General features: G+C 44.0%; 1 protein-coding gene across 3 annotated transcripts; it reads left to right on the forward strand.

Moving 5' to 3' along the window:
• The first annotated feature begins 2,511 nt into the window (after window positions 1-2,511).
• Window positions 2,512-100,182, forward strand: CCDC15 (coiled-coil domain containing 15). 3 transcript variants are annotated; one of them, XM_033918272.1, is made up of 10 exons: window positions 2,512-2,968; window positions 15,768-15,917; window positions 36,773-36,988; window positions 44,901-45,017; window positions 60,684-60,842; window positions 67,868-67,987; window positions 81,241-81,344; window positions 82,689-82,868; window positions 96,587-96,735; window positions 98,697-98,757. In XM_033918272.1, exons 1-10 carry the CDS (start codon window positions 2,756-2,758, stop codon window positions 98,702-98,704), a joined length of 1,416 nt encoding a protein of 471 aa, XP_033774163.1. In that variant the 5' UTR covers window positions 2,512-2,755; the 3' UTR covers window positions 98,705-98,757. The 3 variants fall into 3 exon arrangements, with proteins under 3 accessions (XP_033774163.1, XP_033774161.1, XP_033774162.1); XM_033918270.1 differs by lacking the exon at window positions 98,697-98,757 and adding an exon at window positions 99,586-100,182 and having other exon boundaries at window positions 2,514-2,968; XM_033918271.1 differs by lacking the exon at window positions 98,697-98,757 and adding an exon at window positions 99,586-100,182 and having other exon boundaries at window positions 2,515-2,968; window positions 60,684-60,821.
• The last annotated feature ends 43,997 nt before the right edge of the window (window positions 100,183-144,179 follow it).

The raw sequence follows: 144,179 nt of genomic DNA on the forward strand, positions 1-144,179 counted from the left end.
GTTGTTTTGGGATCTCTTCCAGTGGTTTATCAGTATCTCCTTCTGGTCCAAAGAAGGAAACTTTGTTATCCTTAGCATTGACCTACAGAATATGTTTGTAACAGCGCTGCTTGTGTGGCATTAGGCTATGTAGTGATCGAAAGAAAAAAACAGACCTTTGCACATTTTTGCACTATATGGTGGGTGTATGAGGAGATTCACATTTCCTGCACAGCTAAGTCCATGTGAAGTTACCTTGTGCTGTATTTGACATCTAGCAAGGTCTCTGTTTGAAAGGAAAGATCTAAACTTAAAAATGAAGTGGCCAAAAGTTATGGTAAAAGCAGATAGTGTAGCTGGTTTTAAGAAAGATTTGGACAGATTCCTGGAGGAAAAGTCCATAATCTGTTATTAAGACATGGGGGAAGTGTCTGCTTGCTCTGGATCCGTAGCATGGAATGTTGCTACTCTTTGGGTTTTGACCAGGTATTAGTGTCCTGGATTGGCTACCATGAGAATGGGCTACTGGGCATGATGGACCATTGGTCTGACCCAGTTAGGCTATTCTTATGTTATGTTCTCATCTGTAGGGGCCTTTGTTTTCACTTCTTATTTTAATGTATTTTTTTTCTGGGAACTTATCAGTGTTTTTTATAATGGGAACAAAAATGGAAGAGAATTAATGTGTGTGGGATGAGGGGGTAACTAATTTCTTCAGCTAAATAATTCAATCCACTTCAAACAGACATAGGAGAACTCACGCACCATTCACACACCTTCCAACCAAAAACGTCAAAAGAAAAAAACTGTTCGACAACCTCCTAGCCATTTGAGCTGCAACACTCGACCCCCAACTCTACAACCAATTGACATCGACCACAGACTGCAAAACCTTCAAAAAGAAATAAAAACCCTTCTATTCAAAAAACACATAAAACCGAACTAACACAATCAGAACTGTCCCAAGCATCACCTGCAACTACTCCATATGTACTTCTGATGTCATGACAATTCAGACATAATTTATGTTATGTTATGTTTGGAATATAAGAAAATTTTCACTGCCTGTTTGTATTCTGACCATTTATTCCGTTTCATGGTCATTACAAAAAATATTTTTTTACATGGGGGGGGGGGTCAAAAAATGATGGGCCCCGGGTGCCACATACCCTAGGTACGCCACTGGGTAGGAGGAATGATTTTATTTTCAATTTAGTTATTGAATTGTGTTAATTTTGAGAATTTTCATCTGCTGTCTTTATTTTGCACTGTTCAGGAAGAAATAAATCTGTTTCTTTTTCTCTGGGTTTGAATTGCATACAAAGTCTTGACTCTTAGGGTTTCATTTATATATATATTAGTACTTTTAGTTTTTGGTCCCATGTTTGCATAGGGGTTATCTGTGTTCTGGTAGGAATGAATGTTGAGAAGCATACAGTCTGCTTTGTGGAGTTTAATTTTGTTAATAAGATTATATTGTGTGTGTATATATGAAAAATAAATGGAAAAAATAGTGTTACGGGGCGGAAATGAGCAGGGTCTGGCCCACGACTTAGCCCAGTGCTCTTCAACCGCCGGTCCGCGGACCGGTGCGGGTCACAAAATAATTCTCTTATTTCCGCCAATTCATAGGTGTAAAAAGATTGAAGAACACTGATGGACGTTGTGAATCTCAAAATAGGCCTGGGCTCACTTGCAGAAATGCTAGGCTTGAATAAAAAGCAAAGAAAATCTGAGCAACAAATGAACTCCGCCTCCATGTACTTAAGGTGGGGAAGAATACAATAGACTAGCTTGAGTAGAGCAAGAACTAGATTACTAGAAGAAAGCAGGAGAACTAAACTGGTTCTACCTAGTGCGCTTGTGTCACCTCTCAGTACGATGCTGCCGATAAATGTTATGACTTGCAGTATTTGCATTATTTATCTGATATTTGTCTACATTTGCTTTTTCCTGATCTGAAGAAAAAGGGTTACCATTGAAACACACTACTCTTCCAAACTAGGGTTTAAAATACTACAGTGTCAACTCTTCTAACCAATGTAGTCACTGTTCTTTCAAACTTATGTTTAAGGTGCTGTATTGCTATTCGTACTGTCCACTGTGATATTAGTTGTAACCCGTTCTGAACTACTGGGAGGACGGGATTAAAGAATTAAAGAAAGCTCATCATAAAATGCATTGTGTTAGTCCAATAAAAAGGTATCACCTTATTTTCTTTGTTTTATTTCTTTATATTACCTTGGGAAGTGGACTAACACAGCCATCACACCATTTCAATCATTATTTACCTGTATGAAAGAAACACAGACGTACGGTTACTCTTGTAACGTTCAAACCGGAAGAGTCGGTTAGATTTTCTCTCCCTATCCCACCCCTCGCAACCACAAACTTCAATCACGTGTTTCCCATAGCAACAAGGCCTGCCCTGAAAGAAATGTTGGCCTACAGCTGATTGGGTTACGTTGAGGCGGGAAGAGAATACCCTAAAATTCTGCCAATCGACTTTTTTGTTGCTAAAGGTGACGTCACAGGGCAGTAAAGGAGCTCGGGAAGTTTAAACCGACGGTTGGGATTTACACTTCCTAGTTGCTGTCGATTTGTAGCTTTGTGTTTGTGTTGCGAAATATAGGGCGGTAGATGAAGGGGTAGAATTATTATTATTTTTTTTTAGGATTAAAGTCGATGTTTTTCTTTATTCTTCAGAGTTGGGCATGTTTTCTTGCTCTGGAAGCCTCTGTTCGCTAGGTTGGAGTTAAGGGCTCATGTTGTTAGAATGGTGCCTTTCGATTTGCAGCCTTCAATGGAGGCCAAATCACACTGTGCAAGAAGTTACACGGCTGAACCTGTGCCAAATAAAATTAAACCGTTGCGACTGGTAGTGAACCAGAATGTGCTAGCGGGCAGGAACCAGAAAGTGGCTCCTGTAGGAGCCTGGGTGGAAAGTGGCAGAGATCAATGGGAACAGTCGATGGACAAGCAAGCTTTTGTGAGTTTCAGCAATGCGAATGTATTACCTCTTTAACTGAAAATAGTTGTGTAATTCGTTCTGTTTCTCAGTAGCCCGGATGAGTGAAGCAGCAGATGGCTCACTTCAATCTTGTAATATCATTCGGGTTTTGATGTTTAGGATACATTCATCTTACTTTTCTTTGTCCCTTTATACAAACTCATTTCGCCATTGGACTACAGTTCCTATTCTCTCTCATAGTAATAATTCCAGGCTGGCAATCTTGGGACGATCCTGGATTTTGGATCACATCAGCCTGTTGCATTATGGAATTTGCAGCACTGATTTCAGTTGCCAAGGTCAATCACTACACTACAAATCCCACACTACTATGGGAAGTAAGCTCAAACAAACTAGGACTGGCCAAAAAACCTCCAGCCTGGAGCTGGGTAATTTGGCATGTCTGTAAGCTTATAGAATAAAATTTGATATATAGGAGGCTTTCTGATTTAATTGTTTCAGAAAGTGTATTTGGAAGCCATATTGTGGAAGGCCTACCCTGTACAAGACTTGCCTAGGGAATGGAAATTTGCTACTGAGTGGGCATGTGGAAAGCATGATGGATCTATCAGTGTGAAGGATGTTTAGAGTACTGATTCCCAAGCTTGTTCTGATGTACCCCTTCTCTTCCTCCCACCAACACATTGGGCTTTCTTGATATCAATCATAAATGTATGAAAGAAACTTTGCACATCCTGCTTGGCTATTTGTTCCCCAGGACAGGTTTGGGAACAACTGATGTAGAGTTGGTTAGTTAAGCTTTAATGTTTAGAAATGCAGGCTCATGTATTAGGGCTGTAGGAATCCAAGGGGCCAGGTATAATATAGGGGGTTAAATTATGTGCATGAAACGGTGGGATTAAGGTTAATTGCATTATATTATTTTGATTATGGGTAAAAAGGTAGGCAGACTGCATAAGAGAAATTTGCATGTTTGCTACTTCCACTGCACCTAGACTTAACGTATGTATATTTATTTTGAGTATCCTCAAACCTGATTTAGTGACATCCCTTGAGGGTGAAGAGTGAAGACCAAGGGATAAGGAAAGGCATGGCTAATAGGAAAAAGGTGATAGTTCCCCTCTAAGTATCTGCTTATTGTAAATTGATGTTTTTTGCTAATAGAGGTATGTCTGGGTTTGGGAATAAATTTTAAGATCTCATTTGGAGTACGGTGTGAAGTTCTGGAAGCCACACTGGAGTCAGTCCAGAGGGTCACTACAAAACTGAGTTTCTCTCACATGCTTTATAATGGAAAAACATCTAAACATTTGTATCATGGAGAAATATGGAGTATGTACGCTTCTGTTATAATAATAATAATTTATTTCTTATATACCACTATACTAGAAGTTTGAAGCGGTTCACAACAAAAAATACATAGTCAATATCTAAAATGCAGAATAAACAGTCAATATCTAAATACAATAAAAACAGTCAATAAAATAATACATCTGATAAAATCAATAAAAGTTAAGACAATAAAGAAGTTAAGATGTAAAAAATTGATAAGAATTCGTGATAGATTAGGCAATGGCAAAACTAAGAGGAAAACATGTCAAACAAGCGTGTTTTTCTAAAATCAAAATAAGAAGTGGCCTCTAGTATTAATTTTCCAAGCCATGTATTCAGTTTTGCGGCCTGGAATGATAGAATTCTTTCAAAAAACTTCTTGTATTGGCATGATTTAAAAGAAGGGTAATTGAATAGGTTTATTCTGCGAGTACTTTTATTAGAACTATTCAAAGAAAACTGAGAGGCAAGGTAATCAGGTAGCATCCCAAAAACTGCTTTGTAACTGATGCAGGAAAATTTGAACAGAACTCTAGACTCCACTGGCAACCAATGAAGTTTTTGATAGGGGTAACATGCTCCCATTTTTTTAGACCATAGATGAGGCGAACCGCGGTGTTCTGGATAAGTCTTAGTTTTTTTGAGTGGGTTTTTTTTTTTTTTATAAGCCCCTAAATATATAATATTACAATAATTCAAAATACTCAAAATGGATGTTTGTACCAATAGACGAAAAGAAGGTTCGTCAAAAAATTTCTTAATGTTACGAAGCTTCCATAAGACAGAAATACATTTCTTGAACAATAGATCTGTGTGTTTTTCCAGGGTCAGATATTTGTCAAGAGTTACACCTAGTATTTTTATGGATTGTTTAATTTTGTATTCTCGTCCGCTCACTTGAATCGAATCTTCTTTTATCCTTTCATTGGGAGTTGCTAGGAAAAATTTAGTTTTTCAGTATTTAATTTTAATTTAAAGGCAATCATCCAGAACTCGATTTGATTTAAGATATTAGCTAGAAGATTAATAAAGTCTGATGACAAACAAGTTAAAGGAATCACAACAGTGATGTTGTCTGCATAAATATAAAAATTGAGCTTTAGGCTTTACAGCAGATTGCCCAGTTAAATGAGATAGATATTAAACAAAGTTGGGGATAGGGGGGGAACCCTGATGTACCCCACAAATGTTGTTTCAGCTGTAAGATAAATTGTCATCCTTGAATACGCGATAAGATTGTTTGCTTAGAAATCCCTGGAACCAATTAAAAACATTTCCTGTAATACCGATGGATTCTAGACTATCCAGCTCTCCTAAGGTATGTGGAAGAAGTAAGTCTTTCACTGGAACTGGAACTCTAGAAGGTGGAGGCATAAAATAAAGTTTGAGAGAGACTCGGGAGTAATATAAAAAAAATATTCCTTTATGGTTAGGTTAGTAGCTCATGGACCAGCTTCTTAGTGGTGGTAGTGGACACAAAGACAGTATTTAAATTTAAGAAAACTTGAAGGCCTCAGAATGCTGGGTATGCCTGTAGGTTGACTCTGCACAGCCTGTGGAAGTTCATTGTTGTTTTCCTCCTTCCCTTAAGAACATAAGAAGTTGCCTCCGCTGAGGCAGACCAGAGGTCCATCTCGCCCAGCGGTCCGCTCCCGCGGCGGCCCATCAGGCCCATTGCCTGAGCAATGGTCCCAGACTATCCCTATAACCTACCGCTACTCTTATCTGTACCCTTCAATTCCTTTATCCTCTAGGAACCTATCCAAACCTTCTTTGAAGCCTTGTAACGTGCTCCGGCCTATCACAGCCTCCGGGAGCGCGTTCCATGTGTCCACCACCCTCTGGGTGAAAAAGAACTTTCTGGCATTTGTTTTAAACCTGTCTCCTTTTAATTTTTCCGAGTGCCCCCTTGTACTTGTGGTTCCCCGTAATCTGAAAAATCTGTCCCTGTCTACTTTTTCTATACCCTTCTCTTAACGTTGCCAAATCTTGTGACTTACTTCTTCCCATTAAAAAATCTGAAACCTTACCAGGAACTATCTACATCAAATCCACACCCTTACTTATGGATACCAAAATAAAACTACTGGGCGTTACTCTAGACACAGATCTCACTTTCCACGATCATATAAGCACTGTAGTAAAAACTTGTTTCTTTAAACTCCGTATCATTCGCTCACTCATCTCCATCCTAAATACCGACTCTATCAATACCCTCATTCATTCCTTAGTTATTTCTCACCTAGACTACTGTAACTCATTATTAAATGGACTACCCCAAAAAGAACTTCGCCGTTTGCAGATTATACAAAATACCGCAATCAAACTCATTTACAAAATAGGAAAATTCGATCACGTTACCCCGCTTCTTAAGGAGGCTCATTGGCTCCCAGTCACACACCGTATAGTTTACAAAATTCTACTGCTCACATTTAAAATCAAACTCTCCCATTTGCCCTTATTTCTAGACAAATTATTAATTCCTCAAAGTTCTCCCCGTACCTTACGTTCTACGGACCAAAAACTCCTTTTCATCCCTTCTCTAAAAGAATCTTATTATACAAGGAAAACCAATTTTGCTATAACAGCTCCTACTTTATGGAACTCTCTTCCTCAATTTCTTCGGGATGAAACTCATTTACCTAAATTCAAAACAAATCTAAAAACTTTCCTATTCAAGGATGCTTTCAACAACCCTTAACCACTTATATTCACTTACTTACTCATCATTATCCTAAAAGCTCCCCTTTATTTCAGCGCATATCTTTTATACTAGGCACCCCTGTCCTTCATGTTCTATCCCTTCCTTCTATCTCATTTCCTCTAATATTATGTAACTTTTCCCTTCCTTCCCATCTCTCCTCACGGTCATGTTTGTCTGTATATGTTTAATATGTTTTCGCATATTTCTCAAACACCCCATTAACTAGTTCTTACTCTCCTATTTTAAATTTTTTTATATTGTTAACCGGTCAGATATTTGTTTTATGATCGGGATATCAAAAATCAATAAACTTGAAACTTGAAACTTCTATCATGTCTCCTCTAAGTCTCCGCTTTTCCAGGGAGAACAGCCCCAGCTTTTTCAGTCTGTCAGTATATGAGAGGTTTTCCATACCTCTTATCAGTTTAGTTGCTCTTCTCTGGACTCCCTCAAGTACCGCCATGTCCTTTTTGAGGTACGGCGACCAATATTGGACACAGTACTCCAGATGCGGTCGCACCATTGCACGATACAGTGGCAGGATGACCTCCTTTGTCCTGGTCGTGATACCCTTCTTAATGATACCCAACATTTTGTTTGCTTTTCTTGAGGCTGTGGCGCACTGTGCCGACGCCTTTAAAGACGTGTCCACCATCACTCCCAGGTCTCTTTCAAGGTTACTTACCCCTAGCAGTGATCCTCCCATTTTGTAGCTGAACATCGGGTTCTTTTTCCCTACATGCATGACCTTGCATTTCCCTACATTAAAGTTCATTTGCCATTTTTTGGCCCATTCTTCTAGCGTCATTAGGTCCCTTTGCAGATCTTCGCAGTCTTCCATGGTTTCAACCCTGCGGTAGAGTTTGGTGTCATCCGCAAATTTAATAACTTCGCAACTTGTTCCCGCCTCCAGGTCATTAATAAATATATTGAACAGGAGCGGTCCCAGCACCGACCCCTGCGGAACTCCGCTCGTGACCCCATGCCAGTCTGAGTAATGGCCCTTCACTCCAACCCTCTGTTTCCTGTCTGCCAGCCAGTTTTTGATCCATCGATGGACCTCCCCTTGCACCCCGTGTCTCCACAGTTTTTTAAGCAATCTTTCGTGCGGTACCTTGTCAAAGACTTTTTGAAAGTCAAGGTAAATGATGTCAATGGATTCTCCTTTATCCACCTGTCTATTTACTCCCTCAAAGAAGTACAATAAGTTTGTGAGGCATGACCTACCCTTGCAGAAGCCGTGCTGGCTCGTCTTTAGCTGTCCATTGTTTTCTATGTGTTCACAGATACTGTCCTTAATCAGTGCTTCCATCATTTTTCCCGGGACCGAGGTCAAGCTCACCGGCCTGTAGTTCCCTGGGTCCCCCCTTGAACCCTTCTTGAAGATGGGCGTGACATTTGCAATTTTCCAATCCTCCGGGATCTCTCCAGTCTTTAAGGATAGGTTACATATTTGGCGAAGTGGCTCTGCTATTACGTTCCTTAGTTCCTTTAGTACCCTTGGGTGAATGCCGTCCGGACCTGGCGATTTGTCGCTCTTTAGTCTGTCTATCTGCCTGAGGACATCCTCTTGGCTTACCTCTAGTTGGACCAGTTTTTCATCCCGATCCCCATTTACGATGTCCTCCGGTTCCGGAATATTGGATGTATCCTCCCTCGTGAAGACTGACGTGAAGAACTTATTTAACCTGTCTGCTATCTCTTTTTCCTCTTTTACCACTCCTTTTTTGTCTCCATCATCCAATGGCCCCACTTCTTCCCTTGCCGGTTGCTTCCCCTTCACATATCTGAAGAACGATTTGAAGTTTGTTGCTTCCCCCGCCAGTCTCTCCTCATATTCCCTTTTAGCTTTTTTAACCACACGGTGACACTTCCTTTGGTGTTCTTTGTGTTCCATTTGGTTGTCCTTTGTTTGGTCCTTTTTCCATTTTTTGAACGATGTTTTCTTGTCACTTATCGCCTTTTTCACTGCAGTTGTTATCCACGCTGGGTTTTTTGTTCGGTTTTTTTTGCACCCCTTCCTGAATCTGGGGATGTACAGGTTCTGTGCCTCTTGCACCGTGCCCTTGAGTAGGGACCAGGCTTTTTCTACAGACTCCATCTTCCTTTCGCTACCATTGAGTTTCTTTCCCACCAGTTTCCTCATGCCATCATAATTCCCTTTTTTGAAGTTGAGTGCTGTCGCTGTGGATCTTTTCACCTTTGATGGTCCAATTTCCAGCTTGCACTGGATCATGTTGTGATCGCTGTTTCCTAGGGGTTCTAGCACCGCCACCTCCTTTGCAGGTCCCCCTAGCCCATTGAGGATTAGGTCGAGAGTTGCATCCCCCCGTGTTGGTTCCGTGACCAGCTGTTCCATGAAACAGTCCCTCGTGGTTTCCAGGAATTTGGTCTCCCTTGTGCAGTTTGAGTGTCCAATACTCCAGTCTATCCCAGGGTAGTTGAAGTCTCCCATCACCATCACGCTTCCGCTTTTGCATATCTGCCTCAGCTCAGCCTCCAGGTCCTGGTCGAGTGCTTCCGTTTGTCCAGGTGGGCGATAGTACAGGCCCAATTTTATGTCTGCTCCAGCTCCTCCAGGTAGCTTAATCCATAGTGATTCCAAGTCGTCCGCCCTTACTGTTGTTTCTATCCTGGTTGAAGGTATGGAGTCCTTTATATAAAGCGCTATTCCTCCACCCTTCTTGTGTGTCCTGTCCCTCCTGTAGAGTTTGTACCCTGGTATGGCCACATCCCATTTGTTGTCGTCAGTCCACCACGTTTCTGTGACTCCTATTATGTCCAGGTCCTTTGTATTGGCTATGACTTCTAGTTCACCCATTTTGGCTCTTAGGCTCCTAGCATTAGTGTATAGGCAATTTAAGTCCTGGTTGTTTGCCTTTTCCGCTGGTTTTCCTCGTGGTTTGGCGCCCCTGCCAACCTCCTCATGGGTTGCCAGCCCCGGAGCTTTGTTGTGTTCATCCCCATCTTGCGGTGTGTATATGTTGTCCTCAGCCTGCTCCCCCATGTTTGGATGACCCTCTGGCTCCTGTTGCTCTCTCTTAATTCTGCTTGCTAGGTTCGTTTGTGCATTGGCTCCCTGCATTGCATCCATGTATCCTTTTCCCAAAAGTTCCCTCTCAGTCCCGAGCCCTCTTTTACAAATTTCTGGTTCAGTATCCTTGTTTGATACTTTGGTCCGATGTGTCGAGGTCAGGTCGACTGTCGGCTTTCCCCTTCTCCTCAGTTTAAAGCCAAGTCTATGCTGCTCTGGACGTTGCGTGCCAGCAACCTCGTCCCAACCGTGCTCAGGTGCAGTCCGTCCCTCCTGTAGAGCTTGTTCTTCCCCCAGAAAGTTGTCCAGTTCCGTACAAATTGGAAACCCTCCTCTTCGCACCATCTCCTCAGCCAACCGTTTACTGCTTGCAGCTCGGTCTGTCTCTTAGCATCTGCCCTCGGTACTGGCAGGATCTCCGAGAAGGCTATCCTCCTTGTCCTCAGCTTCAGTTTCCTCCCCAGGATCCTGAACTGCTCAGTTAGTGTAGTTCTTGAAGAGGTTTAAATAAATGGAGGAGAAGTTTCCTCCTCAGATGATGGAGGAGCTCTGGTGTTCATAGTGACTAGGTTCATGCACTGGTCATTCTTACTTCAGGTGTGTAAGCTGAGCTGGCAATGTTGAGGGTACATTTCAAGCTTTAGACCAGGGGTTCCCTGGGCCGCATTGTCTGGGGAAAAAAAGATTCTGGGGCCGCGCAAACGCTGCAGCAAGACAGAGGAGGGAGCCGGCAAGACAGTAAACACTCAGGGGCAGCAGTTGGACACCCCTGCTTTAGACCTTGACAGAAGAAGAGTACCTAAGAGCTGCTGCAGCATTCCCCCCCCCCCCCCCCCCACCACCACCAATTTCTTCAGGCAAGCAGGAGCATAGCTTTAGCAAGGCCAGAGAAGTTTCCTGGATTGAGCTACTACTACACTAGTGGCCAAAATTATGGAAACACTTTGAATTTTTTGAGATTGCAGAACTTTGTTCAATTGTTGCCCCAGTTATTTAATCCAGCGACTTATACTGTATTTATAAACATTCTTTGATTTTTTATAAACTTTACTGGTAACATTTGTATAGTAATTTTGTTTGTGGGGGGGGTTATGGTTAGGAATGACTTTTTGTGATTTGACATCACAAAGGTAAACAATTGGTCATATTTCTTTTGATATGTATTACTTTGATTTTTATTTTTTTTCTTTATTCATTTTATAACTTACATCAAGTGTACAGTAAATATCAAACAATTATAGTATAACATCACTTGAAAATCTACAATATCCTATAACAAGAAGATTTAACCCCCACCCCCCTCCCAAATTCATATACAACTAAAATATACCACATGAAAATAATATCTTATGTCATTCATTTATATATTAATATTGGAAAACCAAGAATCCCCCCACCCCAAATCCACATGTGTATTAAAATTGGGAATAGTGAAAATTATTCATTATAATAATTTAATAATGATCCCCACACATCCTTAAATTTATTATAATAACCTTTTTGAACTGCCAACGCTCTTTCCATTTTATACACGTGACAAACTGAATTCCACCAGAAACAATAATTCAGCCTTTTACAATCCTTCCAATTATATGTTATTTGATAATATTACTTAGATTTTGATTGTTTTGCTTTGATGCCCTGATGATGTCCCAGCTTGTGGGTATTGTCTAAAGGCCCGTTGTGAAATATGACAAAATTTGAATTACTATTTTTCATTAATTGTAATTTAATGAAATGAATATTAATTGTTTAAATACACTAAAATTACAGGTGCTAAATTTTGCAGAAGAGACATGACTGGTCGCCCAAAAAGAGAGCAACAGACACAACCTTAAGAAAAGATGACTACAGTTACCAAGAGATTGCTGCTAAAATTGGTCAAAGTGTGTCACTGGCCTGGATACTAAAACTCTACAAGCGCTTTGAAGAGACTAGAAGCATCAAAAACAAGGCTAGAAGGGGCCGGAAAAAGGTTACACACCTCAGACTGATAGAAGGATAGTGAAAATGGCTCTATAGAATCGGAGATTGACTGCCGTTGACATCAATAAGTCACTAGCCAAAACAGGGTGTTGATGTCAGGCTGGACAGTTTGCTGGACAGTGGTGAAAACAGGCCTGCCTCAACACAGTTCAGGGCTGTAAATATTTGAATTGGGCTAAAGAGCATGCCAGCTGGACCACAGAGCAGTGGAAGAAGTTGTTGTGGAGCAATGAAACCCAAATCTCCATATTTGGCAGTGATTGTGTCCGCTATGTTTGTCACTGACCAGGCGAGGACAGATTGCCAGAGTGTACTACTGCCACCAAGAAGCATCCTCTTGAGTGTGATGATGTGGGGCTGCATGTCCAGAGATGTGGGTCATTTGCAGGTGCTTGATAGAGTGATAAATGCTAACAAAATACATAAAGGAGGTCCTTCATCCCAAGGTCCTACCCTCAGTCAGACACAGCTTTGGTGGCAGTCAACCATTCATTTTTCAGCTGGATGGCGCCCCATGCCACATGGCCAAGAAATGCCTCACCTGGTTGCTGGACTGGCAAACAGCCCATATCTTAACCCCTTTGAGAACCTCCGGGCCAGATTTAAGAGAGCAGTAGCAACAAAGTGACCATCGAACAAACGTGAGCTTATAGCAGCAATAATCAGCTCCTGGTTCCACAAAATAACACTTATTTATCTCCAAAGACTTGTGGATAGCATGCCAAGAGATGCGAGTCAGTAATCAAGGCTAAGGGATATCAAACGCACACTACTAGTGAGCCTGTCGAAGTCATCATATAACTGGACAAATTATCATTATTAGCTTGGGTAGCTTATGAACAGCATTATTTTTGTGAAATGTGCCAAATATGCTGATCTTCTTAAGTGATTACCAAAAAGGAATGAGATGACTTCCCTATGAGGAAAGGCTAAAGCGGCTAGGGCTCTTCAGCTTGAAGAAGAGACAGTTTGGGAGTGATATGATAGAGGTCTATAAAATAATGCGTGGAAAGGGTAGATGTGAATCGCTTGTTCACGCTTTCCAAAAATACTAGGACTAGGGGACGTACAATGAAGCTAAGTAGTGGATAGGAAGACTGGATAGGCCATTTGGCCTTTTTTCTGCTATTGTGTTTCTTTGTTACTACTTTTGTGTAGTAGCTAAAAAAAATATGCAGCACAATACACTAAACTTGTACGAAACAGCCCCTGCTTGACAGAGCTTACAATCTCTTCTAGACAGACAATAGATTAACTAATTTCTTTGTGTGGGAATGAATCAAATGGACATGAATACTGAACAGGTGAATATGAGTTAAGAATTAAAAGCAGCCTGAAAAAGCATGGGTTTTTAGCCAAGATTTGAGTATGGCCAAAGACAGATCTGAGAAACTTCAAGCTATACCGTTGGTAGTTTAACTACCAGCAGAGCTTCCCAAGGCAAACAGGTTTCAGCGGAGATGTCGGACTAACGATATACCACCTATCTAGGCAGCAGCAGATAGGCACTGTTGCAGGCAGAGGATCGCTTTTGACGCGACTGGTGAAACATCTAATTTATACTGAACAGAAGTTATCTACTTCTAGGACTCAAACATGTCAGTGGCATCGAACAAAGACAGTGCATGACATACTAACTCGGGATGTCTATTCCAGGCATCAGTGCAGCAAGATAAAAAAAAAGGGCATTTAGAGCTGGTAGTGAAGGAGAAGGGTACAAATAAGAGACCTAATGAATGGCATTTCTGGGGGAGGGGTTTAGGGAGAGATAAGAGTGGAGGGATATAGAGGAGCTGTAGAATAAATGCACTTGTAAACCAAATAAGAGGAGTTTGAACTGTATACTGGGGTCAATTCCTTTTGTTTTTTGAACCGTATACTGTACAGAAATGGATAGGGAGCCAATAAAATGATGTGAAGAGGGCTAATGTGAGCATAGCAACACTGGTGGAATATAAGTTACACAGCAGAATTTTGAACAGATTGAAGAGGAGAGAGAAGTATGAGGTGTTAAGTGTGTTCAGAAAGGAAGGTATGGATTTTGGTGATAAAGAGATTTTAGCATCCTCCTTGATCAGACCACCAAAATTGATTTGTAACTTCCTAGGTATTTCATTTGTTCTTTTTGCAGGGCCCAAGAAAGGGCTACCTTCCTCCAAGCCTACCATTGCTCAATGGGTTGATTTCTTTGGCTTATGTCTTGATGAACAAACATCCGCCTCTGAGTGAACCTTTAATTCAGATCAAACATCTTTCTGGTACTTAAGCCAAAACCAGAGCAATCTCTGCAGTAAATTTGTAGATCAGCAATGTGGCCTTCTTTACATACATTCTCAAATTGTTACAGGCTTGACATGTCAGCCAGGAAGGAATCTTCATTTGGAGATTCTTATCTGCAGGGGTTTCTTCTCTCCCAACTTGAAGACTACTTCAGTACATTCTGCCAGTTCTGGACTGATCTGTTGGTGACACTAAGAAAGGAGAAATGGGGTCTTACCTGCTAATTTTCTTTCCTTTATTCCAACAGGTCAGTTCAGAAGCCCACACTCTCTTTTCTCTTTTTGCTACGTTTTTGTATTTCAGTGCTCAAGACTTTGCTGTGCAGAGATGCATTTTCTAGCTATCTGTTTCTCAAGTTTGAAAGGTCTTAATGGTGTTCATTTTTATTGTAAGGAGGGAGGAAAAGTTTCATATGCAGAACTTATGGTATTGCTTTATCAGAATACTGAATTGGAACAACTGTGCTGGCCTCTATATGGCAGAGCACAATTCTGAGCTCTCTCCAGCTCCACCTGCTGGTAGATGGGCATGTGCCAGAGGAAGAGGTGTATTTACCATATGCGTTTATGCAGCAGGAAAAAAAAAAGCTGCTTGTCGATGTGGTGTTGGTGGGGGGATGTCAGCTGAGGAGGGGCAAGAGAGTGAGCTAACAATGTATGGAGGGATTATAGTTAGAAAGGATGACAGTTATAGTGGAGTGGGCATGCTGGTGGAAGCCTAAAGAACTATAGGGGTGTGTACCAGGGGTAGGGTTTGTAAGAGGGATGGAGAAAGAGTTGGGGCAGGGGGATTACTGGAGGAGGGCAGGGTGAAAGTCAGGAGGTATCCACCCTGGAAAGGGTGCAGAGAATATTGTGAAATTCTGTTGGGGAGGAGGGGGGATATTTATCCCGGGGCTTGGAGAAGTCGCACCTTTATGATGGGAGAATTCTATAGAAAATGTTACAGGTTTCAAATACTGCTCTCAGCTGATTATTACATTCTGCAGAATTCTGCAGAGTCCCATGTGAGGGAAATAAATTCCAGTGTTGTTGTGCCTCCCAAAATATTTTTTAGGGTGCATTTCAGAAATGCATTCATGTCAAATATCCCTGTGAAATTCTTATTGTCTTAATGTTTATATTGTACAATATAACTTTGTAATGTTGATTTCTGTTTTTTCCGTTATGTTTTGAATTTATATATTAAAATATATGGGTAGTAGTGGCAGAGCTATTGTTAGTGTAGCAAGGGTAGTGCACTTATGACCATAAGATTCACTTATTGTAGCCTATGCAGGCCTTCACTATCAGAAGAAATGGCAGCACTTACCTGTAAGAAGTTCCCCACCTGGCTTATTACATCCCTTGTTCTATCACTAGTGTGCAAGAATATGTTATCACAATTAGAAATATGAAACCTTTTTGTAACAAGAGTACATGAGAGAAAATAACTGTTTGTAGTGTGAAGGAATACTTAAATCTTAAAGTATTTTTATCCAGGTCTCGGCTTTTCAAATAGAAGCGGAATTGAAGAAACAACAGAAGGAAAAACAGGAGAATCTAAAGCGTTTCCAGGGAGAGGTGAAGCACAGAGTAAATCAACGTGCCAGGTTGCAGAAAAAGCAGCAACTTCAAAAATCTTATGAAGCAGTAAGATAATCTATTTTTAGTCATATTTATTTATTTTTTTATATTGGCTTTTCAAAGTAATGTACTATATATATAATACAAAGATGTTAGTAAAACAAAAATCACATTAATCAGGTATCAAATATATTGGATTGTGTGGGGTTTATATATTGTTGGTTATCTCACCACAATCCCTCGTAATAAAACAAAGATTTTAAAAAATCTTGTAGATTGTGGAGTTTTTTTATATTGAGTGTTTTGATCTAGCAAACATTATGCATATTTTGATCTAGCAAACATTAATGCAGTAGCAAAATAGCTCCTTGAAGTCCTGGGCTTCTAATTTACTAATTGGATGTAAACAGGACTAAAACATCAGATACAAGGGGGTGCAGAAAAGTTCTCAACACAACCAAGAAGGGATGATGTGGAGCCATGAAACTTACAAGTTATTCCACATATTCAGGCCTAAGTCCAACACACTTGGCACATCGTGTCTGAAGTTTCTGTAACCCTTCCAAAAATATGCTGATGTCTGGTCACCAAAATTCTGCTCCACGGCTGACCGCCTCTGAATCACTTGAAAATTGTTGCCCTTTGAAACTCTTTTTAAGGTTTGGAAACAGAAAATAGTCAGATGGAGCAAAATCTTGTGAGTAGGGTAGATAGGCTATGCAATGAAACCCCAACTGCGTCAAAACATCTCATCATTTTGTCAATCTTGAGAGCAGGTGCATTGTCTTGCTAAAAGAGAGCTCCTTTCCACAGCTCCTCTCCCCTTTGTTCTTTCAAAGCCTCCTTTAATTGGCACAGCAAGTTACAGTAGTATTCTGCATTCACTGGTTGACCCCTTGAAAGATGGTCAGTCATTACAACACCTTCCTGATTTCAAAACACTTTGGCCTTAATGTTTCCTGCTGACTAAAGCTCAGGCCTCTACATCTTCATCCTCTTATAGAAGATGCTCGGTCCCATCCAGCTGTTCATACTATTATACTAAATGTTACAATTGTCCCTCTTCATTATCATATAGGCTTAGTAATCAATGCTCCCTTACAAAACAACAAAAGACTCGGTCAAGCAGCAGTCATCTTTTTCACTTGCCACCATCCCCCTGACTCTGCCTCCCAATCTTCTTAGTGGGGACACACTACTCCTTTTTTCACCAATGTTGGACCTTTTTTTTTTTCCATAACAGACCAGTGGGTGCTTCCAGTCCTTTCTCAGGCTGTGCCCTAGGTTGATCAAAAAAAACTCCAAACCACCCACTAATAGTCTCCTTTCAACTCCCTCCTAAAGACTCCTTCACCAAGAACTCTTGGCCCTTATCCAACAATTCAATAGAGGCTGTTCCACTGCAGGAGGATACCAGTGATATACCAAAAAACATTGGAGGCCTTTGACCCATTCGAGACCACCAAGCTCTAAACAAATACTTGATGAAGGAGAAATTTTGCATGGTCTTTCTAGGAATCCTCCTATCCCTACTAGAAAAGGGCAACTGGCTTTGCTGTTTAGATCTGAAAAACACATACACTCGCCTGCAAACAGGAAGTACCTTTGCTTGTGCAGAGGATCTCACCATTTCCAGTATAAGGTCTTGCTGTTTGGCTTGGCCTCTGCACTTTGTGTCTTCACAAAGAAAGAAATTCTATAAAAGGTGCCTAAATAAATAGGCACCTAACTTAATTAGTATATCGGCTTCAATTATGAGCTTTAATAAGCTCATAATTGGGGAAAAAACAATTAATTGGGTGATAGGTGCCTATCTTATTAGGCACAATTTTGCAAAAGATAGACGCCTCACTGCAAAGTAGGTGTATTTAGGGGCAAACAAGAAAAAATCAAAACAAGACTGCAGAAAATGTAGAAGGTGCAGGAATTTATTCAATACAAATCATAAAAACATCAATAAAATAATCATATCCAAAAACTGGTTCTGGTTGTAAAGCATACCGGAACCAACACTTCTTCCTCAGGGGATCAAGATGTTTGGTACACAGTATTACAGACAAGAGAATCCTTCGCCTGTTTTATTTGATTTTGTATACAATTATTTTCATCCATTTGGTTCCTTATATTCTATGTACCAGACATCTTGGACACCTGAGGTAGAAGTGTTTTTTGAAGCACAGACCGTGTTTGGTCCGGTACGCTTTACAACCAGAACCAGTTTTTGGATATGATTATTTTATTGATGTTTTCATACATGTTTTTATGATTTTTATTGAATAAATGCCTGCACCTTGTACATTTTGTACAGTCTTGTTTTGGTTTTTGCATTGCATCTTCACTGTAGTTTCTGTTGGTTTCTTTTTGCTCTGCCTTAGGGGCAAACAAGGACTAGGTGCCTAAGTTTTAGTTAGCTACAATTTTGTAATGGGCACTTAAGTGTGATTGATATGAGATAGGTGCCTAGAGTTAGTCACCTATCTTTTTAGGCACCCAATTACAGAATCTATCCCAAAGTGCCTAGTAGTAGCAGCAGCAACCCTCATCATAGCAGAAAGCTTAGATTGCTATCAGCTCAACAGTTTGTCTCATCAAGCTTTTAGTGTTTGCTGTTGGCTACCAAAAGCCACATCTACAGCCATCTCAAACCTTAGAGTTCATAGGTGCACTCTAGAGTGGTCCATAAGACTATAGTAAAAATTCAACCTTATCTGAACAAGCCTTCACAAGTCTGAAAATGTTCTATCCCACATAGATGAGAGATGATTAAAATTTGAAGTAGTTTGGAACAAATTTAGAGGTCGCTCATGATCCTACAATATCCTCATAATGCGGCTGGCTATTCATAACAATGTGGTTAGAAAGTGTTACTTAATAGTGGATGGATATTAAATAGCTGTTCTTTGAAGCTGTCATAGTACTAATACTGCTGAAAAGCAGAAATTTAGTTTCCCTAGCAACAGCAGCAGATGAATCCAGAGACCAATGGGATAGCACACATCTACCAGCAGGCGGAGATAGAGAAACTGATTAACAGGTGGTCCTATTGGCTGGCACTCCTCCTGTATCTCCAGTATTCTCTATCTCCCAGCAGGAAAAGGTCGCTATTCAACTAGCTCCTGAATTCTGGCTGTGACTGGAAAATTATTTTCTCCTGTTGAGGTTTCTCTTCAGTGAGACTGCCATTCTGTTTCTCCTGTTGAGGTTTCTCTTCAGTGAGACTGCCATTCTGTTTCTCCTGTCTTAGTAATGTGGGTTCGATCAACGTACGTTTAAGGCATGGATATTTTATTGTGGCTAAGTTTTATGACTAGAAATCCGTGGAGGGAGCCGGGACTTCCCGCCCTTTGCATGCACGCGCTTGGTTTCCTTGTTGGTTACAGCGCGGCAGTAGCGGTGCGATTTCATGCTCGCACTTGTTCTCATTGTTGGGTTTCAGTGCAGCAGTAGTCCTGTTTATTCTGAGGTTCTCTTTCATCGGTGTTTGTCACGGCCATGTGCAGCTGATTGTGCAGGTGCCGGTTTATAACAGCGCGCATGAGATGGGACATGTTTTTTCTGGCGCTGTGGGCCGTTCTTCTGGTTATTCCCCGAGTCAGATTTTTTTTCTATGCAAGCCGCGGCAGGGTAAATTTTGCGGGGCTTGAATCCGATTATGTTTCTAGGAGCGTTGATGCAGCGGCCATGTGTCAGCGAGAATCAGGCATGCACTTGGGTCTCCGGCAATGGCGGGAGAGCTGCAGCATTCCGGTAGTTTGTTTCCAGCTGACTTTGGTCAGGGTATGCCGGGGCTTCTCTCCTTTCCGGTTCAGACAAGTTGTATGTGTTTCATCAGCTTTGGGACAAGCTTGGGCAGGTTTATATGTCTATGTCTGTGTTCCTGCTGTACTCCCTTGAAGGAAGCTGCTTGTTTAATTGGACTCTGGGGTTAACACTCAAGGGGTTTACCAGAGAGACTCTGACCTGTGCTAGGTCACCCAGTCTCGGTTTGTCTCCGGACTGGGGCGACATACAGCACGGTGAGATCAGCAGTAAGATAGTGCCCTGTATTTCACACAGGTATCTCATTGTCTCTCTTGGGGTCCCTGCAGATTGAGCCTTTGTCTGTTGGTAACTGTCCTTATTTGGGCCTCTGAGCTGAGCTGCATGTGTCTAGTAGTGGCACAGGATATATATGCCTAAAGGTAGTACAAACAGTTTCCAAGTTTGGGCTTTCTCTATGGGCATAATGACACTTCGCATCTTCCTGTGGCCAGGACTCTATTTCTGAGGGGGCCTGGACTTCAGATTTCCATGCTTATCACACGCTGGTTTCTCCTGTCGCCATTTTCTCCTGGCACATGCTAGACGGGCCCCCCGACCAGACAGGAAGGGCTGTACAGCTCCTTTTAACCAGGAGCCAGTTACCTATTCTATCAAACCCGCGGAGGATCACGCGCTATGTGGCTGTTAGCCTCATCCCTGAAGCTCTCATTAGCGATGTGAGCTTTGACTGATACCTGTTAGGATGCTGTTGTTTTCCACGGGGCGGTAGATGCAGCTTCTTGATTGAGTCTAGTACGTATTCACTTTAAAGGACATACGTATTTCGCTCATATTGCATGGAAGTACTGTTTTCATGGTTCCAGTATATTCCTCTTTACATTGTGAAACTTGATTTTTCCTAGGAGAATCTTCTTGCAGATCCTACAGTTCTCATCCTGCCGTTCCCTGACCTTCTGCACTTCATTCTGAGGGGATCTTGACTTCTTCCAATGACTCTTCAGGCTTTCTCATGAGGGAGAAGACGCTATAATGTCAGATCAGGGGGCTGTGAAGATTTTTCAGGATGCTTGCAACTTTGCATCCTCCTCAGGTTTCCAGTTCGTTCTTGGAGTCTCTATGTTTTGTGTTTCCCTTTTCAGTGTTACTGGAAAGGCAGTTCCTCAGGGCAGTTCTTGTAGTTCTTCAGGAACTAAGGGACATTGTTCCACTTACTGCATGGTGCCCGAGACGGGGGCATTGGGCAGGCTGGATCCCATTCTGCTGAATTAGTTTCTCAGGGTTACACATTTCAGCAGAAAAACTGGGAGAATATTTACATTTTCACTATGGACTCCGAATCGGCACTAGGTTTGCTTGCCTCTCTTTGAGCAGCGCTTTCGATTTTGGCACATGCCATTTCACCTACCCAAGGCTTCAAGACCATTTTAGAAAATGTGGGCAGTGGTACCGTTTTGGCGCTACCAGGCGATTCACCTAATTTCTTCTTGACTGACTGCTTGATTCGGACGTCTTCCAGTCGGGCCATTTGACTGACACGAAAAGGATGGTTTCTTTTCCTCAGGTCTTTGGACATGAATCTTCGAATTTGCACAGCGCTCTTTTCTCCTGTACTGTTTATAGGTATATCGGGGAGATGTTTTTATTCATATAGGAGAGAAATGTGTTTCTTCCCAGAGACTAGGGTGATGGGTCACAGTCTCAGGTTTGCATTCTTCTTCGGTCGCCATGACCAAGTGTATGGGATTCTGTACAGGTTATGGGATCCATGTTGCTGACTCCACTGGGAACTTCGGCTTGATTTCCCATTATAACGCTACAGCAGTCGCTTTTGTTCCGTTGGTTCCCGGTATCTCAGGGCTCCAATTATTTGGTAGGCTCCTCATGCCTCGCTCTGTATGATTTGGTGGCTCAGCGAGATTTCTCTTTTCAAAGGCATGCCTCGGTCTTTGCTGGACTAGCTCATGGCCACCAAACATCCCGGGCTGTCGGGTTGGGGGGCTCAGTGCCTTCCATCCTCTGCTCCAGGAGTCTGGTCTTAGGGGGCGACTCAGTACTTTTTCATTCTTCTCTTGAGCATGGTCAGGCTACCTTTCTGGAGCTTCAGACCATTCTTCCGGAATGCCGCTGAGGGTCCTTTCAGTCGGTATTATGATGGGGGTATTTCTCTACAGCTTGGGCAGTAGGTGAATTACTAAGTTGCCAGGTAAAGTTGTTGTTCTACTTCAATGGGTGGACCCTCATCTTTCTCTTCTGTTGGCAGATCATTTTATGGGTCAGGAAAAGAGTTTGGATAGACTTTCTCTCCGCAAAATCTGAGCATGGCCCATTTATTGTATGTTACAGTGTACAGCGCTGTGTACGCTCTAGAAAGTGTAAACGTTAGTAATAGTGAAATCTTCTACATCCTGGATATTGGGAATTTTGGCTCAGGCGTTCCAGCTCTTTTTATGGACGTGAGATCTCCTGGAACTAGACCTCATGGCCTCGTCTCACAATTCAATGCTTCCTAGCTTCTTCGGTGGGCACAGGGAGTGGGAGTTAGAGGGGGTAGCAGCGTGGCTTCTTTCTCACCTCTGGTTTCTCTTTTTCAGTGTTTTCCCCTGGCTGATGATGGCTTGGATTTGCCATCTCAAGCTCGCTTTCCGGGCACAGTATTTGTAGAGTCTCTTGCTATGCGGATCTGATGAGTCTTTCGACAGCCGGACTAAGGAGTTTCCTGGTATCTCCGGATTTGCTCACCTAGGGTCCGATCAACATGGATATTCGTACTACTTTGGTATTATGACCTAGCTTTTGAGAAGTCATGACTGACGTGTAAGGGTTATGCGAAGCAGGTTGTTTCTTCTCTTATCCCGGCGCTACAGACGTCTTCACCTGTGGCTTCTGCTTCATTTTGGAGGTTTTTCCTTTCTTGGATACTTCTCAACATTTGCACCCTTCCAGAGTTCCTTTTTGGCACAGGTGTATTGCCGGGGGCTTAGCGTTCAATTCCCTTTAGCTTCAAGTGCCATTCTTAGCTTGTTACAAGGGCTAGGTATATTGCTCTTCGCTTCCTTCTCAGCTTCATTAGTTCAGTTCCTACACGGAGTACGGTATATTCGTACACCTCTTAGAAAGCCCTGTCCGGCTTCTTCGCAGTTTGCCGAAGGCTTCATTTCCTCCTTGTGCCGTTGAACATGGGGTTTCTTGTGGCCATGGCTTCGGCTCTGCAGTTTTCCGAGTTGCAGGCCTTGTTCAGCGGGGATTCCTATTTCTGATTTCCAAAATCTGGGGTATCAGTTCGGACGGTACCACAATTATTTCTAAGGAGGTGTCATCCTTTCTTTTATGACACGTTCACTTTTCCTTCCTTCTTCCTGGGAGGAGAAATGGGGAGCCGTGCTTTTATTCACTGCATTTTTTTAAAGTGCGTAGTGTTCTCCGCGAGCAAGGTTTCTATTGACTTTTAGTTGTTTAGATCACCTTTTTGTATTCTTCAAGGGACGCCTCAAACATATGGCGGCGTCTAAAGCCTCCATCGCTCGATGGGTCCAGGAGGACATTCTTTACGCTTGCTTGATGGCAGGGAAGCGGTTGGCGAAAGAACTTCATGACCATTCCACACGGAGCGCTGGCTACTTCTTGGACTTGGTCCAGAGGGTTTTTCCTTGGAAGAGTTTTGTCTCGCTGCTACTTGGTCTTCCGAGAGTGCTTTCTCTCAGCATTACTGGTTGGATGTGGGGGCGCATGCGGTAGATGCGTTTAGTGCTTCGGTTGTTGCAGAGGCGGCGTTTGCTTCCCACCCAGATTGAGGATTGCTTTGCTACATCCTATTGGTCTCTGGATTCATCTGCTGCTGTTGCTAGGGAAGGAAAAATTATGTTCTTACCTGTTAATTTTCTTTCCCTTAGACGCAGCAGATGAATCCAGAGCCCCACCCTTTCTGGATATTGTCTGTCGGCTTTTTCTTTTGCAACTTTCGAAGTTTGTTATTATTGAGGGTTGTATTCTGTATTATTGCCTTTTGAGATTTGTTATGGGAAAGAAGTTTTTTACATGCTATGCCAATTGATGGTTACGGATGCTTGGGCAAGGAGCTATACTGGAGATACAGGAGGAGTGCCAGCCAATAGGACCACCTGTTATTCAGTTTCTCTATCTCCGCCTGCTGGTAGATGTGTGCTATCCCATTGGTCTCTGGATTCATCTGCTGCGTCTAAGGGAAAGAAAATTAACAGGTAAGAACATAATTTTTCCTTAGTGATAAATAGGTAGTTGAAAACCAAGTTGTTGATGCAATTTAGGATAAAAACTAAGAAGTAAAGATGTCAAAGATTAGAAGCAGTGCTGAAGTATGGCTGCTAGGGAAGGGCAATGATAAACTGTCCAGTTCACATCTCCCAACCAATAATCACAATAAAAATCAAAGAAGACTGACAATTTCTAATCATGCAGAGGCAAGATGTTTCATCATGCAGTATGGCTGGCATTGATGGTATACTTGCAAAAATGGAGGATGGATAGAGAGCGTGAGAAGAAAGATTTAGTAAGTTTGCAGCCAAAGTAGAGGCAGAAAATGTAATTTGTTAGTAGTTCTACACAGCCAAGTGCTACTTCTCTCTCTCTCTGACTAGTGGACTATCTGATTCCAAGAATATGGCTGAAGTTTACTGCTACTATCCAGTTGCATCCAACCCTTGGATACTCTGTAGGCCAGTCCTTGCCATGCTTCCCTGTTTTCCATGGCTTCTTTGAATTGCTTGATGTTTGTTCCTGTGTCATTCTTTATAGTATCCAGCCAATGGGCCTTTGGTCTCCCCTGCTTCCTTTTACCACTGACTATTCCAAGTAGCACCTACTAGTGAATTTATATATACAAACTGCATTGGCCAAATCAAACAAATGCCGTTCCGGCTCCAAAGTACAGTGCAGCACTGCATCGCTATCGCAGATTCCGTTGGATTTGCTTTTTGTAAGGTATATCTGCTCACCAGTGAGAAAGAGGAAAGTCTCTGTGATGCTTCCTTTCCTGGAAAATGAATCAGCCTTATCCGCTCTGCAGGGTGTCAGACTGTTTTTGACCCTCGGCTGTTATCGGTCCTGGGCAGGATGCATGCCAGCACAAACAGCTGTCAGCCCTTTGACCAGTGTTGCAGTTACTCTCTGGCAGTGTACAATCTCATACGTGGTCTCTCTCTAGTGCAGGAAGGTACAAGGAGACTGATCCCGGTAACCTGATTCAGGGCAGCCTAGGTATGCACATGAGTCTTCCATAGACTCTTACTCCGGCTGTCTTAGTCTCTTCACACCAACGCCAATCTTTTCTCTTGCATACACTTGAAATTACCTTTCCCACACCTCACGACCAACTGTGTGAGACTGTCCCAATCCTTTATTCTTCCCGCCACTGAGGTTTCTATCCAATAGCTGTCTTTGTACCAGGGCATTTACTGGTCATATACCAAAGTGACCCGCAGTATCTTTCTGATGTCATATGTTGCCATTGGGAACACAGTGGCAGTGATCTGTCTTTCTTTGATGGTGATTGAGACGTCCTTGCACTTTCATATTTGATCAATGCTCAAAAAGGTTGCACGGCCCAGTGCTAATCGTTGTTTGATCCCTGCCGTCGAACCGCCACTGTGATCAGTGGGGGACCCAAGGAAAATGAAGCTGTCAACCACTTCTATATCTTCATTGTTGATCTTTATGTGGACTTCCTTGTTGGCGGTAGTCATGATTTTGGTCATCTTGATGTTCAGGTAAAGTTCCATCTTCTCACTTTCAGCTTCAGGATCAACTTCTTGGGGTCCTTCTCACTCTCTGCTGGTTGTTCAAATTCAGATGTTGATTTTGAAGTCTGCAGAATCCCTTTTTTTTTAGTTCTCATTTCTCAGTCAAAGCAGCCAAAGATGAACATCTTGCACATCCTGAAGTTGCTGGAGCATTAGATTGTGTTAATTTTGCCAGTTAGGGATACCACATTTGTCATTGGTGCTGTTGCCAAAGCCATGACTTGGCCATGATGTAAATGAAATGACATTGTCAAGAAACTCACTCCGATGTTCACAGTGCAAGAACTGTAAGAAGGCAGCCATTCTGAAGGATGAATTCCTTGATGAAACAACAGAAACTCAATTTCTGCTGCATTGGGATAGAAAACTCTTCCTGACCATTACTGGAAGTAAAGAAATGGTCAACAGAATTGCAGTACTTGTCACTGCCAACAGAGAAAAGAGGTTGCTTAGAATTCCAAAAATTAACCATAGAACTGACAAACAGCAAGGTGAAGCCTGCCTTACAGTACTGGATGAGTGGAGTCTTCGGAGATAAGTCCCAGGACTTATGTTTGATACCACTGTGAGTAATACAGGCCGGAATAATGGTGCTTGCACCTTTGTTGAATCATCAGTAGGATAAAAGTTAGCTCACCTGTCGATATATAATGGAACTGGTGCTTGGAAACATCTTCACCCAACTGTTTGAAGTTAGAGGAGGACCAGATGTTGCGGTGTTCAAAACATTTCAGCAAAATTGACCATACATAGATCAGGATTTGTATGAGGTTGCTGTGGACAATATGTTTGATGCAGACACATCAGTCCTTTGGAAAGAAATTGCAATTTTCTGCAAAACAGCCTTGAATGCATCACATCCAAGAGAAGACAACAAGGAGCTTCTTGAGTTGTTTAATTTTTCTAATTTATCTGCAGCTGCCCGGATGCAGATAAAGAGAAGCCATTATTTTGAGATCCTAGGGCCTTCCACTATGTACGAGGGATGGCAAAGGCCATCTATAGTATTAAGATATTATCCCAGGACAAGCAGGCATGATATTCTCACATGTGGGTGACGTCATCTACGGAGCCCCAGCGCGGACAGCTTTTCAAGCAAACTTGATTGAAGTTTCAAGTTTGCTACACTGCACCACGCATGTGCATGCCTTCTTGCCCACTAGAGGGCACATCCCCACCTCGTGGTCCTCAGTTCAGTTTTTTCCGCGGAGCCAGAAGCCCTGTGGAAATTGTGCTAGTAATTTTTTTGCCTTCTGACACCGCGTCTGGGTCTTTTCGCTCGGTCGCTGTGCTTTTGTTATTGTTTTTCATACTTTGTCAGTCGTTCGTCGTCAAAAAAAAAAAACTTTTATTTTTCTTCCGTTCGGCTCTGGGGGCTCCTGGGTGCCGCGGCCGCGGGACATCGTTCGTTCCCGGCCTTTTCGGCTTTCATGTCCCGTCCCTTGACGGGCTTTAAAAAGTGCACCCGGTGTGATCGGTTGCTTTCGATTACCGATCCTCACCGGTGGTGATTGATTTGTTTGGGTCCTGAGCATCCTACGGAGTCCTGTGATAGGTGCTCAACTTTTCAGACTAGAGCGCTCCGCCGACGCCGTGCCCGGATGGCGGAGCTCTTCTCTGCGGACCCCGCGGCGGGGAAGGCCTCGACGTCGGCTTCGGCCCCAGCCTCGACCTCGGTCTCCAGTCCCTCGACCTCGCCGCAACCCTCGACTTCCTCCAAGCCTGCTGCCTCGACCAAGCCTGCTTCGGGTAAGTCCTCCCTTCCATCCTCGCCTCCAGGGTCGGCGAAGAAGCCATCCTCGGGCTCCTCGACTGCGGGTGGGTCGTCCTCGGCCCCGCCCCAAGTAGCAAAGTCTAGTGCCCCGAGGGAATACTCGAGACCGAGGTCGCCCTCCAGGGAGCACCCCTCGGCCCCGGACCTGCCAGCCATGATGGGGGTTCCGGCCTTCCAGGACTTGCTCCGAGCGCTGATTGCCTCGGAGATGTCCGGAGCCCTCGCGCACCTGCAGCAGGCTTCGGCCTCGACTGCTCCGGCCTCGACTGCCCCGGCGTCGACAGCCTCGGTCTCGGTGCCCTCGGCTTCGGCCCCCGGGGGTCTGCCGACCTCGACCCCGACCTTGCCCTCGACCTCGACCTCGGTTGACCAGCCTGAGAGAAGTGTCAGGCCTCGGGACAAGGTGCGTCGGGTTAGGAGGATCTCTTCCACGTCCTCTTCCTCGAGGTCCTCCAGGGGCTCCTCGCCCTCGGGTCGGCCTCGGGCGAGGCGTCGGCCAAGGAAGCCCAAGCGTTCTCGGGGTTCTCCTCGGAGACGCAGTCGCTCCTCGCCGACCGGGGGTGAGACCTTGCGTGTCTCGGAGCTCCGCCTCGACAATCCGAGGCTTTTCCGGTCCCCCGTGGGGAGGGGTTCGAGAGACTCCTCGCCGAGGCGGAGGGGACGTGCCTCGGTTCCTCATACCCCGGGGACTTCCCCCAAGGGCTCCTCGGGGCATAGGCGGTCCCCGACCCCTTCGAGGTCGCTCGGTACGGCCTCCTGGGGATCGGGGTCTGGTAGGGAGCCTCGGTATTCCCGCGAGGCCTCCCCCTCTTTCTTGGCGGCACGGACTTCGCGAACTCCTTCCCCGCCTGCAAGGCCCTCTTCCTTCTCAAAATTCGTGCAGGATATGGCACGTGCTTTGGACCTGGACTTGCTTGCTGGGTCCCAGTACACGAAGGGGTTTTTGGAGGAACAAGACTTGCCCACTCCCCTGAAAGAAACTCCTCGTCTGCCTCTCAATAAGGTCCTCCACCAGACCTTCCTGAGAAATTTGGACTCCCCTCTTACAGTCACAGCGGTGCCTTCTAAGATGGAGTCCAAGTACCGGACCATCCCATGTAAGGGCTTCGAGAAAGCGCAACTGTCTCACCAGTCGTTGCTCGTTGAGTCGGCGCTGAAGAAGTCACAGCCCTCTAAGGTCTCGGCGGCGGTCCCGCCCGGACGGGAAGGGCGGACCCTGGACAAGTTTGGTCGTCGCCTCTATTCCAATTCATTGATGGCTACCAGGGTCCTCAATTATGCCTTTACGTTTTCCTCTTATCTTCGAAGCATGGTCAAAGACTTGCCTCGTTATCAAGGGGTCATGCCGGATTCCCACAAGGAGGGTTTTGCCACGTTCATGTCCAACTTATCTCAGCTGCGTCTGTACCTGTTTCACGCTGTTTACGACGCATTTGAACTGGCCTCCAGGGTATCCGCCTTTGCAGTGGCAATGCGCTGGCTGGCATGGCTACGTACCCTGGACATGGACCCGAACTTGCAGGAACGTCTGGCCAATCTACCCTGTGTTGGCTCTGAATTATTTGATGAGTCCCTGGAGGCGGCGACCAAACGTCTGTCGGAACAGGAGCGCTCCCTTGCCTCCTTGGTCCGTCCTAAACCTCGGGCCCCGCCGCAGAAGCCATTCCGCCCCCCCCCCCCCCCCCGAGGCGATACCTGCAGAAGTCCACGCCGGCCTTCTCTAGACCTCCGCCCCGGCGCCCGCCGCAACAGGGTAGGGGAGGCCAACAAAAACCTCAGGCGCAGGGGGCGTCCAAGCCGGCGCCGTCTTTTTGACATGATGTGCGGATGGGGGCGGGCCTCCTCCGCACTCTCACCGAACCCCCTTCCTATCGGGGGTCGGCTCCGAGCCTTTTATGCGGCCTGGACCGGGATCACATCAGATGCTTGGGTGCTCCGGATTATCTCCGAGGGCTACTCGCTCAATTTCTCAGCCACGCCGCCGGAGCATCCGCCGGGGGCTTACCCATTCAGTAAAGCCCAACTTCCTCTTCTTCTCGCGGAAGCGAGGGCCTTGTTGAGCCTTCGGGCGGTGGAACCTGTACCCCCCGACCAACGGGGGCGGGGTTTTTACTCCCGTTACTTTCTGGTCCCAAAGAAGACCGGGGACTTACGCCCCATTTTGGACCTCCGGAAGCTCAATAAGTTCCTGGTCCGGGAGAAGTTCCGTATGTTGTCGCTTCCGGTGTTGTATCCTCTTTTGGAGGAAGGGGATTGGATGTGCTCCCTGGACTTAAAGGAAGCATATACTCATGTTCCGGTGCATCCCGCCTTCCGCAAATTCTTACGGTTTCAGGTGGGGGAGTTGCACCTTCAATATCGGGTCCTCCCCTTCGGACTGGCTTCGTCCCCTCGAGTCTTCACGAAGTGTATGGTGGTAGTCGCTGCAGCCCTGCAATCTCGGGGGCTACAGGTCTTTCCCTACCTGGACGATTGGCTGATCAAGGCATCGACCAGGGAGGGAGTTATCTCAGCGACCCGACAGACTATCATCTTCCTTCAACGTCTGGGGTTCGAAGTGAATTTTCCCAAATCTCAGTTGTGGTCGGCTCAATCCTTTCAGTTTATCAGAGCCGTGCTGGACACGGTTCGCCTCCGTTCGTTCCTCCCTCCTCCTCGGTTGGAGGCCCTACTTCGGTTGAGTCGCCATGTTGCGCTGATGCCCGCAGTATCAGCTCAGCGCATGATGATGCTTCTGGACCACATGGCGTCTACGGTCCACGTCACTCCGTTCGCCCGGTTGCATCTGAGGCTCCCTCAGTGGACCTTGGCCTCGCAGTGGCGTCAGGATCGCGACCCAGTCTCTTGTCCGATAACGGTGACTCCTTCTTTGAGACGCTCGCTCCGTTGGTGGACCAACTCTTCCAATCTTTCAGGGGGTTTGCTCTTTCTCGTTCCTCCGCATCGCAAGGTTCTGACCACGGACTCCTCGGAGTACGCGTGGGGGGCTCATCTCGACGGTCTGCGGACTCAGGGTCTATGGTCGGCAGAGGACCGTCTTTGTCACATCAATGTGTTGGAGCTTCGTGCCATTTTTCTGGCGGCTCGAACGTTCTGCCACTTGCTACACGATCAGGTAGTCCTCGTGCGGACGGACAATCAGGTGGCAATGTATTATGTGAACAAGCAGGGGGGAACGGGCTCTTGGTCCCTGTGCCGGGAAGCCCTGCGCCTTTGGGAATGGGCGGTCTCCCAGAACATCTTCCTACGTGCGGTTTACATTCAGGGAGAGAGGAACTGTCTGGCAGACAAACTCAGTCGTCTTCTCCAGCCGCACGAGTGGTCGCTGAACTCCCGGGTCCTGCGTGAGGTCTTCGACCGCTGGGGAACTCCTCAGGTGGATCTGTTTGCCTCCCCGGAGACTCGCAAACTGCCCCTCTATTGTTCTCGGATGTACTCTCCAGACCGTCTCGAGGCCGACGCCTTTCTTCTCGACTGGGGAGGGAGGTTCCTTTATGCGTTTCCTCCTTTCCCTCTGATCTTGAGGACGTTGGTTCATCTCAAGGCGTCCAGAGCCACTATGATTCTCATTGCGCCTCGTTGGCCACGGCAGCACTGGTTCTCCCTGCTCCTTCAACTCAGTGTCAGGGAGCCTCTGCTTCTGCCTGTTTTTCCCTCTCTGCTGTCTCAGAGCCGGGGTTCGCTGTTACATCCCAATCTTCAGTCTTTACATCTGACCGCTTGGTTCCTTTCCCCTTGACTTCGGTTCCTGTTTCTCAGTCTGTGAGGGAGATTTTGAAAGCCTCGTGCAAGATCTCGACTAGGCTTTGTTATTCCCAGAAGTGGACAAGATTTTCATCCTGGTGTTCCTCGAACTATCTGGACCCGAGTTCGGTTCCAGTGTCTTCGGTGCTGGAATATTTGTTACATCTGTCTAAGTTTGGGCTGAAGACGACTTCCATTCGGGTGCATCTCAGTGCCATTGCGGCGTTCCATCGGCATCTCGAGGGTCGGTCTCTTTCTCTTCATCCTCTGGTAACTCGTTTCATGAGGGGTCTCGTGAATGTTCACCCTCCTCTGAAACCTCCTCCTGTAGTTTGGGATCTTAATGTAGTCTTAGCTCAACTGATGAGGCCTCCTTTTGAGCCTATCGACAAATCTCATCTTAAGTTTCTCACTTGGAAGGTGGTCTTTTTGCTTGCGCTCACGTCCGCTCGTCGGATTAGTGAGCTGCAGGCTTTGGTTGCGGATCCACCTTTTACTGTGTTTCATCATGACAAGGTGGTTCTTCGTACCCATCCTAAATTTTTGCCTAAGGTTGTGTCTGATTTCCACCTCAATCAGTCCATTGTTCTTCCGGTGTTCTTCCCGAAGCCCCACTCTCATCCTGGTGAGGCGGCGCTTCACACGCTTGACTGTAAGAGGGCGTTGGCCTTTTATCTCCAACGTACCAAGTCTCATCGGAAGGTTCCTCAATTGTTTTTGTCCTTTGATCCTAATCGGTTGGGACATCCTGTTTCCAAGCGCACCTTGTCCAACTGGTTGGCTGCTTGTATTTCTTTTTGCTATGCTCAGGCTGGTCTCACGCTCCATGGTCGAGTCACGGGGCATAAGGTCAGGGCTATGGCAGCTTCTGTTGCTTTCCTCCGGTCTACTCCTGTGGAGGACATATGTAAAGCTGCCACTTGGTCTTCGGTTCATACGTTCACCTCCCACTACTGTCTGGACACTTTGTCCAGAAGCGACGGCCGGTTTGGCCAGTCGGTGTTACGTAATCTGTTTTCCTAACTTGCCATCCTCCCACCTGCCCTTTTTTGGTTGGCTTGGAGGTCACCCACATGTGAGAATATCATGCCTGCTTGTCCTGGGATAAAGCACAGTTACTTACCGTAACAGGTGTTATCCAGGGATAGCAGGCATATATTCTCACAACCCGCCCTCCTCCCCGGGGATGGCTTCTTTGCTGGTTATGGAACTGAGGACCACGAGGTGGGGATGCGCCCTCTAGTGTGCAAGAAAGCATGCACATGCGTAGTGCAGTGTAGCAAACTTGAAACTTCAATCAAGTTTGCTTGAAAAGCTGTCCGCGCTGGGGCTCCGTAGATGACGTCACCCACATGTGAGAATATATGCCTGCTGTCCCTGGATAACACCTGTTACGGTAAGTAACTGTGCTTTTCTGTTCCAGCAGCAGTTGTCTTATACTGCCAAAGAGCTTCATCTACATTCGCCACTGGCATGAAGCACCTCTTCCTGTAAAAGCACCACTCAATGACTTGTTTCTGCTTTCAGAACTCCAGAAATATCTGAACAAGGCTGCGTCAACAACATTCACCAGACATCTGTGGTGCTTGTCAGAAATTTGGCTAGTAATGACAGACTGAGCAATGAAATAAAGTCCAAGATGGTGACAAACCTTCAGCTTCCACAATCCACAAATTTGGTGAAATGTCTCAACTGCCCTCCCGAGTCACTTGGTCCCATCGGCCTGGCATCAAGTATAAAAAAAAAGTTTTATTTGGCATGTCTATGAGAGCTAAGAGCCAAATATCTTCCAAAAATAATAAACTTTTACTGATTCTGACAGGAGTTGCCATTCAGCAAATAACGTATAATTGGAAAAATTGGAACAGATTGAATTATAGTTTTTGGTGGAGATCAGTGTGTCATATTTATAAAATGGAAAGAGCATTAGCTGTTCAAAAAGGATATTTTAATAAATTTCAGGATGTGTGGGGGGCCATTAATAAATTATTGTAATGAATAGATATCATTTTTCCCTGATTAACATAAATGAAAGAATGGGGAGGGGGGTGGGTTTTTGATTTTCATAATTTGTTATGAAGGGAAAGAAAGAATTTATTATATTATATGTAATATTTGATATTAGTATGGTGGGAGGGAAGGGAATAAATCTTATTTAATGAGAAAATTTGTGGAATTTCAAGTGATATATTAAATTAATTGTTGTTACTTTCTGTGCACTTGATGTAAAATATAAAATGAATAAAGAATTAAAAAAAAAAAAGAAATCTTATGTCTTTGGTGTTCTTGATACAAATGGAGAAGAAAAGGCTCAACAATTTCTGGTTAAAGATCCTTCAAAGTGGAGAGATGATCTAAACTACCAGTATTTGAAGCAGTCAGCCTTATCAACAATAGTAGTCAACAACTCCACTGAAAGAGCACTGAATGAGGAACAGAAGCAGCTCCTACTTCACCTTGTTGCTCAGAAGAGAAAGACCTATTCAACTTGCTCCTAAGTCACACTGATGAATGCTAACTGAATGTAGGACTCCCGTTCAGCATTCACACATAACAAGCATTTTGTATTTACTGTGGTATAATGACATTAGTTACCAGTCAACACTGAACATTGAACAATGTGTAGTAATTCATTAGGCCAAGAAGCCTATTTTCAGAACTTCTGTCCATGTGCATTTGCTCACAATTCAGGTTTAGATGGAAATTTAATATAAATTGTGTACTTGCATTTTATGTATTAAATAAAAATTGTTGAATGACCTCTAAATATTCACCAAAAGTCTTATAATTTGGCAAATTAACAGTGGTCAGACATAGAACAAAAATAGACTTGTGGATGTCATGTCCCATGAATTTGATTTTTTTTGAACCAGCCTAGTACACTCTTGAACACCATTCTAGGTCAAACATTTCTACCTTTCCCTCTGGCCTGGCCTGCCCATTATAAAACTTCCTCTTTTCAGAAGGAGCAGGTTTGGCTAGTGCAGGCAGCCTTTCTGTAGGGCTGCTGCTGGTTTGCAGGGCTGAAGGCTGGATTTAAAGGTAGGCCACTTAATTCTCCATTGCCTCAGGTACATTGTGAGCCCTCTGCAGAGAGGAAAATTTCTACTGTTATTTCAATGCAACTTGCCTTGAACTTTTGAGAGAGGTGTTTAAATCTCAAAATAATTTTCTTCCTGAGCACTCATATGAATAAAGGGCAGCCAAGTCTTATGAATTCTCTTTCCAACTGCCAGTAGGAAGGCATAAAACGATATATCAAAACTGGTTGAGCAGGACTCAAGAAAAAAAATTAATATTGTAGATAAAACCAAAATTTCACTAGATCTGTATTGTGAGATATTTGAAATGCAGAGATTTGTTGACAATGAGGGAGATAACTGTTTAACATTGCCTGCTGAAGAATTGCAGACCAGGCACATTGTATAATGTTAAATGCCATAATTTGGTCTTTTTGAGTTCCATATATTGATAGCCTTCTCTAACTTCTGTAGACATTTTCTTTCTAAATGTTTTTGCCAGGAGCTGAAAGTTTGTTTCTGTGTACCTTTTTCCATATTGCGCCTCATTGGAGCTGAGCTGTAGAAGCGGTTGTAAATTGTAAGAGGCAATATGGCAGCTGATGTCAGGGGAAGGTTATGTGCTATATAAGTATATATCTGAAAAGGGCTGGCAAGTGTTATTATAAAATATTAAAGATGTTGATAATTTAAAATTTAATTCTGACCTTGGACAGACACAATCCCATGGGAAGGGACAGCTATCTTTAATGAGATATAGGATCTCTGTGGATTACCGTATTTTCACGCAAATAACACGCACCCGTATAAAACGCGCACACGGATATAGCGCGCAGAAATCACGATGATTTGCACAAAAACTTTGATATACCGCGCTCACGGGTATACCGCGCATGCTGCCCGACGCTCCTTTCGCCCGCCCTGACTTTCCGTGCGCTGTCCCGACTCTCCGTTCACCCCCCCTGACTTCCGTGCACTGTCCCCCCTTGAAGGTCTGTCCCCATCCTGAAAGCCTGATGCCCCCCCCCGACGTCCGATACATCCCTCCCCCCCCCCGAAGGACCGCCGACTCCCCAACAATATCGGGCCAGGAGGGAGCCCAAACCCTCCTGGCCACGGCGACCCCCTAACCCCACCCCGCACTACATTACGGGCAGGAGGGATCCCAGGCCCTCCTGCCCTCGACGCAAACCCCCCTCCCCCCCCAAGAACCTCCGACCGCCCCCCAGCCGACCCGCGATCCCCCTGGCGACCCCCACGACCCCCCCACCCCCCTTCCCCGTACCTTTGGTAGTTGGGCCAGAAGGGAGCCCAAACCCTCCTGGCCACGGCGACCCCCTAACCCCACCCCACACTACATTACGGGCAGGAGGGATCCCAGGCCCTCCTGCCCTCGACGCAAACCCCCCTCCCCCCCAAGAACCTCCGACCGCCCCCCAGCCGACCCGCGATCCCCCTGGCGACCCCCACGACCCCCCCCCCCCCCTCCCCCGTACCTTTAGTAGTTGGCCGGACAGACGGGAGCCAAACCCGCCTGTCCGGCAGGCAGCCAACGAAGGAATGAGGCCGGATTGGCCCATCCATCCTAAAGCTCCGCCTACTGGTGGGACCTAAGGCGCGTGGGCCAATCAGAATAGGCCCTGGAGCCTTAGGTCCCACCTGGGGGCGCGGCCTGAGGCACATGGTCGGGTTGGGCCCATGTGCCTCAGGCCGCGCCCCCAGGTGGGACCTAAGGCTCCAGGGCCTATTCTGATTGGCCCACGCGCCTTAGGCCCCACCAGTAGGCGGAGCTTTAGGATGGATGGGCCAATCCGGCCTCATTCCTTCGTTGGCTGCCTGCCGGACAGGCGGGTTTGGCTCCCGTCTGTCCGGCCAACTACTAAAGGTACGGGGAAGGGGGGTGGGGGGGTCGTGGGGGTCGCCAGGGGGATCGCGGGTCGGCTGGGGGGCGGTCGGAGGTTCTTGGGGGGGAGGGGGGTTTGCGTCGAGGGCAGGAGGGCCTGGGATCCCTCCTGCCCGTAATGTAGTGCGGGGTGGGGTTAGGGGGTCGCCGTGGCCAGGAGGGTTTGGGCTCCCTTCTGGCCCAACTACCAAAGGTACGGGGAAGGGGGGTGGGGGGGTCGTGGGGGTCGCCAGGGGGATCGCGGGTCGGCTGGGAGGCGGTCGGAGGTTCTTGGGGGGGAGGGGGGTTTGCGTCGAGGGCAGGAGGGCCTGGGATCCCTCCTGCCCGTAATGTAGTGCGGGGTGGGGTTAGGGGGTCGCCGTGGCCAGGAGGGTTTGGGCTCCCTTCTGGCCCGATATTGTCGGGAAGTCGGCGGTCGTTCGGGGTGGGGGTGCGAGTGGTCCTGCCGGGGGGGGGGGGGATGTATCGGACGTCGGGGAGTCGGCCGGGCAAGAGGGCTTGGGCTCCCTCTTGCTCCGATCGTGGATGCGGGTGTGGGTGGGAGCGCGTGCGAGCGGTCGTTCGGGGTGGGGGTGCGAGTGGTCCTGCCGGGGGGGGGGATGTATCGGACGTCGGGGAGTCGGCCGGGCAAGAGGGCTTGGGCTCCCTCTTGCTCCGATCGTGGATGCGGGTGCGGATGGGAGCGCGTGCGAGCGGTCGTTCGGGGTGGGGGTGCGAGCGGTCCTGCTGGGGGGGTGAATCGGGCGTCGGGCGGGGTGGGAACTATGTTTTAAAACTTTGGTATACCGCGCTCACGCATATAGCGCGCGAGGGGTATGCGCGGTAGGTAAAAACGCGTATAACGCGCGCGTTATATGCGTGAAAATACGGTAATATTTTTTATTTTGGTAAAGTATGGAAAATTAGGTAAATGGATCTGAGTTCTATTTTATTTATATTTTTAGGCTGAAAAAGAAGGACTTGTAGTAAAACGGTCTTCAGAAGTTGCAAAACACTTGACTCCAAAAAGAAATATTTGTGTGTACCGAAGTACATCAGAGCCTACAATTTGCATGTTTGGTTCTTCCTGGGTCTCTGCACAGCCCCTTGGTGACAATATGGAAGAAGCTCCCGAAGAAGATGATACAAAATATGAGTTATTCCAACAGCAAGCAAAAACTGTGAGTCCTTAATTCTCTGCTTCTCTAGAAGTAGAGCTTATTAAGTTGGCCAAATAGTATCATCATACCTTTATTGGGTTTGGTAGATTATTTTTTTTCCAACTTCTCTGCACACCTAGCTCTATTGCAATGTGCCTCTGCCTAAAGCAATCATTTTCAGGGCTTTTCCCTAGATTTTTTGCTTTTTACCTGCCTTGCCTTATTTAATTTAATTCCACATTTCTAACCTGCTTAACAACAAGGTTCCAAGCATTTTACAATTAAAATATATAATATTTTCTATAACAAAGTATGCTATCTACAGGTAGTATACACTTACAATGTCATTAATATCAGTCTTAATCAAGGTACATCTAAAATAACCATCAGCAAGTAATATACATTTACATTATCATTAACATCAACCTTAATCAAGGTACTTCTGAAATAATCATGGGGCTCATAATCGAAAGAGAAAAACGTCCAAAAACTGGCCTAAGTTGGCACTTGGACGTTTTTGACTGATGATCGTCTAAGTGCCGATAATCAAACCGGGTTTTGGACGTATTTATAAACGACTTAGGTCTCCATAGTGCTGTTGAACGACCATAGCTAAACGGAACGTGTCAGGAGGAGCGTTGAGTGCCGGATTTGGGCGTGACATGGGCAGGCTTAGACTTAGTCGTATTGTATGTATAACTGAAAGTTATACAGCACATGATCGACAGAACTTGGATGTTGTGACTTTGGTTTAAGTCACAAAAACCCACCTAAAGTGACCAAATAAGCACTGCAAACACATAATACAGACCCCCACACACTACCCCAGTGATCACTGTCCCCTCCCCCCTAAAAATATTAATCACAACTTGAAAATTGTGCCTCCAGAACATCATCACCTGGCAGCCTGGCATAGGAAAGTCTAGCCGTGCTGCATAGAGGCTTCTTAAACCATCTTGGGGTTGGGTTAAGGACCAATAAAGAGGTGGACCCATGCCCATAAGCCCCTGTAATCACTGCATTAATAATGAAACGCTTTTTTACTAGCATATAAGTGACTCATGCAGCCATAAGGGCTATTGGGGATGGTAGATAAGTGGGTCTAGGGAATTCTTGAGGTGGTTTGGGGGGCTCACCATGCCCTATAAGGGAGCTGTAGTGAGATGAAGACATGGCACCCTTTTTGTGAAGTTCACATCAATACCCTGTGAGGTACCCCACTAATTAGGTGCCATGTCTGGGTGTTCAGTCCATCACTTTGCAGACCCCTCCCACATCCAATAGGGCTTGTTCTAGCGTTTTTTGACTTGGACGAAAATGTGGTATAAAGATGGACGATTTAGCGGCTTGGGTGATCAGATCAGCAGGACGGATAGTTAGACAATTTTCGAAACAAAAAAAATTTGAATGTAATTTTCGAAAAAGTGTCCTAAGCTATTTTTTTACTTTGGACGAAAACAGACTTAGATGTTCCTTTCTATTATGCCCCTCCATGTCTTTATTATCTTTCTAAATAATCCAATGCTTGCTAGATTGCTAATTTCATAGCTCTGAACACATTTTGAAACATAGGATGTATACACTTTGAATCCCATCTGTTTCCACTTTCAATTAACTGCTCTCAAAAAGAATGGCAAGGGGCTTTCCCCTTCAGGTGGGAGGAGAATAAAACATTTAGGTTTAAATATTCCAAAGATATCTGGCTTTTTAAAAATAGAATTATCTCAGGACAAGCAGGCAGCATATTCTCACATGTGGATGATGTCATCCACGGAGCCCGGTACGGACAGTGCTAAAGTATATTGTCACTTTTTAAAAAATTTTGTCTCAAACTGCCTATACCTCGCCTTCCTGCCTGATGTTGGCTCGCAGGACCATCAGTTCTTATTCTTTCACGGAGCTGTATTATTTATTTATTTATTTTTTTTCAGATCTTCCAAAGCGCCAAGAAACTCGGGGGTTCTGCCTTACATATGAATAGCTTTACTGGTTCATACCAATGGTGCATCAAGCCCAGTAACCTGTTCTCATGGTGGCCAATCCAGGTCCCTAGTACCTGGCCAAACCCCAAGGAGTAGCAACATTCCACGCTACCGATCCAGGGAAAGCAGTGGCTTCCCCCATGTCTTTCTCGATAACAGACTTTTCCTCCAGGAAATTGTCCAAACCTTTCTTAAAACCAGCTACGCTATCTGCTCTTACCACAACCTCTGCGTTCCAGAGCTTAACTATTATTTGAGTGAAAAAAATTTCCTCCTATTGGTTTTAAAAGTGTTTCCCTATAACTTCGAATGTCCCCTAGTCTTTGTAATTTTTGATGGAGTGAAAAATTGATCCACTTATACCCGTTGTACTCCACTCAGGATTTTGTAGACTTCAATCTTATCTCCTCCTCAGCCGTTTCTTTTCCAAGCTGAAGAGCCCTAACTTTTTTAGTCTTTCCTCATACGAGAGGAGTTCCATTCCTTTTATTATCTTGGTCGCTCTTCTTTGAACTTTTTTGACCACCGCTTTATCTTTCTTGAGATAAGGAGACCAAAATTGAATGCCTTTATCTTTATGAACTTCTATATATTCCTTCCTTTCATCTTTGAGTCTCACAGTGCCAATTTTGCACTTCTTCCTATCGCTAACATATCTTTTAAAAAATGTCTTGGTTCTCCCCACTCCCTCCATTTTACTATGCCAGCTATTTTGTCTTCCATTTTCATCTTGTCCGTCAAGGTGATCAATGTTGCAGTCCTTTATCAGAGCCTCTACTATCTTTCCTGGTACTGAGTTTCCCGGATCACCCCTTGAACCTTTCTTGAAGATCAGCGTAACATTCGCCACTTTCCAGTCTTCCAGAATCCTTCCTGATTTGATCGACAGATTGGCTATTAGTTGAAGCAGTTCAGCTATAGCCCCTTTCATTTCCTTGATTACCCTCGGATGGATGCCATCCGGCCCCAGGGATTTATCGTTTTTAAGCCTATCAGTCTGCCTACATACCTCTTCTAGACTGATCGTCAGCCCTGTCATTTCCCGTCTTCGTTTCCAGCATATAGTATGTTGTGTATATCCTCTTCGGTAAATACAGACACAAAAAATGTGTTCAGTTTGTCGACGATGGCTTTGTCCTCCTTTAGCACTCCCTTTATTCCATGGTCATTAAACAGCCCCACCGCTTCCATCGCGGGTCGTTTCCCCTTAATATATCAAGAGAATGGCTTGAAGTTTTTTGCCTCCTTGGCTATTTTTTCCTCGTAGTCTCTTTTGGTCCCTCTTACTGCCTTATGGTACCTGCTTTGATGTTGTTTGTGCTTTGTTCGTCCGTTTTTGTCCTTTTCCATTCCTTAAACGAAGTCTTTTTGTCTCTGATCGCTTCCTTCACCGCTACAATGAGGCACGCCAGTTCCTTGTTCTTTTTCCTCTTGGATCCCTTGTTGATACACGGTATAAATAGATTTTGCACCTCGGTGACTGTGTCCTTAAAAAGGGACCATGCTTGCTCTAGCGTTTTTACAGTGCTTATCCTCTTCTTAATCTTCTTTCCCACCATAAGTCGCATCCCTTCGTAATTCCCATTTCAGAAATTTAGTTGCCGTGGCCATCGTTCTGGATCGATGTTTTGTCGCTGTGTCCCGGTTGAAGCAGATCATATTGTGATCACTGCTTCCCAGTGTCCCTTCTACTTCTACACCTTGTGCCGGTCCTCGTAATCCATTTAGAATTAAGTCCAGAATTGCATTTCCTCTCGTTTAATAATTCCATGCTTCCGTCATGCAATGTATCTTCTTTTAAATTGTATTTTTACTGTATGGTCAGTTCTTATTTGTTGTAATCCGCTTAGAACCATTCTTTTAAACTGCATTTTTCTTTTAAATCATATTTTCTACTGTAGGCCCAATTCTTATTTATTGTATTTTGTTTTGAATTGTTTTTTCCTTTTAAATTGTACTCTCCACTGTATGACTTGTGCTTATTTGTTGTAAACCCCCTAGAACAGTGGTTCCCAAACCCTGTCCTGGGGGACCCCCAGCCATTCGGGTTTTCAAGATATCCCTAATAAATATGCATGAGAGAGATTTGCATACCTGTCGCTTCCATTATATGCAAATCTCTCTCATGCATATTCATTGGGGATATCTTGAAAACCCAACTGGCTGGGGTCCCACAGGACAGGGTTTGGGAACCACTGCCCTAGAACCATTTTTGGTTAGGCGGTATATAAAAATAAAATTATTATTAGTATTTTCCTTGACAAGTTGTTCCAGAAAGCATTTGCCTACAGCATCCAGGAACTTGGTCTCCCTACCACAGCCGGAGGTGCCTAGGTTCCAATCTATCCCCAGATAATTGAAGTCACCCATGATAACTACGTTACCTCCCTTGCATTTGCGTTGAAATTCGTCCGTCATTTCTCCATCAGTTTCTTCGGACTGCCCTGGGGGTCGGTAGTGGATGCTGATCTTCGTTTTGGTTCCATTTGTTCATGGAATTTTGACCCATAGAGACCCTACCTTATTTTTCGCTTCCAGCGTGTTCTCTCTGGTAGACTTAATTACCACTTTGACGTATAGGGCAATACCCCCACCTTTTTGACCTAATCTGTCTGTGTGATATAGCTTGTATCCCGGTAGCGCAGTGTCCCAGACGTTGTCCTCGTTCCACCATATTTCTGTGATGCCAATGATGTCAAGGTTATCTTTTTGTGCCATAGCTTCCAATTCCCCCATTTTATTCCTTAGTCTCCTTGCGTTCGTGTACATACACTTGAGTTTGCGGGATGTTACTTTCTTGCATTTCCTTCCCTCTTGTGTCCCTTTCGATCTGTCAGGATTTCTTTCTTGCCTGTTATCTTCCTGCATAGTATCCTCTGGGTATACCAGTTCCAGAATCATCAACTCTTGGTCGACTGTCGGCTTTCCCCTTCTTCCTAGTTTAAAAACTTCTCAATTTCTCTCTTGATGTTGCTTGCAAGTTGCCTCATTTCGTGTCCACTGAGATGGAGTCCATCCTTCCTGAATAGCTTGCTCTTGCCCCAGAATATCGTCCATTTGTGCACGAAGTGGAATCCTTCTTCCTCACACCAGCGCCTCATCCACGCATTGACTGCTTGCAGCTCTGTCTGCCTCTTCTCGTCGTCCCTGGGTACTGGCAGGATCTCCGAGAACACTACCTCGGCGTTCTGGTCTTCAGCTTCCCTCCTAGCATCTGAAACTCATCCTTCAGTCCTTCCCTGCTGTAGTTCCTGTTGCTCACATTGTTTGTCCCCACGTGGATCACCACTGCCGTATCCTCTTCCATGCTGTCGATGATCCTGTCCTTGCGGCTCACTATATCTTCTACCTTGGCTCCCGGTAGACAGGTCACCAGCCGATCCTGTCTTCCTCCCGCTATGTGGCTGTCGACTTGTCTCTCCCTTCCTTTAGTAGTCTCTCCTCCCCCCTCCCTAGTGTAACATTTCTCTTTCCCTTCCTCCTTTCTGCCCCCTGTAGTCCATCTCCCTTCCCTTTCTGGCCCCCCTCCCAGTCCAACATTTCTCCCTCCTTTCCACCAGTCCATCATTTTTATTTTCTCTTCTTCATGCATTCTTCTCTTCTGGTCCTCCTTCCCTCCCCTGACCAACATCTCTCTCTCCCTCCATAAGTCCAACTTTTAAGTCTCTCCCTCTCCCCCTTCCCCAGAGTGTAACATTTCTCCTTCCCTCCTTTCTGTCCTCCTCATCCATCTCGCCATCTCCATGAGTCCAACACTTTCTGTCTCCTGAACATTTTCTCTCTCTATCCTTGCCTCTTACCTCAAGTGGCATTCCTCCTTCCGACCTCCAATCCAACATTCTCTCTCCCCATGCAAAATATCACCCTCACCTCCGGTGTGTAGCACCTTTCCATTCTCTCCCTTTCTGCCAAGTCCAGCAGCACCTCTTCTCCCTTCCTTTTACATCCCCCCTGTCCAGCAGTATCCCTTCCCTCCACCCCCTCTTCAGCAGTACCTCTTTTCCTTCCCTCTTCCCCTCCTGTACAGTAGTACCACTTCTCCCTTCCCTCCTTCCCTGACCAGCATACCTCTCCTCTCTCTAGGCTAGCGGCAGCTCACTATGTGGTTTTAACTTAGCCACACAGGATTAGTTTAGCCGCGGTTTCATCAGGCAGTGTCGAGGCTTTTGCTAGGCCAGCCCACCTCGCATCATCGAAGTGGGCCAGCCTAGCAAAGACCCTGTGGCTGCCTGAAGAAACTGAGTCTTTACTAATGCTAGCGGCAGCTGTGTGACTAAGTTAAAATCACAATGAGCTGCCACTGCTGGTCCGGGGGTGGGGAGAGAAGCTGCCGGGACTCCTATTTCCTCTTCGTCTCTGATTTTGAGTGTGCCACGGCATACAGGGACAGGAAGAGAGGTGCTGCCATCAGCTAAATTGCAACTTCCTATCTTCTATTGCTGATACAAGTATTGGCAGCAGAAGACAGGAAGTTGCAAGTTAGCTGATACTGGCGCCTCTCTTCCTGCCCAGTGTACCGCGGCACACTTAAAATCTCAGAAGGCACAGTAGTGTGCAGCGGCACACAGTTTGCGATACACTGGTCTAGAACCTTTGCTTTTGAATGAACCCTCTCCACACCTGTCTTAATATTAAACCATACCATCCAGTAATCACTGGATGCCAGATAATTTTTCCTACCATGATCATTTAAATAATACTGTTAAATCATGCTTTTACAGACTCCGTTTAATCCGATCAATCTCAAAATATTTAGAACCGAAATCGCTAAATATCCTACTTCATTCATTGATCATCTCTAAACTCGATTACTGCAACTCTCTACTGTTAAATATTACACATAAAGAAAAGAAACGTCTACAAATTATACAAAACACTGCCGTTAAGCTTATTTACAAAGGAAAAAAATATGATCATGTCACTCCCTTTCTGATTAAATCACACTGGCTCCCCATAAATCATCGGATTACTTACAAAATTCTATTATTAACATTCAAAACCCTCAGCACTAATGAACCCCAATTTATAAATAAACTACTTATTCCATATAATACCTCACGTTCACAACGTTCAAATAACCATAAACTTCTAACGATTCCCTCTTTAAATATTATTGGAACCCGCCGTCAAGATATTCCCTCTGTATCAGCGCTGCAACTTTGGAATTCTTTGCCCTTACAGTTAAGAGAAGTAAATAATTTAAGCGACTTTAAAAAGAATTTAAAATGTTTTTTATTCAAGGATGCCTTTAATGTTTAACTTCTGAATTACATATGAGCTCCTCTTACATGTAAATATCTTTTACATTACTTATAAACTTATTAGTCTACTATATATTTGTTAAGTAAATTTCTCAATTTTATTATTTTATAATTTTATAATATTTCATATGTTATTTCCTATTTAGTATCATATTGTTTTTATTTACTGTATAAATTGTTAATTTTATATTATTTTATGTTATTTACTATTTTAATATCATGTTTACTCATACATTGTAATTCGCTTAGAAATAATTTTAATTAAGCGATTAATCAAATATAAATAAAACTTGAAACTTGATCACCCACTATAACATCAGAAACACTCCTCTCCATTTTCGTAAATGCTAAGTCCTATCCCATGTCGGTTCCATTATCAACTGCTGGAACAGTTCCCCTGTAAAGATTGCTTTAAAAGACTTTCAATATCTTTCTGAGCCTTGAGAAAGAAGAACAACTCTCTGCACCAAAAGCAATTGTGCTGTATATAACATCAAAGGAAATTGTGACATCTAATTTGTATCTAGAGACTTAAGTTAAATTTACTAACTGTAAGAATTTTTTTGTAGTACTCGTTCCATATAATAGTATCTTTGTATTGCATCCTTTTATGTAGTACAAATTCTGATAATTGGTATATGTATTTTAAGTTTGAAATATTTACTAATTGTTTTGAGGTTTATTTCATAGCTTAGCAAGACCATAAAGCAAGTACGTCACCGACTGGCTGCCTGTAGAACTGTACAGGAAGAAGCAGCATGCACTGAACTGCCTGGAGGCATCTGGAGAGTGTCTCCTACCAGAGATGTGAGTATGAAGAACAGGACAAAAGGTGGACTAGCTGATGATGACTAGTTAAAGACATGAGTGAAAAGAGGTGGTAAATCTGAAAGTTCCTACGCCTAGAGATAATTGTTGAAATTAATGGATATATGGATACTTGAAGAGACTTCAAACGTTAGAAAATACAACCATTAGATTGTTAAGCAACCTTAAAAAGTATAGAAACATGATGGCAGATGAAGGTCAAATGGCCCATCCAGTCTGCCCATCCGAAGTAACCATTATCTCTTCCTCTCTCTAAGAGATCCCACATGCCTATCCCAGGCTTTCTTGAATTCAGACACAGTCTCTGTCTCCCCCACCTCTTCCGGGAGACTGTTCCACGCATCTACCACTCTTTCTGTAAAAGTTTTTCCTTAGATTACTCCTGAGCCTATCACCTCTTAACTTCATCCTGTGCCCTCTCATTCCAGAGCTTCCTTTCAAATGAAAGAGGTTCGACTCATGTGCATTTACATCACATAGGTATTTAAACAACTCTATCATATCTCCCCTCTCCCGTCTTTCCTCCAAAGTATACAGATTGATATCTTTAAATCTGTCCTCATGCGCCTTATGACAAAGATCATGCACCATTTTAGTAGTCTTCCTCTGGACCAACTCCATTCTTTTGATATCTTTTTGAAAGTGTGGCCTCCAGAATTGTACACAATATTCTAAATGAGGTCTCACCAAAGTCTTATACAGGGGCATCAATACCTCCTTTTTCCTATTGGCCATACTTCTTCCTATAAAACCCTAGCATCCTTCTAGATTTCACCATCACTTTGACAAATGCCTTTTGAAAATCCAAATACACAATATCTGTTGCCAGAAAATCGGTGATGTACCGTATATACTCGAATATAAACCAGGATTTTTGGGCCAAAAAATTGGCCCCAAAATGGAGGTCCCGGTTTATATTCGAGCCAACACCCCCTCCCAGAATTTTTCAGGCCGAGACCGCCGCAAGGCTCTGCCCCCCTCCTCCCTGCCCTATCCTCATACCTCTGCTGATCCCTGATGGAGGTACAGCGGACTGGAGCAAGCTTTCTGAATTCCTGCCCCACTGCTAACCAGCTGCCGCAGATTGAGTTTCTTTGGCCGCTGAGCAGCACGAGCAGGAGCGTGATTTGGCACTGCTGCTCGGTGGTGAGCGGCTTCCTTACTGGGTTCTGTGAATTCTCACGAGAATTCGCTGGAGCCAATAAGGAAGCCGCTCACCACCGAGCAGCAGCACAAAATCTCGCTCCTGTTCATGCTGCTCAGCTGAAGAAACTGGATCTGCACAGCCGGTTAGCAGCGGGGCATGAATTCGGAAAGCTTGCTCCTGCCCACTGCATCTCCACCAGGGATCGGCAGAGGTATGAGGATAGGGCAGGGAGGGTGCAGAGTCTGACAGGAGAAGGAAGGAAGGGTGCTGGGTGCAGAGCCTGACAGGAGAGGGAGGGAGGGAAGGAAGGGTGCTGGGTACAGAGCCTGACAGGGGAGGGAGGGAAGGAAGGAAGGAAGGGTGCTGGGTACAGAGCCTGACAGGGGAGGGAGGGAAGGAAGGAAAGGTTCTGGGTGCAGAGCCTGACGGGGAAGAAGGGAAGAGTGCTAGGTGCAGTGCCTGGCAGGAAGGGAGCTGGCTGCAGAGCCTAACAGGGCAAGGCACTTGAATATTAAGCCAGCCTACATATATTTGAGTCAACCATTTTTCCTCCTTTTTGGGGGGAAAAGGGGGATCTCGTCTTATATTCGAGTATATACGGTACCTGTAGTAACAACATTCCATGCTCTGAATCCCTGTGCAAGAGGTAGCCTCTCCCATGTCTATCTCAATAGCAGACTGTGGACCTTTCTTCCAGGAACTTGTCAAAACCTTTTTTAAACTCCTTTTGAAAGGCTGAAAAGGTTTGCGCTCTTTGACTTGGTGAAGAGACAACCAAGAGGTGCTATGTTACAGGTTTATAAAATCATGTGTAGGGTGGAACAGGTAAATAGGAAATACGTATTTATACCTTCAAAGTGTGTAAAGACTAGGGGACTCGCAAGGAAACTAATAGCCAGCAAATTTAAAACAAATTATAGAAAATATTGTTTTCACACGATGAACAATCAAACTCTGTAATCTGTTGCCAGAGGATGTGGTAAAAAATATATTGAGCTTTACTGAGTTCAACAGGAGCTAGAAAAATGTCTGTGTTAGTTAATCAAGTAGAACTCGGAAAGCTGCCACTCATCCCTGGTTGGGAGCTGCAAGAAATGTCTTTATTCTTTGGGATTTTCTTAGTTTTTTGTAACAACCCAGATTATCCACTGCCAAAGACAGGATGCTGGGTTTCATGAACCTTTGGTCTGACCCAGCATGGCATATCTTTTATGTTCTTACATTCAGTTGTTTGTTTTGATCTAAGTCAATCAGCGATCACTAATACAAATAACTACTACTACTATTTATTATTTCTATAGCACTACCAGACACATGCAGTGCTGTACATTAAACACACAAGAGATCTGCTCAAAAGATACACTGGAAAAAAAATGGTGATATGCTGCTCATGTAGAGAAATACAAAGGGACAAGAGGTAGAGAGGGTAGGGGGGCTATAAAGGAAATGACAAACAAATGTGGTGCTTTATAAATTGGAAAGGTTAAGACAAATGCAATTTTGAAAAAGTGGGACTGCCGCCTGGACTTGAAAACCACTAGAGACGGAGCCCGATGTACTGAGTCGGGCAGGTTGTTCCAGGCATATGGCACCGCAAGGCAGATGAGATGGAGTCGGGAGTTGGCTGTAGAGGAGAAGAGTACAGACGAGAGACTACCTGACTAACGGAGTTCCTGAGGCAGAGTATAGGGAGAGATAAGAAAGAAGAGATATTGAGAAGCTGCAGACTGAATATACTTGTAGGTCAGTAAGAGGAGTTTGAACTGTATGCAGAAGCGAACATGGAGCCAATGAAGCGAGTTAAGGGGGGTAATGTGAGAATAATGACCTTGGCAGAATATGAGGCGTACACCAGAATTCTGAACAGAATGAAAGGGAGTGAAATGGTTTAGTAGAAGACCTTTCGAGAAGCATATTGCAGTAATCTAGGCGAGAGGTGATGAGACCGTGGATGAGGGTCTTGGCAGCATGTTCAGAAAATAAAGTCCAGATTTTAGCGATGTTGTATAGAAAGAAGCAACAAATTTTGTCAAGTCTGTTGGATATTCGAAGAGCAGAGAAATGAGTCAAAGATGACCCTGAGTTTGTGAGCTGAAGAGACAGGGAAGACGAGAGTGTTATCTACTAAAATAGAAAACAGAGGCAGGGGAGAGGCAGATTTTGGAGGAAAGATAAGAAGTTCAGCTTTGGCCTTGTTAAATTTTAGATGGTGCTGAGACATCCAGGTAGCAATGTCAGACAGGCAAACTGAGACTCGGGTCTGGAATCCCTTAGAAATTCCAGGCGTACAGAGGTAAATTTGTGAGTCATCGGCATAGAGATGTACTGGAAGCCGTGAGGAGATTAGAGCACCAAGGGAAGAAGTGTAAATGGAGAAAAAAAGAGGTCCCAGGACCAAGCCCTGAGGTATGCTGACCGATAGTGGAATGGCAGCAGAGGAAGATGCTTTGGAGCATAAACTAGAAGTGCAGTGGGAAAGATAGGAAGAGAACCATGAGATAACAGAGCCCTGGCCTGGAAGCCAAGTGAGGACAGCATATCGATGAGTAGGTGGTGATCTAGTGTCAAACGCTGCAGATAGATCAAGGGGGATGAGGATGGAGTAGAGGCCTTTGTATTTGGCCAAGAACAGGTTATTGGAGACTTTAGCAAGGGCAGTTTCCATATGGAGAAGGCGAAAGCCCAATTGAAGGAGGTCGAGAATATCTCGAGATGAAAGAAAATCAAAACAGCAGCACTGGACCGCTTGGATAGGAAGGGGAAGCGGGAGGCAGGGCGATAATGTCAGGATCCAACGATGATTTTGTGGGGAGCAGCAAAACTCTGGCATGTTTGAAGGCATCGGGTACAGTCACAGTAAAGAGTTTGAGGATATAGTAGATAGCAGGGATGACAGAAGGAGAGATGGTGATCAGTAGACGGGTGGGGAATGGAATCAGAGGAGCAGGTAGTGTGTTTGGGTGGAGGAGAGATGATGTGCAGATTACTCCTCCGTGATTTCTGAGAAGGAAGAAAAGGCAGCAGAGGTTGGTGGAGGGTGAGCAGGGCAGATGGGAGGAGGGAGAGGCGGTGGTGATTCGGTTGAGAACTCAAGGTTAATCTTGTAAACCCTATCATGGAATTATTCAGCCATGGTCTGGGGAGAAAGCAAAGGAGGAATCAAAAATGAAGGCATTTTGAATAGAGCGTTGAGCATGATAAAGAGACGGCAAGGACTGAATCCATGGTAGTCTTGTTTTGTGAATGAAAGGGCGGATTGGAAGGAGGTCAGCAGGGCGCTAGATTTTAGCCAGCGACATTCCGCAGTTTGTGCACAGGAATGTAAGAAGTGGATCTTAGAAGTCGGCCAGGGCTGGAGTTTGGCGCGACTTATAGCATGTGACATGGGCGGAGCAAGGGTAACAAGCAGAGGAGAGAATAATATTATTAGAAGATTGCTTTCATTGATAGATTTGCAAAGCGTAGTGTTGGAGAGGAGGGGGAGACCATGGCAGAAAGAGTGCAGAGGTCAATAACCTGAAGATTCCTGAAATTTACATTGCATTACATTAGTGATATCTATTCCGCCTTTACCTAGCGATTCAAGGCGGATTACATAAGAATTGTTATGATAATAAGAAGAACATATTGTTAGGATATTAAGAAGTACTTAAGGAATAGTTTGAACATTTTCTAATTTGCTAAGGAGTAGTTGGTAATTACAGGAGAAATTTGGAACATGTTTGGTTGTGTTATATTGGTTTTATGTATTTTTTTTGAAGAGTAGGGTTTTTGTTTCTTTTTTGAAGGTTTTGTAGTCTGTGGTTGAAGTCAGCAGATTGGTGAGTTGTCGGTCCAGTTTCGCTGCTCTGGTGGCCAGTAGGTTATCATACATTTTCTTCGTTTGACATTTTTGGTTGGCGGGTGTATGAATATTGTGTGGGTTCTCCTGTGTCTGGTTGAGATTGATTGAGTTAGTCGATTGTTCCAGTAGGTACGGCTGTCTCCGTTTATAGCTTTGAAAAGAAGGCTGTGGAATTTGAAGTGTACTCTGGTTTGTATTGGGAGCCAATGTGAGTCGTGGTATGCTTCTGTGATGTGGTCGTATTTTTTTCAGTGAATAGATAAGTCTTAGGGATGTGTTTTGTATTGTTTGAAGTTGTTTTATCATGGTTTCTGGGCAGGGGAGATATAGTATGTTGCAGTAGTCTATTAGGCCTAGGATTAGTGATTGAAACACTAGTTGGAATTGTTTTCTGTTGAAGAATTTTCTGACTTGTCTTAGGTCTCTCATGGTTGTGAATGATGTTTTTATTATTTTGCTGATTTGTGGTTGCATGGTATAGCCTCTGTCAATCAGTACTCCGAGGAGTGTTAGTGTGGGTTGAATGGGGTATAAGACTGAGTTTATTGCTAGGTTAGTCAAGGTTGGGGTTTTGCTGTTTTCTAGGAGGATGAAGTTTGTTTTGTCAGGATTAAGTTTTAGTTTGTGTTCTTAACCATGTTGCTACTTTTTCAAGTGTTCTGTGTATTGTGTCTCATGGAGGGCTCAGGTTGGTCGAAAGGGAGGAGTGTGGTGATGTCATCTGCGTAATTGTAGGAGGTAATGTCTAATTTGTCTAGGTAGGAACTTAGGGAGGCAATGTATAGGTTGAAGAGTGTGGGTTCCTTGGGGAACTCCACATGGGTTGGACCATGGTTCTGATTTTTCTTTGTTTGTTTTGACTATAAGTTCAGGATTGTAGGAAACCTTTGAACCATGCTAGTACCTTTCCTGTAATTCCTATTGAGTTTAGAGTTTGTAAAAGGATGTCATGGTCTACTAGATCAAAGGCTGCGGAGAGGTCCAATTGTATGATTAGCATTTTCTTGCCTGTGCTGAGGTGTTGTCTTGCAATGTCCATGAGTGTTCTAGCAGGGTTTCAATGCTGTAGCTGGTTCTGAAGCCAGACTGTGTAGGATGGAGTAAGTTGTGGTTTTCTAGATATACGTTTAGGGCTGAAGCTATGAGTATTGGTAAGGATCAGTCATGTCTAAGGGGGAGGGTGTTAGAAACATAGAAACATGATGGCAGATAAAGGCCAAATGGCCTATCTAGTCTGCCTATATGCAGTAACCATTATCTCTTTCTCTCTCTGAGAGATCCCATGTGCCTATCCCATGCCTTCTTGAATTCAGACACAGTCTCTGTCTCCACCACTTCTTCTGGGAGATTGTTCCACGCATCTACCACCCTTTCTGTAAAAAAAGTATTTCCTTTGATTACTCCGGAGCCTATTGCTTCTTAACTTTATCCTTTGCCCTCTCATTCCAGAGCTTCCTTTCAATTGAAAGAGACTCGACTCGTGCGCATTTATGTGTAGGTATTTAAACATCTCTATCATATCTCCCCTCTCCCACCTTTCCTCTAAAGTATACATATTGAAATCTTTAAGTCTGCCCCTATACGCCTTATGTTGAAGACCACGCACCATTTTAGCAGCCTTCCTCTGGACCGACTCCATACTTTTTATATCTTTTTGAAGATGCAGTTTCCAAAATTGTACACAATATTCTCAATTAGATCTCACCAGAGTCTTATACAGGGGCATCAGTTCCTCCTTTTATCCCAGGACAAGCAGGCAGCCTATTTTCACATATGGGTGACGTCATCGACGGAGCCCCGATGCGGAAGCCTCGCAAGCAGACTTGCTTGTAGAAATTAGAAGTTTCGAGTCAGCTGCACCGCGCATGCGCGAATGCCTTCCCGCCCAGCACAGGGTGCGTCTTCTCAGTTTTCCACGGAGCCGAGAAGTCCCTCTTTGACTCTCTGTGTTCTACTTACTTACTTGGTTTGTGTTATTTTTCTTCACAAATCGCTGTATTTAGTTTATTTCTTTTATTTCTCGTTAAAAAAAAAAATTTATTTCTAACGTTCGGCTGTCGGGGCTTTGACCTTGCTGTTTTTTCTCCTATGTCCCGGCCAACAACAGGCTTCAAGAAGTGTAGCCAGTGTCAGCGTGCGATTTCTCTTACGGACCCACACAGTAAATGCCTCAAGTGCCTTAGGCCAGACCATCACCCGAAGTCGTGCGAGCGCTGTGCTATTCTTCAACCTTGAGCCCTTAAACATCGTCTGCTTTCAGTGAAGAAGCTCTTCGGGATGGATTCGACCACTTTTTCGACTCCGAAGCCAACCTCGGTCTCACCTTCGACCGAGGTTCTTCCTGCCTCCACTGCTTCGACCTCGAGTCTCATCAGACCTTCGTTTGCAGCAGCTCTTTCCTCGACGACATCTGCTGTATCTTCCCCTGTATCCTCAGGTCAGATAGCTCAGCAGAAAGTTACAGCGGTGGTGCTTAAGGTGCCTAAGACTTCCAAGTCGAAGCACATTTCCACTGCCTCTGTGGAACCTCCAGCCAAAGCAGGTGGTCTGGTTTCAGATGCGGGTCCATCCTTGCCGGCTTCTTTCCAGACCATATTAGAGCAACAATTCATTCAGTTCCTCACTAATATGGGTCCGAAGCTTGTTACTCTAATCTAGCCTGGGCATTCTGCAGACTCCTGAAGCTTGTTACTCTAATCCAGCCTGGGCATTCTGCAGACTCCCGCGAGGTCGAGCCTCTTCCTATGCCTCAGACTGAGACTACACACTCTATGCAGGGAGCAGAGTCTCTGCGAGTGTCTGGTCTGGCATCTATGCACGTAAAGCAAGGAGCAGATTCTTTGCAATTGCCTCGACAGGAATCCTCACACTCCATACAAGGAGCAGAGTCTTTGGGAGTGCATCAAGGTTCCTCCATCAAGCCTCTGGAGCTTCGATCCACAGCTTCCAGCCCCATCCATTCCTTGGTGCCATTGACTGCTTCCATCTCTGGGGCGATGTCTCCTCGAATTTCGAGATCTGCTTCCAAGCACCGTTCTCACCGACATTCAAGGCCTTCATCGAGGCATACTTCCAGGCATAGCTCTTTTTCCAAAGAATGTCCTTCTTCAACTAAGCCTCGATCTACACCTTCCAGTTCTAGACCACCGACTCCTCGATCGAGGTCTCCACTTCCAAACCTCGAGGACTCGGCGGTTTCGATTGCTTCATCCAAGTATCCCTATTCTTTTGATGCCTTTTTTCCGGCTGAAGCTTCATCTTTGACCCAGGCTGCCTCGACGACCTCGAGTCCTTCTCGAGGCAAGGCATTGGCGGATCAGCTATCTTTCTCCTCTTTTCTTCGTCAGATGGCTATAGACTTGGACCTTCAATTGGATGCTGGTTCGAAATACTCTAAGGAGTATCTCGAAGTCATGCATCTTCCTCAACCTCCGGCAGAATCACTTAAGCTTCCTCTTCATAAGCTTTTGTCTCAGACTTTTACCAGATGTCTGGAGACTCCTTATGCAATTCCAGCTGTTCCAGGCAAATTGGACTCCAGATATAAAACTCTCCATTGCAAAGGATTTGAGAATTCACAATTATCTCACCAATCCCTACTTGTGGAGTCATCCTTGAAGAGGTCCCATCCTTCCAAGGTTTATGCTACCGTTTCTCCTGGAAGGGATGGGAAAATTATGGACAAATTCGGACGTTGCATCTATCAAAATGCCATGATGTCCTATAAAGTCCTTAATTACAATTTTCATTTTATAACTTATTTTGAGTTCCTCATTGATTTTTTGCCTAAATTTATTAGTTATTTAGATACTCAAAAGCACTTTGAATTTCAAGAAGTTATAGCTTCTCTATCACAACTCAGATTACATCTACTTCAGTTTTCTTACGATGCCTTTGAGTTGGTCTGCCAGGGCGGCTACTTGTTCTGTAGCAATGCATCGCCTTGCTTGGCTTCGTACCATTGACATGGATCCTAATCTTCAGGACCACTTGGCTAATATTCCTTGTGCAGGCAATGACCTCTTCGATGAATCTATGGAGGCAGCCACCAAGAAGTTGTCTGAGCATGAAAAATCCTTTGCTTCTATTGTCAGACATAAGCCAAAGCCAGCTCCTGTCAAGCCTGCACGCCCTCCTCCTATTTATCAGAGGTGTTTTGCTCCAAGAGCGGCTCCTTACACTCGCCTTCCTCTTAAGAAACAGCAGAATCAGAAGCAACAGAAACCTCAAACTTCTGCTGCACCTAAGGCTACACAGCCTTTTTGATTGTTTAAAAAAGAGCATAACCTCCACCGTTCTGTCTCTGACCTATCTTCCCCCTATAGGAGGTTGTGTCCATCATTTTTACCACCGATGGGAGACAATCACATTCGACCTCTGGGTACTGTCAATCATCAGGGAAGGATACTCTCTTCATTTTACTCAGGTTCCACCAGAGCTTCCTCCAAGAGAGTATCCTTCCAGTCCATCCCAGACCGCCCTTCTTCTTCAGGAAGCTCAAGCTCTGCTTCGTCTCCATGCCATCGAACCAGTTCCTTTGGAACAGCAGAACAGGGGGTTTTACTCCCGTTACTTCCTTGTTCCGAAAAAGACGGGCGATTTGCGGCCCATTCTGGATCTCGGGGCTCTCAACAAATTTTTAGTCAAAGAAACATTTTGCATGTTATCCCTGGCATCTTTTTATCTCCTCCTAGATCAGAATGACTGGTTATGCTCTCTGGATCTTAAGGAGGCTTATACTCATATTCCCATTCATCCGGCCTCACGCCAATATCTCAGATTTCGGGTGGGGAATCTGCATTATCAATACAGAGTGCTGCCCTTTGGCCTGGCTTCATCTCCCAGAGTGTTCACCAAGTGCCTGGTAGTGGTAGTCGCAGCTCTCAGAAACCATGGGCTTCAGGTATTTCCCTACCTGGACGACTGGCTCATCAAAGATTCAACATCTCAAGGGGTTATTGTAGCGACCCAATAGACTACGTGGTTCCTACAGAGTTTGGGATTCGAAATCAACTTTCCCAAATCCCAACTTCAACCTTCTCAGAATCTACAATTCATCGGAGCTGTTCTGGATACTATCCAACTCAGAGCATTCCTTCTGCAACAACATTTGGAAGTCCTCCTTCAACTCTGTTGTACAGTTCTTTCCGCTCCTCCTTATCAGCAAGACACATGATGGTACTCCTGGGTCACATGGCCTCCACAGTACACGTGACTCCTTTTGCCAGACTTCACCTCAGAATTCCTCAGTGGACCCTGGCATCTCAGTGGACACAGCTTTGCGACCCACTTTCTCGACACATTGCAGTCACTCCTTCATTGAGACAGCCTCTCCACTAGTGGATGCTCTCTTCCAATCTCTCCAGAAGCTTGCTGTTTCAAACGCCCCCTCATCAGAAGGTCCTCACAACAGATTCCTCGACCTACGCTTGGGACGCTCAATCTCGATGGTCTCTGTACTCAAGGCCACTGGACCAGCACGGATCGTCAGTGTCACATCAATCTGTTGGAACTCAGAGCGATTTTCAAGGCTCTCAAAGCTTTTCAACATCTTCAAGATCAGGTAGTCCTCATTCGGACTGACAACCAAGTCGCCATGTATTATAGCAACAAACAGGGTGGGACGGGATCTTCCTCCCTTTGTCAAGAAGCTCTGAAGGTTTGGGACTGGGCAATCCACCACAACACCTTCCTCAAAGCTGGCTACATCCAAGGGGCAAAAAAATTGCTTGGCAGACAACTTGAGTCGTCTTCTGCAACCTCATGAATAGACACTCCATTTCTCGCTTCTTCATCACTATTTTTCACAGTGGGGAACACCTCAGATAGATCTCCCCACAACCACAAACTCAGTTATGCTCCAGGATCTATTCTCCTCATCGCCTCGAGGCTTTTCTTCTGGAATGGACTAATCTTTTCCTGTATGCATTCCCTCCATTCCCTCTCATTCTCAAGACTCTTGTCAAGTTAAAGAACGACCATGCCACCATGATTCTGATTGCTCCTCGGTAGCTGAGACAACCTTGGTACGCCCTTCTCCTTCAACTCAGCAGCAGGGAGCCATACCTTCTACCAATTTTTCCATCTCTACTTACACAGAGTCAGGGATCTCTGCTTCATCCCAACCTGCAGTCTCTACACCTGACAGCTCGGTACCTCTCAACATAACTCCTCTTCAGTTTTCTCAATCTGTAAGAGACATTTTAGAGGCTTCTAGGTAGCCTACCACTAGACAATGCTATCACCAAAACTGGACTAGATTTTTTACGTGGTGTTTTTCTCACGATCAGGAGCCTCAACATTCCTCCTTGTCTTCTGTTTTAGACTACCTTTTGCACTTATCCACCTCTGGCCTCAAGTCTATATCAATCCGAGTTCAATGTCAGACCTCCTCTGGAACCTCAATGTTGTTCTTACTCATTTGATGAAGCCTCCATTTGAACTAATGTCTACGGCTCATCTGAAGTTTCTCACTTGGAAAATGGTGTTTCTCATTGCCCTCACTTCTGCTCGAAGAGTCAGTGAGCTGCAAGCTTTAGATGCTGATCCACCTTTCACTGTGTTCCATCATGACAAGGTGGTTCTCCGTACTCATCCTAAATTCCTACCTAAAGTGGTTTCGGAATTTCATCTCAACCAATCCATTATTCTTCCAGTGTTCTTTCCAAATCCTCATTCTCATCCTGGAGAATCAGCTCTTCATACTCTGGACTGTAAATGTGCTTTGGCTTCTGTTTGGAACACATCAAATCACACAGAACTGCTCCTCAACTTTTTGTCTCCTTCAATCCAAATAAGTTGGGACATCCTATCTCTAAGTGTACCATCTCCAACTGGATGGCTGCTTGTATCTCCTTCTGCTATGCCCAGGCTGGATTACCCCTACAGAGTAGAGTCACAGCCCATAAGGTCAGAGCAATGGCAGCTTCAGTAGCTTTCCTCAGATCTACACCTATTGAGGAAATTTGCAAGGCTGCCACTTGGTCCTCGGTTCATACTTTCACTTCTCACTATTGTCTGGATGTTTCCTCCAGACAGGATAGCCATTTTGGCCAGACAGTATTACAAAATTTATTCTCCTAAATTTCCAACACTCTCACCATCCCATTCTGGTTAGCTTTGAGGTCACCCATATGTGAGAATAGGCTGCCTGCTTGTCCTGGATAAAGCACAGTTACTTACAGTAACAGGTGTTATCCAGGGACAGCAGGCAGCTATTCTCACAACCCACCCACCTCCCCTGGTTGGCTTCTCTGCTAGCTATCTGAACTGAGGAGACGCACCCTGTGCTGGGCGGGAAGGCAATCGCGCATGCGTGGTGCGGCTGACTCAAAACTTCTAGTTTCTACAAGCAAGTCTGCTTGTGAGGCTTCCGCATCGGGGCTCCGTCAATGATGTCACCCATATGTGAGAATAGGCTGCCTGCTTGTCCTGGGATAAAAGGAGGAATTGATGCCCCTGTATAAGACTGTCCCTGGATAACACCTGTTACGGTAAGTAACTGTGCTTTTCCTACTGACCATACCTCTCCCTATGTACCCTAGCATCCTTCTAGCTTTTGTCGTTACCTTTTCAACCTATTTGGCCACCTTAAGATCATCACATACAATCATACCCAAGTCCCGCTCTTCTGTCGTGCATATAAGCTCTTCATCCCCTAAACTGTACCATTCATTTGGGTTTTTGCAGCCCAAATACATAACCTTGCATTTCTTAGCATTAGATTTTAGTTGCCAAATTTCAGACCATTCTTCAAGCTTCGTTAGGTCTTTCTTCATGTCATTCACACCATCCAGGGTGTCTACTTTATTGCAGATTTTGGTATCATCTGCAAAGAGGCAAATCTTACCTGACAGCTTATATCGCTTATAAAAATGTTAAAAAGAACAGGCCCAAGCACAGAACCTTGAGGTACACCACTGGTAACATCCCTTTTCTCAGAGCGGAAAGTTATCAGATGATGGTCAGAGAGTAGAAGAATTGAGGAGGAGAAGTTGGCAATTGAGGAATTAGAGAAAAGGACAAGATCAAGGCAGTAGCCATTCTCGTGTGTGGGAGTAATAGAGTAGAGAATGACATGGGGACAAATTTGTCCCCGTCCCCGCAGGAACTCACTTTCTTCGTCCTGTCCTTGCGAGTTTTGTCACTATCCCTGTCCTTGCCCCATTCCTGTAAGTTCTTGCCTTAACTGCACAAGCCTTGAACACTTATGATTTTAAGGTATTTGAAGCTTGTGAAGATGAGGATGGAGTTTTCAGGAATGGGGCGGGGACGGGAAAATGAGTTCCCGCAGGGATGGAGAAAAAGTTGTTCCAGTGTCATTCTCTATAATAGATAAATAATGTGTACAGCAGTCCTTTGCACTGTTATGCTATCACTCGTGTTCTCCACAAACAGTACTTCATAACATATTCATTTATAATTTTTACTTATTCATTGGTCTTCAGAAGTGCCAGTATTAGCCAATTGGTTTGAGTGACCAAATACTATGTGGCACTAGCCTCCTCATCAGACCGTTATGTTTTATATAAAGTGATTTAGTGCTTCTATACTTCAGTGCTTGAGTAAATAAATAAATAATCTTTCAACTTATCTTTTTTTCTGCGTTTTCTGAGTTTTCCCTTTGTCAATAGTTATCAGGAAGGGACTTGTCATTCCGACATGTTTCGCCCAAAGGCTGTATCAAGAAAAAGTCCCCTGCAATAAAATGCATTCATTAAACTCAGTATAAGATATCAATTTAATTAAAAGCCCTTTCTGCTATTGCAAACATCTCTAAACACATCTTTAAAGAAAGGGGTTCTTCCCAACCGGCAAATCCTTTAGTAGTTGAATAGTTACTCCTTTTGCTTTAGCTCCACACCATCCCGATCATTGGAAATTTTGTGACAAAGATGGCCTCCTCTTTTTAACCTCCCTCTTCTCTGACATCAGGGGCAGCAGTAGCGAATCAGATAAGAGACATCCATTCTATTTCCTGGTTTAGACCTCCCGGGTATACCGTATTCAACCTAAAAATCCAGTTCTGTTCACAGTAATTTAGTTTGCGTTCATATTACCCTCCCTCCCCACCCTTCTTTGACATGATCTATCATTCGCCATTGGATGTCTTGTAAAGTATGCTATTTATCCTGCCAGTGTTGTACAAGCAGTGCTTCCAGGGCATTGTTCATAATGCGAGATTTATGCTCATTTAGTCTAATATGGACTGGTCTTTTAGTTCTTCCAATGTATATCAGACCGCATGGACATATAATGCTATATACTACATTACAAGATTTACATGTTGTCCTACTTCTTGAACGGATTATAATCTCCCTTCCCATAGGGTTCCATTCCCCACCTTCAATTGTATTAGTGCACCACTGGCAGTTTCCACATTTTACGTGCACCACGTCCTGATATCTTGTATCATATCACCTGTGTTTAACTAGTTGTTCTCCCAGATTGCTAGCTCTACTATATGCAATCGTGGGGAAATCCACAAAAAGCTCAGGGATAATTTGTAACACATGCCAGTGTTTTCTCATATTAGACACCAAGTTGTACGACCCATCATAAAATGGTAACACACAGATCAATCTATTATCCTCTTGGGTGTGTTTTGTTCTTTCTGAGGCTGTTCTACTTGGGGTTGCGTCTTTTGGGCTTATAAAGTAGGATTTTATAACAGGATGCCTATGTTGAAAGTCCAAGAAGATACTTACATTATCCTTGCTCTATAAATGCAATCTATGTGCTTTTTTAAAATAAGTAGATTCAGCCCAGTTAGCGTGTATATATGTACAAATGTACTCTTGCTCTGAGGATGCTGTAAATGTTTGCATGCACTCTTTGCTTGTATTTTTGTTTTGTTTTTGTGTGTGGTTTTTATTTTTTATAATACATACATCTCAACTGTGCATCTGCTTTGCTCAAACTATGCTTCTGGGAACACCTATAGGTCCCCATGAAAGTACAGTACAAATGATCAGAGCACATGTTCTTTTTCACAGCTATATGAGTACAGCTGCACAAATTTTCTGCATGTAAAATGGGCTTTGCACTAGAGAATGACACGGTGACAAAATTCATCACCGTTCCCGTCCCCGCAGATAACCGCGGGAAATAATCCCATGTCATTTTTTTGTGTCTATTTCAACCTCAGTCCTTCTACACCAGCATTCTTCAAAGCAAAGCTTGCGGGTCAGTGGTTGTGGCCATTCATACTCTGATTCTTCCCTCTCTCTTTAAAGAATGACATGAAGATGGTTTCCCGCGGGGACGGGAACGGTAACGGTGATGAATTTTGTCACCGTGTCATTCTCTACTTTGCACCTAGATATAGGGATAATTTTGTAAGAGTATAATATTAGTGATGATTGAGTCACTGACCCATCTTAAATTTACTTTCATGGAGGAAATCTTTAAGGAATGTGAACCTCTGATGACACATTCATACTGAAATGATGTAATTAACACCCAAACTGATGTTTTTTTAAGAGTGTTAGAGCTATCTTTAATCTTATTCACAGTAGTTTATTATTTTTATTTGGCATGGAAACACTGAATTTTACAATATAGATGCTCTCCATTTAAAAGAAAGGGAGAAATATAAGATCTTTATTTAAAGCACCTTAAAATGGGGAATATGCCATTAAATTATGTGTTTCAGAACCCAGTCTCTCGCAGCTGCTCTCCAGTTCACCTGAAAGATGAAGATGAGTTTTTCCTGAAAGGATATCATGACTTGCCAGCAGATCTCCAATACCAGATGCCAACCCTCAGTCAAACAGGAAGGCCTGCATCTTTGGTACATAGAAAAACTGGAAAAGTAACTATTACTGATTTAATCCCTCTTGGATGCTTTCCTGTAAAGTTTCAAATGGGTTTGTTCAAAAATAGGTGGCAAGCCATTGTAAAACAGCTTGCCTCCATAGACTTGAAAGGGAGGGGGGTGGGGAGGAAATGCACAAATTATGTTTATAAAGACTAATTGAATGGGGTCCGGGGCAATTACCAGCAGATACAATTTTCTTGGCATACATATTTCTAATAAATAGCTATAGTAGACACTAACCATAAACTGAATTTCCAGTGCAATAGGTGAGACATTCTAGACATTCGCAGAGCAAGTATGGGGAAATAACCCTATAGTCTAGAACAGGGGTGTCCAACCTGCTGCCCGAGGGCCCCGTGAAGTATTTTGTGCGGCCCCGGTCGAGGGTATTGCAGTGTTTTCCTCTGCTGCCCCAGGATGTTTACCGTCTTGCCGGCTCCCCTCCTCTGTCTTGCTGCAGTGTTTGTGCGGCCCCAGAAAAAAATTTTGAAGCCAAAAGGTTGGACACCCCTGGTCTAGAATGTCTCACCTATCTACTGGAAAAGAGCTTACCAGGGTAAGTACATAATCTCTTTATATTTGTTTATAACTTCTGTTAACCTTCTAAGTCTATATGGAGCTAGGTGTACTAAAATGTTTTCCCACTTTAAGTCTAAAATGCTTAATAAATTTGACCTATAAAGAGTAAGTGGCTGTGGTGAGACTTTATTCTTGGAAACCTTTAATTGAACTGCTTTGCAAATGTCAGCATCTTTGTTGGGGGGTTTTAGAGGAGTTGAAAAAATATTTTTGCTGGAAAATGTTCATTGATTAGCTGTTTATAAAACAATGATTTTAGTTTGTGTACCAAATTGCAGAAATGAACAAAATGAAAAGCCTATTATCCCAGGACAAGCAGGCAGGTATTCTCACTAGTGGATGACGTCATCCAACAGAGCCCCGATGCGGACATCTCACAAGCATACTTGCTTGTAGAAACTTTTAGAAGTTTCGAGTTGCCCACACCGCGCATGCGCGAGTGCCTTCCCACCCGATGCACCGGGCGCGTCTCCTCAGTTCTTTCTCTTCCGCGGAGCTGAGAAGTCCATCTTCGACTCTCTGCGCGAAGTCCCTTCACTTGTGCCTTCTGTGCCCGCGTTTTTGAGTTTTACTTTGCTCATAATCGTTGGCTCACGTTGCGTTTTCTTGTTTTAAAAAAAAAATAATACATTTCTTTCGATCGTTCGACCGGGCAGGCTGCGGGGCCGTGGCCCCGCGGCTTTGATCTTGCGGCGGAGCTTTTTCGGTCTATGTCCCGGCCTGTTACCAGTTTTAAAAAGTGTTTCAAGTGCCAGCACGCGATTTCGTTGACGGACCCTCATCGATGCTGTCTTCAGTGTCTAGGGCCTCAACATCTTCCGAAATCGTGCCGGCCTTGCTCCACACTTACAGCACGTGCTTTTAAGCGTTGCTGCATTTTGTTGGAGTCGCTGTTCAGCATGGAGGTGTCGCCGGAGCTGCCCGCGGCGCAGAGCGCCACGCCTTCAACTTCCACCTCAGCTTCTTTGGCCTCGAGTCTGCTCAAGCCTGCCTCGTTCGTGCCGGCTTCGACTCCGATGTCTGCTGCGGTGCCTTCCGCCATCTCCTCAGGTCAGGTAACGCAGCCTCCCATTCCTCCAGTGGTGCTCAAGGTGCCCAAGGCTTCTAAGCCCAAGCCCCCGGGCGTCCGAATTAGCAATGTCCTTGCTGGAGGTCCTATTGTGGATGCGGATCCCTCTTTGCCGGCTTCGTTCCATGCCATGATAGAGAAGCGATTTGCCGAGCTCTTTACTAAGATTGGGCCGATGCTTCTCTCCCAAATCCAGTCTGGGCACGTGGAAGCCTCCCGCGAGGTCGAGCCGTCTCCGGTGCCTCCTCGACGCACACTCTTGCTGCTGGGAGCAGAGTCTCAGCGAGTGTCTGGTCTGGCTTCGGGGCATGCCTCGCAAGGAGCAGAGTCTTTGCCTATGCCTCCTTTGGAACCGATACCCTCGATGCATGGCGCACCCACCTTGCCTGGAACAGAACCTGCCTCCTCGATGCCGAGCCTCGAGCCTTGGAGAGTGCCTTGCGGGGCTTCGTCTCAGCCTCCGCTGCTTCGATCCACAGCCTCCAGCCCCATCTACTCGATGGCTGCCTCGTCTGGGCTTCGCTCGCCTCGGCGCTCGAGGCCTGCTTCTCGACACAGTTCTGGTCGTCGTTCGAGACATTCATCGAGGCATTCTTCGAGGCATGCCTCGCCTCGTCGTAAGCAGCCTTTTTGGGAGTTTTCTCCGGATTACTCGCCTCTTCCTCCTATGCCGAAACTCGAGGACATCGTGGGTTCGTTCTCTCCCTGCCGGTCCTCGGCCTCGGCAAATCAGGCCGCCTCGTCTTCTTTGAGTCCATCTCGAGGCCCGGCCCTGGCTGACCAGATGTCCTTCCTGAGGCAGATGGCAGTGGATCTGGATATCACCCTGGATTCGGGTTCCAAGTTTTCTAAAGAGTATTTGGAGATGATGCATCTTCCTCAACCTCCTGCTGAGTCTCTCCTTCTGCCTCTCCATAAGCTTCTGGACCAGCCTTTCATGAGATGCTTCGAGACTCCATTCTCCATCCCCACAGTCCCAGGGAAGTTGGATGCCAGGTACTGCACGGTGCACCTTAAGGGCTTCGACGGGGCGCAGCTTTCTCACCAGTCCCTCTTGGTTGAATCCTCCTTGAAGCGGTCTCATCCCTCCCAGGTCTATGCCTCCACTCCTCCTGGCCGGGAGGGAAAAACCATGGACAGATTTGGCAGGCACATTTACCAGAGATCGATGATGGCTTCTCGAGTCCTGAATTACAGTTTTCATTTTGCGACCTACTTTGAGTTTTTTCTCTCCGTTCTTCAGAAGTTTTTGCCCTATCTGGACTCTCAGGCTCGCTTCGAGTACTCGGAGGTCCTGGCGTCGTTGTCCCAACTCCGCCTGCAGATGATGCAATCGTCTTACGACGCTTTTGAACTCTCGGCCATGTTCGGTGGCCATGAGACGCCTGGCGTGGCTCCGGACCATTGATATGGACACGAATCTTCAGGACAGGCTGGCGAACGTTCCCTGTGCGGGAGCAGACCTTTTCAACGAGTCCATCGAGGCGGCGACGGAGAAGCTGTCCAAACATGAAAAATCTTTTCAATCTATTCTCCGCCAGAAGCCCAAGCCTGCTATTGCTCGTCCGTCTCGCCCGCCTATGATCTACCAGAGGCACTATCCGCCGAAGCAGGCACCCACCATCCGTCTGCCTGTGAAGAGGCAGCACCAACAGAAGCCCCAACAAAAGCCTCAACCTTCTGCTGTCCCCAAGGCAGCCTTTTTGACTGTCTCGTAGGGAGCATAACTTCCATCGTTCTGCCCTCCCCGTTTTTTCCCATCGGAGGTCGTCTCCATCACTTTTACCATCGATGGACGACTATTACCACCGACCTCTGGGTCCTTTCCATCGTAAGAGAGAGATTATCTCTTCAGTTCCATCAAGTTCTTCTGGAACATCCTCCAAGAGAGTATCCTTCCAACTTAACCCAGACCGCTCAGGCTTTGCTCCGGCTTCGTGCCGTCGAGCCGGTCCCTGTGGACCAACAGAACAAGGGTTTTTACTCCCGGTACTTCCTTGTTCCGAAGAAGACGGGCGACCTGCGTCCTATTTTGGACCTCAGGGTGCTCAACAAGTTTCTGGTCAGGGAGAAGTTTTGCATGTTGACCCTGGCTTCTCTCTATCCCCTCCTCGAGCAGAATGACTGGTTATGCTCTCTGGATCTCAAGGAGGCCTACACTCATATTCCCATCCATCCGGCCTCCCGTCAATACCTCAGATTTCGGGTGGGACATCTTCAGTACAGAGTGCTCCCTTTCGGCCTAGCTTCGTCTCCCAGAGTCTTCACCAAGTGCCTGGTTGTAGTGGCCGCAGCACTCAGGAACCATGGTCTACAGGTGTTTCCCTACCTCGATGACTGGCTCATCAAGGATTCCACGTCTCAGGGTGTCGTCCAGGCCACTCAAAGGACGATCTGGTTTCTGCAGAGTCTGGGATTCGAGTTCAACTTTCCCAAATCCCATCTACAACCTTCACAGACTCTTCCCTTCATCGGAGCTGTTCTGGATACTATTCAACTCAGAGCGTTCCTTCCTCCTCAACGCCTGGCGGCTCTTCATCTTTGTCACTCGGTCTCCTCTCGCCCGTCCATCTCGGCGAGACACATGATGGTGCTCCTGGGCCACATGGCCTGTACAGTTCACGTGACTCCTTTTGCCAGACTTCACCTGCGGATTCCTCAGTGGACCCTGGCATCTCAATGGTCGCAGATCTCCGACCCTCTGACTTGACACATTCAGGTCACTCCTGCTCTGCTTCACTGGTGGATGCTCTCTTCCTATCTCTCCAGAGGTTTGCTGTTTCACATGCCTCCCCATCAGAAGGTCCTCACGACCGACTCCTCGAACTATGCTTGGGGGGCTCATCTGGACGGTCTCCGCACCCAGGGCTATTGGACGAGTGCGGATCGTCTGTGCCATATCAATCTCCTGGATCTCAGGGCGATTTTCAATGCTCTCACTGCTTTTCAGCTCTTCACACTCTGGACTGTAAATGTGCTTTGGCTTTCTACCTGGAATGCACCAAGCCTCACAGAACTGCTCCTCAACTTTTCATCTCCTTCGATCCGAATAAGTTGGAACGCCCTATCTCTAAGCGCACCATTTCCAACTGGATGGCGGCTTGTATCTCTTTTTGCTATGCCCAGGCTGGATTACCCCTTCACAGTAAAGTCACAGCCCATAAGGTCAGAGCAATGGCAGCCTCTGTAGCTTTCCTCAGATCGACACCGATTGAGGAGATTTGTAAAGCTACCACTTGGTCCTCGGTTCATACCTTCACCTCACACTATTGTCTGGATACCTTCTCCAAACGGGATGGACAGTTTGGCCAAACAGTATTACAAAATTTATTCTCCTAAGTTGCCAACTCTCCCACCATCCCATTTGGGTTAGCTTGGAGGTCACCCACTAGTGAGAATACCTGCCTGCTTGTCCTGGGATAAAGCAATGTTACTTACCGTAACAGTTGTTATCCAGGGACAGCAGGCAGCTATTCTCACATCCCACTCACCTCCCCTGGGTTGGCTTCTCTGCTAGCTATCTGAACTGAGAAGACGCGCCCGGTGCATCGGGCGGGAAGGCACTCGCGCATGCGCGGTGTGGGCAACTCAAAACTTTTAAAAGTATGCTTGTGAGATGTCCGCATCGGGGCTCCATTGGATGACGTCACCCACTAGTGAGTAGCTGCCTGCTGTCTCTAGATAACAACTGTTACACTAAGTAACATTGCTTTGTGCATCTATCCGAGGCTCATCAAGGAACTGAAAGGGACTATAACTGAACTGCTTCAACTAATAGCCAATCTGTCGATCAAAATCGGGAAAGATTCCGGAAGACTGGAAAGTGGCGAATGTTACGCCAATCTTCAAAAAAGGTTCGAGGGGAGATCGGGAAACTACAGACCGGTGAGTCTGACCTCGGTACCGGGAAAGATAGCAGAGGCGCTGATAAAGGATCACATAATTGATCACCTCGATGGACATGGTCAGATGAGGACCAGCCAGCATGGTTTCAGTAAAGGCAGATCTTGTTTGATGAACTTGCTGCACTTCTTCGAGGGAGTAAACAGGCAGATAGGCAAGGGCAACCCGGTCGGCATTGTATATCTGGATTTTCAGAAGGCATTCGACAAGGTTCCACATGAACGACTACTTAATTGTGAGCCATGGAATTGAGGGTGAAATACTTGCGTGGATTAAAAACTGACTGGAGCATAGGAAACAGAGAGTGGGGGTAAATGGACAATACTCGGACTGGATGAGCGTCACCAGTGGGGTGCCGCAGGGTTCGGTGCTTGGACCTGTGCTCTTCAACATCTTTATAAATGATCTAGACATTGGTACGATGAGTGAGGTGATTAAATTTATGGACAATACGAAGTTATTCAGAGTAGTGAAGACCCAGGGGGATTGCGAAGATCTGCAACGTGACATAATCAAGCTCGAGAAATGGGCATCGACATGGCAAATGAGGTTCAACGTGGATAAGTGTAAAGTGATGCATGTTGGTAACAAAAATCTCATGCACGAATACAGGATGTCCGGGGCGGTACATGGAGAGACCTCCCAGGAAAGAAACTTGGGAGTTCTGATTGACAAGTTGATGAAGCCATCCACGCAATGTGTGGTGGCGGCGAAAAGGGCAAACAGAATGCTAGGAATGATAAAGAAGGGGATCACAAACAGATTGGAGAAGGTTATCATGCCACTGTACCAGGCCATGGTGCGCCCTCACCTGGAATACTGCGTCCAGCATTGGTCACCATACATGAAAAAGGACACAGTACTACTCGAAAGGGTCCAGAGAAGAGTGACTAAAATAGTTAAAGGGGTGCAGGAGTTGCCGTACAGTGAGAGATTGGAAAAACTGGGCCTCTTCTTCCTTGAAAAGAGGAGACTGAGAGGGGATATGATCGAAATATTCAAGGTACTGAAGGGGATAGACTTAGTAGATAAGGACAGGTTGTTCACCCTCTCCAAGGTAGGGAGAACAAGAGGGCACTCTCTAAAGTTGAAAGGGGATAGATTCCGTACAAACGTAAGGAAGTTCTTTTCACCCAGAGAGTGGTAGAAAACTGGAACGCTCTTCTGGAGTCTATTATAGGGGAAAACACCCTCCAGGGATTCAAGATAAGGTTGGACAAGTTCCTGCTAAACTGGAACATATGCAGGTGAGGCTGGACTCATTTAGAGCACTAGTCTTTGACCTGGGGGCTGCCGCATGTGCGGACTGCTGGGCACGATGGACCACTGGTCTGACCCAGCTGCGGCAATTCTTATATTCTTATGTAAGTACCTTTCTTACAGCTTCAAAATGGAGAACATTTCTTCAGTGCCCTTAGAGATTTTTCTTGTGCTGCCTTTTTTTAACCATTTTATTTTATTTTTTTAGATCTGCAAGAAATTAATGAAAGAACCCTACCCCACTGGACCTTTTCCAACATTCAGCACGGATTACCGGGCTGCTCTAGTACTTCAGCCAGGAGTAGATCAAGAGGAAAATAAAAAACAAGTAGGTGAAATAACTAATGTGTCGTGTGAGCCACTCTTTACAATGTCTCTTCTGTCATCAATTAAGGTGGAATTGTGACAGTGTCCATTTTTTTAGAGTTTGGTAAGTTGTTTTTTGCACCACACATTAACTTGCAAAAACTAATTTGTGGTCATGCAAAGATTATTGGGGTGTATCCAGTGTTCCCCCTGCAGGCATCACACAGACAAGTTCCCTATTGCAGGTTAATGTCAACTGTGATTAGTGTGAATGCACCTAATATTACCCTTGGGGTGAGATTAAATGCACACTTGAGTTACCTGTCCCTAAAACGTGCAGTCCACACCCAGTCTCTGTTCAAGCCTTGCCCAGTCACTGATTCATCCTGTGCTAAGCAGCATAGGATTTTTATTGTATTGGCTGATAGTGTGTGTTTTAGCAAGTGCTAAATGTTTAGCATGCTTTAGTAGAAGGGTCCCATAGTTAGGTAAATAGTGTACCACATTACAGGAAGTTATAATAATTCATTATACCTAGAAAGATACTAATGTGGAAACTAAATTAGAGGCGCTCCATAGCATCTCATTCAGAGGAATGAGAGGTAAGATTCCTGCCATATTGTAGAGATACTATGAACAGTGATGTGGAATTTCTAAGAGTTGGGAATTGTTCATTGTTAATGGGAGATTGTGACATTTTGTGAAAGGAAGTGAGGAATACTGGGGTTTACAGTTATGTGATTTATGTTTATTTTTTTTAACCATATTTTAAAGCTTCAGTCTAATATGTTGCCATATGTTAATAGGGTTAAATATTCACACTAAATGAACTTAGATTGTGAACCCACTAGGGACAAAAAAAAATACTTGCATATAGAATATATGCTTTGATTGTCCTCTCTGAAAGGTGGTATATCAAATCCAATACCCTTACCCTTACCCTCAATGTAGAACACTTTTTAGTAAGCTTCATTTGATGTGAGCAGGACTTCCCACCCTACTACCTCTACACAACCTACGCCCTCACCTGGAGTACTGCGTCTAGCACTGGTCACCGTACATGAAGAAGGACACGGTACTACTCGAAAGGGTCCAGAGAAGAGCGACTAAGATGGCTAAGGGGCTGGAGGAGCTGCCGTACAGTGAAAGATTAGAGAAACTGGGCCTCTTCTCCCTCGTACAGTGGAGATTGAGAGGGGACATGATCGAAACATTCAAGGTACTGAAGGGGATAGACTTAGTAGATAAGGACAGGTTGTTCACCCTCTCCAAGGTAGGGAGAACAAGAGGGCACTCTCTAAAGTTGAAAGGGGATAGATTCCGTACAAACGTAAGGAAGTTCTTCTTCACCCAGATAGTGGTAGAAAGCTGGCACACTCTTTCAAAGGTTGTTATAGGGGAAAACATCCTCCAAGGATTCAAGACAAAGTTAGATAAGTTTCTGCTGAACAAGAACATGCGCTGGTAGGGCTAGTCTCAGTTAGGGTGCTGGTCTTAGACCAGAGGGCCGCCGCGTGAGTGGACTGCTGGGCATGATGGACCACTGGTCTGACTCAACAGTGGCAATTCTTATGTTCTTTTTGCAAGCAGACCTAATTGAGCATGTGTTCTCTCTCTTCAGATTCTCTTTGCTGAGATTCTAACTGCTTCAGTCAGTTTCCTCCTCCTTTCTTCCTCTTATTGACTTGGTAGTTTAATAAGTTCTTCTATTTTATGCCAGGGTCCTGAACCTCAGAACCTTTCAAATTTTTCTCCGAGGACAAATAAAATAACATAGTCTCACATGTGGGTAATGTCATCCAATAGAGCATATGCAAAAAGCTTTAGAGTGTATTGTACCACACATGCTCGCACCATCCTGCCTGCTACTGTTATGTGGGATGTAGCCAGTTGCCATTTATCTGTGATCACATTATTATGGTGCTCCTCAGCTTTTTTGAAATTTTGTGTCAAATCTTTGCTTATTTACATTTGTAGGTTCTGTAGAATTTTGTTTTAACAGTGTTTGCGTTAGTTCCATTTTTAGGGTGTTTTTAGGTTTCCATTTATTTTTTCTTTTTCTATAGGCCCTTTCCTTTCCACAGTAGTTCTAGAGCTCCCAGTTGGTTACATCTTCAAGTTGTTTGATTTTCATTGTGGCTGTTTTCCCAGACATGTTCCAGAAGAAAAGTTCTCAGTGGCTTTAAGAAATGCTCCTGGTGCATCGATAACAGATATTCATAATTGGTACCTGCAGTGCGTGAAACTTGATCAAGATACTTCTCAATGTTTTCTGTTAACTGATGTCAAGCGAAACAGCATTGATCAATTTTTTTGGTGCTGTTAAAGTCAGGTCCATCAGCTTCTCCGTGGCATTGAACATCGACATCAAGTGTGTCTTAATGACCCTCAACTTTATTTATTTATTGGGATTAATCACTTTTATGAAGAGCATCGATATAGGCTATCGGGATCAGCCATTTTACAGTCCTGTTCCAAAGAAGAGGAGAGATTTGTCCTCATTCTCCAACACCAAGGGACAAGGAGACTGTTTTGGAGTACAATGCTAGGACCATCAAGAACACTGGTGTCCTCAAAGTGCCCCCAACAAGAAGACCGCTTATCCTCCAGGACTTCAGAAGGAGTAGAACAACCTCCATGGAGATGAGACCTAGCTTCCAATTACCCATGGTAACTCAGGAGGACATGACTGCTCCAACAGTAATGCCCTTACCTTTGTCGATAGCAGTTTTGAGGAGCAGCTCTTGAGGAAGTTTGAGGATTGTATGGATCACTTCTGGTCTTGATATAAAAGCTGCTGCTTCTATGGCTTCACTGCCAAGGCTTGAACAAGTTCAGCCAATACTCAAAGTTCTTTGCTGCCTGCAGGAGGCCTATTGACTCTTGACGCTTTAACTCTATGCTGACCATGCTGGCTTTGATCTCGGTGCATTGGGAGAGGAAGATGGATTGAATGTCTTCAGTGTCTTTGTGCTCTCTGTCCAGGTTTGACCAAGAAGTCATTAATTCAACACAGGCAGAAATTCAAATGTATCCAACTCAATACTTCGATGAGTCTACTTCATAATGCTCCATGGCATCTGAGGAAGGACCAGATACCTTCTCAGAAGAGGATTCCACTGGTCGTCCATCCGATCCTTTCCTAACACGTATGAGGTTTTTTTTGCCTCTTGCAGATGATACTAAGATCTACCCTATTGGATAGCAGCAAATGTCTAGATAGTAGACACTGTAGTTTAGTGGGGGGGGGAACGGTTTTCTCTGACTGCTGATGGCATGGATAATATGAAGAGGAAACTGGAAAAGTTAAAAGACTGGTCCAAAATTTGGCAGCTAAAATTTTAATGCTAAAAAATTGCAAGTTTGTACATTTGGGCTACAGAAACAGAAGAGAATGGGTGCAGTTTAGAACGTGCACAAAAGAGGAGCAGGACTTGGGTTTGATCGTATGTGATGATCTTAAGGTGGCCAAGCAGGTAGAAGAGACAGTGAAAGCCAGAAGGATCCTTGGGTGCATAGGAAAAGGAATGGCTAGCAGGAAAAAGGAAGTGATAAAGCCTCCATGTCTCTGGTGAGACCTCCATTTAAAATACTATGTTAAATTCTGGAGACTACCTTCAAAAAGATATAAATCGGATAAAGTTGGTTCAGAGGGCAACTACTAATATTGTCACTTTTCTACATCATAAATTGTAAGGAGCAGATTTAAAGATATCAATATGTATACTTTGGAAGAAAGGCAGGAAAGGAGAGAAATTAATAGCTCATAGTATAAATACAAAGGAGACGAGTCTCTTTCAGTTGAAAGTAAGCTATGGAATAAAGGGAAATAGGATGAAAGTGAAAGGGGACAGACCCAGGAGTAATTTAAGGAAATATTCATAGAAAGGGTGGTGAATTCATGAAACGGCCTCACAGTGGAGGGGGGGTGGAAATGAAAACACTAAATTCAAGAAAACTTTGGACAGATACGTGGGATATTTTGAATGAGAGAAAGCAATGATGGTTATGAATGGGCAGACTAGATAGGCCATGTGTCTTTATCTGCTTTCAAATTTCTATGTTTCTAGGAGAGAAATAAATCTTCTCCATAGGAGAGGGAGGGGTGGTATAAGTATCCTCCAGTTCTTCTCATAAAAAAACCTCTTCTCTATGGGTTATCCATATTGACAGTGCCTTCAGTCAAGCAATTCTACAAAGCCCCTTAACTAGCAGTCAGCTCTTTCTGAATCTTTGGACTGGCTGTGAATCAGTATTACCCTCAGTTGAGTGATTTGATCATTAGTGTGGCTGATTTCATCCTGCTTGTCTTTGTTGGGGAGGGAAAGGGAAGGCAGGATAAAATGTATGCCAAAACCTACCCATCTTCCAGAGCAGATAAATCCTAATTTAAGAAATAGACAAACTGTTCACAAGGGATGGGGCATTATCCTCCTGAACTCCTGAGAGAGCTATCCACGTCAGCTCTGTTAAATGACATTACTTACTGGTGTGTCTTAATCTGCTGTCTACAGCGAACCTCCCATTACAGTTGAGCAAATCTTTCTCATTCTGAAAGGCACATAGAGCTGGTATAGTGCAGATCAGAACGTAGTGTGCTTGTTGTTGATAAAGAATTACTTTATCACACAAAGATGTCCTTTTTTGAAAACTGCGGTATGACCATGAGAGAGGAGTGTATCTTATGATCTTTCTGAAAACTCTTCATGTTGTCGAGTTTGCTGAATCTGACTTGTCACCTCTTTCCTTATCCCGTTGTGAACAATATACATTATTCTTTTAAAGTGGATTGAATTTCTGCCTTATTTCCTCTAGCATTGAAAGTGCAGGAAGGAACAACTGGTTCTAGTGTTCAGCAAGTTCACCAGCATTTTGATCCAGGGAGTACAGAAGCTTTTGTTTAAAGTAAATACCATTTCCTTAATTACAAGGAGGTGCTGATAAGTCCTTGGTTTTGTAAAGAAAACAACAATCTATACGATTGAAAAATTTTATTTAGACTACATATTCACCACTAAGCTGCATACACTTATGACTTCATTGTTCTAACTTCTTCAACCCATCCCAAAAAAATCCTTTTGATCGGGCTGCATGAAGTGGTTAATTATGAAAGGATCCTTAGCTTCAATGGATTTTTTAGTTAAACACTATTACCCCTCATGGTTTTAAATGAGGGTGCCGAGTGGCTAGCTGTAGCAATTTAAATAAAGCTAGATCCTGTTTCTGCTATCCCGTCAACTTGGAGATTTTTTGTTTTTTTGTCATGTTTTCCAGCTTGTTTGAAATCTGGCTCTGATGTCAACACAAAATACTCAGTGGATAAGTTAAGTAATTAATAACAAATAACATCGGCTTTTTTACTCTGATTACATAATCGCCAAGCAGGAAGGTTTGCTCCACTAGCGGCACAGTTTCCCAAATGACATCAAGGGGTTTCTTCTCTTGAAAACTCGCAAGTAAGAACGCTGTGGCCATTTTTGAATTGTGCTGTGGCTTAAAGTGTAGCTGATAGGAAAGTTCATGGTTAGGTAAGTTTGGGACACAAATAGTATAGAGACATATAGTCATATATCTTTTCAGATAAAGTGTTTAAGATTCTCATGTGGGTCTTTTTTTTGCAGCAATAATATGTAATCGCACCTCATTCCCTGATGAAAGCACTGAAATTGGGCTCAAGTCGGAAGAGGTGGTGCTGCAAGATAAGTCTAACACTTTCTTTTATAAATTGAAGATTTAAATTGATTAACAGATAAAAAGGTAAAAGATAGACATGAAAGATATCCTAGTTGGATCAATGAGGATTGCAGCCTGGTTGGGTTAAGCTATCCAATCGGCAGTCTGAAGATCCCTTATACCCAACATACCTCCTTTGCTATGAAGGCTTTATATTATGCTATGTTGCAAATGGTATACGGATATTAATAGTAGCCATGATATTATCATTGAGCCCTCTAAGGTACAGCATACACAACCACACACTGTTTTTAAGGAGGCCACGCATCATTCCTGAATCTGCTACAGGAGAAGTGTAGGAGTTTATTCCACTGGAAATACTGCTCAGTGAAATCAAATGAAGCCGCAACCGCGTTCTTAAATGTGAGTCGTACTTAACTCAGATACTGCCTATACTACTACTATTTATCATTTCTATAGCGCTGAAAGGTGTATGCAGCACTATACGTTTAGCATGGAATAGAGCGGTCCCTGCTCTGAAGAGCTTGCAATCTGATTTGGAAAGACAGGACATAGGGGTTGGGGAGTTTCTTGCAAGGAGAATGATAAGATGGACATTGGTAATTTTGCGGTTAGTGGGAGTTAGGAATTGAAAGCAGTCTCAAAAAAGTGGGCCTTTAGTTTGGATTTGAATACTGCTAGAGAAGGGGTCTGACGTAATGATTCAGGCAGTCTGTTTCATGCATATGGTACATCAAGATAGAAGGGACAGAGTCTGGAGTTAGCATTGGAGGAGAAGCATAACGATAGGAGGGACTTGCCAGAGTGAACAGAGTTCACTGGGGGGGGGGGGAAGGTGAGCTTGGGGGGAGATAAGTGAGGAGAGATGCAAGGGGCTGCTGAAAAATTGTCAGCCCAACCAAGACGAGAATGATGTGGAGTCATGAAACTTACAAGTTATTCCACACTTCTTGATACTTTTTGTTTCAATGATATGAAATGAAATAAAAAGTGTCTTCAAAGCAGGTGAAGAGTTTGGAAGATAGAGGTCGTGGATGAAGGTAAGTTTGTTGGAGACAAGAGTGAGCATTCCACAGGGTACATGAGAAGGGCAGAGAGGCGTGGGAGGAGAGGAACAGAAATAAGATTGGTCATATTGTGGTGTGACCCACATGAAGAGGGTGAAGGCTGATTGGGAGGTCCAGGATTGGAATTGATGTCTCTGGCAGAGAGCAAGAGAAGGAGTAAGAATATATATGAGTGTGGGAGAGGCTTTTGGGTGGCTGCATACAGATAGAGTAGAAATGGCTGAATGAGAGGGAAAAAGTTTTGAAGCTTTAGGGCTGAGAAGAGGGTGGAGGACAAAAGGGAGGGTGAGGTGGTGAAATAAAAAAGTAAGTTATGTGGTGGGGAGGTCTAAATGGTTTGGGGTGAAGAGAGAGATTGGGAAAGTCAGAATTAGGAGGAGGAGTTGGTGCACAGGAGTCATGGGGGAAGAGGAAAGAATGGGCATAAGGCACCTCCTTAGTGGACAATGAAATTTATCCTGGATATAGGAGAGTTTCCTGGGCCTAGTTTGGTGATGCAAGTTGGATTTGTGAGACTTGTGAGATAATGGTGGTGTGGTCAAGATTGCCTCAGATCTAGTCTCATAAGATGAAAGTGAAAGTAGATTGGAAGCTTAGTCTTACCAGGGAGAGTTCGCAAGCAAGAGACGTGGTTTTGTGAGAGCCATGGGTAAGAAGGTAGAGTTAAAGAATGGGTAAAAAATAAAATAAATCTGCTTGCACCAAAGGCACAAGCAATTCCCACAAAAAGAGAATGAATAAAGTCAGTTATAAACTTTTAAAGACTATTTTAAATGGTTGAATCAGGTCTGGAAGTAGGGGCACTGCCAGCTAATGAGCAGATTACAGGTTTGTGTTGAAGCAAATTAGAGGAATTCTTGTCAATCTTTTTAAATAGTTAAATCAAGGCTGGAATGAGGGGCACTGCTAGATAATGAGGTTTTTTTCTTGAGGTTAGGAAAGAGGTAGTATCAAAATTGGAAAGATTATACTAAGTTAAATTATACATTTTGGTGGAATTCAATTTGTCACATATACAAGATGGAAAAGATGATAGCGTTACAACAAGGAAAATTTAATTCTTTTAAAAAAATATGGGGACCATTGATTACTTACTCTAATGATCAGATGTCTTAAGCACATGGTTAGTTTATATTTGGGTTAGGGTGGGAAAAATGTATTATATGGTCATGGGAATATTGACAATAGGGGGGTATCTATTTTTTATTTCATAAGAATATATGATTGTATTTACAAGTGATTTCTGAAAATTGTTGTATTATTTATAATTCACTTGATGTAAGATTTAAAAATGAATAAAGATTTTATAAAAAAAAACAAACAAACAGGAAAGAGGTAGTAGTCTCAAGGGGCCAAATCAGGTGAGTAGGCCGGGTGTTTCAGAGCTTCAAAGTGAAGATATTCCAATTTTTGCTGACTAATGGCTGCCTTGTAAGGAGTGGCAATGTCTTGACGAAACAAGATTCCTTTCAAAAGCTTGCCTTGATGTTTGGAGACCAGTTGCTTCTTCAGTTTGTCAAGAAGTGCAACATAGTACTTTGCTGTGATATTGCACCCTTTACCAGGTAATCTACCAGCAAAAAGCCATTTTTTGTCCCAGAACAAGGACGCCAACACTTTGCTCGATGACTTCTGTGTTTTAAACTTCTTGGGACATGGAGAACCACTGTGTCTCCATTCTTTTAGATTGTTCTTTTGTCTCTGAATCATATATATATCTCCAAGTTGCATCCGTAGTTATGAGAGAGTTCAAAATTCCCACAGGATCCTGCCGAAATAGGTCCAAAATGGATTGTGAGGCAACTATTCAATACACTTCTGGTCAGCATTGAGACATTTGAGAACCCATTTGGTGAGAGCTTTCTCATGTCTAAAATCTTGAGAATAATATAGCCTATTTGTTCTTGGGATATCTGCAGTGTCTCCACTATCTTTTTAGCAGATATTCTTTGATCGTCCAAGATCATTGAATGAATGGCATCTACGTTTTCTGGAATTGTCACTTGAGTTAGTCTTCCAGAACATTCCTCATCTTCCATGCCCCAATATCCTCTAAATGCAGCAACCCAATTCTTGACCATGAAGAAGGAAGGGCCCTTATCTCCTAATGTAACTTACATAAATCATCCTAAATTTGTTTGACTGAATTCCCTTTTAGGAAAAGATATTTCATCATTGTTTGGCACGCTTTTTTTTTTTTTTTTTCAGTAAAATCTGTTTTGTGCTATTTTCACTTCATATCTGCAAAAATAATAATCAGGCTACAATTTTGAAATTTAGGTCAGACACATACGAAACAATAAACTTTGATGTGATTAAAGTATTATTAGTCTAAAAGATAGGTGAAATAGGAAAAGCCAAAGACTTATCGGTATCCCCTTGTTCCCCATCCCCATGTATTTTCTTGCATGCCTGAAGGGACTTCCAGTCACAACTTGGACACAAATTAGTCTGGTAGTAAAGCTGAGGTATATGGCAATGGTAATTCAGGTGTACCACACAGATAATTTGAGTGCTAGAAATCATGTTTCCTTTTGAGAAAACAGAAGGTAGCCCAAGAGCGAATTTATAGAGGCATGCCTCTCAGCATTTCTTTTAAAAGTAATTTGGATGTGAATGATATAGCCAGCAGAAGACTTTATTCAAATATTCCTTTTCGATGCAAGATTTTTGAAAATGGTTCTAGGTGCCATTAGACTTCTCAGCTTTTTTTTCTCTTTATTTTGCTATGCGACCTGCAATCAGATGGCTGGATACACTGAAAACAACCATGGGGATGGTGCTGGAGGACCTTTCTGGACTAGCACAAAACCGATTTCTTTTTAGATCCACAATTCATCAAGTCGCTAGGACTTGAGCACAAGTCGATGGCACCTAACAACAATATGCTATGCTAAAATGTCTTATATTCTGCAGTTTCTCCCAGAGGATTCAGTGCGGATTTCAGCAAGAAAGAAAACATACACTAAAAATCTCTAAAAACCTACCCCCTGTTTTACTAAGGGCTACTTTTACTAAGCTGCGCTAGTGGTTTTAGCACACACTACATTGCCCCAGGCGCTACATGCTAATGCCTCCATAGAGTTGGCGTTAGTATTTCCATGTAACGCAGGGGTTGGCGCGCGCTAATCTTCAGCGCACACTAAAAACGCTAGCGCACCTTAGTAAAAGGAGCCCTAAGGTGTGCTATGTGTTTTAGCATGCGCTAAATCTACGTACATGCTAAATGCTAACACATGCATGTCAGTCTATGGATGCGTTAGCATTTAGTGCGTGGTAGCGTGTGCTAAAAAGCATAGCACACCTTAGTAAAAGGAGCCCCTAGTTTACAAACAGATAAGAAAAGGTCAATTGATAACCTTTCCAGCCTTGAAAAATGTAAAATATAAAAGGGAGTATATTATTCTTCCAGATTTATCACCACCTCAATTTTTAAAAATCGAACAGTGTTTCCTAATAGAAAAGGGATATTGACCTACCAAGGATTTAAAAATGAAACAAGATTGTTGTTCTCTGATGACTCTTTTTCCTCATCAACATGCCAAATAGCACTGTATCGTAAGAGAGTGCCACATGATTTTCCAATAATGTATTTACTTGAGACCATATTGAATTCCAAAATATCTTACTATAGGGACAAAAATAAAGTAGATGATATAATGTCCCAGGCTCCAGGTTACAGTGCTTTTATTAGTTATGACAGGGGTTGCCATCCAACACATAACCAACAATTGGAAAAATCACAGAAACCTTAGTTATACATTTTGGTGGAATACATTATGCCATATATTTAAAATGGAACGAGCAATAGCAGTACAAAGAGGGACATATACTAAATTTATAAAAATATTGGGACCATTGGCAAAATATTATAGTGAATAGTCATCACTTTTTCTCTTCTCCTTTTCGTTTTCTTTTTTTTAGCACACTAAAGGGGGGAGGGAGTTGGAAATAATGTTACATATTATGTTATACTATGATATATAATATGTGTATATTTTTATTGAAAATATGATGAAGGGTGGGCAGTAGGGGGGGTTATTGATTTTACTAGATGTTTATATGTCAGATATCAAAGTGCTATTCTGGAATAATTTGTTGTAATATATTCTTTTGTGCACTTGTTATTTAATTTGAAAACGAATAAAGAATTATTAAAATAAAATAAAAGACTGGAGTCGGTTCAGAGAATGGCCACCCGGATGGTCTCAGAACTCAAGGATATCCCGTACGAGGAACGGCTGGATAAGTTGCAGCTGTACTCATTCGAGGAACGCAGAGAGAGGAGTGACATGATCGAGACATTCAAGTATCTCATGGGCCGCATCGAGGTGGAAGAAGATATCTTCTTTTTCAAGGGTCCCGCGGCAACAAGGGGGCATCCGTGGAAAATCAGGGGCGGGAAACTGCACGGGGACACCAGGAAATTATTTTTCACTGAAAGGGTGGTTGATCGCTGGAATAGTCTTCCACTTCAGGTTATTGAGGCCAGCAGCGTGCCTGATTTTAAGGCCAAATGGGATAGACACGTGGGATCTATTCACAGAGAAAGGTAGGGGAGGGTCATTGGGGTGGGCAGACTAGATGGGCCGTGGCCTTATCTGCCGTCTATTTCTATGTTTCTGTGTTAAACAAGCGAGTTTAAACTGTAATCTGAAGTGTATTGACAACCAAAGAAGCTCTCATTAGAGAGGAGTAACCCTTTCAAATGTCTTTGCCCCCAAAGATCAATCTCACAGCTGTATTTTACATCAGTTGTAATTTTCTCAAAAAAGTTGACGAAACACCCTTATATAGAAAATTGCAATAATCCAAATGTGATAATACAACTTGTGAGAATGTCTGAAAACTGATGGAATCAAAGGATAATTGGATGGTCCTAAGTTGTCTAAATTAAATTAAATTTTTAAAAAATTAACTAGTCTATTTGATCTGCCATAGTTACTTTTGTTTCAAAATTTCCATGCGATAACAAACAATTATGCCATGCATATATAAAAAAAAGGGGGAAAAGACCCAATGTTCCACAGTAGAAAAATATCAAACAATAAAAACAGAAAAACTGTAGATGTTGATGTTCTGAGATGAATTTATTGTACACTCTTAAACTTAAAAACATAAAAATACAAATATAGTAGTCCAACAGGTCTTCTTCCCCCTTTTTATGTGACACAGACTGTGTATATTTGTATTTTTATGTTTTTAAGTATAAGAGTGTACAATAAATTTGCGAGAACTGATGGCAGCCATTCAGGGAGCGTTGCAGGACCAGGCAGGAGCGCAAAAAGCTCACGCCTGCCTTGTGTGCAGCTCTGCCGCAAGAGATGAGGACTCGGAGGCAGCCATCCAGCGAGGGAGGGGCAGGAGTGCGGAAATCTTCTGCCAATACAGCGCTGGACCACCAGAATTTTTAAAAAAGGTACCTGGGGAGGTGTTATATTCGCTCCATAAGACGACCTACATTTCCACCCACTTTTTTTTTTTTTGGGGGGGGGGAGTGCCTCTTATGGAGCAAAAAATACAGTAGGTGATTTTCCTTTCAAATGAAGGAATTTTTTCATGGCGCGATACTCATATTTTGTTCATTTTTTTATAAAGTGGAATTGTTCACTTTAAAAGACTGACATGACAAAACTGGATGTCAGACTGACTGGAAAATCTAGCTGTAGATGTTTATCAATGCCAATCTGGTGGACAGCTATATAATTTTGATATTAATCTTGCTCTTTCTTGGTCAGGCTGGAAACTTTTCAATTGACCTTCACCGAGCTAGTTCCAGTTCAGTTGAACTTAAAGAATTTGGTGTACATCTAGTGGTACTATAGAAATAGAGTAGTAGTAATAGTTGTAGAATAATTTGTGTTAAGAATTTTGTTAAGTTACCCATGCTAAATTTGCCACTTTGTAACTTGTCTCAAAATAAAAAATTAAAACAAGAGATACAGGAGATACAGCCACTTTATAGGAAATCCATTCTTTTAGGAAGGTCTTGGGCAACAATGAGAAATTTTCTATAATGATGGCTGAACAGACTTTTCTATATAGCTCAGCAGGGCTCTGTTATGTTGCTGATTTTATTCAGCGTTTGTAGGAGTTTAATTGGAGGCTCCATCAGCGGATGTTGTTGTAAATCAAGTGTTCTTACATTTGAAGGATGGTGGGTGTATGGAATAATATTCTAGGGAGGTGGGAGGAGAGGTTGCTTTGGGTGTTGCCCAGTAGTGAGAAATGAATGCTAAGGCTCAGTAAGCTAAAAGTGAGGAGATGAGGCACCCAACAGTGCTGAGAAGATGGAAAAATATGAGGTGTAAATTAGTTCCCAGAGGAGAAATCTTTCCACCTCTAAACCAAAAATTGAGAGCCAATGAAAGTTGAAATAGCTATAGTTGAAGGTTTGTAGTGATGTGTTGAGGCACTTGTGTATAATGTGAATGCAAGTGCCTGTATAAACTGCATGCTACACAAAAAAAACACAGCTGCTTTTTCTATGTGAATTGAACCTTGTATCCTTCAGCGACAAAACCAGTATGTGATGTACAGACGACTTTTTATGGACATCGAGAGGGAACAAGTAAAGGAACTGCGTAGACAAAAAGAACATGAGAAGAGAATTGCAAAGTAAGTTCCTTAATTTTATGCTTTGGCAAGTTTCCAGTCATACTTTAGAACTGTGAAAAGGTGTCAGAGATGTTCATCTTTCTCTCACAATTTCCTGGATTGTCTCATCAGAACATTTAAAAATCAACAGCACTTAAGAGAGTTCTATGTCACTTTTGGAACTTGCCTCCTATGCACTGCATTATCTCTTCCTTAGAGAGCGCAAAGGCTGGCATGTTTGATGTACCATTGGGGACTTGAACCCATGAATTCAAGCTGTACTTACTCTAGCTCCTCTACATTTTAACCAATAATCAATCACTCTTGTCTAATCTAATGTAAAATGGCATTTATACTGCACTATTCTGGGTGTCAGCTGGTTCATGTTGGAGCACATCTGAAGTTAAATGTTCTGAACTGGAAAATGGCTTAGAAAAAGACACTAGCTCAGAATCTGTAGATTTTGATAAGATGATCTTCAAATCTGTATATAGTGTACAAAGTCAACTGTTACTTTACCCGTGGGTTTTGCATCAGTTTTCAAAGGGAGCATACTTTCTCTTTGAATATTGTCTTTGGAAAAAATACTAGCAAGCACATGGCACCTGCTTTTTCTGCTGATATTTTTCCCAAAGAAGAAAGGGTGTAGTCTCATTCTCCACCCTAACTCTACCCCAGTCCCAAAGAATAGCTCCACTCAGTGTGAAATAGCGAGCAACATTCACTTGGATGGAAGTGAGCAATTTCCAAAACAGTTTCCTCAAACTTTGTCATTTAAAATCTGAGTTTCTAAGTAGACATATAAGTGTCAGAAGTTTCTTAATTTGTTTTGGTCATCTACACTACTATGGCAATGTGTAGTAGCCTAGTTCAGGGACACTCTTACTAAAACTTAGCACATGTTAATGGGCATTAGTGTGCGCTAAGTGCCAGGTGGCCAATAGGTATAAAGCAGACGTCCAATATTTGGCAGATGCTAGCTTTAGTAAAGAGCCCCTTAATCCATATATGCCATATTTTATTCTGATGCTTGAGACAGATTTTTTTTTTTTTAATTCTTTATTCAGTTTTAACTCTTGCAACAAGTGTATAAAATTCAATCAAATAATTTGTACAAATCACTTGACATTCTAACAATTATTGTCAAATGCATATAAAAAAGACCCCTCCCCCACCCATCCCATTCATCAGGAATAAACCCATTAAATCACATAACATACCTCCCCAACCCCACATTAAATATAGTCCTATGTAATAAAAAGGTGTCCAAGGTGTCTAATCATTAGATCTTGATATTGAACAGGTAAAGTTGTGGCTCCAAAATTCAGATGCTCAGAAAGATCCAGCTGCATTTGTTTTCCTTAGGATTAAGAATGAGAAAGAAGAGCAACGTCGTACAGAGGAGCAGAAAATGCAAGAGCTGGCCATTCAGCAAAATTTATACCTCAGAGGGAGAGACAATGAAACCCTAACCCAGCATACATTAGAAGAGGAAAGTGTCAAAGAGAGCAGAGAAAAGGAACAGAGAAGTAAAGAAAATGTCAGGTAAAGACCAACGTGGGAAGGAAAAAATGTTTTTATGTATAGCACACTTTTTTTTCAAAGCAGAAGGTTAAAGGTCAAGTACCATAGAAAAGAGCTGACAGTATTGGAAAATGACTTCTAGAAGACCGAATAACTTCCACATATCTTACTTATAAAATTGGGTTCTAAATGCATGTTGCAGGCTCATCTGTCCCTCCCTAGACTCAAGGAACTGCTCTGGTGCATCCTATCTGTAAGGAATCATAAGCTGTTTGCACAGGAAGGAAGGGATAGGTTCTTACCTCAATAATCCTCTCTTCTGTAGAACAGCATATGATTCCTTATGCCCCACACTGTCAGAGATGGATATAGCCTGCATTGAATAATAGTCTGGGTTGAATTTCCAGTGGCTTGGCTTGTGGCAGTCAAAAGAGAAGAAAAGAAAATTATTGTAAGGCAGTGGGTTAGAGTTCCCCTGCTCATTGCACACTGCTTTCACAAAGCTATATAAGTGTTAGTGCTGGTTGCACACAGATAGGTGGTGAGTTGGTTCCACCTTTAGTTTTGCAATTGCACTGTTTTTTGTTCCTATTGCAAAGCAAACTTAACATTTTCATGGAGTCCCCCGAACCCCTCCTTGTTATCCTCTTTTAGGGGTTATCGCTTGCTTTGATATGGACTGAAAGGGCGCTGCCCAGGGAGATAAGGAGGCAGAGCTGAGAAAAATGATTGCCTTCTACAATCCAACTCGTGAGTTGGGGTACATGGCCCATCCGTAAGGAATTGTATGCTCTTTGTTAGAGCACCCATATCAGCTCATATCTTATACAAGGAGTTGATCATAAGCTGAACAAGTCAATATCATAGTCTAGAACTGAGAGCAATATTTTATTCCTTCTGAGTGTTTGTCATTTTCAGGATCAACCAGATTTAATGTAGACCAGCAATTGAGTTGCCATTCTTTAAGCCAACAAATGGGGAGATTCAAGTTCTCTTCACATATGTGGGAAGCAGCATAAATTTGGACTTTGTAATATCTCATCATTTAAAAGTCCAAGCCACATACAGTTTATTCTATGTCATGGGTAGGCAATCCGGTCCTTGAGAGCCACAGGCAGGTCAGGTTTTCAGGATATCCACAATGAATATACTATATGAGATGGATTTGCATTCACTGCCTCCTTGAGATGCAAATCTATCTCATGCATATATATTGTGGATATTCTGAAAATCTGACCTGCCTGTAGCTCTTGAGGACCGGAATTGCCTACCCCTGTTCTATGTAATCAAAATTAGATAACAGGTAAGCTCAACAGAGTTCTTATTCCCATGAGTGGTTTCTGAACCTTTTTGCCAGTATCAAAAATGCAAAACCATCCCTTTATTGCACTCATCCTTGGATCAACTAGTGATTGATGTACTGGCAGTAAGCAGAATATGTGCTCCTGTATGCTTATCTGTCTATTTCTTGGATAGCAAATTGTTGCATAAGATTCCAAAACAGCCCAGCACAGTGATTCTCATAGCAACATAGTAGCCTTTTCCGAATTAGTTTTATCCCAGGACAAGCAAGCAGGTATTCTCACTAATGGGTGACATGATCCAACAGAGCCCCGATGCGGACGTCTCACAAGCAGTCTTGCTTGATGAAACTCGAAGTTTCGAGTCGCCCGCACCGCGCATGCGCGAGTGCCTTCCCGCCCAGCACAGGGCGTGTTTCCTCAGTTCTTACTTTTCCGCGGAGCCGAGAAGTCCGTCTTCGACTCTATGCGCAAAGTTTTCTTCACTTGTGCCTTCTAAGTCCGCGGTTTTGGGTTTATTTTCTCATAGTCACTGATTTTCATCGTGTTTTGTTTTTCCCAAAAAAAAATTTCCATCCATTCGGCCGGGCACGCCTCGTGGCCGCAGCCCCGCGGCTTCGATCTCGCAGCGGAGCTTTTCTGGCCTATGTCCCGGCCTGCTACCGGTTTTAAAAAGTGTTCCAAGTGCCAGCGCGCGATTTCACTGACGGACCCTCATCAACGCTGTCTTCGGTGTCTCGGGCCTCAACACCTCCCGAAATCGTGCCGGCCTTGCTCAACACTTACAGCCCGTGCTTTCAAGCGTTGTTGCATCTTGTGGGAGTCACTGTTCAGCATGGAGTCTTCGAGGGAGCTTTCATCATCGAAGGGCCCTTCACCATCGACCTTTCCTGAGGCTCCCCAGGCTTCCACATCTTCTACTCCGAGCCTCATCAAATCTTCTTCGTTTGTCCCGGCTCAGTCTTCGACGCAGGCTGCGGTGCCTTCCTCTGTCTCCTCAGGTCAGATTGCGCAGCAGCCCATTCCCCCGGTAGTGCTCAAAGTGCCCAAGGCTTCTAAGTCCAAGCACTCTCACACTGCCTCGAGGGAGCACGAAGCCCATGCAGGTGGTCCCGTTGGAGACGCGGATCCATCCTTGCCGGCTTCGTTCCAGACCTTGCTTGAGAAGCAATTCATCCAGCTCTTTACCACAATGGGGCCGAAGCTTCTTTCTCAAATCCAGCCTGGGCACGCGGAGGTCTCCCGCGAGGTCGAGCCGCCTCCGGTGCCTCAGCAGTACGCACACTCTCTACAGGGAGCAGAGTCTCTGCGAGTGTCTGGTCTGGCATCGATGCATGTATCACAAGGAGCAGAGTCTTTGCCCATGCCTCCATTGGAACCGATTCACTCGATGCAAGGAGTAGATTCTTTGCGAGTGCCTCCATTGGAACTTATCCACTCGAGTGCCTCGAGGTGCTTCCAGCCTCCTCCTCTGCTTCGATCCACCGCTTCCAGCCCCATCCACTCTCTGGGGGCCTCAGCGAAGACACACTCGCCTCGTCTATCAAGGCCTGCTTCCAGGCATAGCTCGCACCATCGATCGAGGCATTCTTTGAGGCATTCATCCAGGCATGCCTCGCCTCATCGGAAGCAGCCTTTTCTTCAGTATTCACCACCGGCTACTTCACCTCCTCCTATGCCGGAGCTCGAGGACACGATGGGATCCTTTTCCCCACCTAGATCCCCGTCCTCATTGGATCAGGAGGCCTCGACATCCTCGAGGCCCTGCTTTGGCTGACCAGCTGTTGTTCTCTTCTTTTCTCCATCAGATGGCAGCTGATTTGGATATCCAACTGGACACAGGGTCTAAATTCTCAAAGGAGTATCTCGAGACAATGCATCTCCCTCAACTTCCTGCTGAATCCCTCAAGCTTCCTCTTCATAAGCTGCTGGATCAGACCTTTGTCCGCTGTCTCCTTATTCCATTCTCGCTGTTCCGGGAAAATTGGATGCCAGGTACCGTACAATTCATCATAAGGGATTTGACGGTGCCCAACTCTCTCATCAATCCCTGTTGGTGGAGTCTTCATTGAAGCGGTCTCACCCCTCTCAGGTATATGCCACTGTTCCACCTGGCAGGGAGGGCAAGACGATGGACAGGTTTGGCAGGCGAATTTACCAGAACTCTATGATGACATTTTATTACATATTTCCATTTTATTACATATTTTGAGTTTTTCATGTCCGTCCTTCCTAAGTTCATGGCCTATTTGGATCCTCGGGCCCACTTTGAGTTCCAAGAAGTCCTGGCCTTGTTGTCCCAACTCCGTTTGCAGCTGATGCAGTCCTCGTACGATGCCTTTGAGTTATCTGCTCGGGCTACTGCTTGCTCGGTAGCCATGCGAAGGCTTGTGTAGCTCCGGACAATTGACATGGACCCGTGTGCTGGTATTGACCTCTTCGACGAGTCCATCGAGGCGGCGACCAATAAGCTATCAGACCACGAGAAGTCCTTTCAGTCGATTCTCCTTCCGAAGCCCAAGCCAGCTCCTTCTTGTCCCTTACACCTGCCTTTGATCTACCAGCGGCGTTTCCCACCTAAACAGGCTCCTACCATCCATCAGCCTGTTAAGAGGCAGCATTCGCAGAAACAGCAGCAAAAGCCTCAGCCACCTGCTGTCCCCAAGGCTCTTTAGCCTTTTTGACTGTCTCTTGGAGAGCATAACGTCAGTCGTTTTGCCCTTCCCCGTTTTTCCCCCTATCGGAGGTTGTCTCCATCATTTTTTTTTTTTTTTTTTTTTAATTTATTTATTTATCATTTTAATGCATCCTATACAAGATGTTTAAAGAAATACAGAAATATATTGTTCTCTTAGTCATATTACATACCAAGAATTGAAATTTAAACATCCATATAAATCATATAATACAGTCCACAACTTGAGGAGAAGAGACAAGATGAAAGTAAAACCCCTCGGGAAAGGGGAAATATACAAAGGAAACTGAAAACTTTAAGAAATAGAGCAGTCAGATCTTACCTATCCAAAATAAAATTAACCGCATTATTAACCTGTATCATTCGGACTGTGTGGAGATACCTTTACCTTCAAGGAAGAATCCTAATTGGGCAGGTTCGAAAAATATATATTTACTTCCCTGATAGGAAATAAAACATTTACAAGGAAATCGCAACTGAAAACTTGCCCCCAAAGCAATCACCTTTGATCTATATAACAGAAATTCTTTCCTTCTGGACTGCGTCCACCTCGAAACATCAGGAAATATATATACCCTTTCCCCCAAATAGGAAATCTGCTTTAAGTTGAAATATAATTTCAGCAACATCTCTTTATCCTGAAGAAATACCAACGAGACCAATAAAGTTGCTCTTCCCTGAATTTCAATATCAGAAGACTGCAGAATAGCGGAAACATCTAATTGAACACTTTCATCTGCTGTAGCTTTTTCTTTCTGCACTTGTTTTATATAGTAAATTCTTTGTATCGGGGGAAGACTTACTTCAGGTACATTTAAAACATTCAACATAAAGTTCTTAAAGAGTTCTTGAGGAGACAAACTTGGCAACCGGAAAATTAAGAATCCTCAAATTTAAATTTTTCTGCTGATTTTCCAGGTTTTCAATCTTCCTCAAAATCATCATTTTTTCTGTTGTTTGTTTAGTAATCAAATTCTTAGTCTCTGTTATTGCTTTATCTAAATTTTTTAATTCCACTTGGTGTTGCTGGGTAATAGTCTCTAAGGAGCTTATCCTGGAGGTAGAATTCTGAGTCATAGTAACAAAGTTAAAACATACCAGGTGAAGATTCTCAATTGCAGACCAAATGGAGTCCAGGGTAACAGCCTGTGGTTTCACCAACGGTCCAAGGAGGGGGACATCAGCCGACCCAAGCACGGCTCCTGCTCCAGCGATGGAAATCTGGGCTCCTGTAACCTCCCCACTGCTGGCCACCGATGGCTCCTCTCCCCCAGAACGCTGCTTCTCCAACGTCGGGATCAGCGTGTCTGCTGCGTGTTCCACTTCCGGGTCAACTTCGGAGAGAGAGCAAGCCTCACCCCACACTCCGGGGGAGCCCTCCCGCCAGCTCCGCTGCAGCGAAGATTCTCCGGGAATGGGAGGGGTGTGCGGTCCTCGCGGGCTCAGCGAGAGCGACATCTCGCCGTCCAACCTGTGGATTTCCCGTTCCACAGCAGCGGAGACACCCGATGTAGAGGTAGGGACTGTATATGCTGTTATCACAGTCTGCCTCGGCGTCGAGAAGCCCGGGGTAGGTGGAGGGATACCCCTCGGTTTCCCTCTTCTTTTAGGCAGAAATATCGTTATTTAAAGGTAAAATGAAGAAATTTTTCCTTTCAGAATGGGAGTGCTTCTCTCAGCGTCCTGCTCCTGACGCCATCTTGACCGTCTCCATCATTTTTACCATCGATGGACGACTATAGCAATTTGGGCAATGGGCTGCAAGATACTACAGGGATCCTCACGAATGGACTCTCCATTCCACGCCCCTTCATCACGTTTTCTCTCTGTGGGGAACGCCTCAGATAGACCTCTTCGCAAACCCCCACAACTTCAAGCTGCCTCAGTTCTGCTCCAGGATCTACACTTCTCATCGCCTCAAGGCTTTTCTTCTGGAGTGGACAAATTGCTTTCTGTATGCGTTTCCTCCATTTCCTCTCATTCAAAAGACTCTGGTCAAACTGAAGTCCGACCATGCCACCATGATTCTTGATTGCTCCTCGGTGGCCCAGGCAACCTTGGTACTCCTTAGTACTCATGTCCAACGCAGAACTCTGCCACCGTGGGGAGATGATGGATTCCTTCCAGGTTTTTGGTAATGTGCCGGTCTGTAAACTGGTCTACCAGTGTTTCCATCACTGCTTACACAGCATCAGGGATCTCTGCTTCATCCCAACCTGCAGTCTCTCCACCTGACAGCTTGGTTCCTCTCAACATAACTTCTCTCCAGTTTTCGCAAGCTGTGAGGAATGTTTTGGAATCTTCACGGAAGCCGGCTACTAGACAATGCTATCACCAAAAATGGACTAGATTTTCTACTTGGTGTTTTTCTCATCATCAGGAGTCTCAACATTCCTCCTTATCTGCTATTTTGGACTATCTTTTGCACCTTTCTCATTCTGACCTCAAGTCTACATCGATACGAGTCCATCTTAGTGCAATTGCTGCTTTCCATCAGCCGCTTCAAGGGAAACCTCTCTCTGCTCATCCTGTGATTTCCAGATTCATGAAAGGACTTTTCCATGTTAATCCTCCTCTCAAACCGCCTCCAGTGGTTTGGGACCTCAATATTGTTCTTTCTCAGCTTATGAAACCTCCATTTGAACCTATTGACAAGGCTCACCTGAAGTATCTCACTTGGAAAGTTGTGTTTCTCATTGGCATCACTTCTGCTCGTCGAGTTAGTGAGCTTCAAGCATTGGTTGTGGATCCACCTTTTACAGTGTTCCATCATGACAAGGTGGTTCTTCGCACTCATCCAAAATTCCTTCCTAAAGTTGTCTCGGAATTTCGTCTCAATCAATCCATTGTTCTTCCAGTGTTTTTTCAAAAACCTCATTCTCATCCTGGAGAATCAGCTCTTCATACTCTGGACTGTAAGCATGCTTTGGCTTTCTATCTGGAACGCACCAAACCACACAGAACTGCTCCTCAACTTTTCATCTCCTTTGATCCGAACAAGTTGGGATGTCCTATCTCTAAGCGTACCATCTCCAACTGGATGGCGGCTTGTATCTCTTTATGCTATGCCCAGGCTGGATTACCCCTTCACAGTAAAGTCACAGCTCATAAGGTCAGAGCAATGGCAACTTCTGTAGCTTTCCTCAGATCGACACCGATTGAGGAGATTTGTAAAGTTGCCACTTGGTCCTCGGTTCATACCATCACCTCATTATTGTCTGGATACTTTCTCCAGACGGGATGGGCAGTTTGGCCAAACAGTATTGCAAAATTTATTCTCCTAATTTGCCAACGTTCCCACCATCCCATTCTGGTTAGCTTGGAGGTCACCCATTAGTGAGAATACCTGCCTGCTTGTCCTGGGATAAAGCACAGTTACTTACTGTAACAGTTGTTATCCAGGGACAGCAGGCAGCTATTCTCACGTCCCACCCACCTCCCCTGGGTTGGCTTCTCTGCTAGCTATCTGAACTGAGGAGACGCGCCCTGTGCTGGGCGGGAAGGCACTCGCAGATGCGTGGTGCGGGCGACTCAAAACTTCGAGTTTCATCAAGCAAGACTGCTTGTGAGGCGTCCGCATCAGGGCTCCGTTGGATCACGTCACCCTTTAGTGAGAATAGCTGCCTGCTGTCCCTGGATAACAACTGTTACGGTAAGTAACTGTGCTTTCTCTTCTAACAAGGCTATTTTTTCTCCATGAAGGCTTACAATCTTTACAGCTTTTGGGGTTCTCTTCTGCATCTAATTTTGAATCAGTAATCCTGATGCCTTAGAAATTGAGCTGTGTTTTGTTTCCTCCATTGATCTATCAAAACTTGTTCAAGGCATCTTTGTGGCCATAAGAAATTTCCATTAGACACATCTCTGCTTTGAAATTGGAAGGAATTTATCCGGTGGTGTCTTACTGTTCAAAACCATAAGAACATAAGTGTTACTATACTGGGACAGACCAAAGGTCCATCAAACCCAGTATCCTGTTTCAAACAATGATCAATCCAGGTCACAAGTACCTGGTAAGATCCTAAGGAGTAAAACAGATTTTATGCTGCTTATCTTAGAATAAGCAGTGGATTTCCCCAATTCCTGCTCCGGGGTCTCCTGCTGTTCTCCCTCGGGGTCAGACTCACCACTCTGCGCACCTGCTGGACACGGAGGCGCAGAGAGGAGTGGCGGCGATAGTGTTGTCAGTAGATTCAAGGACTCGAGTGCTCCCTCACTCATGTCCAACGCAGAACTCTGCCACCGCGGGGAGATGATGGATTCCTTCCAGGTTTTTGGTAGTGTGCCGGTCTGTAAACTGGTTTTAACAAGGTCAAGGATATGTGGTCCAAATAAGGGGGGAAAACGTTCTAGTAAGAACGGAGGAATAACTTCAGAGTTGGTACCTTTAATATTCAAAGTGTTTAGGCATCTTTGAATATCAGAAAAAGTCGGTAAGCTAAAACTTGCGCATTTAGAAAAATAGAGGTTTTGTTAGATGTCAGTATTGGTTAGATCAGTTGTATAGATTGAGGAATGGATAAGATTAAGTTGGATTTTCTGAGACAGGGAATCTGATCTTTTATATTTTGTCAAGAAAATAAGAAGCCAGTTCCTTTGCGGCGGGTAATTGTTCTGCTTTCTTTTCCTTATTTTGAGTTAATGTTAGAGATTTCACAATAGAGTGCGGCTGTATATTTGGCCTTATGAATACATTTCAAGTAGTATTCTGTTTATGCTTGATTGATTTTTGATTTGTAGTATTTAGATTGTTCCTTGTATTTGTTTAAATTGTGTAAGGATTTGTCATGACACCATTTTCTTTCGAGGGAGCAGAGTTGTTTTTTGATTAAAGCCAAGGTTTTTTGTGTACCAGGGATTTTTTTTACTTTTCAAGGTGGGATTGTGTAGGTGATCTTAGGAGCTGATTCATCTAAGAGTTTAGTTATAGAGGAGTTCCAAATGGAAATTTTATTATCTATAGATGTGTCTGAGATATCATTTGGATTATAATGGAAGTTGGATGTAATGATAGAGGTATTCTTTAACTTGATCACATACCGTTACCATCGCTGAATGCTGCTCTTCCAGATGTGATTCTGCATCTTCAACCCGGGCACCTAGCTCTTTAATATCAGCATGGAGATCCGATGCTAAAGAAGAGATCTATCAGCTCAAATCACTCCAAAATCATTGCGGATCTCCTGCATCCATACACGAATCTCAGCTAGAGGTTCCATCTGTATTTCGTCCACCATATCGGCAACAGGCTCAGCAGATTCTGCATGCGGTAGCTTTCCTTGTTGCTGCGCCATTACCATTCCCTGTATTTGCTGCGATTGCTTCCCTGATTGAAAGCTGTAATCTTGCAATTTCTTGCGGGCACCCAGATCAGATGACATCACAGCAACAACACCAAAAGATATATGAAAGAAGTGCCATGATTGAATCAGTCCAAACACTGGAAATATTTATTTTAAAAGCAAGCCAGCATGGAGCTCTGAGTTTAAGCAGCCATGCAGAGTGCTGATGTCACTTCCTCTCCACTTCATTTTTTCTAAAGGGAAACTTAGGACTCCTGAGGAAGATGGTTTAATCAAAACACGGACTGTGTTGGGTCCCTATTTTTCTACAACAAAAGTGGATTACAATTATTTTCATGCAACCTTTTTTGATTGAATGAAGTACCTGCATCAAAGTACATCTTCTCTGCAGTTTCCTTGTTCTTGCAGTGATTTGGTAGCCAGTGAAGCCTTTTGCAATAGGTCGATATGGAGTCAAATTTTTTCAGCTTGAAGATTAGCCACATTGCTGTGTTTTGAATCAGTTGTACTTTGTGAATGAGGGTGGTGTTAATGCCTGCATAAAGTGAGTTACAGTAGTCCAGTTGAGACAGTACTAGCATTTGTGTCAGTATTGCAAAGTGGTGACTATGGAAGAAGGGTCTAACCAGTCGGAGTTGTCTCATACTATAAAAGGTTTTATTTTATAAGTTGGAGATCTGGGGTTTATAGGAGAAGCTAGAGTCCTATATGACCCGGGTGCTTGTTTCCTTGTTGCACCTATGGTTATGCTTGTATCACATTTTTGTGTTCTTATCTGTAAAACTTTCAATAAAAAGATTTAAAAATGAAATGAAAATGAAAAATGAACTTGCAGAGCTAACTGCAAGGCTAAGGCAGAATAAAAGTCACTTATATAATGTAATGTAATTGCTAGTAATTTGTACTTTTTCTCTAAATCCAGTATAGTACTGGAAGACTGGAGGTTGGCCAACATGATGCTGATTTTTAAAAAGAGTTACACAGAGGTGATATGGGAAATTATAGACCAGTGAATCTGACGTCAGTGCCAGGCAAAATGGTGTGGACTATTATAAAGAACAAAATGACAGAACATGTACATAAGTAAAGATTAATTGGAGAATGCCAACATGAATTTAATCAAGGGAAATCTTGCCTCACCAATCTACTGCATTTCTCTGAAGGGGTGAATGAACATATAGATAATGGTGAGCCAGTTGATATTGTGTATTTGGATTCTCAAAAGGCATTTGCCAAAGTACCTCATGAAACCCTTCTGATGAAATTAGAAAGTCATGGGATAGGAGACAGAAAACAGAGTAGGTTTAAATGGTCAATATTCTGAATTGAGAAGTGTAAATAATGGGGTTCCTACTGTCCCCAGCTGTGGTGGGAAAGCTGCTTTTTAATATATTTATCAATGGGCTAGAGATGGGAATAACTAGTGAGATAGTAAATTTGCTGATGACACAACAATGTTAAATCGCAAGATGATTGTGAAAAATTGCAAGTGGATCTTGTGAGTCTAGGCATCAAAATTGCATATGACATTTAATGTGAGCAAGTACAAAGTGGCACATGTGGGAAAGAGGAACTCGAACTGTAGCTACATGATGCAGGGTTCCATGTTCGAAGTCACTGCCCAGGAAAAGGATCTAGGTGTAATCGTTGAGGATATGTTGAAATCCTCAGCTCAATGGTTTGGATAATTTCCTAAAACAAAAGCCATTATTAAGGTTTCTATGATGAGCAGCATAAAATCTGATTTACTGTTTGGATTGGTCACTGTTGGAAACAGGATACTGGGCTTGATGGACCTTTGCTCTTTCCCAGGATTGTGTTCCCGCTAAGCTGCGCTGGGGTGCGCTGGCGCACAAAATATTACCTCGCAGCGCACAAGTTTCTCATCACAGCGCACACAGTGTAGAGCACAGTTCTTCAACCGCCGGTCCGCAAACAAAATCTTGCCGGTCCGCGAAGGATTCGGTCCCCGCCGCAACGAAAGGCCGGCGTCAGCTGACTTGCAACTTCCTGTTGCAGTCGCTGTGCCGGGACTCCTGCCTTCGCCGGGACTCCTGCCTTCCACCGCGTTTGCCTCCTGCCTTGTCTCCGCACCTCCAGACCAGCAGCGGCAGCTGTGTATGCTTTTAACTTCGGCACAGAGCTGCCCCTAATCAATAGTTTAGCGCAGTTTCATAAGGCAGCCTCGGGGCCTTTGCTAGGCCGGCCCACATCGCATCATCGAAGCGGGCCGGCTATCAAAGGCCCCGAGGCTGCCTCATGAAACCGCGCTAAACTATTGATTAGGGGCAGCTCTGTGCCGAAGTTAAAAGCATACAGAGCTGCCGCTGCTGGTCTGAACTCTTGGGCCGCTGAAGGAGGGCAAAAAGCAGCTGTCCTGGAGGTTTCCCTTCCTCTCGCCTTTACAGGTTCCTTTTTTCCACCTTTTTTTTTTTCCTTCAAACGGCAACGGGCCCCAGCATCGACATCAATCAAGTAAGTTCCACTGTCAATCAAGCGGTTCTGCTCGGCCAAAGCTTCCCCTGTGACATGAGCCACCCTCAGGGGAAAGAAAGTGACCCACAAAGGTGAGGGGAAGGGGGGCAGATGATGGAAGTTGGGGGGGGGAGAGAGAGAGAGAGAGAGAGAAGGGGCAGATGATGGAATGGAGGAGATGAGAGAGAGAGAGAAGGGGACAGATGATGGAAGTGAGAAGAAGGGAGAGAGAGCAGAAGGCAGATGGATGTCAGTTGAGAAGGGAGAGCAGATGCTGAATGGAAGTGGGGAAAGAACACATACTGGATGGAAGGAGGAGATAAATAAAGGGGGAAGAAAATAGTAAGATAATGGAGGGGTGAGGGAAAGGGGTGACAAGCTGTGTGTAGACACAGTGAAAAGAGGGAAACGGGACTAAATAGTAAGAAAGAATTTAATTTAGATGGAGGCAGAAAATAGAGAAGGAAGACCAGAGAAGAAAAGGGAAGAGAGAGCAGAGAATGATCAGATCTGAGTGGAGGAAATGAGAAGAGAGATATGCTAAAAACCACAGGGGGGAGGGAAGGATAGAGATGCCAGACCATGAGGGGAACAGAAGGAAGATGATGGATGCTAGACCAAATTGGGGGGTGGGGGGGGGCAGGAGGAGAGATGGCAGGGAAAGACAGACAGTGAATGGAAGGGGCAGATGCTGGACTGAAGAGACAGAGAAGGTTATCATGCTGCTGTACCGGGCCATGGTACGCCCTCACCTGGAGTACTGCGTCCAGCACTGGTACTTTAAGAAGGACACGGTACTACTCGAAAGGATCCAGAGAAGAGCAACTAAAATGGTTAAGGGGCTGGAGGAGTTGCCGTACAGCGAAAGATTAGAGAAACTGGGCCTCTTCTCCCTTGAGCAGAGGAGATTGAGAGGGGACATGATAGAAACATTCAAGGTACTGAAGGGAATAGACTTAGTAGCTAAGGCAGGGAGAACGAGAGGGCACTCTCTAAAGTTGAAAGAGGATAGATTCCATACAAACGTAAGGAAGTTCTGTGGTAGAAAGCAACATATTTATTTGGCTCATAACTTGCTGGCGCCCGATATTTTTAGCTCACAGTGAAAAAAGTTTGCTCACAACACCCGCCCGCTTAGAGGGAACACTGAATTGGCAACTCTTATGTTCTAATGTGCAACGGCTGCTAAGAAAGCAAACAGAATGTAAGGAATTATCAGCAAAGGAATGGAAAACAAAGATGAAAATGTTATAATGCCTTTGTATTGCTCTATGGTACGACTGCAATTCTGGTCGCTGGTCGCAAAAAATATATAGCAGAATTAGAAAAGGTACATAGAGGGGCAACGGAAATGACTAAAGGGATGGGACGACTTCCCTATGAGGAAAGGCTAAAGCGGCTGGAGCTCTTCAGTTTTGAGAAGAGAAGGCACAAGGGTGATATGATGGAGGTCTATAAAATGCTGAGTGAAATAGAAAGGTTAGATGTGAATCACTTGTTTACTCTTTCCAAAAATACTAGGACTAGGGTGCATGCGATGAAGCTACTAAACAGTAGATTTAAACAAACCAGAGAAAATATTTCTCACATATTGTGTAATTAAACTCTGGAATTTGTTGCCAGAGAATATGGTGAAATCAGCTTAGCAGGATTTTAAAAAGATTTGGATAATATCCTAACAGAGAAGTCCATGGGCCATTATTAAGATGGTTTGGGGAAATCCACTGCTTATTCCTAGGATATGCAGCATAAAATCTGTTTTACTATTTGGGATCTTGCTAGGTATTTGGGAACTGGATTTGCCACTGTTGGAAACAGGATGCTTTTTCAGCTATCAATGCCAGCACCCTTCACACATGCCAAATCCTGCACCTGTATTTATTAAGTTGTCTTTGGCAAGTATAGAATTCTGTACAAAAGATTGCTCAATCTGCATTAGAATAAAACCTAATATATCTTTTATAGATACAGTGAAGCTTTGAGAGTTGAAATGAGGGCAAAGATCCAATTACACAATATTGAATTACCTCCACTGTGTTCCTGTGGTACAGATTTCTGGGATTCACATCCTGATACATGTGCTAACAATTGCCAGTTTTACAGAAACCCCAAAGGTAAGCAATATGTTATGATATGTTAAATATAGGTGGGGAAAGCATATGGAGCATGGTACATGAAATTATCGCCAACTTCTCTGCATGTTTGCAAATCTGTATTTATATCTATGTTTTGAGAATGTGTGTTTATTTATGTTAATAATCTCTCTGTGTCTCTGACCTGGAGAGTAGAGGAGTATCCAAACATTCTTTTGCTTTGGAAAGAATAATAAAATGAAACAAAATATGATAACCTAACCATTAAATTTCACTGTTGCCATTTTTCCTTTACATTTTGGTTTTACCTCTCTCCTTAATATTCTTAAAGCTTACTATGTATCTTTTATTATAAGGAAAATTCAGGGAGATTTTAGTTAGAAGTCTCCAAGATAATAATCAGTCATGGAGCCTACCACTAGGGGAATCTTACTGGCTACCTTCATGGCACCAGCTGAGACAGAGCTAGTTTTGGTGGTTTTCTTAAGGAAAGGAATATACCTTGACTTGGTTTGCCAGTATGGGTTTTACCTGCTTTTTCTTCTAAAATTCAGGAAGTTTCAGAAGAAATTTTTCAAGATAAGACCCAGAGCTTAGCCCTGAGTAAGACTTTCTTGTTCAAGTTCTCTAGGAATTGACTTGTTAGATATCTTTGGGAAATATGGTTTTTGGGAGCCTAGCACAGTTGCAGGAGTTGATATGTGCACAGGAAGAGGTAGTTGTCAAACTAGTAGAGAAAGAGTTAATATTGTCAAGGTATGTGCGAGTGCCTCATAACTCTACATTTTCCTTTTGTCACTGCTCTTCACTTTTTCCTTTACTTAGATCCTTGATTAATTGTTTACCTGTTGTGGTTTGAAATGTTCTTGTATTAGAGCTTTGTTGTTTGATTACGGATACTTTTAAGTCTGGATTGACTGAATAATTATAAAGGTTAGAAAAAAATCACTTACTAGCAGACGTCAAAAGAAGGATTTTACTGTTTAACCATAGGATGCCACTTTCCCAAGGCAACAGATTTTGCCACCTTCATCATTAGGAGGCTGTTTACATCTCAGTCAGTAGCAAACTGCCCAATTCAGTCATCAGCGCTAAGTGCATCAACACTGCGGCTAGTGTGTCTGGTGTCATGCTTCTTACTAAGGCAAGATTCTACATCTTCATCTATGCTTCAAGCATTAGAGGACGCAGCATGTAAGAAAGCTAAGAAGCACAAACATTCTTCTCCTTCTAGGCGTACCTCTGCATTTTTCCAAGCATCGACTTCCTTGATGTATAATAAGCATCAATGCACAGAGGATCACTATCCTTCCATGCAGATGATGTTTCTTCATAAGCACGCTTGACATCAAGGTCTCCCACATGCCAACAACCAGTACGGCAGACTGCTTCCATGCAAATGACTCTCCCTTGAGTCGTCGCTTTTCCAGGGAGAAAAGCCCCAGCTTTTTCAGTCTGTCAGTATATGAGAGGTCCCCCATACCCTTTATTAGCTTAGTTGCTCTTCTCTGGACTCTCTCAAGTACCGCCATGTCCTTCTTGAGGTACGGCGACCAGTACTGGACACAGTACTCCAGGTGCGGGCGCACCATTGCACGATACAGTGGCAGGATAACTTCCTTCGTCCTGGTCGTGATACCTTTCTTAATGATACCCAACATTTTGTTCGCTTTCCTTGAGGCTGTGGCGCACTGCACCGACCCCTTCAATGTTATGTCTACCATCACTCCCAGGTCTCTTTCAAGGTTGCTCACCCCTAGCGGTGATCCCCCCATCTTGTAAGTGAACATCGGGTTCTTTTTCCCAACATGCATGACCTTGCATTTCCCTATGTTGAAGCTCATTTGCCACTTTTTGGCCCACTCTTCCAGCGTTGTCAGATCTTTTTGGAGGTCTTCGCAGTCCTCCATGATTTTGACCCTGCTGTATAGTTTAGTGTCATCCGCAAATTTAATAACCTCACATTTTGTTCCCGCCTCCAGGTCGTTAAATATTTTGAACAGGAGCGGTCCCAGCACCGACCCCTGTGGAACTCCGCTCGTGACTCATTGCCAATCTGAGTAATGGCCCTTTACTCCAACCCTCTGTTTCCTGTCCGCCAGCCAGTTTTTGATTCATCGGTGGACCACCCCTTGCACCCCGTGGTTCCATAGCTTCCTTAGCAGTCTTTCGTGTGGTACCTTGTCGAAGGCTTTTTGGAAGTCAAGGTAAATGGGAGTCTACAGAATATAAAAGGGGATAATTTTGCAATAGTTTATGTACTTCCAAAGTACATAGGTCCTTTCACTGTGTGTAATTGCATCTAATTGTCAAAGATAATCTATCCATGTAGTTTATTTTTGAAAATTAACTAGTTAAGGTATACAGAGTAAAATATGTGCATACTTTGTGGCTGCTTTTCATGCAATGGCAATAAAATAGTGCATGTATCTTTTGATGCATGCATATAGGAAAAGGAAAGGAAGAAGGATTTCGATTTAGCTCTCACCTTGCACAATAATTGAAGGTGAGTTATGTTGAGCTACACTAAATATTTTCTTATTCTCGGACAACTTACAATCGGAGGTTTACCTGAGACAATGGAGTGTCAAGTGACTTATTAAGGAGCAGCACTAGTATTAATTCTCAAACACCAAATAAACTTGAAACTTGTGTAATTATTAGTCTACTCCTCCATAGCATGCTGTTTCATCCTTTGACTTAACTATCCCCTCACTGGCACCATCTTTTTAATTCAACTAAAAGTATGTGTGTGCTAGATGCTCACCTATAACTTTAGCTAGGCAGTGGAGGGCAGCTTTTCAATTGAGCTGAGACTTACCTTCAGCATAGTGAGTGAAAAAAGCGACAAATGTTTTGTTTTTCTTACAGCATATACACAAGCTCTGCAGTCTGTCATCTCATCTTGTGACTTGTGGAACAAGCATACAATCCCAAGACTTTCTGCTCGAACCATCACCTCTGCACAGAGCGGTTGGTTGAACCAACCTTTTATGAATCAATGAAGTTTAAAGCAGCAAAGCAGTCTTAGATTGTTAAGAAGAAATTGTTTTTACTTCTTCCTCTCTTTGTCTATCAGGTCCTAATGAATAAACATAAGAACTGGGCATTTTTGCCATATGTATGTGCTAAACTCTGGAGCCAAATCTAGAAAAAAAATCTGGTATGATTTTATTAGGTTGGGAGGGAAGATGTGGGCAGAGGGCTTGTTAGTTTCTACTTTGCAATTTCAGCTAAATTAAAATTGGGGCTAGAATCTGGTGCCATAAGTCTTCATTCATATTTACTTGGGGATATTTTTGTTCCTATTTACATTCCCCCTCAACTTAGTTTCAGTCACATCAATTATAACAGGCGTCCTCAGCCAGTGGCTGATTCCTAAAGAAAGCACAGGTGCCAAAACACTGGCTGTGTTGAGTCATTTTTTCTGCTGTATGTGCTGATGAATAAAGATTCCAATTGGAAATACCCTGAGTGGAAGCATCTCTTTATCCCTACTTCTTTTGACTGTTTTTGATTGCAATAGGGGATACATTTCTCCATTGTTTTTGTTGGTGTGTATAACGAGACCATATACATAACAGATATCTGCAACTGGTATTTGCAATATGTGTGCTGAGATCTCAATGCCTCTGAAATGTCATTGTGCCTTCGGATGACACAAGGAAGTCTTTGTGGCTGTGAAGAGCAGAAAAATAGGCTTTCTGCTTTATTGAAGTCCAATCCAAGCTCACACTGGTTAACAATGAGAAGACCTTCATCTCTCTTGCTATTAAATGTCAATAGAGTAACTCACAGTAGTATATTTTACCAATACCAGATTAAAGAAGACAAAAGGTTCAACTGTTTGGTACCTGCATCAAGGACTTCCCATGTCAATTTGATGCAAACATATATTGGCATTGGTCCTCATCGAACACTCAGATCTTGTTGGCAGCCACATCTGTCATGTGATTCTGAACAAAAGTGCTCAAACTCTTCAGTGTCAAGTAGGGTGTGACCGATACCAAGGGTCCAGGGATAGACCACAAATACTCAGGGCTAAGTCATTCTGCAGCTGGAAGCAGCTTGTAAACTACTCACTGCTGCAAACTGAATATCAACATGAAAATTTATTTATTTAAAGGGCAGTTCTATAAATGGGCACTAACAGTTATGCAAGCCTTGTGAGCATGAGTATAGTGTTAATTTACATTTATGTGCACAAATCCACCAAGTACTATTCTTCAAAGATGTGTGTAACTGAAAGAGGAGCATGTTGCTAACTTCTGTGCAGAACTTATCAAATGCAATAAGTTATACATGGTGCACATAGGTCTGCTCACTTAGGGCCATATTCTATAAACGGCGTCTCGATTGTAGGCATGCTGCTATCGCTGTCTAACCAGCCAATCGGAATGCACATTTTCTAAAAATAGCAACCCAAGGCAGGCTGCCTACATTGTAGGCGTCTGTCGCGGTTAAGGGGGATGCATAGGGATGCTTAAGCTCGTACAAGACTTTTTCACAGAAGTGGCCTTAGGCAAGCTTAAGCGGCCCTAGACGCTACATTTCAATTAGACATGGCTGCTAAACTGATCGTGGCAAGGAAATGACCCTGCCGTGAACAGTTGAGCGGCCAAGGTAGGGAATTACCAAGTCCCACTGAAAGTTAGCCAGCAGGAAGGATGGCCACTCCCTCCTGCTTCAAACCGCAAAACAATCCGTGGCAGGAGGGATGCCCACTCCCTCCTGCTGGGACCCTCCCCCCCCCCCCCCCAATACCTTTAACATGAAGGGAGGGGTCCAAGGCCCTGATTAGCCCAGGCACCTAAGGCTGATGGGTTTTTAATCAGCAGCGGAAGAGAAGGAAATATTTGTTTTCTCAGAAAATAATTAAGCTCTGGAATGTGTTGCTAGAGGATGCGATAACAGCAGTTAACATAGCTAGTTTTATTTTATTTTTTTCTAAATTCTTTATTCATTTTTTCATCTTACAAGTACACAATATTACATCATTTAAAACTTTTACACATCACTTGAATTTCTTTCTATTGTCATCGTAAATACATAAATTTATTCCCTCCCCACCCACCCTTCCCTCAAATATTTCAATCAAAAATATCATATAAATATTGTATTCTTATCTATTGATTAACCTTTAAATAGAACTTTATACCATCCTCCCTCCCCCCTATGTATAAATATACTGTCAGTGGAAAATGATGTCTAATCATTACAATAATTTGCCAATGGCCCCCAGATCTTTTTAAAATTATTATAATTCCCTTTCTGCAAAGCAATTATTCTTTCCATTTTGTAAATGTGGTACAACGAATTCCACCAGAATGTATAGCTAAGATTATTGTAATTTTTCCAATTACTGGTAATATGTTGCATGGTGACTCCTGCCATAATCAATAGAAGATTGTTATTGCTTGATGAAATTTGACTTTTTGTTCTCATTGTCATACCGAACAGAATTGTATCATATGATAATGCTACATGGTTTTCTAATAAACAATTTATTTGACACCAAATTGATTTCCAAAAGGCCATGATACAGGGCCAATAAAATGTTGAATTATCTAGGGTCCCTGCTTCAAGATTGCAATGCCAGCATCTATTAGACTTAGAGCTATCTAACTTTTGTAATCGAACTGGAGTCCAAAATGCTCTATGTAACAAAAAGAACCAAGTTTGTCTCGTAGATGCAGACACTGTACATCTCATTCTCCAAGACCAAATTCGTAGCCATTGAGATGCAGAAATTTGATGCTTAATCTCAATGCTCCAAATGTCTCTTAAGACCATTCTTTGGTTTTTTATTCATAAATCCAGATTTCAATTTATACCAATGTGCGACTTGGTGTCCCAAAAAATCCGCCTGAAAGCATAAGAGCTCCAGATTATACTGATTATTGAGATTTTTCCAGTTCAGGGAACCCCTCCTGAATAGCCTGCTTCAGTTGCAACCATTTAAAACTTTGTGATTTATTAAGACCATATTTATGTTGCAACTGTGAAAAATCAAGCAGTTTACTATTTGAAATAACATCATCTAAAGTCCGTATACCTGCAATAATCCAATGCTTCCATACGATTTTAAATCCGCCAATTTGAATCTTGGAGTTTATCCATAAAGATTGATTTGTTGATTTATTTATTGGGTTAGGTGTTAAATTACTGACATATCGCAATGTTTTCCATATATCCAACAATATTCAGTTCTCTTTATATTTTCTAGGCATATTGATACTGAGAACATAGCTAGTTTTAAAAAAGGTTTGGATAAGTTCCTGGAGAAAAGTCCATAGTCTGATAATGAGACAGGGGGGAAACCACTGCTTGCCCTAGGATCAGTAGCATGGAATTCTGCTACTATTTGGATTTTTGCCAGGTATTTGTGACCTGACTTGGGACTGTAAGGTGCTCCACTGCTCTGTTGCCATGTCTGGGTGGCCAGTCCATCACAATGCTGGCGCCTCCCATGTCTCAAAGGTCTTGCTCTGGACGTTTAGGACTTGGATGAATATTTGGACGAGAATGAGGTATAAAGCTAGACATACTGGCGGTCTGGACGATCAAACGCCTGGACGTACAGAGATAATTTTCAAAAAAAATAATCTTTTGGATATAGTTTTCGACAATGGGAGTACTGGTCAACAAGTCAATGAAGCCGTCCGCGCAATGTGCGGTGGCAGCGAAAAGGCCGAACAGAATGCTAGGAATAATTAAGAAGGGGATCACGAACAGATCGGAGAAGGTTATCATGCCGCTGTACCGGGGTATGGTACGTCCCCACCTGGAATACTGCGTCCAGCACTAGTCACCGTACATAAAGAAGGACACAGTACTACTTGAAAGAGTCAAGAGAAGAGCGACTAAAATGGTTAAGGGGCTGGAGGAGTTGCCGTACAGTGAGAGATTAGAGAAACTGGGCCTCTTCTCCCTTGAAAAGAGGAGACTGAGGGGACATGATTGAAAATTCAAGATAATGAAATCAATAGACTTAGTAGATAAAAGACATGTTGTTCACCCTTTCCAAGGTAGGGAGAACGAGAGGGAACTCTCTAAAGTTAAAAGGGGATAGATTCCGTACAAACATAAGGAAGTTCTTCACCCAGAGATAGAAAACTGGAATGCTCTTCCGGAGGCTGTTATAGGGGAAAACACCCTCCAGGGATACAAGTTCCTGTTAAACTAGAATGTACGCAGGTAAGGCTAGACTCAGTTAGGGCACTAGTCTTTGACCTAAGGGCCACTGCGGGAGCGGACTGCTGGGCATGATGGACCACTGGTCTGACCCAGCAGCGGCAATTCTTTTGTTCTTAATGGACCTTTTGAGGCTGCCAACTTTGTGCAACTAGAACCCTACGTCCAAATCGGACTTGGACATTTTTTTTTATTATTATTATGTCCCTCCACCTATCTACAATTAGGCAGGAGCATTTACACCAGCCATTGAGCTGGCATATGTGTTTATGTCTAAAGTTAGGTGTATCCTATATAATAAAACCGTAGCCGCGCATGCACACTCAAATCTGCGTGCTTCCATGATCTCTGATCTGTGAGATGTAGGTCCGTGGTCGCAGGAGTGCGCATGCGCGAGTCCCCAGCACCTACCTACAAAGAACTGGCCACCAGCGTTGGACTCTCTGCTCTCCAGATCGCGGTGTCGGCTCCTCTCATGAGCCGCACCAGTGTCGGAGAAGGCTTCCGATGCTGGCGGGGATCGAGAGGAGCTGCTGCAACACTCGACTGGAGTAGGCCAGACCGCGGGCCGGGCAGGGAAGCGTGGGCAAAAAGAGACTCCAGCCGCGAGGTAACGTGCAGGGAGAAGCTGGGCCTGCCTGCGGTAAACGCGATAAGGGAAGGGGGGGCCCTTGGAGCTGGCTAGATCGCAGGAGGGGCCAAAAGGAGCAGGCCACATTGTGGTAAGAGTAGGGCAGGGGGGTGGGGGAAAATGCTCCTACTGCTGCACAGGGAAGTGGAGGGGGAGGGAAATGCTGTTGCAGCTGCACAGGGAAATGCAGGGAAAGCATGACAGACAGAGACATGGTGGTCAGAGAACAACAAATGGGATGTGGCCCTGCCAGGGTACAAACTCTACAGGAGGGACAGGGCGCACAAGAAGGGGGGAGGAATAGCACTGTATATAAAGGACTACATTCCTTCATCCAGATCAGAAACAACATTAAGGGCAGACAGTCTGGAGTCACTATGGGTTAAACTAACAGGAGGGGAAGGAGCTGACATCAAATTGGGATTTTACTATCGCCCACCAGGACAGCCAGAAGCAAACGACCTGGATCTGGAGGCCGAACTGAGGCAGGTGTGCAAAAGTGGAAGGGTGGTGGTTATGGGGGATTTCAACTATCCGGGAATAGATTGGGACATTGGGCACTCAAATTGCACGAGAGAAACTAAATTCATAGAGGTGATAAGAGACTGTTTCATGGAGCAGCTGGTCACAGAACCAACGCGAGGGGATGCCACTCTGGACCTAATCCTCAACGGGCTAGAAGGACCCGCAAAGGAAGTGGTGGTACTAGCACCGTTAGGGAACAGCGATCACAACATGATCCAGTACAAATTAAACATGGGAACATCAAAGGTGAAAAGAACCACAACGACAGCACTCAACTTCAGAAAAGGAAACTACAAAGACATGAGGAAAATGGTAGGAAAAAAGCTCAGCAACAACTCAGGGAAGATGAAGACCGTAAAGGAAGCCTGGACACTGCTTAAAGGCACAGTGCTCGAGGCACAAGACCTGTGCATCCCAAGGTTCAGGAAAGGGTGCAAAAAAAAATCGAACTAAAAACCCAGCATGGATAACAACTGCAGTTAATAAGGCAATAAGCAACAAGAAAACATCCTTCAAGAAATGGAAAAAGGAACCAACAAAGGAGAACCAGGAAGAGCACAAAAGGCACCAGAAAGAATGCTATCGAGAGGTCAGGAAAGCAAAGAGAGAATATGAGGAAAGACTGGCAGTAGAAGCAAGAAACTTCAAACCCTTCTTCAGGTATGTGAAAGGGAAACAACCAGCCAGAGAGGAAGTTGGACCACTGGACGACTGAGACAGGAAAGGAGCGATAAAGGAGGAAAAAGAGATAGCTGACAGGTTAAACAAATTCTTCTCGTCAGTCTTCACCAGAGAGGACACATCCAATATCCCAGAACCCGAGGTGATTATAAACGGGGAACACGACGAAAAGCTGGTGCAACTAGAGGTAAGCAAAGAGGATGTCCTCAGACAGATAGATAGACTGAAGAGCGACAAATCACCAGGCCCGGACGGCATCCACCCAAGGGTACTAAAAGAACTGAGAAACGAAATAGCAGAGACACTTCGCCAAATATGTAACCTCTCCCTAAAAACTGGGGAGATCCCAGAAGACTGGAAAATAGCAAATGTCACGCCCATCTTTAAGAAGGGATCAAGGGGTGACCCGGGAAACTACAGGCCTGTGAGCTTGACCTCGGTTCCGGGAAAGATGATGGAAGCAATGGTAAAGGACACAATCTGCGAACACATTAAAAAAAATGGACAACTGAAGGCGAGCCAGCATGGCTTCTGCGAGGGAAGGTCGTGCCTCACAAACTTGCTGTACTTCTTCGAGGGAATAAACAGCCAGATGGATAAGGGGGAATCCATAGACATCATTTACCTTGACTTAAAAAAGCCTTTGACAAGGTACCTCACGAACGGCTACTAAAAAAGCTGTGGAACCACGGGGTGCAAGGGGATATCTACCTATGGATCAAACACTGGTTGGCAGGCAGGAAACAGAGGGTTGGAGTAAAGGGCCAATACTCAGACTGGCAATGGGTCACGAGCGGAGTTCCACAGGGGTCGGTGCTGGGACCTCTATTGTTCAATATATTTATTGACGATCTGGAGACGGGGACAAAATGTGAGGTTATCAAATTTGCTGATGACACCAAACTCTGCAGCAGGGTTAGGAACACGGAAGACTGTGAAAACCTGCATAGGGACCTAACGAGACTGGAAGACAGGTCAAATAAGTGGCAAATGAGTTTTAACGTAGAGAAATGCAAAGTCATGCATGTAGGGAAAAAGAACCCGATGTTCAGCTACAAAATGGGGGGAACACGGCTAGGGGTGAGTAACCTTGAAAGGGATCTGGGGGTGATGGTTGACACATCACTGAAACCATCGGCGCAATGTGCGACAGCCTCAAAGAAAGCAAACAGAATGCTGGGCATCATCAAAAAGGGTATCACAACCAGGACGAAGGAAGTCATCATGCCGCTGTATCGCGCAATGGTGCGCCCGCACCTGGAGTACTGTGTTCAATACTGGTCACCGTACCTCAAAAAGGACATGGCGGTACTCGAGGGAGTGCAGAGGAGGGCGACTAAACTGATAAAAGGTATGGAAAATTTCTCTTACGCTGACAGGTTAAAAACGCTGGGGCTGTTCTCTCTGGAGAAGAGGAGACTTAGAGGGGACATGATAGAAACCTTCAAAATCCTAAAGGGCATAGAGAAAGTGAATAAGAACAGATTCTTCAAACTGTGGGGAGCCACAAGCACTAGGGGTCACTCGGAGAAATTGAAAGGGGACAGGTTTAGAACAAATGCTAGGAAGTTCTTTTTTACCCAGAGGGTGGTGGACACATGGAACAAGCTTCCGGAGGAGGTGATAAGCCAGAACTCTGTACAGGGGTTCAAGAAAAGTTTGGATAGGTTCCTGGAGGATAAGGGGATAGAGGGGTACAGATAGAACTTGAGGTAGGTTATAGAAGTGGTCAGTAACCACTTCACAGGTCGCAGACCTGATGGGCCGCCGCGGGAGCGGACCGCTGGGCAGGATGGACCTCTGGTCTGACCCAGTGGAGGCAACTTTTTATGTTCTTATGACAGACAGCAGGAGGGAGGGAGACAGAAAGAAAGGAGAAAAGGCAGGGAGAGGGACAGAAAGACAGAGAAAGGGGGCCAGGGAGATAGAGCGACAGTGGGAGGGAGAGAGACAAAAAGACAGACAGACAGACATATTCTAGCACCCGTTAATGTAACGGGCTTAATGACTAGTAAATATATACTTGCACTAGTATTCTACATGTATAATGACAGAATTTGCACTTCACACACATCATTCCAGCACCTGCATTTTAGCAACCTTTTAAAATTTAGCCCAATATGTACAATATAAAAATGCAATTGCTGACAGTCATATAAAGGATCACTTTGCCTTTTAAAAAAAACTGGAATATCACTTCATGGAGCAACCTCACCTGGAGGATTGCGTTCAATTCTGGTCTCTTTATCTCAAGAAAGATATAGCGGCATGAGAAATGGTTCAAATAAGAGTGACCAAGATGATAAAGGGGATGGAACTCCTCTCATATGAGGAAAGACTAAAAAGGTTAGGGCTCTTCAGCTTGGAAAAGAGACCGCTGAGCGCAGATATGATTGAAGGCTACAAAATCCTGAGTGGAGTAGAATGGGTACAAGTGGATCAATTTTTCACTCCATCAAAAATTACAAAGACTAGGGGACATTTGATGAAGTTTCAGGGAAACACTTTTAAAACCAATAGAAGGAAATTTTTTTCACTCAGAGAATAGTTAAGCTCTGGAATGCACTGCCAGAGGTTGTGGTAAGAGCGGATAGCATAGCTGGTTTTAAGAAAGGTTTGGACAATTTCCTGGAGGAGAAATCTATAGTCTGTTAATGAGAAAGACATGGGGGAAGCCACTGCGTGCCCTGGATCGGTAGCATGGAATGTTGCTACTCCTTGGCCAGGTACTAAGGACCTGGATTGGTCACTGTGAGAACAGACTACTGGGCTTGATGGACCATTGGTCTGACCCAGTAAGGCTATTCTTATGTTATTACAACTCCTCAATGAGGCACATAACTGCCATTCTCAGCAAGCATAGAAACATGATGGCAGATAAAGGCCAAATGGCCCATCTAATCTGCCCATCCGCAGTAACCATTATCTCTTTCTATCTCCGAGATATCCCACATGCCTATCCCAGGCCCTTTTGAATTCAGACACAGTCTCTGTCTCCACCACCTCTTCTGGGAGACTGTTCCATGCATCTACCACCCTTTCTGTAAAAAAGTATTTTCTTAGATTTCTCCAGAGCCTATCACCTCTTAACTTCATCCTGTGCCCTCTCATTACAGAGTTTCCTTTCAAATTAAAGAGACTCGACTCATGCACATTTATATTATGTAGGTATTTAAACGTCTCTATCATATCTCCCCTCTCCCGCCTTTCCTCCTAAGTATGCAGATTGAGATCTTTAAATCTGTCCCCATACACATTATGTTGAAGACCACATACCATTTTAGTAGTCTTCCTCTGGACCAACTCCATCCTTTTTATATCTTTTTGAAGGTGCAGCCTCCAGAATTGTACACAATATTCTAAATGAGGTCTCACCAAAGTCTTATACAGGGGCATCAATACCTCCTTTTTTCTTACTAGTCATACCTCTCACTATGTTGTGCACATAAGCTCTTCACTCCCTAATCTGTACCGTTCCCTCGGGTTTTTGCAGCCCAAATGCATAACTTTGCATTTCTTAGCATTAAATTTCAGGCCATTCTTCAAGCTTCGCCAGGTCTTTCTTCATATTATTCACACCATCTGGCGTGTCTACTCTACTGCAGATTTTCGTATCATCCACAAAGAGGCAAATCTTACCTGACTACCCTTCAGCAACATTCAGGCCCAAAAACAAAACCTTTCCTCAGAGCAATCTCCATTGATCACTACCCTCTGTCGCCTTCCACTCATCCAGTTCTTGACCCAGCCCATTACGTACTTTGGGACCCATCCCGAGGGCACTCAAAGGCTTTGCTGAAATCTAAATACACCACCTCCAGCGCACATCCTCTATTGAATTCTCTGTAGACCCAGTCAAAGAAATTGATCAGATTTGTCTGACAAGACCTACCTCTGGTGAATCCATGTTGCCTCCGGTCCTGTAATCCACAGGATTCCAGAAACCTGACCATTCTCTGTTTTAAAAGTGTTTCTGTTAATTTGCTTACCACAGAAGTCAGACTTACTGGCCTGTAATTCCCTACGTCTTTCTTACTTCCACTTTTGTGGAGAGGGACCACTTCTGCCTTTCACCAGTCCTCCGGTATCACTCCTGACTCTAGAGACTTGTTGAAAAGATCAGTCAGTCGAGCTACCAGAACTTCCCTAAGTTCCTTCAGCACCCTCAGATGTACACCATCCGGCCCCATTGCTTTGTCTACCTTTATTTTAGCTAGCTGCTCATGAACACAACCCTCTGAAAATCGATCAGGGTCTATTACTCCTCAATCCCTATTCACGTTTGTCTTCTGCAGTCCCGCTCCTGGCGCTTCAGCCGTGAATACAACAGAAATATCTGTTAAGCAATTCAGGTTTTCAAATTTCAAGTTTTATTAGGAGTTTTATATACTGCCTTTCAAGGTTATCTAAACGGTTTTTAAAGTCAGGTACTCCTTTTCTTTATCAGCTTCTACATATTCCTCCCCTTCACCTTTGAGATTCACAATGCCAATTTATTTTCAATTCCCTATGAGTTCCAAACGCCTCTGTAAATAAGCAGCCTTGCAGCATTTTCTTGAAAATGCCAAGTTCAGCTTACCTTCTAATTTGTATTGGTAGGACATTCTATTCTGTAGGCCCAACTATCAAAAATGCACAATTTCTAGTATCTTCAAAAAATGTATTGTTTGTAACAAAGAGATGATCAACTAAAATGTGCTTTCTGATCATAGAAATCTAGTAGGTCAGTAAATCTTGAAAACTGCAGACAGATAATATAAGCATCTCTCTCAGAGCCCTGAAAATCAAAATAAGTTTTAAATTTAATCCAGAATTCCATCTGCAGCCAATGCAGGATAAAGTGAGGCAATACATGCTCCCTGCACATAAAATCTTTGATCAGAAACAGAGTATTCATCATCTGTGCAAGTTAACAAAAATTTTCAACTAAAAAATCAAATGGTCTCTGTGTTAAAAAGGAGGAAAACACCTCAGAGAGCCATTGTCATTTGCCTTTTTTCAGGTGTACAGGCTAGGGCTCATGAGCCACAAAAACCTAAAATTTTAACTCAGTCCATCACTGAAAAAAATATAGTTATTTTATAAGTCCTATTCATGATTTACAAGTGCAAATACTGGCATTTAGACATGCATCTCGCATCTATAAAATGCAATTTTAGAAAGCTGGTATTATACATGTAAGTTACAAATACATACTTATGGCAAGGGGGACATAATTTGAGAGGCAGTAGTGCAGGACCACAAAATACAGATGTATTTGCCAATCCAGAAGAGGAATTCAAATCTATGAGCTCCAGCATCAACGTTAGATTTGTACCTGTGTCTGAGGATGTTTAGTTTTTAGGCTGTCCTCTCTAAGAGAAATTAGGGAAGGTTACTCCCTAAAATCCCCCAGTGCTTTGTCCCCTTAAATTGGAAGAATATTTTTCTTTAGACGATTCAAGATGGCCGCATGCTAGGACGTCTGAGCTACACTCCCCCCAAAGCACCTTTTTAATTTTTCTGGTTTTGGTTTACCTGCTTAAAGTTATGCCGAAGAGGAGAGGACGCAGCGCTGTTGGAGCCTCACAGCGTTCTAGGACGACCGTCTTCGGCAACATTGAGGAGCTGGTGAGGAGAATGCAGGATACGCCGAGAACGTCGGGGAGTCCCCTGCATGAGATGCACAGTGGAGGCAAATCTGTGCCGTTCTCTATAGGGTTGGAGACATCGCTGAGCCCCGATGTGAGAGCACCTCCCCCACGCCCTCAGTCCACCAGTTCCCCGTGAGCGGAGGCACTCCCGAAGACCAGAGAGAACAAGAGGGGGACTGTATTACCGAATCCCTTGCCGGTGCAGAGGAATCTGGGAGTAGTGACTGAGGAGGAAGCGGTGGGGGATGAAGGAACCCAACATGTCGTTCGAAGAGATATCTTGCCAGTGGGTGAGCTAAGTACATTTAATTTACACTCTTTTCAAATTGAGAAACCCAGGGAGGTAACATTGGACTCTCTGTGGGATCTTGTGGCTAATTTGGCAAGGTCTGTAAATCTGCAATTACAACAAATGGAAAAGAAATTGAATGATTATGACACTGAGATTAAAAATTTGAAGATTGAAATTGAGAATTCTAAGACTTCAGTACAGAATTTCTATCAAGAATTAAAAGTTTCAAAGCAAATTACAGAGACTTTAATTAAAGACAATACTAACTTAAGAAGGAAGATGGAGGCAATGGAAAACTTTTCCCGGGATAACAATCTTAGATTGATCAACTTTCCTAGGGCTCCTATGGTAGCTCCTAGAGAAATGTTGAAACGTTATATGACGGAAATTTTGGAGCTCTCAGAAGAGACATTGCCTCCACTTACACAGGTTTATTATCTACCAAGTAAAATACAAGACCAACAACAACAGGAATTAGGACAAGAACAAATGAATATATCTGATATTTTGGAAAGATCTGATAAAGAAATAGTGACCCCAGCAACTTTACTTTTGACAGTAGCTCTCGCACCAGATAAAAACTGGTTGCTGAGACTTTTCTTTAAAAAGAAGCAAAAAGAATTTTTAGGTTGTAAAATACAGATGTTTCCAGATTTGGCTAAGGAAACCCAGAGAAGGACACGTGATTTTTTGTTAAGGAAACCTGGTGTTATAGCTCTAGGGGGTGACATTTTACTTGCGACATCCTTGTAAATGTGTAATTATTTATCGTTCACATAAATTTGTCTTCTTTGAGCCATCGCAACTGACAACTTTTCTCTCAACTTCATGTTTGGAGAAAGAGGGAACATGAGTGCTCAGTTTAAGAAAGGTGTATTATTCTCAGTTAACTAGCTACTATTGCTGTAATTTTACTTTGTTATTATTCGCCTCTTATCCATCTTGGATCTATTAGAAGACTTGAGTTGGAATTCAAGCTTATTACTGTTACCTTATTATAATGTTTATCTTTATATTTTGTTTTCCTTCTGAATTTCCTTTCTGTACAAGTTATATAAATAAATTGGGAGAATATACTGTAGATGTATGTTTCCAAACTGACAAACATCTACAGTTAAGTGTCAGGGGAGAGTGTAGCATAGTGGTTAAAGCTACAGCCTCAACACTCTAAGATTGAGTTCAAATCCACACAGCTTGTGACCCTGAGCCAAGTCACTTAGGGCTAGATTCGCGAAGGGCATGGATCCGATCCGTGTCCGGGGGGCTGATTCATGAATTGCCCTCATGCAAATGAGGGCAATCAAAATCACACCTCTAACCGACCGCCCCGACGCATGCGCAGACCATCTGTAGATGGTCTGCACATGCGTCTAAGAGCCACAACTTTTTTTTTTTAACTTTTTTATTAACCCGCTTTAAACCCACAGATTAAAACTACAGGCTCGCACTGCTGGGAAAAGGCAGGACAAGGAGCAGGAGAACATAAGAAGTTGCCTCCGCTGGGGCAGACCAGAGGTCCATCCTGCCCAGCGATTCGCTTTTGCGGCGGCCCATCGGGCCTAATTGCCTGAACAGTGCCCCTGACTAATTTTGTAACTGCCTCTAATCCTATCCCTAATACCTACCTCTACTTCTATCTGTACCCCTCAATCCCTTTGTCTTCCAGGTACCTGTCCAGACCCTCTGAAGCCCTGTAGCGTGCTCCTGCTTATCACATCCTCCGGTAGCGCGTTCCATGTATCTACTACCTTCTGAGTGAAGAAGAACTTCCTGGTGTTTGTTCTAAACCTTTCCCCTTTCAATTTCTCTGAGTGCCCCCTTGTACTTGTGGTTCCCCGTAATTTGAAAAATCTGTCCCCGTCTACTCTTTCTATGCCCTTCATGATCTTGAAGGTTTCTATCATGTCTCCTCTAAGTCTCCGCTTTTCCAGGAGAGCAGATTTGGGGGCAGAGAGTTGGGGTAAGGAGCAGATTCGGGGAGTCGAGGCAAGGAGCAGGAGAGCAGATTCGGAGCAGAGCAGGGCAGAAGGAGAAAATCACGGCAGACAGTCTGGGAAGAGAAAGCAGGAGAGTCAGGGGCAGAGAGCTGGAAAAACAGCAGGCAAGAGCAGGAGATGGCAGTCAGAAAGCTGTGAATGACTGGTCCCCAGCAGTCGCTTGTTTGTGATTGGCCAGCCCAGTCAGCGTTGCAGAGTTTTTGTTTGTGAATCGCTGCCTGCCATCATTTCAATGCTGTTCCCCTTCAGTTGCATGCGCGGATCGGAGGATGATCGGGACAGAAGTTAGTGAATCGGGTCAGATGGAAATCGGGTTGCAAAGGAGTCGCAAACCAATTGGTACACGATCGGTTTGCTTAGTGAATCTAATCCTTAATCCTCCCCCCCCCCCCTCACTGCCCCAGGTACATTAGACAGATTGTCTGCTGGGACAGACGGGGGAAAAAATACTTGAGTACCTGAATAAATTCATGTAAACCATTCTGAGCTCCCCTGGGAGAACGGTGTAGAAATTGAATAAAATAAATTTTATTAACCAGTTTGTGAAGAGTTTCACCCAAGGTGGTGTACAGCAGTTTAACATAATACTTACAATTTTGTTAACAGAATAATAGTAAAATGACCAATTTTAAGCATGTACCATCAATGAGGTAAACTTGGAGATGACAAATTGAATCATTGTAATAGGACTAACATGATGCAGTTTCAGAAATATAAACAACACTGTAAATCAACCATATAATACAGTGGAAATATGGTTAATGTCACCAGAAAAAAAAAAAAAAAAATACCATAAGAGGCAGCATGGAAGAACATTCATTTATCATTGCACGGGTATTTAATTATAGCAATAACACAGTAAATGGATTGAAATAAAGAAACTTTATAGTGGTGAATGAAATTATTATTTTACAGCTTTATAAAAAGTACAATAATCAAATTATAATGTGAAATATTTGACAAAATGAATATAATACAACTAACACAAAACTTGATTATAAACAACAATTTTAGTTTCACCTCCAGGAGCAAGAACATATAAATTCTTGGGTGAACCCACCCTTGATCAAGCAACATAGAGTTGTCCATGGGAAAAACAGGGGGATCTTAAATCCACTCCACAGTACGTAATAGTCTGTCCCTGTGATTTGTTGATTGTGATAGAGAATGCAAGTCTCACTGGAATTTGCAATCTCTTAAACTGTTGGAATAAGTGGCATCCAAAAGTTTCAGTATTGATTTAAACAACTCAATATGTGGAAACTCAGGTTGAAAAGAAACTCCATGTAGTTTGTTCCCGGTTCAGAATGGAACCTGTGTTCCTAGTTCAGGATATGTGAGTACTCATGTAATGTAATAACATTATGAACTGGGGTGCATGAAGGAAACAGTTACAAACACAGTTAGAACATACAAACTCTATATGTATGGTGTCCGTGGTAGAATAGAAACGATGTCCCTAGTGGTTATAGTGTCATAGAAAGTGTTTTATAGTTGGAATTACTGTGAGAATGGCAGCTTTTTACATTGTTTCCATTGACATGAATGGGTGAAATCTGATTTTCTGTTTGTAGCTCCGCACACGTGTGCAGGTGGGCCGCGAGACCCCCAGAACATATCACCCCAGGTAGTGAGGGATCAGCATACCAAGGTTCGTTCAAATCGGTCAAGCCGTTTTTGCGTGATCGCGGCACATACACACACACATACACACCTCCGATTTTATATATATAGATATGATAACTCATGATGTCAGCAGCACAATGCAAATGAAACACCCTAATAAACAGGCATTATACAGTATGAGGGAATTTCTATAAAAGGCAGCTAAAAGTTAGGTACCTAACTTATTTAATATATTGGCTTCAATTATGAGCTTTAATAGGTGCCAAAGGTTTAGTTAGGCACGCTTTTGTAATGGACGCCTAAGTGTGATTGCCATGAAATAGGAGCCTAACTTTAGACAGCTATCTTTTTAGGCACCCAATTATAGAATCTGTCCCCAAATACTTATTTTGGATTTTGCTCGTACATTGGTTCAATAGTAGCTCAAGGTGTGACATTCAAGTACACTAGGTATTTCTCTGTCCCTGGCCTTAGCACTAGTTACTAAGTACCAGTGCCGAGACATGGCCCAGCACTGAATATTTGAGGTTAATTTAACATTTATAAAATCACTGACTTCTACTAATGTAATATCGACTTGATATAATTTTGTGTCCACCAACTGAAGCAACTCAATTAAAGGCTTGACATAAATATTAAATTTAAAAAATAGGTGATAATATGGATCCCTGTAGTATCTTGCAGCCCATTACCCAAATTGCTGAACAGAACTGACTGTTGTCCGTCAACAAGTACCTGTTTCAACCAACCTTATAAGCATTATATTTGTGCTACACAATATTGAAGGATGCTGAGAAATCCAGCAACACTATTATTGAGGCAGAACCCCGGTCACAATTGCTGTGGAGATCATCAAAAAGAGACACAAGAACTATCTCTGTTCCATACCCAGGTCTAAAGCTAGATTGACATGGGTGTAGCCAGTTATTTTCATTTAGCAAATCATCAACTTGAATGCAGATGAAAAGTTTTGTTGGGAAAGGGATGATAGAAACTAATCGGAAGTTTTTTAGCTTGTCCTGTTCAAAGGAACTCATTTTCAATAGGAGGTATACCATAGGTCTTTTTAGTGTTGTTAGCAACTGCCTTCCACAACAGGCAATTTTAGTGGCCCCCTTCAATGAGGTCTTTGCTTGCTAGTTGTACTATTTTTGCTGGGCAGAGGTCAACAAGGAATAGGGTTACCATATTTTTCTCCAGGAAACCCTGGACACATGACCTGCCCAGTTCTGCCTCCAGCCCCATCGCGTTCTGCCCCCAGCCTCACCCCCACAAAGCCTCCTCTCTTCTTCCAGGTGAGCTCCAGCCACATCTGGAGGGCCTGGATCATGCACAGTTGTGATGTCATCTGCACATGCTCAGAGGCCCTCCAGATGCGGCCGGAGCTTGTCAGGGCTTTCCAAAACCTTGACAAATACCGGGTTTTGGAAAGTCTGTCTGGGAAACCAGACAGTCCTCTAAAAAGAGGACATGTCCAGGTTTTCTGGATGTCTGGTAACCCTATCAAGGAAGGCTGTTCACTGTAGGCCTTTCAAAATGTTTTCAAGCCTTCTCTGTGACCTAATTGCATTCTAAATGGTTATGCATGGGGGAAAGAAGGAATATTCTCCTCATTAGCTGGTGGGAGATATTATGGAACTGTCTGTGGCTTTTGATGGAAAGCTTTAATTTTGTTGGCATAGTATGGGGCAAAATCATTGCTGGTTAGTTATTACTGGGACAGCTGGTTCTGTTGAAAGGTTGCAGTAGACTGATTAATATTTTGAACAGTTGCTTGGTTGAATTTGCAACCTGTTCAATATGTTGAGAGAAATATTTGGGATGGGAGGGTTCATTATTCTTAGGGTCTGGCAGAACATTTCCATGTGTTTTTTATGGTTGAGCTTGTCCATCTAGGTGAGATTTCTACAATTTTCTTTCAAGTTTAAATCCTTGATGCTTAAAGACTAGTTCTGGGGAGAACCATAGGGAGGTTTGTTCATGGATTATAGGATATTCTTTGAAAGGGCCATTTTTTCTAAGTGTTCATTTCAGATGTAAACCCATTTTGACACTGTAGTCATCTTTTCATCCAATAGGAATAGGACAAGGCCTCTAGGCAACTCTCAACAGTCAGAATTTTCATGTCTCAAATTCCCTTCCAAATGATGGTAGAACCCATATGTTGTTGGTAGTCCTTTATAGAAAATGTTATTTTAAAATTATCTATCCATGATTGGGACAATGCCATCAGCTTTGTATACAGAACACAGAGTCTAGCATATGACACTTTTCATAAGTTGGAGATTTGACAGAAGTCAATGTTATACCACTACCATGGCCTCATTAAGGTAATTTATTTATTTAAAAATGCATATACCGTATATTACCTATACGGTTTCCATAGTAACAAGCATTAAATGTTAAACAAACATACATAGTTCAGTTGTTAAAAAAACAGCACTCTTAAAAATGGTCGATAAAACATCAGAAATCTTCAAATCCAGTTTGAATATAAAATTTCAACTCAAAAAAGCCTTCACAAACAGTTGGGTTTTTAACATTTTCTTAAAATTCAGTCTAGCAGCACAGAAATGCAGAATTCCTGGCAGGGTATTCCACAGCTTTACACCCGCTACAGATAACATAGTTGCACCAATCTTAATGTGGGAGATTACATTTCATACTGTTTTCTAATCTCAGACTTCTTTTAAGCTGATAGATTAAAAAAAAAAAAAAAAAACTCTTGAAAAACAGCAGGAGAGACTTGGTACAGTGATGAATTGGATTTTAAATTGGATTTCCTGAAAACATTCATTATATGGGGCTCATTTTAAAAAAAGATAGACATTCAAAAGACAGCATAAACTGGCACTTGGACATCTTACTAGTCAAAACATCCAAATGGGCATTTTTTAAAATTGACTTTGTACACTTTTTCTGGTCATTTTGTTTCCAGTGCATCTAAATCTTAAAGGGTGCATGTTAGAGGCATGTTTTGGGCAGACTTAGGACATGGACGTTCTGCAAGGATAATCAAATTTTTAATAAAACGTCCAGGTTACTATTTAGACGCTTGGAGTTAGACCTGTTTTAAAAATGAATAAGGGTCAAAAAGGTGCCCAAACTGACCAGATGACCACTGGAGGGATTAAGGCATGACCCCCCTTACTCCCCCAGTTGTCACTGACCCCTTCCCACCACCCAAATATGTGAAAAAAGTACATTCCAGCCTGTATTATAGCTTCAGTTGGCCACACAGACAGCTGAGCAGAGAAGAGACGCACTCTAAGGGGTACTGTAGTGTAGTGAACGTCACATAAAAAGTCCCAGGTACACATGTCACTATAACCTGCTTATTTTGTGTAGTGAGCCCACCAAAGCCCACCCAAAACCTACTGTATCCACATAAAAATGACACCTGCAGGCATAAGGGCTATTGATGTGGTCATCTTTGTATAACTTCAATATAAAACAAAACATGTTAATTGTGATTCATATGCTTCTTTTTATGACTTTATAAGAGTGAAAAGATGAAAATTTGGCATTTTCACATTTTAAATAGATAAATTGCAAAATTTGACTATCCTGGTCACAAATGCAAAGTTTTATGGAGATAACAGACATTTTCTATACTTTGTGGGCACGAGCAATTAGGAAATTACACTTACTGCCCTGGAATAAAAATGGTGTAACATACTGTTATTAATTGTGGCCAACAGAGAACAATGTAGCAGCCTCTGCCATAGCCGTAAATCTGTAAAATTAGTAGGAAAAAGTGAACGCTTCATTTTAAAAAACTTCTGAATCCCAGCAAGAGTTTTCCTCAAACCCCTTCAATGACTAAGGCTGGATAAAAGTTTGTCTGTAACACTTTCAGCTGAGGGCTCTTTTCCCTTGACTTGGCTTTGTAATTAAGTCCAACTTTGGCAGCTCCCTTAATTAAAACCAAACCAGGTTTCTTTTTTGTGAACAAACATGGCACAGTGAAGAAAAAAAAACCTCTGAAAACCTTTGTTCCATGCCAAAATTCTTAAGTGGCTGCAGGTGTCTGTGGAATGCTAATGGCTGGGGCCTGCTATTTTCCTCCTTTTTCCATCATCTGCCTATCTGAAACCCATTAAATCAAAATCTCTGCCCAATATCCACCCACCCTCTAGCTAAATGCAGCTCACATGAGTCAATTATTAAACTCCGGTTTTCTTTTGCCTATGTAAAAAAAAAAAAATCTATTAACAAGAAGCAGATGGGAACTCACTAGCATTCTCATGGTTGATTAAGTGATGAAAAATTGATGAAGGCACATTAGTTTAAAAGCAAATGTTTAAAAAGAGGAAAAGGAGATAAGGTTGAGGGACAACAGTAAGAAGAGAGAACAGAGTATTATCCAGTATCCCCAGGCAGGAATCTCTCAAACAAAAAAAAAATCTTGATTTTCAGCTATCTTCTTCCTTTTAGTTTCCCAGTTTTCATAGATATGATTGTTTATTGATCAACAGAGCACCCAGGATTGACCAAACTGTGGAGAGGTGCCACACTAACTCCCTGCCCTAAACTGTAAATCATGGAGACACTGAAGCAATCCACTTAGGCGGCTTGGATGTTATCTGGTGATCAAACTTCAATATACAATTTTATTAAATCTGTACCTTTTCTTCCATTGGTTGTACCGTACTGATCAAATTCCACCCTTTCTAATGTTCTTCAAATCACATTCAATCAAAACACATTCCCTATTATATTCACTGGTACTACTCTAGACTTTAACAACCATCAGACTGCCACCAAATAGTGTAACTTGAAGTGGCTTAAATCCTCATTGATCCACTGAAGTTTTGTGATATTTTTTTATGTATATATATTGTAGCGTGGCCGGCCCTCAAGACTAGCGGTTACCGGCACATGCTTACCAAAATTCTTTCAGCGTGCTTCCCCAAGAGGGAGGAAGACCCTGTTGTGGATATACTAATCCTGTGTTCAAAAACAATATGGCTTCACACAGGTAGGTGATAAAGCAAAGCAATCAAATTTATTCATTCTTCATCGAGGTCAAAACAAAAAATGCATAATAATCAAAGTCCCAGTAATAATAATCATAGAAACAAAATAATGCTGCTCATACCAGCCTGGTCTGGTTAAATTCTTGAAACTCATATCTTATGTCCCAGGAAAGTCTTCATTCATAATAGGAATAATGGCATTGCATTCAAAACAGTCTCTCAAAAGTCTTCATTACAAATCAACAAAACAAAATATGACACACTGCAATGTGTAGCACTTCCCTTCCAAGTGCAGTGACAGAAGGTTGGCGGATTTGCCAAAACGGCTCCTTGTTGAAAAGAGCAAAATAACCCGCAATCCCTCCACTAAGATGTTGGGCAAATCCTGCCCCAGCCTTCAGCATATTCCCACTCTAAGAGACATATTGCTTAAGTTGTTTCAATGCAGCCTAGTCATGGCTTGCTGCAGCCATCTTGAGAAAAAAAAACTTCCAAGCAAACAAAACACTTGGTTAGCACACCTTCCTTGGCTAGCATGCTCAGGACAAGTCCTTATTGTCCCAGAGAAAATGGAAATATTCAAAAATAAACCCAGAAAGAAAAAAATCACCTCCAAGCCAGCTATGCCAAACACACATTCAAAATTAACTAATATCCATTTTCTCAGTCAGTCCCACCTCTGGTAAAGCACTCCAATCCATTGCTTCATGTTCCGGGTTTACCAGGGTTGTTCCTTCTGGCTCTGTGTCCAGCATTTCCACATCCTTTGGCTCTGGAGGAATTGGAGGCTCCTTCCACCTGAGAGCTTCTCCTCTTTCTCCCCTTCTCTTGGACAGCCAGCTCTCCAAATGCTCCAAGGCTGCTGTGCCACGCCCAGTCCTACTCAGGGGCTGGACTTCCTTCAGCTGAGGCTGCCTTCTGTCTGTTTAGCCAGCCTCTTACAAAATGGAGGATTTAAAGGAGCCCTGCCAGTTTTCACCAGGCTATGTTCTAAGTCAGGTTCTTCCTGGTCCTGTTCCTGCCTAGTTCCTGGACTAGTTTCAGGGGTAGCTTTTTACGATTCTTCCCTGGCACAAGGCTGGCATTGGGCTCGGGTTTGTGACAATATATATATATACTTTTAATTTATTTTTTTGTCATTTCTTATTAGTACTTCAGGTACTTAGCTTTAATATCTGTCCCCTATTGTCGCCAACGCGTTTCATTTTACTTTTTCAAGGCGGGGAGATACATTATAGTGTTGCTTGTCATCAGCTCAACAGCAGTAGTAACATGACAAGCAAGTGCTAACACTATAATGTATCTCCCCGCCTTGAAAAAGTAAAACGAAACACGTCGGCGACAATGGGGGACAAATACTAAAGCTAGTACTAATAAGAAATGACAAAAAAAGCTACACTACGTGGTTGCGGTCTGACGGTCGTTAAAGTCTGGAGTAGTACCAGTGAATATACTAGGGAATGTGTTTTGATTGGTTGTACCAGCCATAAACAAATAATCCATGTTCTGTAGAAGAATAAAGGACCCCTTTCTAATACAGGGTTCACATTAAATTGAAAAAGGACTCATGAAGCACCCAGTTAATACCAGTCATTTGAAGGACCATTTTCAAGAGTCATTTACACATCCCCAAACTCATTTCTTCCAAATTCCACAGCTGATTATATCATCAATGTACTGAAACAATTACCATTTTGCAGCCATTTCTCTTCTGGATTTCAGAGGGAGAGAGTATTAGATGAAGATCCTGGCTTCAGAGTTCCCAGAAGTGAAAGGAAGTATAAAAATAGCAGGGCCTGAGAGATATGGAAACCAAAGAAGTACACACATAGAGCTCTTACAGGTAGGCAGGTTCTCTCTGTCTGCAAAGAACAAGGTTTAACTCTGTCATCTCTGTGGGTCCATACTATAGGCACTGGAAGTTGTTCTGTGTCTACTCTCTACTGCTGGGAGTGGTGTTTTCACTGTGTTATACATTCCACATAAAATCCCTACACATGACACAATATGCAGAAATGAGGAACAGTCCACTTCTCTTTCATTCTATCATGCCAGTGGTTGAAAGAAGTAAGCAAGAAAGCTGGACAACCAGAAAAGGTTGTTCATCCTTCAGAGAGCGGTAGATGATCAGAGGTTTGGGTCTCAACATCTATAAAGATGACCAGCCAAGGTAAAGAGATATTTTTTAGTTGGAGAATAACAATTGAAGAGGCAGGTTTTAGTAAAAATTTGAAAATAATAGTCTTCTCTCATCACCACATGAGTGCAAAAATGATTTAGGCAGTGGAGGGTGGCAGCAGAAGTGTGGGAAAGAGGAGAGGAACATGAGAGTGGTAAAACCATTAGATAGATCCTTTTCTTTTCTCAGAAGTATATAAAGCAACTTTTGGAAGTTATTGATTCAAATCACTGATTATGTAAGAGATTTCCAGAATTAGACGAGGCTGAAATTTTGATAGTTAAGGAGGGTTTACATAGGCCAGTGGCTAGCAAACAAAGGAAGCCAAGGGAAGGAAAAATAAAGGCAAAGGAGATAGCCAAGGGAAGGAAAAATAAAGGCAAAGGAGAACCAGCTTGGCTAACCAAAGAGGTGAAGGATGCAATAAGGGAAAAGAAGAACTCATTTAAAAAATGGAAACACAAGAAAACAATCGAGGCTTGGAAAAGCCACAAAAAAAGACCAGAAGAAGTGTACAAGGCAGTGAGAGACGCAGAAAGGAACTATGAGGAAGGAATAGCGCAGGAGGCCAAAAACTTCAAACCTTTCTTTAGATACGTAAAAGGGAAGAAACCTGCCAAGGAGGCAGTGGGCCCTCTCGACGATCAAGGAAGAAAAGGATACATCAAAGAAGACAAACAGATTGCAGATAGATTAAATTCCTTCTTTGCATCAGTCTTTACCAAAGAGGACACCACATCTGTATCCGAAACAGTAAAAGTATTCAAGGGAGTAATAGAGGAGAGCCTCAACACAGTAAATGTGGATCTGGACCAGATTTACTATCAGATCGACAAGCTAAAAAGCGACAAATCCCCAGGCCCGGATGGAATTCACCCGAGAGTATTAAAGGAGATAAAGGTAGAAATCGGAGAACTACTGCAATCCCTCGCTAACATGTCAAATAGAACCGGAAAGATACCAGAAGAATAGAAGATAGTGAACGTCATCCCAATCTTCAAATAAGGATCAAGAGGAGAACCGGAAAACTATAGACCTGTGAGTCTCACATCGGTCCCTGGGAAGATGGTTGAAGCATTGATTAAGGATAGCATAGTCCAACATCTGGATACCCATGACCTAATGAGAGCTAGTCAACGTGGCTTCAGGAAGGGGAAGTCATGTTTGACTAATTTATTTCAGTTTTTCGAGACTGTGAACAAACATGTTGATAGCGGAGAACCGGTGGATATAATATACTTGGACTTCCAGAAGGCGTTCGACAAAGTTCCACATGAGAGACTTCTCAGAAAACTACAAAGTCATGGAATAGAAAGGGACATACTAAGATGGATAGGAAAATAGCTGGAAGACAGAAGACAGAGGGTGAGCATAAATGGGAAGTTCTCGGACTGGGAGAAAGTAACTAGCGGAGTGCCTCAAGGTTCGTTTCTTGGGCCCATCTTATTCAATATTTTCATAAATGACCTGGAAGATGAAACGACCAGTGAAATCATCAAGTTTGCTGATGACACAAAGCTGTGTCGGGCAATCAGGTCACAGACGGACAGCGAGGAACTCCAGAGAGATTTGAGACAACTAGAGAAATGGGCAGAGAAGTGGCAAATGAAGTTTAATGTAGAAAAATGCAAAGTGATGCACCTGGGCAGGAAAAACAAGGAGCACCAGTATACCTTGTTTGATGCAACTTTGGACAAAAGCGAACAAGAAAAGGACCTAGGGGTAATGATAGACAGGACCCTGAAGCCGTCGGCTCAATGTGCAGCGGCGGCAAAAAAAGCAAACAGGATGTTGGGCATGATTAAGAAGGGTATCACAAGTAGATCTGAGGATGTCATAATGCCGCTTTACAGAGCGATGGTAAGACCACACTTGGAATACTGTGTCCAACATTGGTCTCCCTACCTAAAGAAGGATATAATACTACTGGAGAGGGTGCAGAGGCGAGCGACGAAGCTTGTAAAAGGTATGGAGAACTTGAGCTACAAGGATCGCCTCAGAAAACTAGGATTATTCACCCTCGAGAAGAGGAGACTGCGAGGGGATCTGATAGAGACTTTTAAAATACTGAAAGGATTCGACAAAATAGAACAGGTAAGTGACTTTATTCACAATGTCAAAGGTGACTCGGACAAGAAGTCATGGACTGAAGCTGTGGGGGGACAGGGCCAGGACAAATGTCAGAAAGTTCTGCCTCACACAGCGAGTAGTGAACGTCTGGAACGCTCTCCCGGAAGAGTTTGTGGAGGACACCACCATTCAAGGATTTAAGGGCAAGTTGGATGCACATCTTCTTGAAAGACACATTGAGGGATACAAGTAACTAAGGTATTCGCTAGGATAGGCCTGGCTGGGCCTCCGCATGTGCGGATTGCCGGACTAGATGGACCCAAGGTCTAATCCGGTGCAGGCATTTCTTATGAAGGAGGAAGTGATGCTGTCAAGGCCATGAGTAAAAGGAATATCCTTGAGTTTTCACTTTCTGATCTGTCCTCAACTCCAGTTGCAGAAGTAGCCACCAAGGATGCAGTAAAGAGGTGTGGAGGCAGTGTACAGCTTGTGAAGATGAATGTGCTACTGAATTATTTCATTGTTGGAAAGCTTAAGGCATTACATTTATTATTCCTGAAATGTACCCAGAAGCACCTGGAGAGACAGAAGAAGAAAGAAAAGCAGAAGCCATGGAACAAGATAAGGAAGATAGCGAGGCCCATTAAGTGAAGGACAAGGATGAAGATGAAGAAACAGAAGATAGAGAAGGAGAGCAAGGAAGGAGACCCTCTGGCCATCCCAAACACCACTCCCTTTTCATCAGGGCAATAGCCTCTACGAAAGATGCCGTCCACAGAGTCTGAGGGGCAACATACTCTGCTGTTTCTTTGTCATGAGTTTATACTCAGTGTACAGAGGAAGTGCATACCATTTGATTACAACAGCCCCCCTTCTGGACTGGCTACAGTGGTTCTATCTGCCATCATCTCTATTCTCTAAAACAATCTAACGCCACAAGAACCACCTCATCTCTTTGAACCAACCTCTCTATTCTCTAATTCATCTGGAAATGGCCAGATATATCCCGCCTTGAACCGCAAGGTAACGGTGGAATAGAAATCACTAATGTAATATAATGTAATACTGGAATTGGAGAGCCTGAGAGGCAGTGACAAATGTGTGGTGTCTACAGTACAGTGGAAAGACTGATGACAGGTACAAGTTCTCACTGATGCCATCAAGGGCTATTGGGCCCATACTTCTGCCTCATTTGAGGATAGTCCATAGGTATTTCATGGTATTTTAAAAAAAATTTCAGTTCTTCATTTTTTCATGTTTTATTATTTGGAATTGTAAATTAAATGTGCTTTTATTTTAATATTTTTAACGGGGATGGAAAGTTTCTAATGGCTCATAAATTAAATACAGTCAGGTATCTTATCTGCATCATGCATTTATTGTCCTTGTTAAATAAGGCAAGGGCATAATGTCCTTTTGCAGAGTATGACACATGAACACCTCGTAGGGTACAGACTAGTAGCATTCTTCTCTTTTGCACACACAGAAATGATGCCTTTGGATAAGATCATCAAGGTGTGCACATCTTTGGATAACATGTGACATCCATAACTTGGAAGACTTGCACCTATGACGATTGTGAATAAGCCATTCCTGCAAAGTAAAACTTGTTGGCAAGCTGTCATGTGTTTCCCATGTATGTAATGCCATATATTATTGGGGTAGCAGCCAGCAATCTGAATAATGGAGTATCAACTCTCTAGGCCCAGTGTACCATTTAACGATGGTGAGGAGTATAACTATGCAATGATACACTTACCCCTAGATTTTATAAAGGTCACTGAAATTTTCACACCAAATTCATGATCCAGAGATGCGCATGCAAAATGATCAATTAACAATCCAATTAACACCAATTATTAGCCTTAATGGGCAATTATTTGGTTTTGCATATTTTTCTGCCTGCATGCTCTTCTGTAAAGTAGTATGCTGAAATAGGCTCGCATGCAACCAAAAGGGGAGCATGGGCAAGGGTGGGTCAGGGACATTGCTAAAATTTGTGCATGATGATATTGAATTCCGGGATTGCATGCTCAACTTGCACACCAGGATTTATACCAGGTTACACTTGGTATAAGTCTGTTCACCCAAAATTGGTTGCAGGAATCAACACAAAGTGGCCCATCTAGTCTGCCCATCTGCAGTAACCATTATCTCTTCCTCTCACTCAGATTCCATGTGCCTATCCCACACCTTCTTGAATTCAGACATGTGTGAGGGAAGCGGAGAAGTGGGTTTAGGCGGGAAGATGAGCAGCAATGTTTTAGCCATATTCAATTGTAGATGATGATGAGACATCCAGGCGGCAATGTTGGACAGGCAAGCTGAGACTTTGGTCTGGGTTTCAGTAGAGATACTTGGCGCAGAGAGGTAGATCTGGGAGTCGTCAGCATAGATGGAAGCCTTGGGAGGAGATAAGCACTCCAAGTGAGCAAGTGTAGATTGAGAAGAGGAGCGGTCCCAGCACGTTCAAGTAACTTCGATAAGAAGGGGAGGAGGGAGATGGGGTGATAGTTGAAGATTCACGTGCAATCCAGTGAAGGTTTCTTGAGGAGGGGTTTGACAATGGCATGTTTTAAGCCAAGGCATCAGGGAGAGTGATAGATTGAGGATGTGAAAAATAGGAGGGATGACAGAGGACGAGATAGCACCGAGTAGGTGAGAGGGGATCAGATCAGAAGATCAGGTAGTGGGTTTGAAGGATGAGAGATGTGTGGTTTCCTCCTCAGTGAACTCAGAGAAAGAGGAGAGGGGAGGTTAGTAGAAAGGGCAGATGGGGGAAGGAGAGGGGAAAGCAGCCTGGTTGAAAGCTCAAGGTGAATCTTCTGAATCTTATCATAGAACAACTCCACCATTGTCTGGGGAGAAATTTAAGTAGGGATAGACAGCAAGGGTGCTTTGAGGAGGGAGTTTAGTGTGGTGAAGAGACGGCGAGGATTAGAGCTAAGAGAAGTTGGTGGTATTGTGGGTTGGCTGTAGGAGTAAGGTGGACTGTAAAAGTAGGGTGGGAGTTGGTTGGGAGGACCAGGATTAGAGTTGATGTCCCCAGCAGAAAGCAAGAGGAGGCAGAAGGTGCAGGTGAGGGTAAGGAAGGTGAGGGGGCACCTGCTGCTACGACGTGGGTGAGGTGCACACAGGGAGAGAGGGGATGACTGAATGAGAGGGAGAAAGTGTAGGACCTTTAGAGCAGAGAAGAGGGTAGAGGATAAGAGGAAGGGAGAGGCACTGAAAAGGTGATCAATGTTTCCACAACTAAAAGATAAGTTGAATAAAATGAAAATGAACTTTAAATATAAGTTTAAACATAGATTTGTATTAATTTAGTAGCACTTACCTACTCTAAACAAATATTGAGAACAGTGGTATAAAATGAATATCTCTATATATATATATATTCAGCTCTTCTAGTCTCTCCTTGTATGTCTTTTGGCTCAAACCCCTTGCCATTTTCGTCGCCTTTCTCTGAAATGCTTCAAGTCTTCTTATATCCTTCGCCATAAACAGTTTACATATTACATACAGGTACTTTCTCTGCCCCTGGTGGGCTCACAGTCTAAGGCTTTGTACCTGGGGTAATGGAGGGTTGAGTGACTTGCCCAGGGACACGAGAAGCAACAGTGGGAACTGAACCTGGCTCTCCAAATCTCAGCCCATTGCACTAACCCTAACAGTAAGTAGGAATATTCATAAAACAAGCACATGTATGAAAATGTTGTTTTATTTGGACAGCTGCAACCTATATGTGCAATGTCCCTTTCTAATCATTTAAAAGATGTATACATCCTTGAATATTCACCTGTTCCAATTAAAAAAATCACTGGAGATTGTGGAGAGAGCACCAGCAGTAATTGGTTTCTAAAGAGATTCACACAAAATCTGTCAACCGTGCTTCCTCCCACAAATACTTAATTAAATTTGTGTTAGGATTTGGTTTAGACAAGGTCTCTGAGGCCTGGTGGGCGCAGCCAGCATTTACAAATTAATCTGACGCCAATAACCAAGAGGAATTTAGGCCACAACACACAGCTTCATTAGTTGTTGGGGGTTTTGTTTTGTTTTTTTGAGGCTCTGCTTTTGGGTGATGAGAATTTTCCTAATTGGAATCTGTTTCTGGTTTCTAAATTTCTTCCCCAAATCAATTTAAGCACTGTAGGAATAACATTTTCCTGTGACTGTATGTGTGTATGTGCTTGTCTGTGTGCATCTGAGTTTTAGGGGAGAAAGTGGAAAAGGGAAAATATAGACATATTCTAATGCCTTTCTTCTACCTTCTATACAACCTCTGAACTCTGTGTGTGGTAAAACTCAAGCACTTAAGAACATAAGATATGGCACTTTGGGTGTTTTGTCTACACTACTTTTGTTTGCATGTTTTTTCTCTTATGCTGACAGCCTGTGATCTGTGTTGCCCAAAGGTCGAATGCTAAATTTAACCCATTCCCTGTAGTCCCAGTGGAGTTTCCAGCTCTTGTTCCTAACACAGAATGTCACTAACTCTATTATATCTAGGTACCCTATTCATTGTGGGTGAGCTATTGCTCCCATCTTCCTGGATCAAAGATCTCCATTTTAACTCAGAAGCCTTAAGATGGCTCACTGAAGTTCTCTCCTTGTACTGCCACAAGTAACATTTTCTTTTTACCCTATATCCAAGTAAATTATCTACAGAAAGATTCATCATATTTGAATTGACCCAGAATCTGTACAGTACTTAAATTTAGCAATCTACAGTAAGTTCTTTGCTTATTTGCAATAAAACTGTTAGACATTAAGAAAGCAAGTCTTCTCATAATGTTGATTGGGTGGAATTCACTGTCCAGCAACTCAGCAAAACATTTTGTGAGGACAGTAAACTGTGATAAGGACTTTTGATTCACTGTGGATAGGACATTGAACCCTTCAGTTCAGTGTGCAACCAAATAGCAAATGGGGGTAAAACTTGATATACTGCCTTTCTGTGGTTACAATCAAAGCGGCTTACATATATATAGGTACTTATTTTGTACCTGGGGCAATAGAGGGTTAAGTGACTTGCCCATGGTCACAAGTTGCTGCAGTGGGCCTCAAACCCAGTTCCACAGGTTTTCAGGCCACTGCACTAAGTTGCCTCCACTGGGTCAGACCAGAGGTCCATCTCGCCTAGCGGTCCGCTCCCGCAGCGGCCCATCAGGTCCGCGACCTGTGAAGTGGTTTCTGACCACTTCTAAACCTACCTCAAGTAGTTCTATCTGTACCCCTCTATCCCCTTATCCTCCAGGAACCTATCCAAACCCTTCTTGAACCCCTGTACAGAGTTCTGGCCTATCACTTCCTCCGGAAGCGCATTCCATGTGTCCACCACCCTCTGGGTAAAAAAGAACTTCCTAGCATTTGTTCTAAACCTGTCCCCTTTCAATTTCTCCGAGTGACCCCTAGTGCTTGTGGCTCCCCTCAGTTTAAAGAATCTGTCCTTATTTACTCTCTCTATGCCCTTAAGGATTTTGAAGGTTTCTATCATGTCCCCTCTAAGTCTCCTCTTCTCCAGGGAGAACAGCCCCAGCATTTTTAACCTGTCAGCGTATGAAAAAATTTTCCATACCTTTTATCAGTTTAGTCGCCCTCCTCTGCACTCCCTCGAGTACCGCCATGTCCTTCTTGAGGTATGGCGACCAGTATTGAACACAGTACTCCAGGTGCGGGCGCACCATTGCGCGATATAGCGGCATGATGACTTCCTTCGTCCTGGTTGTGATACCCTTTTTGATGATGCCCAGCATTCTGTTTGCTTTCTTTGAGGCTGTCGCACACTGCGCCGATGGTTTCAGTGATGTGTCGACCATCACCCCCAGGTCCCTTTCAAGGTTACTCACCCCTAGCAGTGTTCCCCCCATTTTGTAGCTGAACATCGGGTTCTTCTTTAGCACTCTCCAGACCAGTAGAGGTTAATCTTTACAAATGGGTATATATCCAATCATGACCAGCAGGTGGAGACTGAAAACAAAACTTTGGGACAGTATATACTATCCTCCCTTCTCTATTTCCCTCAGTCTTCTTTCAGTCTCCAGCAGGTGTTGATGTGATCTGTACCCATCTCCCTTGGTAGGGCTGTTGGAACTTGTTTAGGGGGTTTATTGTCCCTGTTTTTGGCCGGACGGAGCTTGGGCGGACCCTGTTTGGGGGTTCGTCCGACCTCGGGGGTGTCAAACCCAGCGGGTCTCGAGCGGGGTCCCTCCCCCCACTTCCTCCACCTCCCCACATTTTTTTAGAGGAGCCTCAGCAGTAAGCCTTGCCCCCTAAATCAAGCAAGGCATATTGCTTCGAGAGCCTGTGGAGTCTGTTCTGTAAAAAAAAAAAAAAAAAAAATCCTGAGGTAGTGCTGGTCTGGAAGGTTGTTTCCCTTTAAGAAAACTGTATTTTACTGTATTTTTTCAACTAACCGGCACTTTTTTACAGCTAGGTCGCGTATGGAGCAATGAGCACTTCTAAAGGGAAAAAGTGCTCATTGTGCTCCAGATGCGAGGCACTCGCGGCCGGCCTGTGCAAGCGGTGTTCAGGCCGGTGCGGTGGAGGAGCTCTGTCGGCAGCGGCTGCAGGCGCCCAGAGTTCCCCGCCGATGGTGCCTCGCGAGTCGGCAGGGAGCAGTGGAGAAGCCCGGTCTTCTCCATCCGCCCACGGAGGGATTCCCCGAGCCGCCGACGGTCGGGTTTTTGAGGATTCCCTCTCAGCTGATTTTTTGACAGCTGATGCCGGCTTGCCTGCTTTAGAGGCTGAGACTGTTCAGGTCTCTCAGCCGCTACAGGCTATGGAGGGAGCTTTTTTGGCGGGAAAGTTGCCATCTTCTCTGTCTGGCCCCTCCATTTTGTCTTCCACCTCAGGTGACCTTCCCCCTGTTTTGTCTATGCAGGGGCAGGTTTCTGCTGGGTCCCCTGCTGTGGCAGGGAGTCCCTTGGGACCCTCGGGGGGTTTTTCTCCTGATTTCTTTTTTTCCTTATGCAGAGCCAATTTTCAGGCAGCTGGGGGTCCCGGTTGCGCCCAGGGGGTTTCGGGGGGTGGGGTTTCCTCCGCGCTCCCTGCGGCTTTGCCTCTCTCGTCTGGTGTGGCGTCCCCTCCGCCGCCTCCCTTGTCCAAGCGTCCGCGGGTTTCGTGGGACGAGGATTTGTGGTCGGAGGAACGTGTCGGTCTGGAGGAGGACCTGGACCCTTCTGAGGAATTCCAGGACCCTCTGGAGGGGACGGAAGCTGGCGGCGAGTTGTCGGGTTTCCCGTTCGCCGGTGAAGAGGCGTCCGTGGTGCGCCTTTTTCAGAGAGATGAGCTGCCTGACCTTATTCAACAGGTTTCTTCGGTTTTGCGTTTTGAGGACGCGCCGCCGGAGATGCCGCGTGTGGGGGACCCTCTGTTACGGGGGATCCGTTCCGTTTCCCGCTCTTTTCCTATGCATCAGGATATTCGGGATATTATTCTGGAGCAGTGGAAAACGCCGGAGACGCCATTTCGGCTGGCGCGCAGCATGGCTCGCCTCTATCCCATTCCAGAAGGGGATCGGGCTACGTTAGCTTCGCCAGTCGTTGATGCGGTGGTCTCGGCAATTTCCAAGCGGCATACCGTGCCTGTTGAGGGCGGTTCTGCCTTGTGGGACTCCGAGGAGCGCAAGTTGGAGAACATACTTAAGCAAAATTTTCAAGTCTCTGCCTTTGGGGTCCAGGCGGCTATTTGTGGGGGACTGGTCGCTCGCGCCGTGTTTCGGTGGGCGGAGCGTGTCTTGGATCGGGAGTCTGATGACTGGTCTCTGGTGGATCAGGAGGTAGCGAAGATTGAGATGGCTGCCTCATTCCTCTCAGATGCTCTATATGACTTGGTGCGGATCTCGGCTAAGTCTATGGCTTTTGGCGTAGCCGCAAGGCGTGTTTTGTGGCTGCGCGCTTGGGCGGCGGATGCTGCGTCCAAAGCTAAGCTTACTAAATTTCCCTTTCGGGGGTCGTTTTTATTTGGAGAGGACTTGGATAAGTTGATTCAGACTCTGTCGGACTCGAAAGTTCCCCGTCTGCCGGAGGACCGTGCCCGCCCTGCGTCTCGGGGTGGTGCGGCCCGGGGGCGTTTGCGGGAATTTCGCAAGTATCGCCCTGGGCGTGGGGCTGCTTCTTTCCAGTCTCCGGGGTTTTCCTGGGGTCGGTTCTTCCAGCGCATGCAGTTCTTTCGGGGGGCCCGTCGGGGGGCAGGGAATCCCTCCGCCGGTTCCCCCGCTTCCCGTCCTGCACAATGACGCCTTGCCGGCGCCCCCTTTGGTTCCGGTGGGGGCCCGGCTGCGTGACTTTTTCCCCAAATGGGCCGAGATCACGTCCGATCAGTGGGTCCTGGAGGTGGTGCGGGACGGTTATGCCCTGGAGTTCGCCCGCTCTCTGCCGGACTTTTTCCTCGCTTCTCCATGTCAGACTCCTGGGAAGACGCAGGCTTTTCGCCAGATCCTTCAGCGCTTGCTAGATCTCAGAGCAGTTGTTCCAGTGCCCCCTCCGGAGTGGGGCACGGGCAGGTACTCCATTTACTTTGTGGTGCCCAAGAAGGAGGGGACCTTTCGGCCCATCCTCGATTTGAAAGGGGTCAACAGGGCTCTCAAGATTCCCTCTTTCCGTATGGAAACTCTGCGGTCGGTCATTCTGGCGGTTCAGCCGGGGGAGTTTCTCACTTCTCTCGATCTGACGGAGGCCTACTTGCATGTTCCCATTCGGGCCTCTCATCAGCGTTTCCTGCGCTTTGCGATCTTGGGTCGGCACTATCAGTTCTGTGCGCTTCCCTTTGGGCTGGCCACGGCTCCCCGGACGTTCACCAAGGTGATGGTGGTCGTTGCGGCAGCCTTGCGGTCGGAGGGCATCCTGGTACACCCCTACCTAGACGACTGGTTAATTCGGGCAAAGTCGTTGCAGGAAAGCTCCCGGGTTACGGCTCGGGTGGTGGAGTTTCTCCGGTCGCTGGGCTGGGTGGTCAACCTTTCCAAGAGCCGGTTGGTCCCGGCTCAGCGTCTGGAGTACCTTGGGGTGCTGTTCGACACCTCCTTGGGGAAGGTCTTCCTCCCAGAGGCCCGGGTGAGCAAATTGCAATCTCAGATTCGCCTGCTTTTGGCGTCCCGGTGTCCTCGGGCGAGAGATTTCCTCCAGGTCTTGGGGTCGATGGCGGCGTCCCTGGACGTGGTGAGGTGGGCGCGGGCCCACATGCGTCCTCTCCAGTATGCTCTGCTCCGGAGGTGGTCTCCCCAGAGGCACGGGATGGATGTTCCGGTTCCCCTGCGAGGCTTGGCGCGCTGCAGTCTGCGTTGGTGGCTCCAGACCCCTTACCTAGTTCAGGGGGTGGGTCTGGATCTTCCGCAGTGGACGGTGCTCCTTACGGATGCGAGTCTCCTGGGTTGGGGGGCTCAGTGTCTGGGTCACTCAGCTCAGGGTACCTGGTCCGCGGAGGAGGCCTCCTGGTCGATCAACGTGTTGGAGACCAGAGCGGTCCGGCTGGCGCTGTTGGCTTTCCACTCCCTTTTGTTGGGCAAGTCGGTCAGAGTCCTGTCGGACAATGCCACGGCGGTGGCTTATGTCAATCGTCAGGGGGGCACCAAGAGCACTCAGGTGGCGCAGGAGGCGGCTCGGCTCATGGTTTGGGCGGAGTCACATCTTCTGGACCTCTCGGCCTCTCACATTGCCGGGGTAGAAAATGTTCAGGCGGACTTCCTCAGTCGTCACTTCTTGGATCCAGGAGAGTGGTGTCTCGGCGCCGTGGCGTTTCAGTTGATAGTGCAGGCTTGGGGGCAGCCCCTGATGGATCTGATGGCCACAAGTGGCAACGCCAAAGTGCCCCGCTTCTTCAGTCGTCGCAGGGACGGTCTGGCTGAGGGTCTGGATGCTCTGGTCCAACCGTGGCCAATGGAGGGGCTGTTGTATGTGTTCCCTCCTTGGCCATTAGTGGGCAGAGTACTGCTTCGCATTGTTCGCCATCCGGGGCTGGTGGTTTTGGTGGCTCTGGATTGGCCTCGTCGTCCGTGGTATGCGGATCTGGTGAGGCATCTGGTGGCGGATCCTCTTCCTCTGCCTCTCGTGTGCGATCTTCTGACGCAGGGTCCCATTCCCATGTTCGACCTGTCTCCCTTTTGTCTTACGGCTTGGCTCTTGAAAGGGGCCGCCTTAGTAAGAAGGGATATTCAGATAAGGTGATCTCTACACTTTTGGGGTCCCGGAGGCTTTCTACCTCTCGGGCTTATGTGCGGGTTTGCCGTCTTTTTGAGGAATGGTGCCGGGCGCGGGGAGTGGTCTCTTTTCGCGCTTCCCTGCCTAACATTCTAGAGTTCTTGCAGGATGGTCTGGATAGAGGCCTGGCTTGGTCTTCTCTCCGGGTTCAACTGGCGGCACTGGCGGCTTTTCGGGGGCTGGTGACAGGTCAGCGTTTGTCGGCCATTCCTGATGTAATGCGCTTTCTTCGGGCGGCCAAGTTGCTCAGGCCTCCCATTCGGCCCTCGATTCCCTCTTGGGATCTCAATCTGGTTCTCTCGGTTTTGGTGCGCCCGCCTTTCGAGCCGTTGGATGGCTGTTCTTTGAAGGACCTTACGCTGAAGTCGGTCTTTTTGGTGGTCATTACTTCCGCTAGGCGGGTTTCTGAGCTACAGGCTTTCTCTTGTAAGGCTCCCTTCTTGGAATTTTCGAGGGAGCGGGTTGTTTTGCGGCCTGTTCCTTCTTTTCTGCCGAAAGTAGTTTCTCCTTTTCATGTCAATCAATCGGTGGTCCTCCCGGTCTTGGGTAGTCGGGAGGGCTCTTCTGAGCAACGGCAGCTGCGCAAGTTGGATGTCGGTCGGGTCCTCCGCGCTTATGTGCAGCGGACCCGGGATTTTCGGAGCTCCGATCATCTCTTTGTTCTTCTGGCGGGTCCTCGTCGGGGGGCTGGCGCTTCTAAGGCTACTATTGCGCGCTGGATCAAGGAGACGATTGCTTCCGCTTATCTTCTGAGTCAGAAACCGGTTCCGGATTTTCTCAAGGCTCATTCCACTCGGGGTCAGGCGGCTTCTTGGGCTGAGTCGTCGCTCGTGCCTCCGGTGGATATTTGTAAGGCTGCGGTTTGGTCCTCCTTGCATTCATTTGTTAGACATTATCGGGTAGATGTTCAGGCGCGTCGGGACGCGGTGTTCGGTGAGCGTGTTCTGGTATCGGCCCTTCGGGGGTCCCGCCCGTGAGAGGGACTGCTTTGGTACGTCCCATTTGTAAAGATTAACCTCTACTGGTCTGGAGAGTGCTAAAGAAGGAGAAATTAGGTTCTTACCTGCTAATTTACTTTCTTTTAGCTTCTCCAGACCAGTAGAGGTCCCCACCCTGTCTGTTGTTGTTGTTGTTGGGGCTGTTTCGCGGGCAGTTTTTATTTTTTGCTGCGGGTTCTAGTATTTTTCTAGGGCCGGGGAGAATTAAAGAACAGCAGCTGTGGCTCGGCTGGCTTAGCTGGCGAGCTGTGGGGACATTTTCCTTCGGGTATTTCTCCTCTGCATTTTCCAACAGCATTTGGGTATGTTATTTGTTACTCCTGTTCGGAGTATTGTTTTCTTTCTGTTTTCCAGTTCTTGGTTCTGCTTGGCTATTCGGCAGACTGAGGGAAATAGAGAAGGGAGGATAGTATATACTGTCCCAAAGTTTTATTTTCAGTCTCCACCTGCTGGTCATGATTGGATATATACCCATTTGTAAAGATTAACCTCTACTGGTCTGGAGAAGCTAAAAGAAAGTAAATTAGCAGGTAAGAACCTAATTTCTCCTTTTTCCCTACATGCATGACCTTGCATTTCTGTACGTTAAAACTCATTTGCCACTTTTTTGCCCAGTCTTCCAGTCTCTTTAGGTCCCTTTGCAGGTCTTTACAGTCTTCCGTGTTTCTAACCCTGCTGCAGAGTTTGGTGTCATCAGCAAATTTGATAACCTCACATTTTGTCCCCGTCTCCAGATCGTTAATAAATATATTGAACAGTAGAGGTCCCAGCACCGACCCCTGTGGAACTCCGCTCGTGACCCATTGCCAGTCTGAGTATTGGCCTTTTACTCCAACCCTCTGTTTCCTGCCTGCCAACCAGTGTTTGATCCATCGGTAGATATCCCCTTGCACCCCGTGGTTCCACAGCTTTTTAAGTAGCCGTTCGTGAGGTACCTTGTCGAAGGCTTTTTAGAAGTCAAGGTAAATGATGTCTATGGATTCTCCCTTATCCATCTGGCTGTTTATTCCCTCAAAGAAGTACAGCAAGTTCGTGAGGCACGACCTTCCCTTGCAGAAGCCATGCTGGCTCACCTTCAGTTGTCCATTGTTTTCTATGTGTTCGCAGATTGTGTCCTTTACCATTGCTTCCATCATCTTTCCCGGAACCGAGGTCAAGCTCACAGGCCTGTAGTTTCCCGGGTCACCCCTTGATCCCTTCTTAAAGATGGGCGTGACATTTGTTATTTTCCAGTCCTCTGGGATCTCCCCAGTTTTTAGGGAGAGGTTACATATTTGGTGAAGTGTCTCTGCTATTTCGTTTCTCAGTTCTTTTAGTATCCTTGGATGGATGCCGTCCAGGCCCGGTGATTTGTCGCTCTTTAGTCTGTCTATCTGTCTGAGGACATCCTCTTTACTTACCTCTAGTTGTACCAGCCTTTCGTCGTGTTCTCCGTTTATAATCACGTCGGGTTCTGGGATATTGGATGTGTCCTCTCTGGTGAAGACTGACGAGAAGAAATTGTTTAACCTGTCAGCTAAGCTATCTCTTTTTCCTCCTTTATCACTCCTTTCCTGTCTCTGTCGTCCAGTGGTCCCACTTCCTCTGTGGCTTGTTGTTTCCCTTTCACATACCTGAAGAAGGGTTTGAAGTTTCTTGCTTCTCCTGCCAGTCTTTCCTCATATTCTCTCTTTGCTTTAAGTAACGGGGGAATAAAAGTCACTAATGTAATGTAATGTGACCCCTCCCTGTTTTGCCTTCAGCCCTTTCCCATTCTGCCCCAGCCCTGCCCCCACAAAGCATGCTCTCTTCTTCTGGATGAGTTCTAGCTGCATCTGGAGGGCCTGGAGCATGCGCAGATGTGTGTGACGTCATCCGAATATGCTCAGAGGCCCTCCAGATACAGCTGCAGCTCATTGGGGCTTTCCAAAACCTGGACAAATGCCAGATTTTGGAAAGTCTGGAGATGGTGCAGCATCACAGATAGAGAAGTGTAGTATGTGCCATGCTCACTTCCATCCAGCATTACCCTTGCTGCCTCTTTTTTTTACAAGCAGGGCTGGTTGAGCGTGGGTGACTTTACCATCAGGCTGTCCCCAGTTTTTTGTTGGGCTCATAGGGCTTACAAAGTGAAACTGTATGTGGGAGATCATTGTACTAAGTGTTCACAGGCACACGCCACACTGGGACACATGTTTTGGCTTTGCCCTCATGTATCACAGTTTTGGACCCAGCTGATAACTTATGTGGCCCAACTTTGGAACTGTACAAGGCGCCTACATCCTAGTTTTCTTTTCACACTGCAAGTTCGCCTCCATCCTCTTTATTCGGAGGACTGTTGTGATGGGAAGAACATTGTTGGCTTTCACCTCATCCTCCTACTATTGCTCACTGGAGGTCCCTGATGATTCCACAAGTATTGATGGAACGGAGAGATGTTGGAGACTTAGACACCAAGAAGGGACATATGTTCGCACACTGTTGGACTCCTTTATGTATGACCTTGCACCCCTATATCCGGTGTACTCCTAGATGCCTGACCAGGCGGATGGGAGGTTTTTACTTTACATTATATTTTCTTGCATTATTATGTATTTATTTATTCTCTGCATTGTTGTGTTTTGTATCTTCAGGCTTAGCGGGAGAAACTCTCTGTCCCTGTTTCTGTTGCTGCTGTGGTTGCTGCTGCTTCCTGGGTAGGTGGGAGGGAGGAAGGGGAGAGAGGGTGGGGGGAGGTGGTAGGGTTGGTTGCTGTTTTGTAGTAACAGTAGATTGTCTTTGTGAAAGCATTTGTTGTTCTGGTTTGCTATGGTTTTTTATATAACTTTCAATAAAAAGATTTAAACATAAAGAGGCAGTGAGGATGAGATGAAGGGTAAAAATTTTTCTGCTCGTGCCTTGTCCCCCACCGGACTGAACAGGATCACTCTTGATTGTGTAGTTTCTTTTAAATCAGTGTTCTTCAACCTTTTTACACCTATGGACCAGCGGAAATAAAAGAATTATTTCGTAGACCGGCACCAGTCCGTGGACTGGCGGTTGAAGAACACTGGTATATAGTATAACTCTTGTCATAGTCCTGCTTTGTAGACTTAAATTTGAAAGTAATTATGGAGTTTAGTACAACAAAACCAACCAAATCTCCTATTCTACAAAATCGCTTTAAATCTCCTTTAATCTCCCCCCCCCCCCCCCCCAGACACTATGCTGCTTACTGGCGTGTTTGCTTCTGTATTGCACAGACATAGCTTTTCCATTTTGGTAAGGTCTATAGAATATCATGAGTAGAGTGAAACAAATAGGAAACTGTAGAATACCTTTGCAATAGTCCTAAAACTGAAAGGATAGTCCATGAAACTATCAGGCAGCAAATAAACTGGAGAAAGATTTTCAGGGCATAAAGCAACAGAATTTGATGCCAGAGGATGTAATCAAGGCAGGCATTACTGTCATCTCCAAGAAGCAGGGACAGTTCTTTATGTGTGTACATAAAACACATTGCTGGGCTTCAAAAACATTTGAACAAGTTTTTGATTAGAAAACTCCATAAAATGTGTATGATTAGTCAGGTAATCTTGGAAAAGCCACTACTATCTTAGTAAAAAGGAGCCCCATATATCTCTATTTTTTACTTTTTATTTATTTTTTTAACTTTTGTTTCCCTTTTGTTATGCAACCTATTTTTTTTGGTTTTTTTAGTTGTTTACCTGGGAATGAACAAGAAGAAATGACAACCCTTTGAGACCTGCTAGTTCTTCCTAGTGACCTGAGCTGGCCACTGTCAGATATAGTATGCTGGGTTTGCTGGACTTTTGGTCTAACCCAGCATTGCTAATCTGGCATTCTTCATTTTATGGAGACATTTCTCTTCCTCCCTTAATCTAACTTCAGAAGGGGGTCATTTAGTTAGCCCATGAGTGTTTGCATTCCAGTAGTATCTTTTTCCTGGGTCTAAAAACATTCTTTGAGTTGACCTTTGACCTGATAGGCTAGACTGGGCTGGACTGGGCCTGCCTTAGTGACTGAGAATGCGTAGCTGAATTTAGTTATAGTGTGTTGCGTAGGACTTTTCAAATGGTTTATTATTTCTTCTGATGAGTGTGCTTGTCTGTTAAATAGTTTATCTATTTGCTGGTTTTATTTTCTAATCTAATCTAAACTAATCCGGTCACTTATCCCTGAATTCTCTATATGGTGCTTTGAGTTGTGCAGTCAAAGTTAGGCATGCACCTAATTTACACGTGCAATTTAGTTGAATAACAAGCAAATTAGCACAGATAATTTGGCTTCTTAACAAACAATTATTAGCGTTAATTGGATTTAATTTACCCCCCTTTTTTGAAGTCACACTAGGCTTTTTAATCGCCGGCCATAGCAGTATTAGCTCCAACACTCATAGAATTCCTATGAGCATTGGAGCTCATACTGCTGCAGCCGGTGATAGAAAAGCTTAATGCGGCTTCATAAGTAAGCACGGGATCCATGCCTATATTTTATATGAGGCACCAAAAAGTGGGCACGGAAATGGGAGGTTCATGGGCAGATTGGGGACATTCCTCACATTTCTGCAAGCAATTATAGAAGAAGGGGCAAATACACCTAACTTTAAGTGCAAAGATTTGCACCACGTTTCCATTGGTACAAATGACTGTGCCTAAAGTCAGGTACTGCTCCTGGTCTTAAGCTTTATTCTATAAACCGTCACTAACTTTAGGCACCATTTGTAGAATAGCACTTAAGGCCCAGATTCTCTGTAGGGCACCGATATCGGCAGCCGCTTGATCGCAGCGCCCTATGGAGAATTGCGCCTCCACGAAAGATAGGTGCTGGAAACAAAGGCCTGGATTTTCGGGGTCTACATTTCTGGTACCTATCTTTGCCATGAATCAGGCCTACATAGGCACCTTAGGCCACCTAATGCCACTTCCAGCATTAGCCACTTCCATAGTGGCTTTAAGCGGCAAAGCACATATGTAGGTGTGATTCTGGTGCCGATTTTATAGGCACCTTGAAACAGAGTTAAAAACGTTATTTGAACAATGTTTTTAGCTGAGTTTGGGTGCCAACCAATGCCTAAAAAAATCAGCACTGATTACCGAATCTGAGCCCGAGTGCTTTTTTCAGCACCAATTTTTAGGAGCTATATGATATATATATATATATATCATTCCGTCCTTAATCTCTGGTGTAGGTCCAAAGCAGCTAATATGTGCTTTCCACAGCAAAGATGTGTTTACTGTGGGGTGTGCTGAGGCATCCCTTGGTAATTTTGGGTTGCACGCACACTTCCCACACATTAAAACATGCTTTAAATATTTTAGCACTGGGAGCAGGTTGGGGGCAGAGAGTAGCTACATTGCTGTACGCTAACGATTAGTGCAGCTTTTACTACCTACAAAATAAGTGTAGTTAAAGGGCTCACGCATTAACGGGAAAATGCATGGCCATTCATTCTGGAAATACAAAACCTGGCCATTTTACCCATTTTGGAAAAGATGGCCTTCACGCATGGGAATGGGCCAGGTTCTGTCCATGATGTCTATAGCTATAGGCGCCTACAATGCAGACGCTTAGACGTGTCAATCACACCTTAGATATTGCTAACAGAATTGTGCCTACATTATATATTTATTTATTTTGTTTTCTATCCCGTCCTCCCCCAAAGAGCTCAGAACGGATTACAGGCTAACATACAAAATATACAGTTAGGTTGCAGTGTGCCATAGTTAAGTACAAGGTTTTTCCAGTACAAGTTTTTATCCTAACTCGACACATATTAGGGATCTAATACCAATATACAGTTTACAGGTTGCAATCTGCCATAGTTACAGTACAATGCCTACACTAGAGGCAAATATAATATAGGCTAGGGTTTACCTCACCTACAATGTAGAGCGTGATTCTGTTAGCGTCTAACTTTAAAATACGCCCCCAATACGCCCCTAACTATGCCTACATGGTGTTAGGTGCCTGGGTGTAGGCACCAATCACCTATTCAGCCTTAATTTTTTGGTCATTATGAGCGTGTTAAACCTTATTAATGACACTATTCACTCTAATTTTGAAACTGATTTTTATTATTGTTGACGCCTACATTGTAGGGTCACTTATAGAATTTTCCCCAATTTGTGGCAGTACAAGCTAAGGCCAGTTTTTACCACATCTTAGCAAAAGAGCCCCTAAAAAGGTAAAATTGATCCATTACAGATATCTTTCAAAAAGGTATGTTTTCAAAAGCTTCCTGAAATATATATAGGATGTTTGCAAATTTACATAGGGTGGTAAACCATTCTATACCTGTACAGCGGTAAGACTGATTTTCAACCTAAAGAAGTCTGACCATGTCACTGCCTTATTTTGCGAATTGCACTGGCTGCCAGTGGAGGCTCGGATTAAGTTTAAGTTCGGATGTTTTTGCTATAAAACCCTATTTTCTCTCACCCTTAGTTACCTTACAAATTCATTCTCATGTGCCACTAGTAAACATACTACCGTAGATGCTCACATGCCACTTTCATTTTTCCATCTGTAAAAGGATGTAAATTTTAAAAATTTCATCATCTCTTATCCTATCAGGCAGCGTCCTAGCGCTGCGTGCGTCTGGTAGCACTATAGAAATAATTCATTGTAGTAGTAGTAGATTTAAATTTCTTAATCATGACTTCCAGCACTTATTTAGATTTCAGGAGGCATTTGAAAACATATTTGTTCACCAAGTATATAGGAAACTAAGGACTCCTTATACTAAGGGTTTCACAGTGCAGTATCGTTGATCCATCAGACTAAGATAAGTGCTTTTGAAAGTCACAGCACTATCTTTTTTCTACAATATATTTAAAAGTCTTAAAATAATTAAAAAATTTTTAAAACTAAAACAATTTAAAAATTCTCTTGATCTGAAATCTTTGCAGTTTTCTGCCTGATTTCAAGATCTCTGAGGCTCCCTTTTATTTATATGTGTTAGCATTAGCTGAGGTGCTAATTTTATGATGCATTTTGGTTGAGACACTCCTTATACTAAGCCCCGCGCGCTAGACTCTAACACCAGCATTGAGCTGGCGTTAGTTCTAGCCATGCGTGCTAAAATTCTGCAAATATGCAAATTTCTTTCATGCATATTCATTGTGGATATCCTGAAAACCTGACCAGCACGAGGGTACTCCAGGACCGAGTTGAGAAACACTGTTTTAGATCTGTTTGTCCACTTTCTACAAACAGGTGTGGGCTACGTGATGCAGGTGGTTCATATACTTATTGGTTGTATTCTCTTTGTATTTGTTGTTTTCTCTGTTTCTATCTCATTTTTGCATTACAGGCAGTCTCTAGGTTAAGAATGAGTTATGTTTTTAAAGCTGTTATTAAGTTGAATTTGTATGTAACTCAGAACTTGTAAATTTTAAGATTCTTGCTGCTTACCTCTGCTTCTAGCTGCCAAAAGGGCCAACTGTTCCTACCAGTGTTCCCTCTAAGGTACAGCATGCACAACCACACTGATCTTTATGTGGTCATGCATCATTCCTCAATCTGCTACAGGAGAAGTGTGGGAGTCTATGCCACTGGAAATATTGCTCAGTGAAATCAAATGAAACCACAACCATGTTCTTAAGTACGAGTCGGGCATCTGTAACTCGGGGACGGCCTGTATAGTAAGACATTTTGGTTGCTTTTCTTTGTTGTTTTTTTTTATTTATTCTAGTAGTCCTGACAAAGACGGTGTATCAAGTGGACAAATAAACAGAAAAAATATATTGGAAATAAATCAGGAACTATTCAGTCATGTTCACTAGATGGCACAACAGGACTGAAAGTAATAGTCTCTATAGATCACAGCATTTCATAAGGGTTAGACCTGAAAAATGAAAGGCTGTGTCAGTATCAAAGGACTGTGGTTTGCCCTCCCACTGTGTACATTCCCAGGAAAAGTTTGAGCAGAGTTAGAACACAGAGTTATTCAGTCAACACAAAGGAATGTTGTAACCTCAGTTCAGTCACATTTTTAAGCATAGGGGGGTAAAAAAAACCCAACCCCTTAGTTTAAAAGTCTGCAAGAATTTAGACTCTTTCCTCTTACTAGTCAGAGACAGAAACAAAAGTTACAACCTGAGCCTCAAATTAGAGAATGACACGGTGACAAAATTCATCACTGTTCACGTCCCCGTGGATAACCGCGGGAAATAATCCCATGTCATTTTCTAGTGTCTATTTCAACCTCAGTCCTTCTACACCAGCATTCTTCAAAGCAAAGCTTGTGGGTCAGTGGTTGTGGCCATTCATACTCTGATTCTTATGTGAGCCAAGGATAATGAAGGCATTGTGACATCACTGATGTGATTGGTTCTTAGGCACTGGTGGAATGAGGCATTATGACATCACAATATCTGCTCTGGATACCAGAGACTGCCATTCTGTAGTGTCTGTTTCTGCACCAGCATTCTTCAAAGCAAAGCTTGCGGGTCAGTGGTTGTGCCCAATTATACTCTGA

The sequence above is a fragment of the Geotrypetes seraphini genome, chromosome 13 (assembly GCF_902459505.1).
Source record: "Geotrypetes seraphini chromosome 13, aGeoSer1.1, whole genome shotgun sequence".
Taxonomy (NCBI): domain Eukaryota; kingdom Metazoa; phylum Chordata; class Amphibia; order Gymnophiona; family Dermophiidae; genus Geotrypetes; species Geotrypetes seraphini.

Coding starts and splice junctions, on each gene's coding strand:
- CCDC15 (XM_033918270.1), top strand. CDS start 2,756: ATGGTGCCTTTCGATTTGCAGCCTTCAATGGAGGCCAAATCACACTGT. Junction 15,918..36,772: donor TTCAAAAATCTTATGAAGCA/GTAAGATAATCT, acceptor TTATATTTTTAG/GCTGAAAAAGAAGGACTTGT. Junction 81,345..82,688: donor CATGAGAAGAGAATTGCAAA/GTAAGTTCCTTA, acceptor TGTTTTCCTTAG/GATTAAGAATGAGAAAGAAG.